The 144179-nt window shown below is 42.0% G+C and overlaps 4 protein-coding genes across 4 annotated transcripts; 2 read left to right on the top strand and 2 right to left on the bottom strand.

The window, feature by feature from the left end:
* Window positions 1-4570: 4570 nt before the first annotated feature.
* Window positions 4571-9426, bottom strand: LOC125010738 (alpha-amylase). Its single transcript, XM_047589523.1, has 9 exons — window positions 9216-9426; window positions 8759-8905; window positions 8249-8446; window positions 7893-8123; window positions 6723-6856; window positions 6384-6606; window positions 6173-6294; window positions 5937-6062; window positions 4571-4806 (listed from the first exon to the last, which is right to left on the bottom strand). The coding sequence occupies exons 1-9, from the start codon at window positions 9381-9383 to the stop codon at window positions 4617-4619; spliced, it is 1539 nt and encodes a 512-aa protein (XP_047445479.1). The 5' UTR covers window positions 9384-9426; the 3' UTR covers window positions 4571-4616.
* A 2587-nt stretch (window positions 9427-12013) lies between these two features.
* Window positions 12014-17086, bottom strand: LOC125010739 (alpha-amylase-like). The gene is made up of 9 exons (XM_047589524.1): window positions 16851-17086; window positions 16113-16259; window positions 15588-15785; window positions 15267-15497; window positions 14114-14247; window positions 13609-13831; window positions 13389-13510; window positions 13160-13285; window positions 12014-12285 (listed from the first exon to the last, which is right to left on the bottom strand). The coding sequence occupies exons 1-9, from the start codon at window positions 17016-17018 to the stop codon at window positions 12096-12098; spliced, it is 1539 nt and encodes a 512-aa protein (XP_047445480.1). The 5' UTR covers window positions 17019-17086; the 3' UTR covers window positions 12014-12095.
* Window positions 17087-43896: 26810 nt separating this feature from the next.
* On the top strand, window positions 43897-120752 carry LOC125010505 (collagen alpha-1(XI) chain-like). The gene is made up of 67 exons (XM_047589177.1): window positions 43897-44302; window positions 50203-50367; window positions 52747-52960; window positions 54252-54414; window positions 63021-63149; window positions 65970-66059; window positions 66239-66337; window positions 68264-68554; window positions 69685-69750; window positions 70510-70551; window positions 70952-71014; window positions 73282-73356; window positions 73859-73942; window positions 75083-75139; window positions 75463-75516; window positions 75662-75715; window positions 76045-76098; window positions 76191-76244; window positions 76953-77006; window positions 77103-77147; window positions 77806-77859; window positions 77950-77994; window positions 78884-78937; window positions 80274-80318; window positions 80488-80541; window positions 80646-80690; window positions 81342-81395; window positions 81497-81541; window positions 82446-82499; window positions 82617-82724; window positions 83724-83777; window positions 86209-86262; window positions 87399-87443; window positions 87638-87691; window positions 87931-87975; window positions 88298-88351; window positions 88493-88546; window positions 89904-89957; window positions 90371-90478; window positions 91350-91439; window positions 94578-94631; window positions 97130-97237; window positions 97324-97431; window positions 98724-98777; window positions 99737-99790; window positions 103606-103713; window positions 107158-107211; window positions 107748-107801; window positions 107895-107948; window positions 108173-108226; window positions 109373-109480; window positions 109659-109712; window positions 109905-109958; window positions 110194-110247; window positions 113305-113358; window positions 114855-114962; window positions 115111-115164; window positions 115482-115535; window positions 116139-116246; window positions 116362-116415; window positions 116496-116531; window positions 116619-116672; window positions 116860-117121; window positions 117243-117355; window positions 117498-117566; window positions 117885-118118; window positions 119032-120752. The coding sequence occupies exons 1-67, from the start codon at window positions 44188-44190 to the stop codon at window positions 119176-119178; spliced, it is 5457 nt and encodes a 1818-aa protein (XP_047445133.1). The 5' UTR covers window positions 43897-44187; the 3' UTR covers window positions 119179-120752.
* A 7354-nt stretch (window positions 120753-128106) lies between these two features.
* Window positions 128107-139151, top strand: LOC125011469 (noelin-3-like). Its single transcript, XM_047590704.1, has 6 exons — window positions 128107-128623; window positions 131417-131560; window positions 132750-132905; window positions 134522-134741; window positions 135659-135765; window positions 137402-139151. Exons 1-6 carry the CDS (start codon window positions 128555-128557, stop codon window positions 138077-138079), a joined length of 1374 nt encoding a protein of 457 aa, XP_047446660.1. The 5' UTR covers window positions 128107-128554; the 3' UTR covers window positions 138080-139151.
* Window positions 139152-144179: the final 5028 nt, after the last annotated feature.

Here is a 144179-nt window from a genome sequence, read left to right as displayed (position 1 = left end):
ACCGCCCTCACTGTTTTTTGGTGTCAGCCGCATCACCACGAGCAATACAAACAACCCCGGCCGGGGCGCCACCTGCGCGACCTGGAATCCGCCGGAACGGGGAGAAAATTTAAGGGGAGCAAACACAAACGGCGAGGGGCTTCCACAGCAATAACAGGAATCAATATGGGTCATTGTAAGATCGCCACAGGATCCCAAAGCCAACACATGAAATATATATTGTTCTGAAATTGGCCGGATTGCAGTTTACAGCAAATTGACAAATATTATATGTCTATTGGGTTTCGATTTTTTCTTTCTTTCTTCCTTTTTTTGGTTATTGTTAAAGCTTGAATATGAATCTCTTCTTTTGGAAGCAGCAGCACTCAAGAAGCTGTTGACCCTTTGCTCGGTTTGTTTTGGAGGTTATTGAGATCTGGCAATGGTCTAATTGAAAGCCTTACTTTGCACTTCTCGGAGTGTGTTTGTAAAGTAAATCCATGCTCCGAAGAAACGTAATATCCACAGTGACTATCTGGCGGTGGTGGGGGAGCTGTGTAATCTGATGGAGGCATCTTATCAGTATGCAAATTGAACAGCTCACTTCGCTCATTATATTAAATGAGCCGCGACTGAATGAGTTTGTCTCAATTATTTCAAAGTTGTGCCGGGCGCCTGTTTCACACAGTGGTATTTGAGCTTCATATTAGTGTCTCGGTTTTAAGATTCGGGGGCTAAGGAGGCCCTGTCACTCTGTGCGTTCAGGACGCCCGGGGTACTGACCGCACAGACGAGCGCGCGTGAACACACCGCACAGGCCGAACACTGGCCTGTCTACCCTGTGGGGTGTCAGCTATGAAAGATGACTAAGCCTGGCAATGATATCATTAAAGACTAAAGCGGAGAAATACACGAGGACACAAAAGGCCAACCTTCACGTGGCTCTGTGTGCTGCTGTATAAGATGTCGGTGGGGGGGGAGCGAATAAACTCACTGCAAGGACAGCAAAGGTGTCGGAAAAGGGTAACTGTGACACACATCCATGTACTAATGGATATTTCTGTATTCATAACACAAGCTGGTTTTCTTATGAGGAAAGGTTTTGTTTTTTTTAATCAGTCTGATTCTTTTGATTGGGTTGATTAAGTTTAACACAAACATATTGCTCTATTTTTGGAAAGGCTCTCGTGCATATACATATAGAAGTGGAATGTGAGAAAACGTGAGACGTTCTAATCGCGGCGCGTAAATGTGCTTACTTCAGCACCACGTCAAAACCAGCATGACATGCAACCAGATGGTAGTCATTATTTTATCATGTCACATCAAACTCAAGTCCTATTGAGACTTTTTGTACTCAAAAGCTCTGCACTGGACTTCATAAATAGACAGATTTAAAAAAAAAAATAAAATGAATTAATTAAAAAAAGAAGCACACAGGTGTGAGATTCCAAAATGATTAAAAATTAGAAAAGAATTATATTTCATTCAGTTTTAATATAATATAGTTTATCATCTATCCTGACTATTAATATTCAAACCAATACAAAACACGATCTACTTCAAATACTCAAATGAATATTAATATTAATCAGTTTGGCATATGAGGAAGCACAAAAAGCAAACAAAAAGTAAATTAAACTGGGCCCTAAAGCTGTTTCTTGCTTTTCATTTAGAAGAAACGTGAAATTTCTTATTCAGCCTTTCTAAATTGCCTCTATAGATACTCAAAAACGGCCTATTCGTGGATGTACAAGTCACCATAGTATGTTGCCATGGTGAAGGCGCCACTACACAGAGAGAGAGGTGTGTATGGAGTGACAGCTATAGGTTGATAGAGCTGGAAGAGGTTGTCAGGTTCCGCCTGTGACCAGAAAATGGATGAAGATTCTGTCAGGCCTGCGCGATCGATACCTCTCCGCTGTGACGTGAGTCCCAATCATTAAAATGATTTGCTGAAAATACGGATGTTAATATCACACCCATGCAAACAATAGAGCGCTCAGCTTATCCTAAGAGACGGGCCAACGCAAACACTGACAGAGCCGGCATCATGCAGTGTTGCATGGATTAAGTTTGTATGCCATCATGTATCACTCACCTCCTTTTCTCGGTCATTGACAATATATATAATTCATGCTCAATTCTCCGAATTATCAATCATGAATACTTTCTTCATCTTGAATAATTCTGCACTGAATTTCAAGCAGAACAATGCACGGAGAATAAAATATCTCAGGGACCTTTTCAAACCTTGTTTTGGAAAAGTTTGTGTTGCATAGTTTTTGCTTCAACACTGCCCCCAAGTGATAGGAGGTGGGATATTAACAGGTACCAGAGGACCTCAATATATTCTGTTCATGGCCATATTTATCAACACAAAATTATAAATTGAGCACCGGGCATGTGGATAATAAATTCCCACTGTAAACCAGCATGTGTCTATGCTTAAACCTCCAAAAAGGGAAACATTTAATAGTGAAAAACTGTCATGTATTGTTTTAATCTCAGTCCCTATTTATTGTACAGCGCCAGAATAGGGGATGATGAGACCTGTGTCTTTTCTGACTATCTTAGAGCGATGTGAGAAAGAGCTGAACGCTGCGGATCCAAAAAGTCTTTGGCTTTAAGCTGATGACTGTCTTTCTCCTTGGGTGAAGTGACAGGCAGGTCTGGTGCACCATATGAAATATGAAACAGGATGGGGACACCGTTGACAGCCATGTCACAAAGCATCAGTGAGGGTGACAAGACCAAAGACCCCGGTCTGCTACGCTGACATCCCTGCAGCTAATCGGAAGGTACAGGTCCTCACGGCTGCCGGACCAAAAGATGGAGAGTGAGTCAATAATTCAGCAGTTGCAATATGTTGAGGCTAGTCCAAAGTTAAGGTCTCCTTCCGTCCTTCTCCTGGACTCATTGTCTCTGTCTGACTTTCACTCTGGCACATTTTGTGAACAAAGAAGCCTCACCCGCCACGTGCGGGGCTTTAAATCAAACAGCGCTTCATGACTTCGGAGGTTTGAAAAGCTTAAGATGGTCTCAGATGAGAGGAGAACCCAGCTACACATTAAAACCTTCATATTTTCATTGACTTCTCGAATGATATGCAAGACTGGAAAACCAATTCGACTATAAAAAAAATAAAATTGCCTGTATATCCTCACACGTGGCAAACCACAGGACATCCTCACTGAGTAAGCGAGACCCTCTTATTTCATTCATCTCCTCTCTTCTTTTCTTTCTACGAGACCTTCAAGAAATCTCGATTTCTCTTCTCGTGTGCATTGTTGCCATGACAACCGGGATGAGCTGAATGTTCTGGCAGGTATCACCTTTGCTGTCTCACCTCCGGTGGCTGGCACTCCGGCGTCTCCGGTCCAAATATGCCTAGGAGTGCCTGGTAGGTGAGGTGGGAAGATGGGAGACAGGGAGATAGCGAGGGTGAGCGGACAAGAAGGCGACAGGAAGGCACAGACGAAGAGGGAGAAGGAGGAGGAGGAGGAGGAGGAGGAGGAGGAGGAGGTAAGGAAGGAGAGTCGGCATATTGGACCTCTGGGCCCCAGAGCTGCCCTAATGAGGGATGCCAACACTGCACTCAGGTGAAACTGAAGTGGCTGCAGTGTGATGGCGAGGAGTCGTCCCGGTGGAGGAGAATACACAATCCGGTGAGGACATTTGCAGGCGTCGCAGGTCTCGTACAGGACACTCACTGACCTTGTAGCTAAAGAAAAACAGCCTTTAAAATTTGTAAAAAAAAAATTTAAAAATCATCTGAATACTCCAACTGAGATCGCACCTATGGAGGCTGGATATGATAGACTGTTTTTATTTATTTTTTACTGTTTGCAACCACATTAGTTACGAAAAAAAATCGTGGTGTTTTGAATCTGTCATCATCACGACGTACAGAGTGGAAGCTTGACATGCGAAGGAAGAGCAGCCCAGCGTCTGAACTTTAGCTTCGGTCTATTTATTATGCCACACATGTCGCCATTAAAAATATACTTTAAACCCCCATATGGGATTCGTGCTTTAATATAAATGAGCTGGTAGCATTAAAAAATAAATAAATAAATAAATAAAGCTGAATATGTGCTTTCAACCCTCCATTTACAGTTACTGTTGGTATTACCTTGTGTTAGTTAGTTATGTCTGGTATGATCTTGATATCACCTTGAGTCTACATACAGTCTACATCAGTATTGGCATCAAATATACACAGATCAGCCGTAACATTGAAACCATCGACTTCTGATGGGAAACTTTTGGACCTGGCATTCGTGTGACTGTTACTTAGACATGTACCAAGCACTTAGACCAGACCAGGCACCCCCACCCCCACAGCAATGACACTCCTTGTGTCATGCTGTTTTGTACGCGCAGGGGGCACCTACGCAATATTGGTAAGGTGGTCATAATGTTATGCCTGATTGCCGTGTATTATATGTTGTCTATACGTTTGACCTTTTCAAAAGTGCTACACCGGGCAGTTTTGTACATGTTCGCCATGTATCACAGAAGAAAAGTTGTAAAAAGTATGTTCTTAAATTGAGTCAGTAAAATATACAGTAAAATATACAGGCCACGATTCAGATCATGCAGTTCAGATTTATTTATACTCATGCAGGAGCAGTTTACAGCTTAGAACTAGCATGGATAGCAACGAACGGGTCTTCGTCGGCGTTGCTGATCCAGAAGTGGGCACGGCCATCGCTACCGACAGTAATCTGCTTCCCAGTGCACCTGCTCCCTTCTTTCTGGCCAGAAATGACATCACAGTAGGTTCCGCCGGGCAGTCCGGTGTTCAGGGTCACATCCAGGGCCCTGAAAGTGAAGATAACGTCTTAGCTTTCAAATCACAAAGGATGTCACAATGCATTAATGGCAAATGCAGTAACTGTATTTTGACTGGACTTCTGCAAAAGTGTACACCTACAGGGCCAGTATTAGACAAAGAGAACCCAAGTATTCACAAAATGCATTTTTTAAATGATAACTTGCTGGTGTATTTTCGAGTATTTTCCAGCTTCCAGTGAAGGAACTTTGACCTACTCATCTTTGCAGAATTGTTGTAATACAGCCACATTGGAGGGTTTTACAGCATGAACCACCTTTTTAAGGTCATGCCACAGCATCTCAATAGGATTCAGGTCAGGACTTTGACTAGGCCACTCCAAAGTCTTCATTTAGTTTTTCCTCTTCAGCTTGAGGTCACAAACAGATAGCCAGACATTCTTCTTCAGCATTTTTTGATAGACAGCAGAATTCATGGTTCCATTTATCACAGCAAGTCTTCCAGGTCCTGAAGCAGCAAAACATCCCCAGACCATCACACTACCACCACCACATTTTACTGTTGGTACGATGTTCTTTTTCTGAAATGCTGTGTTAGTTTTATACCAGATGTAATGGGACACACACCTTCCAAAAAGTTCAACTTTTGTCTCGTCCAGTCCACAGAGTATATTCCCAAAAGTTTTGGAATTCTGCCGTGTAGGCCATTTTTGCCAAATCCCTTTCTTATGGTGGAGTCATGAACACTGACCTTAACTGAGGCAAGTGAGGCCTGGAGGTTTTTGGATGTTGTTGTGGATGTTTACCCTCCCTCATTATTTTTGGACTTTGTCTTCTTTTGGAAGTAAATACTTTCTATTTCTAGTTCTGAATTGTGCATTTGAGCTCCCATCTAACCAGTTCCATGCAGTATGTATAGTATATAGTTTATATAATGCACACTTACTAGTGCATGTTTATAATGCAAGTTGTTTGCAGGGTTCAGGAAGTCAAATATTTAGCACTTACCACTGTAGATGCCATTAATGGCTGATCATGAGTTATATTGTATATATACAGCATATTATTATAGTGTATGTCTGATGCTGGTATGCAGTACATGCACATCTGCATCCTGTCCTATGCGTTAGTTTAACCTAGTGGCACGTTAAAGTTCTTACCAGTCATCGTTGTTGAAGACGATAAAACCTCGATTTCCACGTCCAAAGGCAACCTGGTTGCTGCCGTTGTCCCACCAGTTGGCGTGAGGCTGTCCATTGACCACGTTACGGAAGATTACCATGTTCCTAAAGGGGAGATATGTCAGAATAGAATCAGCTGTGACGTCCACAGTTTATGCATCCATATGTCTCATCAGAAGTGAATTGTATTGTGTGTCCAAGGTCTGAGAACCCACTTGATCTGACGCCATCTGTGCTCACACACCCAGCCATCTCCGCAAGTCTGGTCAGCGTAGACGGGAACAGGCTTGGTGGATCCATCACTGTAGCTGGGAGGGCCAATCCAGTCATTCTGATCCTACAGTGATCAAAAAATGTGTTTAATGTAACCTTTCCAATCTACTTGATTGTGTGTTCTCATTTACTCCCACTAAATCGAGGACATACTTTTCCATTCACGAAGTTGCGCTCCCAGCGGAAGCTAGACATGACCCTGGCGACTCCGTAAGGGTGGGCCAGCATGTAGGCGGAAGCCATCTTGTAGAGTCTAGCATCCCAGAAGGTAACAATGGATGCACCACCAGCACCATGGCCTCTCTGGTTGTCGTGGTTGTCAACAAAGACCACGGCGTTGCCGTTGGGCATGAAGCCCCATCCCTCTCCCCAGTTCCTAGAAACAGGACATAAACAAGTATTGTATTAAGAAGCTGTATGTTATATCAAATAATAAATTGTCATCAGTTGAATCATGTTATTTTCAGTGCGATATACGATTTTCCCACATACTTGGTGTAATAGAGCTTTTCACCGTTCCATTTCCTGATAACATTTCCAAGTTTGGCGCCGTATTTGAACTCGGTCACTCTTCCGAGATAGAAGTAGTCCTTTGCAGCAATGGCTTCACCTCCCAGATCAATAACCTTGACAGAAAAACCAAAGTATTTGCAACACCAGTACATTGTAAACTAGGAATATTTCAGATTAATGGTAACATACGATCAACACAAAAAAAAAAATCCTTGTAGAAACAAGAATAATGCCTTTTAAAGCATCTTGTCTTTAAGTATTCTGCTCTTTGGGTCACATCTGTTTCTGCGGCTTAACACCATTGATTTTTTCAATGAAGAACCTCAAACTTCAACATTTTGTTTCGGAACATGTGCCACTCCAGCACATGTCAACAAATTATAGCAGCATTTATAGCAACATCTGTTCCCAGAGTGTTTGTGCTTGTCATCTTGATGTCTCTGCTTCTTTTCCCACGGCCCTGCTGACTGCTGCTTCGAGTTATCAGTCATAAACATTGGACATGTGGGTGGTTAGCACTTCAGTCACATGCTTGCATGTAGATCACAGCCGCGCCTTAACCAATCCCTCTCTTGAACGCTAGTATGTTTTTCGGCTCACTGGCTGCGTATCTCCCTGCTAATCAAGTTCAAATACGTTCATCCAGTCTGCATCCTGACAAACCACATAGCTTTCAAATAGAGGTCTTAGCTGAAGTCGACAAGGCTATACGGAACAATGTATTTTAAAGGCCTCAACATCTAACTGATAAGGTCTCTAGTGCAGATTGTGATTTTTGAGAGTTTTGGAGATATTGACCATAGAGACTTCTTCCTTTTCTCTAATATAATGGAACTCAGCAGAGTTTTTTTTTTTTTTCTGGAAAGATCTGTTCTATACAATGTCACGTAGGAATCATTGTACATCTGCCAACTGCATCATCGTGCAGAAGGATGTGTGCATCCACCCAATGGGCAATATATGCTATTATGAATATATAGAGGAAGTTGGTGGTTGTGTGTATTGGTATTTTTTTCCTAAGATATTAGACATAGGTCTTCAACAGGGGGTCCGCGATATGGAACACATATAGGGGGTCCCTACTCTCCAATCTCTCCCTCAGTTTTGGGGGGGGGGGTCTCACAAAAGAAAACCTCGTAAAAAAAGTACCTCCTGGTAGATGAAGGGTCTGGACCCTGCCGAAAACCACTTGGTGTTGAGGTTGTTCAGACGGCCGTAGATAGATTGCAGGTCGCCGGGCCACATGTGCTTGCAGGCGTCCACTCTGAATCCAGCCACGCCCATGTCAATCAGCGTGTTCATGAATGCGGCCACCTTGCCTCTAACGTATTCTTTCTCCAGGGCGAGGTCCAAAAGACCAACCAGACGGCAGTCGCGCACCTGGAGCAGTACATTAACATCTCATGACACTGATAGGATCGACCAAACTTAACTGAATAGGAACTTTCCTTTCACAAAATCAAATCAACATTTTCACTCCCCTGAAGTGTTTCTTAGTTCATTACCTGATAGATGTCACCATAGTTCTCAATTTCACCACTGCCAGTCTTGCATTTGCCATCATTGAAGTCCCAGCTGGTATAAGGGACACTGGGGAAGTCCTTCTTGCTGGCACTGAACCAGTTGCCACATGAGGAGTGAGTTCCCTCTCCACCACCAGCTCCACACATGTGGTTGATGACAGCATCCACATAGATGTTGACCTGTTAAGAATATACAGTACAGTGTTCAAGGTGCAAAACACCAAATCCATAATCCCATTCTATCCAACATTCCCTTTCACCAATTTTCGTGGCAAGTTTATTTTCAGAAAATTGTCTTATTGTCATATTTTGTCTAATATGCCAGGTGTCTGTGGTTATAAACACTTGGCACTGATCTAAAAAGCTACAGAAAATGGATCTGGTAAGAATTTGTTTCTTTGAACAAGGCCATAGATTTACACAGGGCTGTCAAATACTGAAGAACAATGTCCCTGATGCTTTCCATTAAACCATTGTAATAATGTGGTTTACCCCAACGTTGTTGCATCTGGTGATCATGTCTCTCAACTCGGCCTCACTGCCAGATCTGGAGCACAGTTTGTAGCTGGTCGGCTGGTACCTCTGCCACCAGGGCCTCCAGGGACTGTTCAACACGATGTGCTCATTTGGAGGAGAGATCTGCGACACAGAGAGGGAAACAGTTATCACTTTTACAAATGGAAATATCAGAGGCGGAAGTTATATTAAGTGAACTATTAATAAATGATTATTGGAGGCACTCCAGCGGTTTTGCACAAGAAGTTCAGTTTAATCTTCATGGGAAGTACAGTTCACCTGGATAAACTGAACCTTTAAAAATAGACCTGATGGAACCTTTTAAAGGCATATTTTCTGTGTAAATGGGTGTGTGTTTGCACATATATTACTTAATTGTTAGTACACTTTTTCTGCTAAAACACATTACACACCTGTGTCGAGTGATTCCTACCTGAACTCCTGCATAGCCGTTGGGAGCCAAGAAGCGTTCACACTCTGCAGCGATGTCGGCCCAGCGCCACTCAAACAGGTGGACGATGGCCGTCCGTCCGTTCCTGGTATGGGGGTCGTGCTGGGCAAAGCCGAGCCCAAAGAGAGCGACCAAAAGAAGCACCTTCATGCTTTCCTTGGATGAGAGGAAAAAACCACACTGGACTTTTGCTAGACCGTCAGTATTTATACTCCCTCTTCCCTCTGCCGGTCCAATGAGAGCTTGGCAGATATCAGCATGACGATTAAACAGGTGCATTTTTATCACTGTTTCCTGTTTTCCAATAGGGCAAGCCCATATCTGAGCAAGTCTGAAATACAGCAATGAAAGCTTAACCAAAGCACAGAAAATGTAAGGTTAAAAGAGACTGAAAGCTAAAGCACAGCTCAAAAGAATCATATTTTTCATGACACACTTCAGTCACAGTCAGCAGCAGTCATTTTAGATATAAAGAAGTATTTCAAAGCTTTTACCACCTGCAATAGGACAGTTTCGGTTGAACCTCTTTTAATATTTGCTCTCTGAGTTCAATAGCCTGATGATGTTGCAACAGGCAGCTTAAATGTACACAAGACATTGATTTGGGGGTAACACCAAATATACATTGATCTTTAGAAATATGAAATATCCAAAAACGGGGTAGTACAACTAATAGCACAACTAATACTGAAGTACGAGCAGTCAACAAGAATAAATAATTGACCTCGAGTGCAAAACAAAACTATCGAGGAAAAAAAAAAAAAAAAAAAGATAGCATACTGACACTCCCACTGCTAAAAAAAACATTTGGCTGTGAATAACACTGACGTAAGCTGATAGCAGCGGAGGGGTGAACATGCACCTGTCATTTTGTGTTAAAATCATTTTATCTTTGAATAAATTAATGTTCCACTAACAGCTGAAAAAGCGTGAATACAAATTTCGCACAGGTCCCATTGTTACACTCCTTTAAGCAAGTCAGTAATAACAGACATTGTGCTTAGCTATACTGATAATTAATCAAAAAAAGTATGAACAGAACCTCACCTGTATGTCAATTAAAAATGTAAAATCCTTAAACTTAATTCCAGTACAGATCACCATGCCCATTCACATGAAGATAATAACATAACAGATCAGTCTCTAATCCTTAAAATTTCTTAAACATATTGACCGGGGAAATAAATAACATTGACCATATTGTGACAATTCAATGTTCTACTGGGAAACTTTGGAACTGGCATTTGTCTGGATGTTATTTAGACATGTACCACCCACCTGGACCAGACCAGACACCCCCGACCCCATAATAATGACACTCCTTGATGGCAGCAGACATTCCCAGCAGGACGCAGTCGGACACAGACACACACAAAATAATTCAGGAACAACTACAAAAAAAAAAAAAACAGCACAAGGTGTTGACCTGGCCTCCTAATTCACTAGAACCCAAATTGATCAAGTATCTGTGGGATGATCCACGGAGGAGCCTTCCCTCATCCCACAGAACCCAAAGACCCCCCACTAACAACATCATAGGGGAAGATTAATACAGTATAAATTATAATTATTATCATTCTGTTACCAAACACCACAGGACACCCTCAGAAGGCCCATGTCCATTTTCTGCTGAGTCACAACTGTTTTGATGTTGGTGTATGCAAAGACGTGTGGGAAGGACAACATTCTGCACCATTTACTTTTCCACATGTGTTCAATTTTATAACTTATCTGATGTGTGGGCGTGACTGACTGTCCTTGACAATCTGACAATTGCACTGGTGATTGATACACTCGTCTTGCAAAGATCTTAACCCTTTAAAGCCTGAATGTATCACTCAGTGCGTTTACAAACACAGATTAATCGAGCTATGCTGACCTTAAGACTGCAGTCCTCGTCCCAGTTTCCATGCAGCGGAGATAACTCAATCACTGAGGGGAACATGTCCTGCTCCTCCACACTAGGTGGCGATATGTGTCTTTTCAGAAGGTTAATACCATGTTAATATTGCCCCCTTTCTGGTTGACCTAATATGTCATTTAATAAACAAGAGTCGTTTATGCAGCAGACCAGAATTTCAAACAACAACCAGAAGGATAATAGTACTTTTTTTAATCTCATACATAATGTGCGAGCTACTTCTGTTCCAGATAAGAAGCGCGTTATTCCTCAGGTGGTTCTTCTACCGGCACTGTTTACCTTCATAACACATATGCATGAAGAACTATATGAGGATAGGGGTTGACTATCAACGTTTCAAAAGGCACCATGTCTCAGATATAGTAAACTCACGGTCAACTCATGCTGGTATCAGACGTACAGTTGGCTTACAAATGAGTTATTCCAGAATATATATTCAGATACCTGCCAATAAATATTACATAAACAAAGGTAAAATAAGGTAACATGGCAACAAAATGTATTTATAATAAAGTAGAAAGGACTATGTAAAATGTGTCTTCCACTTCCAGCTCTTCTTTAACATGTGCACGCATTTGAGCATATTTGTGGAAGGTGTGATTACTGTGCTGCTATTTTACCTGGCAACCAGAAATACTACTTCCTGATTGACTGATACGTCGCCAGTTCAAGCAGAGCGGTCTGCCTTCGCCTCATCCATTCACAGATTACTAATGTCTTTTATATACAGTCAATGTTTCTAATATGTGAAGAGTTTTATTATTTCTCAGTGTGAGAATTGTCATACGTGGCGTGTGAACTTGTTGAAATGCGTGTGTCTCGACTTGAGAGCCTTAAATGACACAAACATGTAAAAATGTGTCTTTAATATTTTTTATTGCTCCAAAATAATATAAGTCAGTAAACATCTAGTTTATGATTTAAGTCGTTATGAACAGTCTTCACAATTTGGAATCCGCGTGAATAGCAACGAAGGGGTCTTCATCTCTGTTGCTGATCCTGAAGTGGGCGCGGCCGTCGCCACCAACACCGATCTGCTTCCCAGTGCACCTGTTTCCTTCTTTCTGGCCAGAAATGATGTCACAGTAGGTTCCCCCAGGCATGCCGGTGTTCAGGGTCACATCCAGGTCCCTGAAGGTGGAGACAAGCCCATTTTATTTAGAGTCATGCATTGCTTCATGTTGAAAAACCTACAAGAGTAACACCATACTTCTAGAATCTAAGATATAAGCTATCTTTTATAGAAGTTACGTTTGAAATAGCGGAATCTGTTCTACATTCAATGTTCAGAGTCACATGTTCACAACATGATTTATTCTTTATTAATGCAGCGTTGATTTAGTCTGAATGAAAGGGTTTCCAACTCTCGCAGACTCAGTCATGCCTAAAAGCATGAACATAGGAACTTAAAAGTCAACGGTGTATTACAATAAGTAGAGTAACAATGCATAACAGTCTGTTAATGCGTTTTTTACAGTAATATGGGATATTGACACCATAACCTATGCACATAGCCAAGGCCTGTGTGAGGCATTTATACTGGGGCGCCCTCTGCTGGAGGGGCGGTGCCAGTCACTCTTGGTCTCGAGAAAAAAAAATTGCAATGCTGATTGTTGCCCTCCGTACGTGTTCTCTTTTCAAAATAATGAGGGAATAAGCACAGCATGCACTATGCACAATTCTTTATTCAAAACAATCAAATTTGAAAATTGCAGAGATAGAGAAGTGGCTGGAAATACTAACGCGGAAACATGCTAGTAGCTAGCAGACCAATCCCAACTCTTGTGGTCTGCATCTATGTGCCGCATAGTTCCATTTCTGATGAGGTGCACGTCAGTTACTGCACTAGCTTTGTCAAGATAGCCTCTGCGTCAACTTAACACAGAGGTATAAACCCCCTATTGGATGCTGGTAGACAGTTTGCAAATTTTGTTTAACCATAGCTATTGCTTAATGACGTGGATGATTGACTATTTTAGTAATAATTTGACAACAAAAACCTTACCAGTCATCGTTATTAAACACGATGAAACCACGATTTCCACGTCCAAAGGCAACCTGGTTGCTGCCGTTGTCCCACCAGTTGGCGTGAGGCTGTCCATTGACCACGTTACGGAAGATTGCCATGTTCCTAAAGGGGAGATATGTCAAAATAAAATCAGCGGTAACGTCCACAGTTTACGCGTCTATATGTCCGAACAGAAGTGAATTGTATTGTGTGTCTGAGAACTCACTTGATCTGACGCCATCTGTGCTCACACACCCAGCCATCTCCGCAAGTCTGGTCAGGGTTGACGGGAACAGGCTTGGTGGATCCGTCACCGTGGCTGGGAGGGCCCATCCAGTCATTCTGATCCTACAGTGATCAATAAATGTGTTTAAGGCAAGCTCTGCCAAATATACACCGTGCAGGATTTTATGTTCTCATTTATTCCCACTAAATGGAGGACATACTTTTCCGTTCACGATGTGGCGGTTCCAGCGGAAGCTAGACATGACCCTGGCGACTCCGTAAGGGTGGGCCAGCATGTAGGCGACAGCCATCTTGTGGAGCCTAGAGTCCCAGAAGGAAACAATGGATGCACCACCGGCACCATGGCCTCTCTGGTTGTCGTGGTTGTCAACAAAGACGAGGGCGTTGCCGTTGGGCATGAAGCCCCATCCCTCTCCCCAGTTCCTAGAAACACGTGAATACAATTTTAATAATAAGGAATACTAAAATACAAAATACCTAAGAGTGGACCTAATATTACTTGGATTATTTAAGTTCTACTGACAGACGATTCAAGAATACATTTGCCAAACTTCTTGTCAATACAATAATAATCAGTAAGTGAGAATGAATTTGTTCTATACAGTTTTTACATTGATGCATTTCATAGTTGTTACTATATTTACAATTGTTTAAATAACAACTTCTGTTGTCATGTTATGTGCACAACAGTAGAAACGCACATACTTGGTGTAAGACAGCTTTTCACCGTTCCATTTTCTGAAGATAGTTCCCAGTTTGGCACCATATTTGAACTCGGTCACTCTTCCCAGATGGAAGTACTCCCTAGACGTGATGGGTTCACCTCCCAGATCAATAACCTAGAGCAAACGAAAAGATAATTTCAGCCGCCGTGTTTAAATGAAGGAATGGATTATGTGATCTGTGAAGTGACAAAAACTGATGGATACCTGTACCTGTAACATCATACCAGGTTAATTTCATTACTGAAGACACTGCATTCATTATTTTGGAGATCACGGGCTGTTTTGGATTTTTTATCAATTTTGAAATGAGCACTTTGAGTTTCACTTTTAGTGCAGATATGTGTCTTGCAAGATTTCTTAGATGATGACTGGTGATGAACTTCAATAACAGAACTTTGCAAACATGTGTAGGAATATTGCCTAGATTAGATTAGGTGCAAGTAATTCACAGCGTACAGACCAGACCAGGTATTAAGTTGTCACATCAACCAATTCTTTGGATTTCCAAAGTAGTTTTGGATGTTAATCCTATTGTGCTTATGTTCTTGTATTTGTCAGAAATGTACAAAATAATTATTTTTACTGGTATTTATGTAAGTTTGATGCATATATATATATATATTTACACATGTACACATTTACTGCTGGAAAATGAACACATGCTCACACTCTAAAATCCAGTATGACGAAGGCGTTTGTCTCCTTTCTAATAATGTAACAACTGAGCTCCGCACGGCCAAGTTTAGCTTCAGGCAGTGCAGGTGGTGAGTGACTGACATGTTTTTCACTCTAGGCTCACTCTAGTCAGCACTCACAGCTGGAACTGGTCACTATTACAAACCTGTGTGCTCTATACTGAAGCCTGTCCAGCTGAGAAAACCAAACGGACCACTTTGCAGCTTCAGGGCATGCCTGGGTTGTTCAGTCAGATAGTGGACTAGCTTATGGATACTTTTTCTGAGTTTCGTTAATAATTAGACAACATCTAGAGTGTTGTGGGGTAGCTGTGGCTCAGTAGGTTGAATGTGTTTTCCATGAACTTTTCTGGTTGATTCTTCTTTATTCTTGGCATGTTCTACCAGTTCACTAAGAGAATGAAGCCCGTTTAAAGTACAACGTTAAGTACAACCTACCTCCTGGAAGATGAAGGGTCTGGAGCCTCCTGAAAACCACCTGGTGTTGAGGTTGTGCAGACGGCCGTAGACCGCTTGCAGGTCACCGGGCCACATGTGCTTGCAGGCGTCCACTCTGAATCCAGCCACGCCCATGTCAATCAGCTTGTTCATGAATGCGGCCACCTTGCTTCTAACGTAGTCATTCTCCAGGGCGAGGTCCAAAAGACCAACGAGACGACAGTCGCGCACCTAGAGCAGTACATTAACATCTCATTGCTTTAATTGTGATTTACAACAATAGATGCCATTGTTTTTTTCTTCCCCAGTGACATCCAGTACCTGATTAGCATCACCGTAGTTTTCAATATTGCCACTGCCAGTCCTGCATTTGTGGTCGTTGAAGTCACGATAGGAGAAGGGGACACTAGGGAAGTCCTTTCTGCCGGCGCTGAACCAGCTGCCACATGAGGAGTGGGTTCCCTCTCCACCCCCAGCTCCACACATGTGGTTGACGACCGCATCCACATAGATGTTGACCTGTGCCACATTTCAGCGCTTTTATTCCTCATGAAGTTGATTGTCACGTCATCCAGACATGCACTGCTCAGTACTGCGTTGGTATAATATCAGTGGTCCAGTATCATTTTACAACTCAGCAACTAAAGGCCTCGAACATCTGATTAGTTGTTCTCAGTTAATTTTTTCCTAAGTTGCCAGGCGTCTGTGCCAGTTGCAATAAAAAAGAGAAAATGGATCTGGTAATAATTTGTTCCTTTGTACGAGGCTGTAGATTTATGAGGTTCTGTGAAATACTGAAGAACAAATGCTTCTAAAGCTGTAAATCACTGTTACAATGTAGTTTACCCCAACGTTGTTGCATCTGGTGATCATGTCTCTCAGCTCATTCTCGTTGCCAGATCTGGAGCACAGGTTGTAGCCGATCGGCTGGTACCTCTGCCACCAGGGCCTCCAGGGACTGTTCAACACGATGTGCTCATTTGGCGGAGAGATCTGTGCCACGTGGAGAAAAAATACTTATGAGTTTTAGAAGAGCAACTGTCAGAAGATGGTTGCTACATAGGTTATATTCGTATTATTGCGTTAATTAGCAGAGCACTCCGGCAGTTTTACAAGAGAAGCCTGTGGAAATGTGCAACTGTGGAAGAAAGTTTGAACATCACTAATCCAGGCTTTGACTCAACATAAACTAAATCCTATAAATACTGATGATTGGAAAGACTTTCTACTTTTACTATGTTGAATCTGGCATTTAAGATTGATGGTATGAACTAGATGTGGGTTACAGAAAGCAGGATTTTCTTGGAACTAAGAGTTACAATATATCTCTCTTTAAAGTTAAATAGTGTTGAATTATTCTGAATATATGGCAAATTCTGGGTTCCATCCAAATTCATTGCTTTGGATGGGAATGGAACATTTTTTCACACATGCAGAGAACACATGAAAACGTGGAATTCAATGACTTGTGCATGAAAACCTGGCTTTCAAAGAATAACAGTTGTATTATTAAGTGAAAATCATGGGAAATTCCTTCCTTCCCCAGAACTGGTCTCCTAACCATCTGCGCTCAGCCATACATACCTGAACTCCTGCATAGCCGTTCGGAGCCAAGAAGCGTTCGCACTCAGCAGCGATGTCGGCCCAGCGCCACTCAAACAGGTGGACGATGGCTGTCCTTCCGTGCTTGGTGTGGGGGTCGTGCTGGGCAAAGCCGAGCCCAAAGAGGGCGACCAGAATGAGCAACTTCATGCTTAAGCTGGGAGCGAGAGAAAACTTGACTGACCCCCTGGTGCTCTGTGAAGCCTATATCTATGCAGAGAGCTACGTATATATATACATACATGAAGGCTCTCTTATGGACCAATGAGAGGCTTGGAGTTGGCAACATTGAGGTTAAACAGGTGGCTTTTTCTCACATACTTGAAAACATAAAAACATCAAAGTTAAACAATGCTATCTGTGCCCAAGTGTGCTGTATACGCTTTACATATACCGGGGGCGTCAGTTTAGCTCGGGGGCCACATACTTTGGAAACAGTGAGTTTATCCCTGTCCAGGAGGGAGATGGTTGACCTTACTTTACATAACAATCCTAAATATTCAAACATTGTACAGAAAGGTTTATTTTTAAAATGGGACAGTTCGTATTAAATACGAGAGATTTTAGCCACACGGCTAATTTCCATCTCGAGTCTAATTGGCAAGACAAGAACAAAAAAACACCACCACACATGATGACACTACACATCACCCACATGCACACTGCACATATCCCCACACATATCCCTGTCATCATTACAGACATGTACACTATAAATGTCGCTAAACACTATTGCACATATCCCTAGGTTGAAGAATGTGCTGGATTCCACTGAACATATGGAAAAGGTATTGTAAGTAAAGTAAAGCAAAAAAACTAAACAAAGTAATGACATATTAAATAAACTCTAATGATGATTTATTACTTTTTAAAATGATTAACAGTTTAAAATGATCAATTAATGCGTACACTGAGAAGAGGAGGTGCAGCAGTTACAAAACATCTTGTCTGACTCCACTGTGTGATTGTGGATTTTAAACAAGGTAAAAATCAATACTGATAAGGTACGCCGGCGTAAGTCCGCTTGAGGTCAAGTATGTTATGTAAAACGAGTTAACTAATCGAGCACTGGCAAAACAGAAGCATTTTCCCACGGGTTGGCCTCCGTCTTACATCAGTTATGAGGGCAAAGGGCCGTGCATCTAACGCACACAGCCTGCAGGTCAAGTTGAAGGGGCGCCCACACTGCTGCATCGGGTTAAACTCTAATGGTTTATTAGGTTAGCCTTATATTTCCATTTACTTCGCACTTTTCTTACTTTACTTGAGTGACTGAAAGTTTTAGAGGGAAATACTGGAATATTTCACCACTTCTATTAAACCAATGTAGTAATTTTTCATATCAAGGTTATGTATGTGTAACATCAACGTATCTTCATAGGCTGAACTACACAACAATATGTAAAACTGTTAAAATGAGTCCAGACTTTACTGGTGTTGCATTAATGTGCATTAATTAGCAATTCTGTGTACAGGGCCTGCACATGTATAATTATAGTTTACAATAATTAAAGTTCTGTTTCGGGCCCAGGAAGCCTAAGAATTTATAACGGCTTAAAAAAAAAAAACATTTCTGAACATCACTTATTCAGACACTATTGATTTTACAAGCCAGCACCTCTTCCTCTAAAAATGTCTGTTGGGATTTCTGATATTTCTGATTTTATATGAGTTCATTCATATGCGGCCTAATAGGGAGTTTGAAGTCTCTTGGCAATGAGATACGAAATTAATATGGAAGACAAGCTAGTGCACATTTCTTTAACTATAAGCTACATGTTTGTAGATTCTGTAACAGGACAAAAGTCAAAGGAAGAACTATAAGTTAAAGTATAAATTGGCATATGTTAATCAAATTTACATTATTTTTTTCTTAATAAGTAGAATGTAACTAAGTTAGATTTAACCTTGCTCTTTATTTGAGGTAACTGTGAACCGTTAATTAATAAGTATTGATTGTACCGATGTATTATTGCTGAATTATACACTGGGAGTCAGCTATAGTACCTGTGAATGTGTGTAGCTTTTTCAGGCATTATTGATTTTACAAGGCAATATCTCTTCCCAAATACTGACTAAGTCTGGATTTCTCTTATAGGAATATTTCATTTTATTTAAGCTAATTCATATGTGGTCTTGAAAGGGTGTTCGACCTCAGGTCTGACGTCAAATATTAAACTTAAGCTTGTGTATATTCCATTGACCATAAATGACCATTGCTAAATAAACATGATACAGTATCTATGGTCAAGGATATCCCATACATGAGATAACACATTTCCAAGTTCAACTGATAACAAGGGGAAGTGTTACTACTTCAAGATTTTTTATACATATTTGGCTTTAATAAGAGTCATATGAAAAGACAAACATATTTAAATGAATGCTAATATTTTTTATTAGATTCAATGCTGCCCAAACGAATACATAATGATATTAACTGCCCTGCACAGGTTACATTGCCTCTCAGCACCTGCTGTTGTAATGTCAGCAGCAGCCCTGTGCAACACAGTATAGTCAATGTGCTTTCATATAACAACAGCTCCTCCAATGGTTCTTTATAGAAACTGCTTCTCTTAAAAAAAAACAAAAAAAAAAAAAACATATGGAACATACATGTATCGTTTGGTTTTTAAATTAAAAAAATGTGACACATACGCAGACATTTCTCTTCTGTTGATCATTTGACATTGTCAGTATCATCATAAACCACAGTACAAATCTGTATCCTATATACGCCGATCAGCCACAACATTAAAACCACTAACAGGAGAAGTAAATAAACCTTGCGACAATTCAATGTTCTGCTGCGAAACCTTTGGACCTGGCATGTGTGTGGGTGTTACTCAGACATGCACTACCCACGTAGACCAGACCGGGCACCCCCACCCTATAGCCCCTTGATGATACCTTGATGGCAGCAGCACACACAAAAATGGTTTAGGAACAACTAAAAAAAAAACACATATACCTCAAATTCCTTAGATCCTAAACTGATCCTAAACTTCATCTGTAGGATGAACCACAGAGGCCCCTCCCCTTGACCCACAAGAATCAAAGGCCCCCCCACTAACAACATCCTGTTTCCAGACACCACTGGACACCCTCAGAAGTCCAATGTTCATTCTCTTGGGTCGTAACTGTTTTTGGAGGTAAAAGGGAGACCTATGCAATATTAGGAAGGTGGTCATAATGTTGTGGCGGAGAGAGTTTCAGCTGCAGATAAGAGATATTTCAGAGGTTCAGCAAACGCAGCTAACAAAATAAGAAGTATGTGCTTGTAAAACTGCAGGTGCTTTGCATAAAACAGGCCAGTAGATGCCACACTGACTGTGTTTTTTGTGCGCTGAAGCTTCTCTAAATAAGGCTGGCTTCATCACGCCTCGTCCCACCTGCTCGCTGTCTGACCCAGCCACCGCGCCTCCCCCCGCCTCCCGCAGAGACCGTGTCAAGCAGACATCTGACCTGCCTTACCACGTTTCGTTCCGGGTCACTCCTCCCGGTGAGTCTGTGTGTCACAGGCGTGGAAAAAAAAATAAAAAATTGAAAGGGCCTTGGACACGTTTGCACTGGAAACACACACACTAATAACTCATCTCGGCGCGGACTGTGAGTGTTGACACATAAGGACTAAAGGGATAAAGATCTAATTTTACAGAGCAGATTTTGTTGTTAGGTTGTGATGCCCTGTTCACAGCAGCCAGCGCTGTTCCCAGGTGTTATTTGACACTTCAGTCACAGTCCATACAAACACACATGTTTTATGTTGTGAATCTTTGAGTTAATAAACTATAACGTTTCCTGAGGCGTTTGTGCTTGTGGTGAGGCAAAGACGTTGATTATGATGAATGATTGCTCTTTCAAATTAAAGTAAAGTTTTTTGGGTCTCCGGTGTTTTAAACCTGCCAAAAATTCTTTTTTTTAGCCACCTGGGGGCAGCAGAAACAAGATGTGAATCCAACATTGGCATTGTCACCTTTCAGCAAACTTGCTGGCAACCACTTGTTTATTTATAAATCCTGGAATTACGGAACATTATCATTCATCTGTTTTGGGCCTTGACCAACTCTTGGGGGAAATGTGTTACTCCTTAGCTGTTAATTGCTTCACTATGTTCACAGGCTAGCTGGATGCTAACTGAGCTCGTTGTTCTGCTTGATGCAGGTAGTGTTTCACACTGCTAGTTGGCATGTTGTCGGTACAAAAATATTATCATCGCTTTTGTGGCTTCTTTTGCGTGAGATTCTCACTTTCATGCTAAGTGGGAGGAAATATCAGAGGGAGCGTTAAGGCCCGAGCTGACTCACATTTTCCCCTGGGCCCACGAATTTCCAGTCACACCAAAGTCCTTTCCTGTACGGGACAACACAAGACATACCTCCAGAGGCGATGAAGGGTTTGGGGGACAAAGCCTTCTTTCACAGCTCGAGCTCAGAGACCAGGTGAAGGGAGAGAAGTTGGTCATTTGATTCCCCCGCAACTTGGTTCTGTCATGGGAAAGTGGAGGAGGCACGGGACAGGCTGAAGTGGAGGGTTACCGAGAATGGGAGAGAGATAATGGGAAAAGGGGGGAGGTAGGGAGTCAGCAGGTTAAGGGGGAGAAAAAGGCAGAGGAGGCAGAGAAAAAAATGAGGGACGACTGCGACTGGTCTTGAGTTTGAGGATAAATCAGAAGAGCTGGGGGTGGGAGATGGGAAAGGGGTTGCTGCTCTAGTTAAGGGCAAATGAGGAAAAGAACAGAGGGGGGGTGAGTGGAAAAATAGAAGGGGAGTAGAAACCGTAAGAGGAAAATAAAGAGGGGATAGGAAGCCGTATGTACCTCGTCTTCTTACACCTCAGACCGCTCTTTCAGCCAGACAGCTCAAGTTTAAGAGCTGTGGGTGAGCAGACGGCATGTGACATTGCCGGATAAAGGAGTGCACATGGAACAAAACTCAGCGGGCAAAGATGCAAAGAGACGTCAAATGAAAACTCTCACCGCATTTACGGTGCAGCAATAATCGGATTTGAAGCGTTTGTCGCCTTACTGGCTACTGCCACAATTTACTGCCCCTAACTCTGCATGGCTTTAATGATCCCAGTAATACCATAATATGTACTAACAAGTGTTTCTTGCTCTGACAAGGAGCGTGTCACCACATTTTTCCCTTCAACATTTTCAGCAAATTATTTGCTTTTTGGGAACTTTTCAGGCTTCCCCCGGCTAAAACGAAGCATACCAAAGAGGAAAACGTCCTATAAAATAAAATCCACAGGCTCTTCCAATGGAAAGTTTCAGCCCAATACCCCATCCCCCCGCCACCCCCCACACCCCTTCTTCCTTTTTCTTTTCTTTTTTTTTTTGCCTTGATGATATGTTGTGCAGATGTTGAGAAAAGCTTTCCATCTCACTGCAAAGAATAACAGCAGCAGCGGAAGTCCCCCAGGAGAGGTTCACGCTCCCAAACTCCGCTAAAACACGCACGAGTGGGAGCGTGCACACGAACACGCAGCTGCCAACACAGACTCCCAACACTTCTGCACTCTTAGACAACTCATCAAATCAGACCCTCTCCCTGTTCCTCTCAGACACACCAACTCTCCATGCAGTCAGTCTGAGAAGACGTTTCTCTTTTTTTTTTTTCTTCTTTCAGGTTCTTGTACAAACACATGCTTCTCTCATTCGGACTTTAAAGAAACATGTGTAGACTGTAATCCTGTCCATAAACATAACAGCAGTTCCCAAATTATTTATGTCAGTGCTCCTTACCTCTTTAAGTGTGGGAACAGTAGAGAATGCAACTGGTGGAACTAATTACTATAATTAACCTATTAATCTTCGTATATCCAGCATTTAGCTTCATTTAGCCTCTGTGATGTTAGAGAACAACATAAGAAGAAGAAGAAGGCTGTGTTTGGGCCAATCGCTTAAAGGATATGAGAGGATGGAGAGGATGTCAGCCGCTGAGACTAAAATATACTGAACTATAAAAGGGTAGTTAAAGGTGATGGTGTCACAGAAATACCAAGAACATGCTAACTCCACACAAAAAGGCCCCAGCTGGATTCAAACCCAGAGGTTTGCTGCCTCGCGTCAATGCCAACCACCACACATTGTGCCGCCCCCAGAAATACCTACGGAAGTCACTATGCTAACGAATTAGGTCACTTTCACACCTTAATGCAATTTCTGAGCCGCATCAAACTTTCTGAGCCACGTCACATGGTTGAAAGGGGTTCGTTGACAGTGTAGGAGGGGAAATCCCTCCCTCCTTCCCAACAGGGAATAACAAACGGTCGGTCGAAGGAAAGTTGACAGTTAGCGGCGCTGTACACAAGCAGCAAACATGGCACATGTAATTAGCTGTTTTGGGGATTGTGTTTCTTTTCTCGTGTCATCTTCTACTACCGCTTATCCTCACTAGGGTCGCGGAGGTTGCTGGAGCCCATCCCTGCGGTCATCGGGCGAGAGGCGGAGTACACCCTGGATGGGTCGCCAGCCTATCGCAGGGCTAACACATAAGCAAACAACCATTCGCACTCACACTGACAGCTAGAGTCAGTTTAGAAACACCAATTAACCTAACAAGCATGTGTCTGGAGGTGGGAGGAAACCGGAGTACCCGGAGAAAACACATGCGGACACAGGCAGAACATGCAAACTCCACCCAGAAAGGCCCGGAGCTGGACCCGAAATAACTGCACTTGGTCCTGTGTTTACTCCTGTGAGCATTCACACTGCCTACGAACCACAATAGAGTTCACTTGCAAGCGAACCGAGACCCATAATTCCAGGCGAACCATAGTTCACTCCTTTGGTCCACGCCAGAGTTCGGTTGAGCTTTCACACCTGCCCAAATGAAGCGCACTATCCGAAGAAACGAACTCTGGTTAGTTTAAGACCAAACACCTCTGGTGTGAAAGCGAGCTCAGCGTTGCATCCTTTCATACAGTCTATCAGGTGCTCAATAAATGAAAAATGAATGAAACAATAGCTGAAGTTATTGGTTGTGTTGGTTTAGCATGACCATAATCTCATCCCTCCCTTTGGGCATGCATAATTGTGTAGCTTAGAAATGGAAGATCAAAAATAACACTGTTTAGGTTCCAGAGGCCAATATATGTGCCACCACCATGCCACACTGCCAATTTTAAGTATTCTTGCCATGTCATTAGTTAGTCACTGTTAGCCTACAAACCCAATCAACTTCCCCACCCACTGATTTCTTTACGGCTGAAAGTAGGTCTGGAACAACTGCCGTGGGAAATGACAATGCTTCAGCAAATCTCTGGAGGGACAGTCACATGTTTAGGGTGGGCTTTACTTGGTGATGCACAGCTCTTTAGTCATCCGTGTCATTGGGTAGAATTTGTTTACAAGGACTGGTTCCAATTGGTTGTAGAACCATCCATTTGTGTGCAGGTCTATTTTTTCTTCTGTGCATTGGTTGAAACAACTCCTGCTCTGATGAGAATTGAGTCTGAATATTCCGGGCTACGTCACTATTAGATTTCATACAACCTTGTTCCTTAACTCTGCTTCTACACTGCAAAGTCAGCATTGAGTCAGTATTAAAAGCACATGGCAATCTTCCCATACCAATTTAGGGCAGGAGTTTTTAACGTTTTTCGGACCAAGGACCCCCAAACTGATGGAGAGGTTAAGTAGGGACTCCCTATCTTCCATATTAAACTCTGCCTAGTGCTATTTATAAATATGCATTATTATTATTATCATTTTGCATTCTATGTTAAGCTATTCAAATAATACACAGGTTCAAATAACATCTTCTGCCTCCATTTATCCCTTTGCCAAAACATGTTGCGTTCATGTTAATGTGTGTTTAAAGAAATTTAAATCTGTGGGGGGAAAAATTTAAGAAATAGATAAAAAACGAAATCAACCAAACTTTTTGTGACCCCCTTGCAGCATCTCCGCGGACCCTCTAGGGGTTGCAGAACCCCTTTTGAAGACCTATGATTTAGGGTATGGTTTGCATTGAAAGGTTGGCGCTAACCTGTGAAGGGGTTCCTTGGTGTCACCTCAACTCCATTAACGTTCCACCTCTTTGAGCATTTGAAGAAGTCGCTGGATTGTGAGACGGCAACAACCTAAACCACCACATTAAGCTTCAAAACCGCTCTTCAGTAAATGAAGGTGGCTTCAGAATCCCAAGTACATGTAACAGAAACAACAGTGGAACCAATCTGGAGACATGCACCTTTTATTTCCTCACAAAATATTTAATAAATGCTCCTCGAGGCTAAAGTGTGCAACAATAGCTGGAAAACACTTTCTCATTAATAAACCTGCAGCATCTTTCTTTTGGTGCTCTCTGCCAGGAGATTTGCCCATAAACATAACACCTCCTGTGTGTAAAACAGCCATTTCAGTTCAACTTTTGTAGTCTCCAAGCAAGAGTGATGACTACGATGACATGTTTAGGGTTACTTAGTCAGACCTTATAAATTTTCCTCCAGAGCCTCAGAGGATGTTGTACAACTGTTTTCACAAGCCAAATAGAGCCCCTCTTCACATGTGACACAATTACTAAACTTGACTGTCAGTTTAGAAACGCAGTTCAGCAGGAGGTCAAGACAAACATAAAAATGTAGATTCAGATAACATCAGATATCATGTCACTCCTCTTTACATTTGTCCAAAACGGCCAAAAGGGCTGATTTAAAACTCTTTAAAAGAGACAACTATTTGTGAAAAAGTACCGTCTCGCCCACCGACTTGCTACGTAATACGTGCCTTTATGCGAATTTGAATAGAACTTAATGCTGCCGAGCTGCTGGTGACTGGAAAGTTCACCATAAAATTACAGATGGAGTCAATTTTATGATCCTCTTTCACAGTAGTCAGCGGGAAATGAGAGCTTTGCTTTCATGGTCATAAGCTGAGCAACAGTTTTACTGTGAAGAAAAATTCCTGAGCACCTCTGCACTGAGTGCTCCTGAAATGTTTGTAGTTTCTCCTCCTTGGGTATTTGTTACCTTTTATAATAAAATAACAGGGAACTGGAGGGTGCGGACGTTCAGCTGCATGGAGAGTGTGATTTTTTTATTCATTTATTTTTTTCTCGACTACAGTGTTTCATGATATTTCAAAGAAATGCAATCGCCGAGCAAGACGGAGCTACTGATGAAACTACATTATTGATTTTTATGAAATATTTATCTAACATTTAAGAGGGAAGGGCACGGAATGAATTCCATATGAATGCGAGCTCGGTATAAATCAGCTTTGATAAAAAAGCTGTGAATTTTGAGGGAGCCGCAGTAATCCCCTTGTGTCTCTCCCACACTTGACTGTATGTGAGCCATTTCCATGATATCACTGCTGGCGGCCAACTATAGAGAGATTCCTTTGTTTTGCAGTGATCGGCTGCTCCAGGGGCGAGAGGGGAGGGAGAGGAGGTGAAGGCGCGCAACAGCCAGGTATCTTTCAAATGACACAATATCAGCTTTGTTTTCATCTGGAGGCCTGCCTCAACTGACCGTGGACATCTGCCCAAACATGTCCTCCAATATCGCTCTCACTTTTTTTTTTCTTCTTTTCTTTTCACACTCGAGACAAAGTCAGAATGAGGCACCGCCGCTACACCGTTATAATACGAAACATTTAGGTGAATGGAGATATAAGGGATTTAATTGCCAGCCAGGAAGCGCCTCAAAATGCCCACCAGATGATGAACACCCTTGCAAAACGGCAGCAATGTGCAGGACAGATGTCTGTCTGTGGGACAGGAGGTAGGATTACAGCGCTGAAATCATCTTTTAAAACACTCCTGGCCTCTCCCTCGAGAGAAAAATAGCCACAAGTCTTGAAAGACGCTGTAGGTCTCAAGCTTATACTTAGAAAAAAAAAAAAGAAAAGAAAAAAAGAAAAAAAAGGAGTAATCACAGGCTGTATAGTTGGCACGGAGAGGGAAGAGTCTGGCTGTAAACCTCGATCCGATCTTGCACTAATGAGCTTTTGTATAAACACGCCAAGGCCTGGTCATTTGTTCTGTGCAGACTTTATTTGTTTTTGGTCGTAAACTGTGCAGTCCCAGGTTTGTAAGATCTGTCCAAGTTCCTGTCTTCGGCTGGCTGCTTTTTGAACTCACTGCCACAACAGTAGCCAAGCAATGCCTCTGTGAACGGCACTGGCATTGATGGACTATCATATCCTGTGGAGTGGGAGAGTGTGGACAAATAAATTATTTTGATATTTGACAAAGCCGTCACTTGAAATCAGGCTGCCCGGACCCTTCGTGATAGAAAGCTGTTTCCTTATGTTGCCTCTTAGCATCCCCCTCAGCTATCTTAGCGGGGTATTCGGCTTCAAACGTGATAAATTTTACTTCACACCAACCACCACGAGACAATTTGTGTAAATACTTGTAACTCATAATTGAAGGCTTATGCGGAGGATATCTCGAGTTATCAATCTTCCCCTGCACTGCACCTCCCTTGGTCCTGTGAGCTCCAAACACATGGCGTGTTAATTAAGAAACAATGTCCTTCTTCTCAGGAACAGAGAGAGAAGGAGGAAGAGGAGGTGGAGGCAAAGAGGAAAAGGGGAAGATGAGGGGGTGGAGTAGTGAAATAAAGAAGCACATCTCTGCTCCATATTGTAATATACTTAACCCAGTTATCGCAGGGCAGTGAGGAAACATTGTTCACTGAGTGTACGGAACAAAAAAACTGTATCATAGATCCAAAGTAGAAAATACAACCATCGTTAAAACAGATGGTAACAGTTGATAAATTAAAGGTAATTTTAAGATGGAAAAAAAGTCCAGATGATTTCATACAGAGGACGGTGCAACTTAATGATTTGATGAATTGGACATCCAGTTGAATTTTGCATCAGACAGCGCACTCTTAAATAACGGAAAGCCTATTGGAAAACTTGTGTAAACTTTCAGAAATGTGCTGAATCTATAACACTACTGACAAAAAAGCAACAGGGCAGAAGGATTTTTCAATAAAAGCCATGACAGGCGTAACGCCTGACATTTGAGATGGATGTGACGCGCTACAAATCAAAGTTGAACTCGCCGTATGTGGTTGTTTCGGCAGCAACGCCAACGAGGGCTTGCGCAACGCTCCAACAATGACTCTCAAACCGCTTGGTTGTAGTGCGAACACAGCGTAACCAGAAACACATCTTTTTAAGTCTTTTGATTCAAGCAGGCCTTTCCTTTAATTTACTGCCTCACCGTATTTCAAAGTGCAATCTTTTGGCTATTTTCTCTTGGATGTTCTGGCCACCTTCTTAAAGCCAAAGAAGGTAATTATAAGGTGAGCGTTCCTTTGAAACTGTTTTAGGACGAGCCTTTAGTCAAAGGGTTAGCAGCAAAATGACACTGGTGAACGTTTCATCTTTTAAGTAAATCGAAGGATCAAAAGTTTCATCGCAGGCTGAGAAAATACTCCCATGACTTAGCCTTCATAAAGCATTTAAAACCCTGTTGGACTATCTGAAAAAAGCAATATGAAAAAGCTGAAAAAGATGATCTTTTTCTCAAACAAGTTCATGAAAAGTTGACAATATCACGAACAGAGACAGTGTGTTCCTGTTGAATAAGGTGTATTGGTTTAGTTTATTGGATTGTGAAACCTTAACAAAAAGAAATGCCTATTTGGCAGAGTTTAGGGAAAGTTCTATGAAATGAAGTACAATTTGTGTCCCTGAAATGGGTCTTCTGTATCTCTACGTTTTTTATTTTGTTTGTTTGTTTTTTTACTTTGTCCAACACTAGTGCCTTCATCCAATATTCTTCACATGTTATAATTGTACCAAACCAAAGCTCCACAATGTTTTTCTATGTTCTTTCACCTCCTCCGCCTTCATTCATAATACAGGCCTCCTCTGCCTTATTTTCCTGTTTCTTTTTGGATTATTATATTCCTATAATACCCTGACAAATACCTTTACACGCAGCACCACCATAAAGTTGGCCCATGTGCCATTTGGATGTAGACATAGAGGCCTTGTAGAATATCCAGGAAGTTAATTTTGGAGGACTTCCATGAGGCATTCTGGAAAGATCCACTTCCAGCCAAATCAAATTAGAACCTCAAGAACGGCAAGAGTTTGAAGCTGAATGAAATTTACCAACTTCAACTTGTCCCTGGGCATCTTTTTTCCCCCGTCTTTTTATCTGCTCATCACGGAGCAGGTCGCAGTCACAGCTGACCATCTCCTGGGCCTGTGAGTGCACTAGGAGGTCTCCAACACTAGAGGTCTCTCTAAGGATTTGCTGAATGAGGGCCAAATTGCTCAGCAAACAAACCGACAATTAGAAAAGCCCTTGGTTCCAAATTAAGCTCACCTCGTCAAGCACTGAGAGCGCCAGTACTTAATCTTGTGCCCATGACTCAATCATCGCAGCGTGGAAGTGGGAAGTGGGTCCTTAAACTGACCAAGCAGAGAGGTTTAGATTGAAATTCCTCCCGATCTCTCTTGCAATTTACATTCCAGTCTCAGTTGCACAAAATGAATGCTGAGTTTTATACTTTCCTTCTCTTCCCATGCACAGAGTTCTCCTCTGGAGAAGGAAGCAAGGCACAGGCACATTTCCTCAATTTATCCTAAATTGTGTTTTATTTTAGATTTCTGTTTCCCTACATTTCACGTATGTTGTTTCTTTTTATATTTGAAATTTAATTTACTCTTCGGCTTTACAAAAGAACGACCCAATTGCATGCACTTGAAGTTCAGTCACACAGTATTTTCTGTATATTTGTTTCCCTCAAAGCTGTTTTAAAGCCATCGCCTTAATTATAACAGCCATGCCAGCTGCTCTGTGAGGCTATACTTAAGCCACAGTGGTCCTCTGAGCTAACATTAGAATGCTAACGTGTTTGAGGAGACAATGCTGAGCTGCTGATTTAAGAAGCTATAATTTTCACCATTTCACCATTGTGTTAAGCCTCGCTTAGCATGCTAACATGTGCGTAATGCACAGTTAATAATGATAATGATGATTGGTTCTGCTTGGCATGGTGGGACGTAAGTGGATGAAATCATTAATCTTTATAATGAGATGCACATGAATATCTGGAGCAAGTTCCACAGCAGTCCATCCGGCACAAGACATTTCACTGAAAATGACCAAAGAGGAATCATAGACATTAGGACACATGCTGTGCTGTAACCGCAACTGCAAATGTTACAGTACTGCAAGCAGCTGTTTGCTCATAAGTGTATCAACAAATTACTAATGCTCCTGTCAATGTCCAAACACATTTGAATGCATTTTTAAATAGTTTTGTGTGCTAAAATCGATACAACTAACATCTAAATCCTTCCGCACCACACACCACAGTTCTCACCGTAAAAGATGCACAAAATAGACGAAGCTGGTGCTTTTACAAACTCGCCAACATTACAATGGGTCCAGCCAAATCAGTAAATATCTTTACAGACTCTTTTATGCGTCAGGTCAGTGCCCAGCATTCGCAGCCAAGCTTTCAAGAACCCGTTGTACGAAACGTCCCAATCAAAGATCTGATTACAACTTCCGTGTTTTCTGAAGTTCTGAATGGTGCAATAAAAGCGGTCTGCCTGTCAGTTGCATTTTGCCTCTTTATTGAGTGTGATTGCGATTTAGCCAAATGCCTGGAGCCAATCTTGAGCCCCTTATTAAATGTGTGTGCAAGCACATATCTGGAGCTTGTCTAACAAAACCGACCAGCGCTGGAAAATGTGGGTGATAAGAGTTTCTGACATCCAGCCGTCAGCGGCTATAAGGCGCTGATGCTACATCATGTCTTCAATTACCGAGATGATGGCGGGCTGACGGGGCCACTTGTCACATCTGTCAAAGGGCCGAGAACTTTCTATGAAACCCCTGTGTAACAGTTTCTTTAGGATGAATTGTGCAAAATATAAAGTAGAAGATGTCCAGTTAGAAGTTCATCTCTTCTAACTCTTTTGTGTGCAAAGGACCCTTTTCTCGATTTCTCTCGCTCTTTTAGAAAGCCCTCAATTCCATGTCTTATTTTAGATCTTTCTCCTCACTGAACTATCAGACCTTTTTTTGGAGACTGAGCAAAGTGCCCACATTTCTCACCCACTTACACCTAAACAGGAACTTTAAAAGTATAGCCTTTAACTTTGTGTGCATTTCAATGAGTGCTGGGCATGCGTCTCTCTTCATGAGTGTAGCTGTGCATGGGTGTGCGTTTGCTTCACAGTTTATGCGTATATGTGATTTTCTACGTTATATTTGCTACAAGGCATCAATTTGGTGAGCAGGGCTTGACTTGGTGGCCAGTAATAAACTTCTATTCCAGTGCCTGCCTGTGCAGTGGCCTTTGCCGCAGCCAACTATGTGGCTGTCCGCCCGTGCCACCACAAGGAGGGCCATACATTTGACTGGTATGAGTCATTGGAGGTTTATACAGCTCTCAGATGCAGGGCCACAAAGAAGGCCGTCAAGTTGTGAAGCTTCAAAGTAGATTTAAAAGAAATTTTGGAATTCATATTTTTAAAAAATAAACTTTTATAAGGTAATGTGGTGTTCCTGCAGAGACCACCATGTGGTCTACTGGGAATAAAACTTTAAAATGTTTTAAGTGCACAATACAGAGTGTAAAAGTTTTATGAGGAAGATCTGTTCCTTCATTTTCTGCTTTCTTTCCTCATCAGGGAATGAAGGCTATTCCTGCCAATCAATTTTCTACTTTTTTTTCTGCTTTCCCACGCTGTCAATACCACTTTATCATGATGTCCTATCATTAAATGATCTATCTGACCACCATCTCTGAGCCAATCAATCCCTTGCCCCTGTGATGTGTAAGTTCCTTGTAAATCTTCTTTGCAAATAACACTCAGCATGTTTACATGCACGTAAAAAACAAATTATTGCCTTAATCTGACTAATATTGGAGTTCTCCTTGTCCAACTAAGATAGACAATGCATTGATTTTCTCCAGCATGTATATGCCTTAGTTGGACTTTAACTAGACAACGCGTGTGCGCATGCTCCACAATCGCTGGGCTGGCGTATGACCCCGGAATAAAAACCTCCAAGAAAGTTGGTTGCAGAAGAAGAAGAAGGTAAACAGGGCCGGTGGAAGACCACTTGAGGGATAGCGCACATCTTACCTGTACCGTAAGTAGCGCGCACACTTCATACGAGATTAAAAAAGCTGCACTATTATCGGAATTGTTGTTGTCTAAAATGTCGGCCTTCTTGCATAAATGACTACAGTTGTTTATTATTTGATGTAATAGGTCAAACGGAAAAGGGGGCCATATTAACCCACTGAAATGACACATATCGCCACCTAGTGTGGGGGAGGCCATGTACTAGTCAGTTATTCGATTTCTTTCGTTGCTTGTAAACTGCGACAAGGACCGCATTCAGAAAGTTGAATTTCGAGCATAGTTCAATAAAGCTGTGCATGCATAATCAAGACCAATACATGAAAAGCCAAACTTTAAATAATCAGGGTCATACTTCCTCTGTTTTCCGTTTTCACTTTCACTTGACATGGCTACTAAAAATCGATCCATTTTGCACCTCGCACACACTGTAGGTAGCTAACCAGAGGGGCCAACCCAGGGGAGGTGACTTACACTTTGAAAACCACTGGTCTACACTGTAGAGACACTGAGCATCGAGATACAGGAACACTCAAAACTTGTCAACATTGTCAAAGATCATCTAATAACTCACAAAGGATGATTAATTACCGAGCTGTGGCTCAGGTTATGTTCATCATGCGCTTCACAGAAGGTGTTCATCAAATTTCTCTCAATCACAGCTGTTGCACTGCTCTCCCAAACTGGATCACTGAACAGATTTCTCACATCGCAGCAAATTGAACATCCTTGTGTATTGCAACCTGGAATTTTTTTAGAGATCTGTAGAGCTGACTGGAAAAAATGAAATATCTAGGAAAAAATGCTACCTGAATCACAGTGAAAGCAAAGCCATGTTTGGAAACAATGACACTCCTTTTGGGAGGAGTGATTCCACATGTGGAAATGTGCTCTCGCTCAGTTTAAATGATTCCAGACACGCTGCTCTCCCTATCAGCTTGACATGGGCACACAGGCAGCAAGCACGCACGAGTTCACACTGCAAATCACACACGTATACACAGTTTCACCCTCTCTACACATACTGTACATACACATAGTGATAACATAATTCTAGCATTTTAGCAGGTCTGACCTACTGACCCGCAGAGGTTTTTGCTGCAGCATCACTTGTCAGTGACTTGTTATGATATAAGGCATCAAAGAGCAACACTGCAAAAGTAAACCCAGCTGTTCTGTCACCTCTGTGTTTGAGCCTTACTCCAAGCGCAAGTGCTTACACTGGAAAAAAGCAATGGATCAACGTCACACAAAAATGTCCATAATGGTTCTTTTATGTTATTGCAGGTCCACCCAGCAGCTTCCTTTGCTTGAAGCCAGGATTTGGCATTCTTTGACAGCCAGATGTTGGACCTAGAAAAAAGGCTTGGGTGGTGCCAACCTCTGCTATTAAGGAGAGCAGAACATATAGGGTTGAAATAAAAACTGTATTTAAAGTGGATTAAGGCCAATCTGTATTTTTATGTTATAGGGCATGTAAAAAAGGGGTCGCTGGTAATAACAAATCCTTTAAGAATTAGGTGGCATACACACAGGAAGGGGCTAGCTGTGATGTGGCAACAATATAAGTAATGAAATTCAGTCAGCTGTAGCGGAGAAAGGTAAAAGAAAAAAAAAAGAAAAATCTTTTGGCATCTAAGCTGGACTAATGTCGAATTTGAGGTGATGTGACTGAGGCAGTGACTCCTCAAAGTTTTCCACAAATTTTGTTCCTACCATCAAATTTGCCTTGCTGATAGAGCTCAAGTGATCCCAGACGGAGCACTAGAACTATGGGATGAATCGTCACTGTTCACAATGTTTGTATTGTTCTTTAATGCTGAAATGTTGAGGGATGAGAAGTATACAAGAAGGTTACCAAGGCAACCTGCCAAGTCTACAATTCCTCATAGCCCTACAAAGTCTCTTAGCAGCTTTACGCACATTATTTTGGTTCATTGTCAACAGCTTTAAAATAATAACAAATAAAATAAAATAATAATAATAATAAAAAAATGTATATATAAAAAAATCGAAACAGCTGCAAACAGACAAGGCTGGCAACTATATGGGTGACTAAACTGAAACCTCCCAAAGCCGAGGCACGAAGAAGAGACACGCCTATCTACGTAAGGTAAAAAGGACAGGTGAATGGCGGCGTCGCCAAAACAACCGGAAGTCAGGTAACTGACCTGTCCGTGGAAACCAGTAGACTTGGAGCAGGAGGGACAATTTAAGGGCAAGTGAACGTCTTATCTCAACACACATGCGCATTGCATGCATTTTCTTAGGTTCAGATTTACTTACACTTTCCTCGCAAAGTGTGCTTTCCTCCGTTTAATTTCCTCTGTTAATTCGTTTGTTTTAATATCAAAGTGAAACTTTACTTCTACTAGTGCACTGCAAAGGGTGCCAGCTCATAGCTAAATTTGGAATCTTTTTAATTTTGCTTGTTTGTCAAGACACGGGGAAATAAAGGCTTAAACAACGGGGCTCTATTTTTAGCATACAGCTAACGATCGTCACAAATACTTCCTGTTTATAGGTCATGGGGTTCTATTAGTTATGGGAAATGTAGTTTCAAATATTTGATTCTGACTGCTCCCCAAAACGAAGGAAAACGCAATATCACTGTCATTAAATACTGAAAGAGGTAAGAGGAAAAGTAGTATTATTCTTTAAAATGTGTCTGATAATATGACAATATGTCTGCTTCTCTTATACTTTCCTTTTCTTCTCAGACATTGAGTTCTCCTTTGGGGAGGGAAGCAAGGCACAGGCACATTTCCTCAAGTTGTTTTATTTTTGATATCATGTATGTAGATTTTGTCACTGCTCTTAACAGACAACTTTTTGTACTGCGTGTTTAGTCGAGATATTTTATTCATAATGTTGTAGATACGTTGCATACATATGTTCAAAGACAAACTTTGATTATACTGATGAGAAACTCGGATGTTTTATCTCCTTGCCAGTCTTCCACCGCAGTCCTGTCTTTAAGAATAAAGTCTTTTGATTGGCTTGTTGCAGAAGCTTGTGGAGGGACGCACAGGCACCAGATTACAGGCAATGTGGAAACAACGCTCCATCCAGCTGGTGGTTACTGTAACCCAAAACCACCATGTTGGAAATCACCCAATCCATACACTGTGGGAGGTGAACATGGAAAGTAGTGAGCTACTGCTGCTACTGCTTTACCTTTTCCACAATAACTGTCTGTTTTAATACTCTTAACAATCAGGATGGAGAGAATACATAAAACTCTGGCTGCAGAGATGAATCAGAGTGATGCGGGCTATTTTCCAAAATTACTCATCGACCGTATTTTATGGTACTTTACTCAAGCAGTACATTGTTACGGTGCCATCAGTGGAAGATATTGTCGGGGCCTCATTGCAAGTGGAACAAAATGGCCCATTCACATTCTCAGAGTTGTGTGTGATATGAGTCCAGTACTATATAATCTGCTTCATCTGTTTTTCCGTATCTCCAGCCACAGTTGTCTCTTTGGTCCACCATGGAAGCACACACTGGCGTAATCAAGGATTCAAACCAGTGTGGTTTGCATTTTAGCCACTTTATGCTTTGAGGTATTGTGACATTGTTTGTGGCTGCAATTTTATTTCAGAGCAATAAATCAGAGCTGCAGCACAGCATTTTATGATTTTACTTATACATCTGATTAGTCTTTTATCTGCTATCTCCAAGCATGACGCACTGCTCTCATTAAGTACTATATAAAAAGAAAATTGACACCACTCAACCAAGTGCAACATGAGTAGGAGTAGTGGAACATTTATGAGCCAAGATTGTAAAAAGGGCAAGTTTTATTTCAGTAATTTGAGCCTTGATTTGCAGCAACTCGGTTACAGCCCTTCAAGATGTGAGTAAGCAGAAAAACACGTGATCCAGGGTGTGTAATTTTGAAGTTAAGTCACGATCTGAATTCTTGAAGGACTTATTTCGAGGCCAGGTCCAAGTCTTGGCTTCTCCTGTGACCCACATTTTTTTCTACTCTATTTCCTTGTTATTCAGTATCTTTTCAGCATGCAGTTACAGTGGGGTGAATCAAAAGCATGCTGCCTAAGATATCAGCATCCCTGACGAACATTTGAACAGGACAACATGATAAATGATAAAATAAACGAGTACTACACAGAGCTCCTTGTTAATAATTTCTCAATTTACAAGTTCTCGTTTTGTATTAAATAAACCAAGCAATTTGAAAATGTTTTTTTTTGTTATATCCTCTAGTTGCTCATTAGAGAGTCTGCGCTGTGAGACAGTTTAACTTGTGACTCAGACGTTAATTTATTAGACTAAGATTTGCACTTTCATTCATCTACATCATATTTTCCTCCTAGTTATCCACAAAATAAAAGTCACGGCTAACCTTTTACGAGAAAAAAGAAACAGGCCAAGGCAGGTTTTCAGCTTGATTTGAGAAGACACCTGGAGCTGAACTTGTTACTGGTTCCATTCCATGTATGAATCCAGTAATGTGAGAGTCCTCCTTAGGAGCTCCTAAGGGGTATGTGTCCAAACAGCTATGACTGGTGAAACAAGCTAAAAATAGACAAAGCCAGTGATTCGACTCTGCACACAGCTGGCTTCAGTAAATAATGCCTATATGGATTTGTGTGAGACTGTTATCTTAAGAAGGTGATGGCTGGTTGGAAAGGAAGTCTCCCCTGCGACTGCTTTTATGAGTGGAAACCCTGCAAACATACTCACTCATTAAGATGTCAGAAGGAATATACCTGCTGCAATAAAAAGTTGCCCAGCAGTCGTTTGCTTGGTCACTCAACTAGCAGTGACGACCTCAAACTACAGCGTAAACTCTCAATCCCGCCGGAGAATCTGAAGTGTGGACTTTGCTGCCTGAATGCTGAAACGGTTCATGCTTGCTGTGAATGACCATCCAGGAAAGTTCAGTAAATTTTCTTCCTGTTTAATTTGTGAGCCATGTGGTTGGAATCCTGCTTCCTGTTTCACTGTATTTGAGAGATTTTGCAACTAGTGCATAGAACAATGTGCCAGGAACATAAGAAAAGAGAATACTGCTTGCTAGTAAATGTGGATTTACGTCTTGGGACTGTTTTCTCCTTGGACTGCTCAGACAGTTCAACAAAATAGAAGCTGAAGCACTGGCTTCAATTAATGTTTGTGTAGTGGGCGGACTATGAATGTAGTCTACCACTAAGAGAGCTATTCTAGGGCAACACAGAAAACAAAGATTCATTTTATTAATGTTGCAGCAGAAATCAAGAAGAAGTTGGCAGCTTACTCCACCGTTACAACCTTTACCTCCACCTTTTTATCTCTGGTTTGGTCTCCTCCAGTTGCAATAAATAACCATATCTGGCTCTTAAACTTTCTGAGCTAGTTTTTTTTTTTTTTTTTTTTATACATTTTGTAGGTGTTAGTTTCTGGTTGCTACTTAAATTTCAGTAGAAGAATATGTGTGTAAGCACTGGCCTACCCAACCATCAAGAATTATTTTTTCTTTTGGCTCTTACACTTATCTCCGCCACTTAACCCGAAGACTAAATATGACTGTCCAACTTTCTAGGTCTTTTATAGTTTATAGAATTTATAGATGCTTCTAGTGTGAGCTCTAGTTTCAGTATCAACTACTACATGAAATATTTCAAAAAAGCCAGCATGTTGAGATGAGTGAGACTAAACAGCTCAAGTGTGTAGTTAATGAGAACCCATGTCATATGACGCATGCATCTCTAAGGAATGTTGAATGAGCTGCATTCATATGCGATGATTTAACAGATTGTGTGATTTAGTGTTTACCTCCTCAGACTGTGCCTCATTCCCAGGCCCTGTTCTCCTTTAAAGATTGATCATCATCTGCTCAAGACTGTTTTGTGAGAGTATTCTCATTCCACACAACTGCCATTGTACGAATGTCAGAGTGAAATTGAATTCTCTAAATAAAAGTTTTTTACGCAGAGCATCAAAGATGACAGTGAGATTTATGTTTGACCACAGCAAACAAGAGTAATGAGGAACATCCATGGCGTATGAAAACAGCAACAGACACCAGCGTGTTCTAAATCCAATATGGTTCATGAGTTCAAGTGTCTTCAGTGCACAAGCCATGTGTCAACATCTGCCAAGTTCCCTGCTTTGCTTTGTTTTGGCTCTTCCTTTCTCTCTTGCTTTTTCTTCTTTTTTTTTATTCTCTTTTACTCTTCTCATCCGTTACAGTATCACTTAAGTGAGTTAGTTGTTGTTACAGTTATGAGCTTCAAAAAAACACAAAGGTCAGTAGTGTTTATGTAAACTGGCGCTCTCTGAGTATGATAACAAGACATGACTTTGGAGTAGGTTTTCCCTGACCCATTGCTGTTTGTCAGCCTCCACATCCAGTCAGCTAGTGCCTCTCCTCTATCAGTTTTTACTGCTGTCAGCCGGAGACAGGGCTCGGGGAGACTTTTGCTCATGAAATATGAGATGCTTGGGGCATGTTTAGATTATGACAGACCTCTCCACTTAACTCGCCATAACACTCTGTTCACTGAGGAGAAGAAAAGGCATTCATCACATGGGCTTGACAAGAAACATGAAAATAGGATGGTCTCTCTTCATCTGTCACTCCTGCTTGTAGGTTAGGTGCTGTGATATCTGATATCCAAGTAACTCTACAGACCTACTTCTGCACTGCTGTCCCCGATTCACACCGAGACTGTTGCCTTCTTGCTTGCTCTGGGGTTTTCAGGCTGGGTTTCAAAGCGTCTTGTGAAGGTTTGTACTTTTTTATTGATGCTTTATAAATAAAATTGATTTGAAATCACTGGGATGAATGTGTATGCAAAACACTGCCACTACCTGCCACTGCCGCCATTATTAATGTGGCAGTGTTTCCGTACACATTCATTAAGAATTTCACTGGATAAAAGAAAATTTTGACCTGATACTGGTGCCTTTAGAAGCAAAGTCAAGATCACATGAAAAGAAAAATTTCTCTATGACCTCTGTGAGGCTGGCATTTCTTGTTCTTATACCCATTTCAAATCAAAAATCCCGGGTTGATACGACATTTTCAGACCTGGGTCGACCCACCTTTGGTGTGCTTTTACATCGCCAGCAGTCCCTGGTCTGACCTCCTGCTGTGAGAGCTGTGTGCCTGTTTTTTCTTCCCTCATACGTCATCGTGTCGACAGCATCTTCATTACACATTTAAACGTGCTGAATCTCCTCTTTTCCACAGATGCACAACAGCCCGCGGATCTTGCAGTCTTGCCAGTGCGCTGCCATGATCGATAAAAAAGTGTGCCATATTGCTATTCAAGCTGTATATAAACACAACGCAGTTCACTTCAAGATTCCCCGGTGCCATTTCCTGAACATGACGTAGGGCCAATTCACGTATGCGCTTCCATTAACAATCCTGTAAAAACACATTTGATTTGTTTGATTGAAAATATGGACAAAAATCTCCGCCCTTCAGTAATCGGTCTCTAATGGGAGTAGACCAAAACTTTGCTCTGTTTTTGAGCTGCCTGTAGCCCTGGAGCTTCTATAGTGACAGTCTGATGGGCTGTCCAGTGACAAAAATCAGAATGTGACAGGCAGGTACATCAACGTCATCGTGTAAGTTAGCGGGTCGACGTGGCATTCCTGTTCACATCGAAGCCAAGCCGATAAAATTCTGGGTCGATTGACGGGTCACCGGCACAGGGTGTGAAAGGGACTTTAGAGAAATGTCTCAACAATAAATTACACGGTCATTCTTGAATTTGAATTCAATTCACGCATCAAAATTTACCATAAACTGAAGCGTCATTAAACTCGTAAATTGACATGTGAGATAGGGTTAAGGCTAAGAGCTTGGGTAGAGGATAGAGATACACTACTTTGACGTGGCACATAGGTTTCCGGAAGAGCAGTTACGAAGCTCAGCGTGGTGGCTCCAGTAGTTGCTATTTTGGATGTGCTGGACTATGCATAACTCCCGACTTATCCACAAAATGGGCTGAGGCATGCAGGTGACGCCAAGACAGACATCAAAGCACCCTATCCGTCACTCAGAGCAGCCACTAGCTAAGTTATGCATAACTTGAGTCTTGATGTAATTAAAGGATGTGCCCTCCCTCCTAGCTACTGAGACCATTTTGTACCAGGCTGAAACATGTTGGCTTCATCTTTCAGCCCTAGAGGTTGGGTAAGTACACCCTCAACACGCCAGCATGGAGTCACTTGCTTATACTTTATGTAGTGTAACTTACATTGTCTCTCTTTGCACTGGTGACTGATGAGTTTGCAATCCGGTGACCTTACAAAATTTTAAAGTGAAAGTACACCGTCCCACATCCTAACAACCTCCCACTAGGTGAAGCTGTCTGGGTACCACATGCACTTATAATAAACATGCCCAGACAAACATACATTCCACTCAGTGGTTATGCGGCCTGCAGTGTCTAGTACACATCCCCCTCCACCCCCATCCAGCCACACGGAGCTTTCTAGCCGGATAATTCATAGCAATGAGGCACTCTTGAGGTTTCATCTACTTATGATCTGAAAGAGGATCCTGGAGTTCAGAAGAGCTCGTTACAACGTTCTCACAGCTGGTTTTATGGGCATACTGATGAAGGGAATCATCATTCCTGTCGTAAAACCTGAGATCCAGAGTTCCTTGTCACCCTGGTGAACTAACTTTGAATACCCACTGAGCTTTCACATGCTCCAGGGTTGCTGGCTGCTGCTTGGCAGAAGCATGAGATTTTTTCCACAGTCATCAGGAGGTATCTTGCTGAGCATTATAAAAAAAAAATACGGCTGTACATCTCGTTCGAAGAAGTTTCCAGGACACCGCAGCTGTAGTGTTCAAAACTTTAAAATTCACTCTAGTAGCATCAGTGGCATCTGGGTTTCCAGCCTAGAAGCAATATTTGGTGGTGCTGCTTCTATTTTGTGATGCTATGTAAAAATAAAGTAATGTTAACTGTCCTACAACTACTACAGAAAAACTGAAAACTTGCCAATTTGTTAATCACGATAACTCGAACTACCGTTTTTAAAATGATGTTTGGAGTGTTTCTCAATTTATTCTGCAGCCAAACCACTGCACAATGTACATTTATTACAAATCACAATAAATTTATAGAAATATAAAGAAAAAAATGGGCGACTATGCACTTTGAGAGAGTTTCAAGTATGACTGTAAATCTGCATAGAGCTATGCCAGTCTGCTGTGTCTGGAAAGAAACAAGAACAGTCTGAAACTTAAAAGAAGTCAGATTAAAAGCTGCTTCCAATAGAAAAACAAAGCCGCTGGGCAACATTTTCAAGACATTTTTGTTTTTATAGCTGCTGGGCTGAACCGTGCTTAGAGTAGAGACTTATTATAGAATAATTATACAATGTCATCTTGGTACACATTGGCGGTAAATGCATCAGTTGTAATCACATGCTTCCAACTACAAAGAGAGCTACTCTAAAACCAAGCCCTCCTGGAAATTGTAGACCATACAAGAGTCTATAAGGAGCTGCTGGATGTCCATCACTACATCTTGTTGGCTGTCTGAGCCAGGCTGTTTGAAAAGCAAAACTGTGGAGTTCAGTTTCGGTTGTTCACGTTTCCTGTCTGCCAGTGCGAGGCTACTCAAACCCAACATTTAAGGGCTACAGTCCCGGGCAGCAACATGAACAAGAGGTTCTGACATTCTCTGCCAAACAACTTGAAACAAAATGTGGCATAAACCAATATGCATAACCAGACTGCTTTCAAGAAAATGTTTTACTGTTGAGTGAGCACTGGACTGGCAAATATTTTCATAGAAGAATATTGCAAACAATTCAGACAGTCTATTGTCACAGTTTTTATTGAAATGCCGACCTAGGTTCTAGAAAAATGAAATCGAAGCATTTGAATGAAACCCAATGACACTGTATGTTTGTACAACCGCATATTTTAGCCATTCTCAGTTACCCCTCGAGTTCAGTACAGAATGGAAAGATTTTGAATAGTCAGTAGAATTTAGCAGGCATTCATATTCCCCAGTGGAAACATTTGACTTTTAATACAGTACCACGTGACAGACAAACTTTTCAGCACTGATAATGGACGTAATTGGACGTAATTGCAGTAAAATCTGAGTTGACTTGTCTAGTTTAAAGACATTGTATCCTAAAAGAATTAAAAGAATAGTTGATCCTGACTTTTCCTGGGTTAGTGCCACCGTCGAATTGAAATTCCCCAAGTTAGTTCTGAGTGAGCTGCTTTGACTGCAACTGGAAACATTGCCATGAAATCTGGCACAGACATCCGTGCCCCCATTCAGTACTAATTGTGTTCTTGATCAAAGGCATTCACTGTTATTTATCCAAATCGCTGGTTTATTACCATGGACCGAATATAAAAATGGAAAGAAAAAAAAAACAACCTCTGTGTGCTTCCATCTTGATTGTGGCTGACTCCACCTAGCTAATCCAAAAGTGGCAATGGGAGTGTGAGCAGAGCTGAGGTGGATGGGTGACCCTAAGGCGCACCGCTACCAACCTCTCACTGAAACCCATCACGCCTTTAATTATGCATAATTTAAAAAAATAAATAAATAAATAATGTGTCACGTTAGCTATCGAGTCAACCCTCAACTGGCCACTCAAGGAGCTGCAGTTTTTGGCATTTAAAGGTTGGCTTTAGTTTTCAGTCTGGGGAATTTTGGCTTGTTTACCACCTAAAGCCTGTGAACGTATTGACATTCCCGTCCCAATTCTCGTCAACTATCACGCCAAGTTATTAACATTATAAACATTTTGGCGGCGACATATCAGTACTCGGGTTCACAGAGATCTGTTTGCCGTAACATTGAAACAATTATTGCCGGCTCCCATTTCCAATATGGAAGAAAAGTCAAAAGTAAATTTAAAAGAAAAACAGATTCCTATCATCTGAGGAACTACCAAAACTGGTTACACAAAGCTACAACTAGACGTGAATGAGTGTAAATATAAAAATACTCAGCAAATGTTCCTCCATAAATGATTTAAAAATGTGTGTGGCCCCAATAAATCAGATCACTAATCCTACACACTGTGGTGTCTAAAACAACTAATTGAAGACACACTTACATGTGGTTGCATACGCGGGTTCTGTTACACTAAGTTGAGGCATTTCTTCATTAATCTGCATTTTATTATTCATAATTTGTATCCTTAATCCGTCCGCGTGGGCCACACAGTTACTGTCCTCTCATTCCGTGCCTAAAACATTTTAATACCGACACATTTTCTGAGATGTGGTTTGACTCTGTGTAACAATGGCTGCCTTTACGCACACACTCCCACCTTTCATCATATCTCAGGGAGAACTCTCTCTGCGTCCCCTGTGCTTCCATTCTTTGTTCCATGACATCTTTTACCTTTAATTATTGTCAGGCCTCAGAAGCCCCGCTGTCCATAAAATAAATAAATAAATGAAAAAATCTAACAGCTCCTTGAGAAAGTCTGGAAAACATTTCATTTTGGCCACTGAGGCTTTCATATTATCCACTGGCCCATGCTGGTGCTATTGAGCCTCAGTCTTCACATTCTTTTGCTTTCAGGAAACGTCTAAAATAATAGCTCCACCCAGGCTTAATTTGTTTTAAGTATGTTGCGTTAACTTTAATTTAGTTCTTCTGTATCGCCCCTTTCCGTCTCTAACCTTTATTATTATCATTGTTGTCATTATTATTATTGTTATTATTATTAAAGTCGGAGAATAAGGAAACCCCCTTTACTTTATGTATCGTATATCTTTTACTTGATGTGGTTAACAGTGCTTCTAGGATAGTCTGGTAACCTGTATTCTGCACTATGTCCTGTAATTACTTTGCTCGGGGGTGTAGTGATGCTCGGCTTGATGCCGTTTAGTCCTCTTCCAAAGCAGAGGGGGCGGGTTCGCAGACAACTTTCCCGACTGGTGATTTGATGATCGGAGGATTTTCCAGTGTCAGTATCCTTCTGTCGGTTCAGGTTCAGTGTTGCGGCGTTTGTCCTGCCTCCTCGCGGTGCGCAGCTCTCAGGGAACGGAGCGGTTTGCACTTTTTTTCATGAAAGCCCTTTTACCATCAGTGAGCGCTGGGCTTGAGGGGGAGCAGGTCTGAAGGGCCCAGTCTGGCTGTGAAAGGCATCTTTATACCTCAACACATGGCGTTGTAGTATAAGCACATCTTCTGTGGATTTGTGGAAGGGACCGAATTTTAAAGAAAGTCGCCCGTTTCCTGTAGCCTACAGCTGCGGGCGCTCACCATGGAGATGCAAAGGTGGACCACCAGGTGGAAAACGAAAAGGTGGCTATGGGATTCAACGCCAACCGCTGTCGTCACGTTAATTGTAATCCTGCAGGTTGCCAGTGTCAGAGCAGGTAAGGGGCCGCACGTTGCTTCACACCTCAGGTACTGTGCCAGATCCACGGCATCCCGGACAGCTTGAGAGCGTCCTGGAGCCTGGCAGACAGCCCATATGTGGCAGTCGGTTAAGGCAGCAGTAGCCACCAACTGGCTCTCAGCTTTTATTGAAATTAACGCCAGGCGCCGTCAATTAAACTCACCTTAACTCAGTTTATACGGAATTTCAGTAGACGGTGTCCACATCACCCAAAAGATCTCTCATTTTGTGTAATATCAGAGGTAATTAAGAGAAAAGTTTTTGGTTGGGTTTGGTTGTGACCTCAATCACATCCAAAAACGTCATTTAAAATTAATTTAAGCTTTTTTTAAATGACTGCTGAAGACATTTCACTGAAAGTTGCCGAATGCTTTAACGTGATAATGAAAGGTGTAATATGTCCAAATTCATGCCGCACCGTCAAAGTGATCTTCTCACAGACAGATGGAGATACTGCTAATGTCTGCCTTCCAGGTGTGGCCGGCGAGGAAAGGTATTGATTTCATCTTGACGCAAATCCTCAGATGGTCCGCGCAAAAAGAAAAAGAAAAAAAAAGTATGTGTGAAGTATGATCGGTGAGCAATTATGATGTAGTAACGACAGTAGTGTAATTAAGACTCGAGTGCATAGTTTGGGATTTTATCAAAGTGCACTGCCCATATTTATGTTCCTTTTCATCACTTGGAAGCACCACTGGAAAGCTTTTACGCATAGCTTTTACGCACGACATTTGGTAATCTAACCAGCATTCCACCGTCAGTGCATTACGTTTTTACAAAATATCAGTGTAATAGGAGCCACATAGTTTAATCAAATTCACAAGCCTGGCTCGAAACTGTCTTATTTTGACTGATAAGCTGTGACTTTCCTTATTAATGACAGTCTGGCAGCTGTCAACATACTGTAGTTTACAGTAGCACAGCTTTAAATATATGGGTTTTGTGATGGACTCTTAAAGTTTATATAATAACTGGGCACAGGAGTAGTGAAATTCATCTTCTGGCCTGAAGGATCACCATTTTTCCACATTATCCGGGCTTCCACTTAGTCCAAGAAGGGGCGTTCATGGAAAAAAAGAAAGAAAAAAAAATCTGGAGTATTTTCTTTGCTTTAAAAACACATATGTGGGTCACATTAAATTCTTTCATATTTCCTTTGTGCAATCATAGAGAAATTTATGCTGTGATTTTTTTTCTTTGTGGAACCATGCTTCTTCTTAATATTTGTGGTTTCTGACATCTGTTATAGTGCAAACCTCCAGTACTCGCCTTATTGTGTCAGAACTTCAAAAGTGACAGAAATAAACCTTTTTTTTAAAAAAAAAAAAAAAAAAAGTTTAATATGAGGAAAATGTAGCTTGTCATGTGTTTCATGCAACACATTCTGACTGCATCATCAGGATCATCCACTGGTTTCAAGCGCGGTGCGTTTCCTGTGAGACGTACAGAAATCATTCAGGGGAGAACAAATTTCCAGACATGCGAAATGAAAAGATCATGAAAGCAAATACCACACTGGCAAAGTTTGCCCGTTGCCCATCTTTCTTCACTCTGACAGATATTTAAACCAACCATAATTGCATGATGTGCCAAAAACATTTGCAGGCTTTCCAGTGTAATTTAATTGCTGACTATGCTGCCAGCTCTCAGTAGATGGCAGTGACACGAAAAAGACCGACAAGACATCCCAAGATGCTTCAGCGAGACCGCAGAGCCGCAGGGACATGAAATCAGAATGTCACCGATTTGAAAGTTAATCATAATCTAAACTTAAACATCAAACTGTATAGCTGTGGTTATGAGTTATGAGATGAGACGAGATGGAGCATTTTTTCCTACACAACTCAAGATGGTATTTTAATTGTGTTAGGGTGCTCCTGGTGAAATTGCTTTAATGATTTTTAACAGTAGTCTCTCTCGTTGCTACACGTTTCACTGCCTAGGGGAAATCGCACTCCTTTGTCATGTCAGTAGCTTGTTAACATGGCAGATAGTATATCACACGTTCCCCGACAGCAGCCAGGAAGACGTGTCATTAAAAATCAGAGACTGACAAATTACCCCTCAGACAGGACTGCGGAGAGACTGCCTTGGTACCTTTAGCACGAGAGGACCGTCTTCTCTCTCATGTGGTTTTGCATCCTTCATATTAAAATTTGGTTTATTTCTTTTTAGGGTCGGAAAGATGGGAGTCATTTTTTTAAGGATGTGTATAGAGCACAGCGTATGTTGGCTCGGCCTCCGACGGGGCCGAAGACTTTTTAAAAATCTATTCCTACTCATTTGGGGTCTTAATGGTTTTGGGACATTGCCTGTTTTTCAGGGCTTCTGTGAAGCAATGGTTGTGGGAGGAGAGGGGCTGAAGAGATGGTGGTGTTCTGGTGGGTGGGTGGTTGTGGGGGAGGGAGGGAGGCAGGGAGGTTGGGATTGAGGGGGAGGGGGGTCCTGGCCAATTCAGCACATCTGGAATATATGAGGCCTTGAGGTATGCAGCAATGCAGAAAGGCATTCTGAAACTCACAAAGAGACCTTTAGTCCAAGCTTTCTTTTTTTTTTCAAGAATCAGTAGCTCTGTACTTGGGACAATATTCAGAAGAGCCGCAGACTGTTTTCATTTTTATGAGGCATTTTGTGTGAGATTTAAAACCTGGCATTTTGCACTTCACATTTGTATCTTATTCTGTCTGCGCTCGGATCACTCTGCCGGTCTGTTGAATTGCTCTTTTTGCAATGTCAGTCATGCAGCTTTTTTTTTTTTTTTCACTCCCTTTTCCCTCAGTTGATAAACATTTCTATGGCACTGAATTTTATACAAATGAAAAGAAAGGACTTTCTGCTCCACTAAATTCCCCTGTAGGCTAACGCACATTGCTTGATGATTACACTGTCAACATTTCAAGTCTATGAACTGTGGCGTGAGATTATCAATATCTTCATAAAATAACTCCAGCCCTTCGCTTTAACTTAAAAAAGACCATCTGGACAACTTCACAAGATCCGAAAACCTGAGAGCCGACCCCTTAGCATGTGCTCAAATCAAACGGGTTTGATTCACCTCTGGAGCTGTTATTTTTTCCTTGTCACAGGAGAAGTAGCTACGAGGATGGGGCCTTCTCACTTCAGTCTCGTGTATGTTTTAGTTAGGGGGGGTTGCCAGTGGCGTAATGGTTTCAACATGTGGACATATTAGCTCCACCCATCAGACCCCCTCCTGGTTACCGAAAGCTAAGACAGGAACTGCACAATCAGCACTTCCCGTCTTGCGGTGCCACGTGACTCAGGAAATGGAAAGTACATACTGCCGAGTTCTTTTCTGATAAAATTCCTTCAACATTTATTGCAGATTTTTGTGAAGCGGCAGAAAAAAAAGCATGGTGAAACTGCAGGCTAACACTATTTAGGCTAGATATTTTGTCTGGAAAGAAAGAACAGATGGTTGTTCCACTGATGGGGGAGTTGAGAGGTTGTGACACCCTATTCCTTTACATTAAATGTCTACAAATATAGCTGTCACCGCCAGTGACTATGTTATTTTTGTTATTAGGCGTCTAGACTCAACTTTCCTACCGGTTCATGGAGTTCAGTGAATCACTATAAGGCCGATGAGGAGATTTTCTGAAATGCAGAGTTGAAGAAAGTCATTTGTTTGATGTCTTGAAATAATTTTCACTAAAAGTCATTCTGCCCGTATCAAACACATGAATCTGGTAAAGGGGGGATTTCACATTAATTCCATTATCTCTCCCTGTGGGATTTGTTAGCTAACTGGTCAGACGTTGTTTATCATTCCCTGGACTTTGAAGAGGACACATCCTGCCTCTTGACTCACTGAAAAGGCTAATGTGATGTCTGGACGCAATTGTGCCGGTTGTTCTTGCTGCGGTTTTCTCTAACAGTTAGACAAGTGGCTCTTAATATCGCGGCTGCACTGAGTTTGGTTTGGGGCAGAGATTTGACTGGTATTTTCATTTTTTTTTCGTCATCTGAACTTTTGTTTAACCTTTAATTGTCCTTTCATACTGGGAGAAAACATGTTTCTGGTCAGTTTATCTGCCAGTCTAAGAGCGCAGTCTTTATACCTTTGTTTTGACTAAAGTATGCTTTCTCCTGAGGTATTATTACATGTGGTCTGTGCCATTAAAACAGGGTCAGACGATGTTTGATGTGTAGTTTTTTTGACAAACTTCCAACACATTATTAGCAATTACATTTATAGCTTTCCGACAATCAATCATCATTTTATTCAGTTCTTATTTTCGAGTTTAACTCTGTAACTTTTGAAAGACTCTTTGAAAAGTAGCAATGAAATGAGCCTGAAGGGGTTTGTTGTTGCGGCATTATTTGGTCTGGTGTGAGTAGTAGCTTATGGCAGCTATAGTTAGCCGATGTTAGCTTAGGACAGATTAGGCAAGAGCTGCATATTTTGGAGATATGGTTAAAAAGGGGGCCCATAAATACTAATGCTATTCCTGCCTGCACCCTTTGTGTCATCCCCTCTCATCACCCTCATCAAAAACAAAGCCATAAAAGGCAAAAAAAACAAAAAAAAAACATGTCCCAGATGCTACTGTGTCCATGGAATCTGATAGCAGTGTTGCAATATTGTGTGTCTCTGCGTATTACACAGTCAAACATGTTGAATTACTTAACCTGATAATGAGAGCCGCTCGGTCACAGTCACACACGATAAGCCAGTTCTTCAAATCTATCCTTTTTCTCATAAGCATAGCATTTGCTAATTGATTCCCAATAACACTTCTAATGAGCTTGAATTAATGACCTTTCCCCACCTTGTGTTTTTAAGTAGATAACAGCCTCGGGCCTGCATCCTTTAAATCACAGATGACGTTGCACCGTACGTCAACGCTCCTGTTACCCCTCCTCAATCCCCTAAAGAATGAAATGCATCAAAAGTTGGACAACTGCAGTAAAGAGGAGATCTGAGAAGGCGTGTTTATGTCTTAGCTGTATTGTAGCCTCCCCCCCCTCGAGCCCTAGGTCCATTGACAGAAAGGAGCTTAATAGTGTTAAGGAGCTTGTAAGTCTTACCCCCCTCTGCGTTCTCCTTATTCCAACGACCCGGGGATCAGCAGCAGTGAGTTTTTATCACCCCAAAGATGCTGTGGCCTTTTTGGCTTTGGGGGTAATAATAGCGGAGGTGAGGACGGAGGAGGGTAATTATGTCTGCTGAATGGTTCCTAACATTTATGTTGCCCCTCTGCCAAAGCAGCTCATAAACGAACAAATGGTAGAACTGACAGAATTGGCCAGTGGTCCCCGAACAGGCAACGGGTGTAATGGGTGTAAACGCCAGGTCTGATTAGGTTTTCTGTTAAACACTGATCACACGCGGCATACTGTATGCGCTAATAACGCAATCAGATATATAAACTCTTATTCCATAACGCCATCCATCACGTAACTCGTGCTTTGTGAGACATGTATTGACTGCTTTGTTTAGTTTAATACCTATTCCATTTAATTAGCTGCATTTATGTTTTAACAGAACATGTTTTTAGCGGGTAAAGGTCCGTTTGCTACATACATTAAACACCTTTTCCAGCAGACTGAACAGTTATTTAAGAGTTTTAAGTGTTTACTTTGAAACAATATGTCAGCTACAAGCGCATGTTTCTTTCAGTTTTTCAGACTACTGCACTGCATGTGTGCAGCATTAAATAAGAACCACTGAAGAAACAACATTTCTAAATGAAATCGACCATAAAAGGCAAATTTGTCACCATGGGAGAAAATGCTATTTGAGTTCAAGAAGCAAACAAATTCTCTGTGAGAAACACTGACCAAGCACTTAAATAATAAACACATTCTCCAAACAGCTCACTTGGAAAATTAACCATTTTTATTTTGCCTCCACAGCTGAACCCGTGGATGTACTCAAGGTGCTAGACTTCCAGAGCTCTCCTGAAGGAGTTCGGAAAACCCCAGGCTTCTGCACAGTCCGGAGGGGATCCAAACCCGACATCGCTTACCGAGTGGGAAAAAATGTTCAGATCAGCGCTCCAACCAAACAGCTCTTCCCAGGTAAAGTAATGTGACGCATCCTATCATGGAATAAAAGCATTTCTCACTCACGAAAATAAAAATAAAAAAATAATTTAGATGCGGCTGAAAATTTGCTTTATGTGATACCAAAAGATAGATACCAAAGAACGGCACATATATGAAAATAGAAGAATATAAACATTTATCTGGCATCTGGACTGAATCTAGTCAACTTTTGTGGATATATAGAAGAAGAAAGGATCTCTGAAGGAGATTGTTACCGTATTTGCATGCAAAACCATATAATAAAACAGCTTATATGTGCAAACCCTTAACATAATCTCATAGTGGAATAAGCTACCCTGAGTTTACAGCCATGCTAGCTGCTATGTGATGCACAGGTATAATGTTTACTCTACTGCCCAGTTTAATTTAGCCTTAACTAATGTTGTCATTTCCTGTTTTGAATAACATACAAACTGGAGTAGAATGTCGATAGTTTTGCAGGTTTTTGACATGAAGATAAATTGGAAAGAACTCATTCATTTACTCTGTGATGGTCCCCAAACATATAGTAATGACTTTAATGGTGTTTATGAATCTCTGTTCCAAATGTAAAAGGAATTCACCCAATATCAGGTAGATAAGTTTCAGTCTGGACCTAGAAGTGTCTAGGAGTGGTAGAGGGGCCAGCATCACTGAAGGCATGCGGCTTGCATGGCTACTCAACCAAATCCTTGTTTGGATAGAAGTATTGAGTCATACTGTCTTGAACCATTTAATGTCAAAATAAATACATCTTTAATCTAGTTCTCTTTAAAAAATAAACAATAGCACTAATAATTTTTAATGAAACCCATTACTTCTGGATGCAGAGCAAACTTTTCGCGGTTATATAAATTTCCGTGGACGCTCCAATAGCCCATAGGGGATGAGAGTCACTTAGCGCATGTCAGTCTGGTTTGTCCCAGATGACTCAAGCAAGAACAACACCAGACGTTTCTTATTTGATGTTTAGACAAATCAGTGAGACAAAAACGTCTGCGTTGTCTGACTGATTAGGTGTTGCCTGATGTGATTGCCTGGGTGACAGTGTAGAAACAACATATTTATTCATTATTTTTTAGGAATGCTCAGAGGTAGTCTGAGTCTATTCATTAATGAAGTGCAGATCAGAGGACCTGTGACCTATTAACCACTTACAGATGTGGAGTTGCCTTGTTAGTTTCCAGAGGTGCTGCTTGGAATATTGGAAATGATGTGTTGCTTTAAGCGTAAGTACAAAATAATATATAATCCCTGATGAGGCCTACTATTTCTTTAAATCTGGGTGTAGGAACAGTGACCATTTGTTTATGTAATCAACACCGCCTTGGCCACAGAGTTTAGAGAAATTTATTAGGGACTGAGTACTGTTAAATAAATTGTCCCAGTCTGCGCAGTGTGTTAGCATTTTCTTATTTATTTATTTTTTTTGGCTGGATTTCAAGGAATGAAAAGAAAAGCTCAGAAAGAATATAAGAAGGAGGGTCTCGCTCAGTGACGGAAATTTGAAGACTGCAGTTAAGCTGGTGAGGTGGGACGTTGAGGTGCCGCGAAGAAAACGCGTCAAAATTTCCTCCGTCAAAACAATCTGACTTTTATTTGATTGGGATTAGTTATTATTTCATTGAACCGAGCCGTGTAACGGCTTTAAAAATGTGACCTTTGTTTGAGCTGTTGTATTTACAGCCCTTGTAAAATTAATGTGGCTGCATCACTCCTATTGAGTCCTTTCAGAACATGCCAGGGACTTTTTTCAGCTTCCTTAATAAATGCTGCTCCAGGTCCAGTTGTCTAGACTTCAGTTTTAAAGTTAGGGAGCAAGAGAAAGTTAGAGAGCTAATAAACTTACCATTACCCTCTTTAGTCATTACAGTACAATTGCCCCTGCAATTACACAAGTAGAGGATAGAAGTAAATACAGGGTGCAAGGTAAAAAGCTTTGCAATGTAACACTTTTCACGCGGTATACATCACTGAAAGCCATGAAGAAGATTGATAACTCAGCCACTTATATAAACAGCTAGCCCAGATCTGTCCAGAGGTTAAAACAACCAAAGAGTCCCATAAGCACCTTTGACTGGCTATATCTCATTTGTTAAATCTGCACACTGTGTAAGCGATCTAACTTGCGGTTTCCACTAAATGTGAAACTATTCCTTAAGCTTAAAGACAGAAGGTAGATCAGGGATGGAGAAAAGGCTACTGACCTAACATCCCCCTCAAAAGTTGTATGTCATTAAATCTAATTAGAATACTGTGGTTATGCTGGGTAGTTCCCATGTGTATAATGAGATTAATTTGAAGCAGAGCAGTGCTGTAAAACCTTGTTTTTTCAACTAACAAATGCCAGTCTACTTCTTCTTCCACCTCCAGGGGGCATTTTCCCAGAAGATTTCTCTATCCTGTTTACCATCAAGCCTAAGGCTGGTCTCCAGTCCTTCCTGCTGTCCATATACAACCAGCAAGGTATCCAGCAGTTGGGTGTCGAGGTGGGCCGTGCCCCCGTCTTCCTGTACGAAGACCAGCATGGCAAGCCTGCCCCTGAGGAGTACCCTTTGTTTCGTTCCATCAACCTTGCTGATGGCAAGTAAGTGACTTGACTGCTCCTCAAGAAGGCTTTAACACACTGGAAGACGGTCGTGTTTGCTTTTCTGTGTCCAACTGTATAAGGAAATTAACTCCAGGATCTTGAGTGCTAAAGATTAAATGAATGAATGAATTTATGGTGAAGCTTTGCTCAGAAACAAAGCGGCACGTTCTGAGGCTCATCTTGACAATCACATCAAAGATTTATAGGTCATGTTTTACTCCAAACAAACCCAATCTGTTTAAAGTATTTTCTCATGCACTCAGAACACACTTTTTTACTCCTCCAGACTGAGAAAGCTGACTCAGAGCTCCACACATTTATTATCATCATATGTTTGTTCAGTTATTAATACCACATGGAACAAGTCAGACAGTGACGGCAAATAAATTGCTGGCAACGATTTAATGACAGCCTTTGCTTTTGCAGATAATTTACAGCAGCGGTATAGCGATGTGCAGTAATGCGCAGGGTCTCCATAATTTGCATAGCTGTCCAATGAAACTGATGCAAATCATTGTTAAAAGTTGTCATCAATCATTTACATAAACGCTTACAGAGATGCCTTGAACTGATTTGTCTGCAGTAAATTATATAAATAAAAATGTTAACATTGTAAATGCACAGTCAATGCTTTCAATTTCAATTTTGCAAAATGAGTCGCCGTTAGCGATCTACAGTTTATGTATTTTGAGCGCTCTGAGTCACGAAATGGAAGTACATTTCCCTGCATACTCGAGGTCTTTCGAGGTAGCTGACCAACATGTTGGTTAATACACTTCTGTATGAGTTATGGCATGTTGACATTGTTGCAGAAAAACACATCCAAACATTTATGCGCACAGCACGTCAGTGTTGACCAACTGAATTTGCTGAACTGTACAACAACAGCCTGGTATGTTATTGTCCCCAGAGTCTCCAAAACCTTGCTAGCATCATTAGCACTGTAGCTAAAGCAGCCCCAAGCAACGTGCGGCACTACATGAACTTTTAGCCTTCAAATGAGCTGTAGTGTATTCATTTTGCACTTTTCTGAATTGACTGCCATGCAACATTACATATTACAGCACTAGCATTAAACAAGCTAGCTCTTTTCTCTTGTTTTCGGTCAGTCTAGCTTTACGCTACGCTAAGTTGCAGCTTAAGTGGAAGAGTGGTATCAATTTTTCCCCTTCACTTACAGACAAGAAATTAATTAAGCATACTTCCAAAATGTAAAACTCATTCCTTTAACCTAGGAGGAATGGTCTTATATAGGAAATGGATTCTGACCTCCGTCTTTGCTGCACAGGTGGCATCGCGTTGCTATCAGCGTGGAGAAGAAAAGCGTCACCATCATCGTGGACTGTAAGAAGAAGCTGACCAGGCCGCTCGCCAGAAGCGACAGGGCCGTCATCAGCACAGAGGGCATTACTGTCTTTGGAACCCGAATTCTGGATGATGAGGTCTTTGAGGTAAGGCCGCCATTTTGAACTCCGTCTTGAGTAAATTAAGCGAGCTGTTTTGCGATAGTCACGGTGCAAATTGGGCTGGTTTGACATTTTGGTAAATGTGATCCATGTTTTTGCCAACAGGAAGATTAAAATGATCTGGTGTGTGAGAGGGCATTTAAGACAGAGCCAGATGCAGGAAGCTTTTAGCTGAGGTTAGCTGAACAGCTGGAGTCGTGGTGCCGCTGCCAAAAATGTACACAGCATGTAACTCCACATGAAACTGCCATCTCTTCAGTTCTTTCTGTTTGGATTAAACAAAGACGGCACAACATGTTAAATATGGAACTTTAGAGGCTTATGTTAAGGTAGCAGTTTCCTGCTGCTGGTGTTTATGCTAAGCTAGGCTAATCCAGCTATTGGCTAACGAACCAACATGAGAGTGGTGACCATCTGTTATGTTTTCAGGAAAGTTTTTATCCAGAATTTCAAACTCTGCATTAAGTTAACTCGCTTTAATGGGGAAAACTGAAGTACAGCTCATGAGTTATTGGCTGTCTTATCGTGATTACAACAGATTCAATGTAATTCGCCTCTGACACATTCACTTCTGAATTTTGAAACTTAAACATAATGTGCTGCCATCACTGTTACTGAAATTGCTGTAGCGAGCTTGCCTAGATGACAGCAATCTCTCCACTCTGGTAAATCCTGGATATAATCGAAACCACATTGCATATGCTACTCTAAATGAATCTCATTCACCATTGTGAGAAGGGATCATTTTAGTTCCTAATACTTTAAGTGCAAATTCCACCCATTTTATTTGTCTTTCATTAACTTGTGCCTATAGTAAAGGCTGAATTTTATTGGCCACAACAACAATATTGGCTTTGTGGGCTTGGCAAGAGCCATAGGTAATGTTTGTCTGAAAGGCTACGTGCACACCGTTTATTTCAAAATCATGCGATTCAATGCGAAAGTGTGTCCAAATGTTTGACTGGTAGTGTATAAGACATTATGTTATTTGTTATAAATGCATTTTGCCACGATGTGACCATGAGATGATTTAATAATGTTCTCTCTATAACCGTGACTATCAGACAGAGTCAGAATTCATAGGCTATTGATAAGGGTTGTTATTAGAGGAGAGGTCATGGCTGAGCTGGACCCGGTTGGCTCTGGTAGCTTCGTTCTCAGTGGAAACTCTGAGCTGAACGCTAGTATAGAAGACAATAGCGTCTCTTTGATGTCTGCATGTGGAATGCCTGCTAAGTAGAACAGTCTGCAAAATGTTTGCCTCCAGGTCAGGGATGAATTTCCACAGTGAAACCACTTGAAAACTGTATGCTCCTGTTCTTCAGTGTAAATTTCTGACAAGCAGATGCCATTCCTGGAGATTGCACACACAAACAATTAGAGGTCATGATCAAATGAGTCAGGATGATTTACAGCTTTATTTTTTTCTACTTATGACACTTAGTATAATAGTAGTTGCAAACTTTTTTTTTTTATAACAAGCATGCAAAAGTGAATGCCACGGTAATTAGAGTTAGAATTGTAATTAAGGTAATTAAGAGTGGGATGGATAAAAGCGCACAAAGTTGCATTTTAACCACACTTCTTGCTATTTTTAATTCTGATTTAAGAGCAGCCATTTGGCTTTTGTGAGCTCTCTTTGTTTGAGCATGCATTACACTAAATGGTGTTGAATTACGGCCTAATTTGTTCTCTCTTTTTAAAACATCGAGAAGAGAAAAAGATTCCTTTTGTTCCAAGACTTGTGGCATTTTCCACACTGCAAGGTGGTTTTAATCAGTGTATCGCACAATAGCAATGCTGTGGTGGCCCTTCTGGAACTGCAGCCATATCTTAAGATGTAATTATTTCCACTTCAAGTTAAATAACCTTAGATTTGTTGATTGCAAAATGGCTTCTTGTGGGCAAGCTGTACTTTTAATGGCAAATATACTTACTGGCCATGGGGGTGTTGGTTAATTACTGTATATTCCTCTAGACAAAAACAGGTTTGCTAAGTAGATGTAAGCCATGTGTTCGGTTTAGGAGTTTCTTATGGGATTGTACTTTGGCATCCATTCCAAATATACAGCTGTTAGAGGTATACAACAGTCAGTATACCTCAGAGGCTATGGAAACTTTCGGAACACGGCTGGCTGCATTATCTCAATAAATGCATTACGAAAGGTTAAGGAAATCTCTGCACCAAGGGCCTTATAGCTGTTCTTCCAGCCCTGTTTACATAAAGATGTACTCATCGATACATATTGTGGAGAAGCACCAGAATTTAGTTTGAAATCTAAAAAGTTGAAATCGATTTTGTTTCATAGGAATAATACCCGTCATCTTTGTGCAGCCGGTAGGAGCAGACATACCGACAGCTGCTTGCCACATTTAAAAAGTAGCTGGACATTTTTTTTTTTTATTTGAAATGTGCTTTCTCTCAGAGAACGTTCATGTCCACGCATTAAATACAAAGCTAGGGCGCTATCGGATTAGCTGTGAATGAAGGCTGGATGTCATGGGGAAACAGTTTGCCTTGCTCAACCTCTGTGTGGAAATGGATAACTAGGAAACAGTAACAGAATGTCATCCTAACCCAAAACTGTCCGTTACTGTTTGTTTCAAGTGTTGGTAAATGTGTTTGCTTGTAACTGAAGAAAGATTGGACCGATGTTCCCCTTACTTCTGTTATTTGAGATTTTTCTTGCTTAAACTCTCCACGAGTGAGGCTTTACCACTTTGTAATTGTGGTATAGATCCTAATAACCACCGTGTCCCAAGGTGATAAACATTCCTGACCTTTTGACTGCTATTACCGATCCCAGACATAACACGGCAGACATAATTGTTAGAGACTCTCAACACATAGAATTAGATTTTTTACCTTCCAGTGTGTTTGATTTAGCTGCCTTGTGCAAATTCTGTTTCAGATTGTTACCAGCTGAAACCCCCTAGCCCCACCCTTCCCAATCAAGTTCACTGAAGAACCTATGATGGCTGCTAGATACAGGAAAGGCTCCCTCTAGAATCTAGAGCCTCCTCATTTGTCTGCTCTGGGCTACTTGTAGGACTTTGTGGAAATTGACCCGCTGGCAGATTTAAATATAAATGGCACATTCTAATAGTCATCTTGATTGGAAACCAGTAATAGGAAGTGACAAATCAAAGATGGGCTAGCCTCAAAGGTGAATACATACATCTGGAGCTTCTTCTATAGCTTGTCCTCAAATCGATTTGGGGGTTGATTACACCCACAGTCTACAAGAAACAATCTCGGACTGTTCTCAGAAAGAAACAGTGGCTGTTTAGCACACCAAGTCAGAGCTCCAGTTTAATTACTGATGCTTGGAGCTGCGAGCACATGGTTACCTTACTGCAGTAGATTGCACAAGCAGGTGTCAAAGCTGGAAGCACAGAGTGACGGCTAGGGGAAAATATGACCAGTGTGTGCTTAGCCTTGGCTGGGATTGCACAGCTGTTTAAGAGATACGCTCACTGACCGGGTGCCTCTTTCTTCTTTCTTTTAAATAAAAGCCACAAAGTATTGGAAGAGAAATCATCTCATTTCCCCCCTTCTTGTCTTTTATGCAAATCCATTGTTTGGACTTTGAAGGATATGATGAAATTCTTTGCGCCAAATGTCAACCAGTTCGTTGTTGTGTACGTGCACGCCCTCATAAAACTTGTGTGTTTGTGTCTGTGAGGACGGGAACCGGAGACGGAGGTGAAGATGGTTTGTTTATTTGTCTGTCATTACCGCATAGTAGATCATTCCAAAGTGCTGTCCCTCAAGCAGGACAGTCTTTGGCAGTCTGACGGACTCGTTGTTTATGGTTGAGTTGGCAGGAAGAGAAGCACTACGACTGTTTCTCTCTGTATCTGCTTCAGTCACTTTTCACCCTCCAGTGCCCGTGACAAAACATTTTGGATGGGGCTGTGTAATAAGTTTATTCATATTTATCATTTATTTTTGCCACCACGCAGCCCTAGAATGAGCTTAACTTAATAGTTCAGTGCCAACTTCTGTCAAACTTTCATCAGGCCGTTTTGTCCCATGTACCTTGACTCTCACTTAATGGTCTCGGGACAGCCAAGAAGTAATGGATTCCAAGATTATTCTCAAAAAACTTGCTAACGGAAAAGAACAGCATGGGGAAAAATAGGGGGAAGTGAAGAAAGGGCGTCCAGACATGCAAGCAGATGGCTCGAGTCGTTCAACAGTTTTGTGAGCTACTGGCAGACGAAATGTTTTAATATTCGAAGGGTGCAAGACATTTGTATGCCCCCGGTGCTTGAAGAGAAACCGTACTCCTGCGCTGACCGCAACGGCTCCATTTGAACTGGCAGAAATCTGGACTGTGTTATACATTTCCCCCCCCCCCCCCCCCCCCCTCTACTTCTTGGTTAATTGTTGTCCTTGTACGGTTTTGAAATTCCATCTATTTGGTCTTTCAAGATGTGCTCCCATTCCAGAGTTTGAAGAAGCAGAGTTTTGAAATGACCTGGCGAGATAACTCAGAGGTGTGTGATGGAGGTAAATTGTGGCTACTTAAGATGATCTATTCTGCGCTGTAGAATCTGGAAGTGTAACGTCTACGAAACTGCGATTATCAGACTTCAGTGTCCCGCTCAAAAACGGTCCTAGGTGTTCACTGTGACACACAGGTCACAGTGAGTCGACCAGCTGAAGGTTTTACTTGAACCTACTTTATAGTTATTCAAATGAAAGGTTTTTACAATAAGGATTATCCCGAGTAAACCAAACACTGTCACGGGAAATGTAAGATGTCAGTAAACAGTGGACAAACAAATGATTTTTTCGACATTTTCAGCATGTCCTCATCTGTTTTACTGGGTCAAACTGCAGATGTTTTGAGCATGTTTATAAAAGTGTTTTCTGCGGCGCAGCGCCCTCCTACACCTGGCCACAGGCAGTAGCCTTCAACCTTGTAATTACCTACTTACATGCTACTTGCAAAGCGTTAGTGGAAGCTTTGTATCATTTGTGTTTCATCTCCTAGTGTTGATTGAGCCCAAGGTGTTGTCCGCTTCAGCTACAAGACACGGGGATTTGCAGTTTATTCAGAATGTAAAACTGCTGCTGCACATTGTAAGCCTCCCAAGCAGCGCTTCCCCCTACCCGTGCAACGTTTTTCAGTTAAAGAACCATGGACCACATTTGCATAATGCCCTGGCAGACAGTTTAGCACATGCTCGACGCGACTGTCCAAAACCAACAGTGGTCCGGGTGACCAATCAGATCACACTTACCCTTCTTAAAGAGATGGGAGTCAAAACGGAGCGTTTCGGGCGCGGTATGGAAAGAGAGGCAGCGACAATGTAAAATATGTGGCAAATATTCTGTTTTTTTTTTTGTTTTTTTAATCTTTCAACATTTAAACCTGTCCTAGTAGATGCCCCGAAAAAAAATTATGACCATGTAAATGAAAATAACATGGCCTCTTTAATTCTTGCCAGCTGGCCAAGGTGCAGTCTGAGAAGATTCATGACAAAGGAAAAAAAAGAAAAGCAACAATCAAAGTTATTCCCTCCAGAAATTGACACTCCTCTGTTGATAGAGTTTGTAAATCAAGTATGGTCCTAATTTTGTGGAATCAAAATCAAGCTAAAGCTTTGTTTATAGCTGTAAATTAGTTCAACAAAGGCAGGAGAGGAAACCCTATGCACCTCCTGTCATTTCTGATCATGAGCCAGCTGCAGCTATCTGCATTTAATCATCTCTTCAGTTTCTGGGGTCAGTCATGTGCTTGATGTTTGAGGATGAAGTAATGCGTGTGTGCATAATCAGATGTCAAGCACTTGTGTGATCCCTCTCTGAGTGGCAATCTTAAGTTCATATTTGAGTTTCTCCTTATTACAAATTCAACAGCAGTGGTAGACTTTCGACTTTCTTTCTGCACAGTATCACGCGTGTGTCCATCTGTCAGTTGTTTTCCTTAACTGATTTCTTCTCCTCGTGGGTTGGGGTTTTTTTTGTGCTGGGAGGGATGCTCCTCGCAGCAGATGTTACAGACACATGGCCCCAGATTCATCCGTCACTTGCTCTTTTAAGATATCTCATCTCGGAGTCGCGCCCGAGGATAAAACAGTGGTGTGTTTATTTTCTAAAAAACGAATTGTTCGCCGGCGGGTAAACGGACCCACTCTTCTCGTCTTTGATCGGACTCATCTGTTCATCTCTTAATCAGCTTCCCTCTGGCGTATGGTTATTGTTAGAGTGCGAGATTAGGGCTGACATGTGTCGAGGCGTGTTGTATTTACACACCCGTGCACACTGTACACAGACCCATTAATAGATTGATTGTAATGTGGCCAAAACGGATGATTTATCCCGTTACGCGCCTGCCAACTCAGAGCACATCCAGGGCATCACTAGATCATTTCTGGAATTCTGGGCAGGATTCTCAGCAGATGTCACAGCGATGTGTGGCGCTCCCCAGACGGTAACATCAACAAAACCGCAGAGTTGCAGACAAGGATGACACAGGAAAAAGTAGAGAAGGGAGTGGGCAGGGGACTGAGGAGCCAATCGGGGAGTGTGGGAGCGTTTGATTCCCTCGCTGGCTTTGTAAATGGACTAAGTGTGTGTGGTCTCATGACCGTGTTTTCTTGTTATAATGAATCCATTGTTTCTTTACACAGTACCCTTTATTTTTTCCTAGGGAATACACATACAAACTAAGCTAAACGGGAATGAATGAGAATGAAAAATGACTGTCCACGCACACAGGAAGGCTCAGAGAGGAGGAAGCAGACGGAGGTCTTGCCAAATGCCGTGTGTCTGTGTTTTTGACTGTCCTCACTGTTTCTGGGCAAGGCTGTGGATCCCTTTGTTTTAAAGAGAATCGATTTTTTCTTTGTCTTCTGTATTTTTTTTGCTGTTTGTAATAAGAGTCGGGGCTCGTTTGTAGTAGAGGAACCCCAACGCGGGATATGGTATGAAATATATGCATAGAAAATCCATGACCAAGGTCATTCTGTCAGTGAAGACAAGTAGACTTGCTAATGAGAGTAGGTGGATGGAATTTTACTCAACACCCGCCCATTAATCCGTACGTCAAACGTATTTACACTTTCTTCTTGTTGTTTGGGTTGTTCAATAGCCTGTTGAAAGTTGTTAGTCACGTATGATGGGAGCGCAGGGTGGTGAGTTTCTAATGCGTTCCAGAGATCTAAGCTTGTGCAGATGTTGCCTCCTGTAATTTAATGCAATCTGCATGTATGCGCTTCCTCTTAAGGGGCCACCATGATCGTGGCCTGTCTTCACCTTCCTCCAGCGCCCGGGCTATTTTACCCGGTTTAGCTTTTGGTCCTCTTTGTTCTGAGTCCAGGTGGATTCAGAGGAAGGGTCAGCCGAGGTGTCCCATATGGTTGATGGGTATAGATAACATTCCCCAGATCAGTGGCATAGCAGTTCCTGCTTTCGAAATTCCTTAGGAGACTATCATGGAAAAAGAGCCTTTGGCTGATGGAAGGGTTGGGAGTGGGGATCTAATTTCCTTTTCCAAAAGCTCATGAAAAACAGACGGCCTCAGATAAGTACAGACTTTGGTTATTTATCTGCTGTGTAAGGGGACTTGCCGTCCTTAATGGCTGAGTGAGGGGGACTGCACAAGAGCTCTTTTTAAAAGCTTACAGACTCCCCCGAAAGCCTTGGTTCATTCCATAAAGTTTCACGTAATTAATAGTCAAGAGACTACTGCCTCTGGTACTGTAAGCGTCCGCATTGTTGTTTTATTGTCACGTTTATTGCCGGTGCAAACGTGAGCCAGTATGGCAAGAAGGAATGGTAGCATACTTTGTGGACATTAACATTTGGTTTCTATTTGTAATCACGTAACAAAAAAAAAAAAAAAAAAAGGAAATGGACAATGTGAGTGATTCCTGGCGAAATACTCTCTGACTTTAAGACAGATGAAGTTATTTTGAAGTGAAGTCTTTTCCACCATGCTCAGTTTTAGTTGACTGACAGTCGAACTGTAAGAACCAAAAATGGCTGCCCTTGATTGAGTGGCCAAAGGTACACACCTGCTAAGAAAATGCGAGACTAAAGTTAACTACAGTCCCCGTGGAACATTTCCAATCATATCCGATATCGCTCAGTGTAAAACTCGGCCCTCTGCAGTACGTGTGCTGTACGCTGTAACAGTGGCTGGAAGCTGAAGCTCTGCCTGTGTAGTGGCCATTAAAAACTGTTAGTAACAGTCGGTTCGGGATTAATTCTGGGTGGATCTGCTGTTTTTGTTCCCAGCTGCAGTTGGGACGTGCTCTGTTCTGATCGGCACTTTCTCGTGCATCCTACTGGTTTCTCCTGAGCAGCAGCAGCAGCAGCAGCAGCAGTCGCTCAGGCTCCTGAGTATTGGAGGCGTTCTCAAAAAACCAAGCTGGAAAAATCTTATTTCTCAGATGCTAAGATGACATAAATAACTGGACTTATAGTATTGTAAATTATTGAACAGACGTTCTGTTTTACGTTGACAACCACCGGGGATAAAAGAAAACTCAGACATGGGAATCTGCAGCGAGGAAAAATACTTGGCAGTAATGTTTTTTGTTGACTTCTGCTGACACACTTCTTCTTCTTCTAGGGCGACATCCAGCAGCTGCTCGTAGTGGCAGACCCCAGGGCAGCCCTCGACTACTGTGAACACTACAGTCCCGACTGTGAAACCCCCAACCACCACGACACCCCCCAGGCTCAGGAACCTGAGGACCAGGTTAGTATTTGGAGGGGAAACAGCGAGTCTGGCTTAGGTGGATTTAGGAGCAGAAGTCAGGTGGGAGAAGGGGGTTGGGACGGAGGAGGGGGGAGTAAGGGACGTTTGTACAGATGGTAGGATTGGATAAAGTTGCAGGAAAAAAACAAAAAGCGCAACATATTTTCTGCAAATTGCTTAAACGGTTTCACCAACATTCCTCGAGGCTCTAATTACTCAGAAACAGACAAGCTTGTGTCAGTTTTGAAGTCAGTCTCTCTACTCTGCGTCTTACTCGTGGAAACATGCTGATGTATCAAAATACATGACTGAGTTGGAAATTTTTGTTTTATCGCCACTGGCCCCAAAACTTGTGGCGTCTTCAGCCAGATCTCTTAATTGAAATACAGTCCTTTTGTGTCAGGGTGGAATTTTTCCTTATTTCTTCTTCTTCTTCTTTTTTTTTTTTTGTTTTGTTATTTTGCTAGTTCAAGCTTTTCTGCCGACTGACATTTTCCTCCACTATTGCACTAAATAACTGATGAGCTCACACTGGAAACTTTTCTTTCTTCCCTGCCATGAAGTCTGAGCCCACTTTGGAGTGGCCCCGTGATTTATATCACTAACGAGTTCTGCAGGCTCTGCCCAGACTCCCAGGGAAATTTAAGCCTTTCCTTCCCCAGCTAGACTTCCAGTACCTGGAAAAGTGGACTTCTTTAGGATCCTGGTTGAAGAAATTTTTTTTTTTTTAAAAAAGATCAGGAGCTGGTTCTCTATTCAAAAATATTGGCCGCACTGCGGGTACCAGTGCTGGAAAATGTTGCTTCATCTTCAAGTTGCGTTTCCCGCGCCAAGACAAGGAGCTTGTCAGTTCTAAACAGACAGTGGGGAGCAGTTTGATTTCATGAACACTGTAAATCTGGTTTATTCATTGAAGGTTTCAGTTATAACAGGAATGTTCTCGCTGCATTCCAACTGTGTATTTTTAAAGTTTTTTTTTTACTCATGCGCAATGAAATAATACAGTATCTGAAGCATAAATCAATGCAGCAGAATGTTAAATTTCACAACATACAAGCTTAAGTGTATTTACACTGAACCTCATCAGCTCCACCAAAGCATGACTTAACCTCTGAAGATACTCCTTGACCTGACGCATGCCGCCCTTGCAGATGTCTGCAGCAGCTGGGTTAAAAGAGGACAAGGAGGTGACTGCAAGAGGAAGAAGGGGTGGAAGGGGTGGGGGCTTCTTCTTCTTTTTTTTTTTTTATGTGCACACTTCAGTATTTACGTCTTTCATCCAAGCCAGCGGTGAAGGCCTTCAGCTCAGCCAAGCACTTCAACACTATAAATCTTTCCATTCTCTATCTGTCTCTCTAACCTTCCCCTTCTCTCCATTTCCCTCTCTGTCAGTCTGGTCGATCTGGCCACAGCTTCTCTCTTGTGTGACCTCTCTCGTCCCTCTCCGGGGCGTTGAGCGGAGGCCAGGCCAGTATTGCAGCACGCCAGCATTGCAGCAGGCCATAGATCTTGATTTATTTTTATGAGCTTAGCAGTTGTCCAGGGTATTGTATTTTTTCCTGCGCTGATAGAGCACTGCATATAGCTAGCTGGTCTGGTAACTTAATCTACGTACCTTGCCTCCGTTTTGACTCTGTTAGGAAAACTAAATGTTTTTTGAGAAAGGATTAAAGTGTGTCATTTACAAGTGAATGTCCCCCGACAATGGGGGTAGTTTAGCACATAAAATGCACATTTGCTTTCCCTCTATTGGGATTTAGATGAGATGATTGACAGAACTTTTTTTTATTTATTTATTTATTTATTTTTTACAGTAAATATGAAGCCAGAACATGGTTAGCTTATCTTAGCATTAAAACCAGAAACAGCTAATCTGAGATACTTCTGCACTTGAAGCAATAAACATGTAACAGGTGAATATTGGAGACGCTTGGCGATAGCCTTGCTAGCTGTTCCAGTCTTTATGCTAAGCTAAGCTAATAGTTTCCTGGCACCAGTAATAATAATAATTATTATCAATAAAGATTTTTATTTTAGTTGTGGGCACCTTTCAGAGCACCTTACAAAATCATAAAATATAAGAATAAAACAAACAGAATAATTGCAAAAAAAAATTCTAATATACTAAGAACTGAAGGTGATTATCCATCCTATCATCTAACTTGTGTGAAACAGATAAAAAGATTGAGAGAAGATTTCTCATCTCTGTACAGTAAATATGAAGCTGGTCGTTGGTTAGTTTAGCTTAGCATGTAATCTGATAGCAGCTAGTCTGCTGTAGTCATGCTAAATGCTTCAGTCTTTATGCTAAACTAGCTGTTGTCAAGATGTTCAATGTAAAAGATGTGCCTGTAAAAAAAAAAAAAAAAAAAAAAAAGGTGGGGCATTAAAATAGTATTTTCACCCCCTGCTCCTGAATCCTGTATTAACTCACCAACATGCAGTGAGTCAGTGAGTCTGTTTTAAAGAGGCCTTAATGAAAACCGCGGACGGTTGTCATCACACAAATTAAGCAGCAGAGACAGATAAGTTTTCGCTGGCATTGGAGTAACCATCTGACATCCCGTTGGAAGCGAACGAGAGTCTTAATTGTTTGGTTGCATTCGTCCTTATGCAAAACTGTTTATTGATATGGATGTGAATTTTCCCCCTACATCATTTGACCATGTTATTTTTGAGATGGCATCACGACATAACATTTTCTACTGATTTATACGTGCCATGTAAATATTGTGCTACACTAACTGATTAGCTGATAACTGATCTGTACTGAACTGAACTGAACTTCTCCTCATTGCTTCTTTTTTTTTGTTGTTACAGTACTCTAACTATGACTATTCAGAGATGTACGACTACGGTGAACCCACTGTAGTCCCCGACGCTCCCCCAACTGAAAACACCAAGACCGAGGTAACGCTTACACGCTAATACAGCTGTCATGACGCTATCATCTGCTGCCATGATTGTCAGATATGTTGTAAATGCATGCTCACATTCATAGCAATAGGTTTCCACGGACATTAGCTTCTCTGTCTCTTCATTAGTCTTTGCCAAGGTTTTCTTTAATATCGTTCCTGCTCTGATTTCAGACAAATGTGGGTAGGGACTACTACTTCGGTGCGTATGACTACGGCACAGATGACGGATATCAGCCTGAAACTCCCACAGAGGGTACAGAACAAGGCCAGGTAACACTTTTTTTTAAAAAAAAAAAAGCCTCAGGGCTGCAGTTTTAATTCGTGTCTGCAGGGTGAACCGTGTTCGTAATTTACACGTTCAATAAGTAAGCTGCAGGAAAATTTCCTTTAAGCTATATTATGTATAATTATATAATACAACTGTACTTCAACAGAAGTCAGCAGATGCACACAGATTAAAAAACGGTGCCCATACACCACCTGTGGAATATATTATAAAGGTGTAACATTAGGTCATATATATATTATCAACTGTGCTCTTTTATTGCTTACATACAAAAATTAGTGTTTTTTTTTTTTTTAAAGGAATTTTTGAAATGGTTGCTGAAAAAGGGAATGAAAAAATCTCAATGCTGTAAAACGTCATAAGAAAGCCTAGCAGCTGATCTCGATTAATTGTGAATCTCAAAAGTTATTTTCTGCATTCTTTTTATTATTTGTGGAACATTGTCTGTGCTTCGTTTGCTCGAAACTTAACATCCAGATTATTGTTTTCTTAAGTGACTGGTTTAACGGTTTACAGTTTGATTTCAATAAAACCGCTGGGCATCGCCAGCAACCGCTAACTCCACACTCCAATCTCCATGAGAACCCGGCTCCATCGAGCACAATTGGGATAAAGACCGAAGTGGGACAATGTTTTTCGTTTAATGAACCGTGACCGATGGAAAAAACCTTTCGACAGACACGTCCCCTGTGTTTCTTCCTAATCCCGGGTTTGGCGTATCCCATCTTGATTTGTGCTAAAGCGTCACACAAAACACAAGATAATGAGGAACATTTGGAGGTCCAACAAAAACAATGTGACCCTATGCTCTGCCAGCCAGAAGACTGTGGATGTACCTTGAAGTGCATAATTCAACTTGACTTAGCTTGAGACAATACGTTAATGTAAAATGACATGACAGGAGCCTAACAAAGAAAACTGAACATGTGCTGTCCCGTGTTGGCTGATCGCTTTTACGACTGTGATGCGCTGCACGGCATTTTAGACAATGAGGCATAGACAAAGAACGAAAAACTGTTGGTGAGCAGTTCTTTCTAAAGATTTGTTGTCCTTTAGTGTTGTCAGCGGATGCCTGAAACTTGGCAACGTTACTACAGTGTCATCTAGATTTAGCCAGTTTATGGAATTAATACTTTAGGTGCCATGTTGATTTTCGTATTTGGACATGGAAGCATTCTGGCATCATGTTTAACCTCTAACAAGTCTTCCTGGTGCCTTCTGATGCCTTGCGCTACGATTAGTTCCCATGGAGTGAGGTTTATGAACCTGCACGCAACAGCTTCAGCACATTACACAAGACTGGCAGAAACGAGCATGAGGCGCCGGGGTACTGTCCTCTCAAGTCGCCGATGTGTAATGGTGCATTAGACTGTAACACTGATTGACATCCTTCGCCGAGATGATTTACTGAGAAATGCTCGCACGTGGGCTCACTTGTTCCCGTGCCACAGATTTTGTGCCAATACATCTCGTATTGTCGTTTTAAACGGTACTGATTTTCTACATGATGAACATTAACACTTGACTTGAGTTAATATTTTACGGTTATGCACTCAACATGAATGTGTCAGTTGTCTGAGACAGCTCACATTTGTTGCAGGGAATTGATTATTAATGTAAAATGTGATTATAGATAGAATTATAGAGACTTTCTCATGTGAAGGCAAATGAGATGCATGGATGTGTGCACAACTAAGTAGAAACTTATGGAAGTTTTCTTAGTTGGTGTCTGGTAATTTTGCATAAAAACAAAAAAAACTAATGCTTTGACTGTGAATCATGAATGAAAAATACATGTGAATCATTCAAGCTGTTCACATGGTTGAAATGGACTAACCAAACCTCCCTGTTCCCTCCCATCTCACCAAACCCCTGCCCTGTTTCCTGGTTGATGCGTCGATCGATCCCAGAATTACGATGAGGAAACAGTGGAAGATTACGTCACCGGTGCGGAAGAGGTTGGGGCGGACCCCACCGTTGCCGTGGAAACCGCGGTGGACCCACAGGTGAAGGCGGATCCCGGCGCAGACGAGTTTAAGGAATACGACCTGAAGAACTATGACAACAAAGAGCTTGTAGAGAAGCCGTACGACTACGGTGATTACGGTGATTACGGCACCACTGACGCCAAGCCCACGCCCGAAACGTATGAGGAAGAGTTCGGTCCCGGCGTTCCAGCGGAGACGGACATCAGGGAGAGCGTAAGTGGTTAGGAGTGGTGGTTGTTGGGGAGAGGGGGGGTGGCGGAGGTTGTGTTCAGGAATGTGGAAAGATGGAGAAGATGCTGGTGGCATTTGTTTCAGGGGGTTATTTCAAGTTGCCCTTTTTGTTTGTTGTTTCTAAAGCTTTAGGCTTTTGCACAAGCAAAAAAAAAAAAAAAAAAACACACAAATGCACAGGCGAGCACAAGCGCACACCTCGTCCTCCACAGATGAACAGATGTCGGCCCAGCTGTCAAGCGCAGGCACTCCCTCTGTAACCTCTGAACCCTGGTGACCTCTGCTGTTTATGAAAGACATGCTTCTCCCTTGTTATCCCACCAGTAATCTCCCGGGATTACCTGATGGCAAAGTCTTTGAAAACGTTTTTCCCTTCAAAACCGTCCAGATAAAAGTCTAAAAACCAGACGAAAAGTGCTGAGGCAGTGTATATCATGGCTCATTTGTAGCCCGCTTCTTTAATTCAGAATCCAGACTCGCGGATGCAAGACGAGACGCAGTCTGTCTGGAGGTTGACTGGAGATCTGTCAGTTTTTGGTTAATCTGAACCGCTCCATTGGTGCCCTTCACTCTACAATCTGAGCCCTTCTCTTAGGCTTACTCATTCAAGTACTGGTTTCCTCTTAAGTCTAAACTGCAATCTAGTGGGTTTTGGATACAAAAAAATTCACAAACCACTACTTGTAGTTGGTTTGTGAATTCTTCTCATGTGAAGTCATTGTATGGACAGTGTCAGGTGACACACTCTACATTTGTGCACAGTTGGGGTCTTTTTTTTTCTTTTTTTTTTTGCTGGCTTTAAGCACATTTAAACAGAGTTTAGGCCAAATTCTAAATTATGGCTTCTTACAGAATGATTCTCAAGGTTAATTTCTTTTTCCTCCCACAAACAGATGAAAAACCTATTTTACCTTACGTACTATCTAAATCTTTTCAAGGTTTACACCAGTCAGCAGCTGAGCTTTTCTTTTTTTTTCTTTTAGTTTCATGTAACATCTATAAAAGAGATGACACCTGGGTTTAGGTTTTACCTTCAAACTACTGGCCTTACACTTAAAAACGTGGCTCATTATGCTGTGAAGGGCCTCACGTGATCTGTCTTATGTCTGCAGATGGGTGGACGTCAGAGTTACTTGGGAGAAAAAGGAGAGAAGGGCGAACCCGCTGTCATTGAACCAGTAAGTAAAGAATCACACAATCACTTCTCATAATGAGCCTTTCTGGGAAACTTTTCCCAGTAGTAGTAGTGAAGTAAACAATAACGATAAATACGTTAGTTAGCTGCCAAATAACTAGCAATGTAGTGTATTTTTATATCTCCACACTGGTGTATCTGTTTATCTGGCTATGAAGCTAAAGTTACTGGTATCTTTGCAGTGATTTATAAGTCTATAAAAGTCCTGAATCAGATGCTCTGCATATTTTCTTAGAAATGGCATTTCTTTCATCCAGGAAACGTGTCTTTCAACTTTGATTTACATCCATATGTTTCTAAAGATATTTCATTTTCAACCAAACCTTAGGTTATTGTGTTACTCGAAGCAGACGAGCGTCTCTTCCCTCCTTTCATCTATCGGCGAAGGGCAGCTATGTGTGCAAACAGAAGCTCTATAGAAAGCTGCTCTATACAATGTATCACTACAGGCCAAACACTGACTGAAATAGCAGCTGCTGTTAACATCTCTCCTGCCGCTCTGCCTGTGCCGCCGCAGGCTGCCATCCAAACGTCTGACCACACACATATTATAGAACATGAGATAGCCGCGGCGTTGTTGACGTCCCGAGCATTTAGCTATAAGTAAACTCCTCAACCTCAAACCTCAAAGCGCCCGCTGTCTCTTTCTCTTTTTTTTTTTTTCTCCCCCCCAGTCCTCCATTGCTTGTGGATTTACTGGCTGCCCTATAATGCTACTGTATCCGCTTTTTTCCTTTTGCAGGGGATGCTTATAGAAGGACCCCAAGGAGCCCCTGGCCAAGCAGTGAGTATCACATTCTCCCACACTCCTGTCTGCCTTCCACAGATGGAGAACAGCTAAAGAGGGGAAAAAATGTCTTTATGGAAAGAGCGTCGGCCCTGATCGCCAGTGAAGCTTGAGCTGCGAGAGAATGTCAAAATGTGTATTTGTGCGTGGATGTCTGTGTCTCTGTGTCTGTGAGAGAAAAAGAAGTGTGTGTGTCTGTGTGTGCGTGTTTGGTGGTGGTGGTGGTGGTGGGGAGGGGGGGTTGCTTTCATTTTGAGGCTTATTACATTCAAACCCATGTCTTTGCCTCTGTCTGTGCTGGCCTGTGCATATGAAGGGTTGACTGGACTGTGGTGGGAATGCTGGTTAGCAGTAGGTTGGGGGATAATATGCTAAGCGTGCATGTGTCTGGTTTCAGGGTATTCCTGGTACCCCAGGTCTGCAAGGTCCCCCAGGAACCCCAGGAGATCCCGGTGAGAGGGTGAGTGAAGACCGCCGTGTGTGATACGGAAGAGCCTGTCGCAGGTTTTCCACTCCTCATGAATGTTGCATGTTGCTAAAAAGAATAAAACATGTTCAAATTCGTACTTTTTTAGCCTGCAAAATATACCTCAGCCTTAGCTGTTATTCTTGAGGGGTCATCAGGGGCGTCATATGTATAAATATAACCATGCAGCACCGGGAGGCTGTGAAGTATAGCATCAATTCCATGGAATGGATAACACAACTGGACGCAGCTCGCTACTACAGCAGTAGGAGGGATTAGCAAGGAGTGGTGGAAAGAAATTAGATGCCCATAAACTGTCAAAATAGCGACAAAAAAAAAAAAAATCATTCTGAGACACAGCTGTGTGTGTGTATGCTACAGGACCGGAGGGAAAGTTCAAGGAGTTTGCCGTTAAATATGTAGAATGCTCTCAAACCTTCGTTTCCTGCAGCCCCGTGAGATTCACTTATTTATTCCACTGATGGGATGAGACAGAAATCTGGAGGGGGACACACAAATGTGGCGATTTCCCTGCACCCCTCTTTCATCACTTTTTGCAACACGTCTGTTCCGTCTCTGGAGGTCAGAGGTTTAATTGCCAACAGGAAAAAAAAAAAAAAACACCCAAACACTATCCTCACTAGCACAAAAGGCCCATTGTTCCGCTGAGTCAAAGTGATCGCAAAATATTTCGTTTGTCAAAAAAAAAAAAAAAAAATAAGTCTCTCCCCCACCCTTCATTTCCTCCCATGAGAAGTGGTCCTGCTGGGACTGACAGGGGGGGATTAAAAGTGACTCGCTCGCTGTAGCCCCGTGGCTTTCCGCTGCAGCAGACTGTCCTGCGCCCTGCGTCTGATCGTCTGTCACGATAGGCCGTCTCCCCTCTTTTGTACTCGGACGCGGGGTGCAGGGCGTTCATTAACACTAGATGCCGCTGTGTCGGCAGAGGGATTGGAAAATTTTCAACTGCCACCGGGTAACAAAAAAAAAAATAAAAAGGCAGATGGGAACACATGGCATCAATTTGAGATTGCGGCACTTGACATGACTGCTAAGTAGATCCCGGTTTCCCTGCGAGCCACGGGCTTTGCTTCGGCTTTGTCTGATTTATGATTCCATTTTTGTCATTATTAAGCGAAAAACCTCGCCATGCACTAACTTAACTGTCTACTTATCCTGTCATTATGTAGAGCGGTGCCTCTTCATACAGTCATTTTATAGATTGCCATTAAGTTTGGTCTCCTTATGATGGATCCTTACGACTTCGAGCCTAACAAGCTTTTCCATCAACTTCATCCGAACTGTAATGATAATAATAATAACTACAATTCCTTCCAGCTTCATCTATGTTGTGAGCTGAATGCTAAACTTCCCATGCTTAAACCTGTTAACATGTTACGACGCGAAGCTAGGTGGAAAAAAATGCTAATGTTCAGCTGACAGAGTAGTGTAGTAGCGGATCAGATGGGGCCAAATCACAGCTTTAACCGCGATACACCTCGGGCAGATGAGAGCTGCCAATGCGCCACCATAAAAATAAATGCATCTTTATATATATTCATGCTATAACGTGATCTCTCCTCCGGCCGCACAGTTACTGCCCCCTTCTTGCGGTAAGCATTTAAGGACAGAAAAAACGCCCTCTCTGTTGATTGTTCCCTGAGCATTTCTTTTTATTTCTGGAACTTAACTAGCATCATAGCCTCTCAAGGCCGTGGGCTTTAGTCGGTGCTCTCCTGTAGGTGGTATCCTTAATGAAAATACAAGCCTGCGATTGAATCCCCTGTCTTAGTCTTCTTACTGGGATTAGTGAGTTGTTTTTAATAAACAGCCCCCGAGACTGTAGCAAAAGTACCTTCCTTTTGCTGTGAGTAGATTAGCGTTACTGTTGATTATTCGTACTGTTATCTGTTTTTTTTTCTTTCTTTTCTTTTTTTTTAATTGGCACAGCCCCTCCGGGGAGAAATACATGGCTTGCTTATTAGCCACATCTAATTAATTTTTCCTTAGCGACACACTGATACACAATTTAAGAAAACAACGGCAGCTCTTTCTAATTAAATCATTTGAGGATATACTTCCTAACAATAACACTGAATAAATCCTCTTCAGCGGGATTGTTGTCGTTAATGGGGATTTTATTTCCTGTGGTTTAGATCTTGACCTCAGCGCTAGCTGGATTATGTGTTCGCAGCGTGATGTGATGTCTTTTTTTTTAAAAAAAAGGAAACAACTCTCTTAACCCTCCTATATTTCTGCAGGGTCCTCCGGGGCGTCCTGGCATTCCTGGTTCTGATGGAGTCCCTGGGCAACCAGGTACCATTCTGATGCTCCCAGTAAGTCCTACTTCTTTCCACATGCCTTTTTTTCCCCCATCAAATACTGTGCACCCTTCATCTCAAGCGCTAGCCCGTGAACTCATTTCATTTTGCACGTTTACCTCATTGCACCAGCGGTAGGCCAAAGGATCGCAACCCTATTTTCTTTGGGTTACAAATCACTTACCTTGTAAATGTCAGCCGGTGCAATAGAGTGGAACCAGTGACTGAGGTTTTGAAAAGACTCGGTGACACATATTTGTCTGTGTGTGTGTGTGTGTGTGTATGTGAGAGAGAGAGAGAGAGAGAGAGAGAGTGGCCTGTGATTTTGAGTGTGTGCATGTGTGGCATTGCAACACTTGTAGGGGTTTAGCAGGACACAGCGAGAGATTTAAACACACTCATCATGGGTCGGGTGGTTGGGGGGGCTAGGGGGGTGGAATCACATTATCACTCTGTTAAAGGCAAGACAAGATAATTGGTTTTTAATTGTGTTTCTTGTCCGTTTTGTGGCTCACAGTTCCGTGCAGGCGGCGAGTCACATAAGGGACCTGTAGTTTCAGCCCAGGAAGCTCAGGCTCAGGCCATCCTGTCTCAGGCCAGGGTAAGTATCGACCTCAGTGTCCCGTTCTCAGTTTTGGGAACGCTTTAATATGATTTCCTGTGGTGTATTCTCCGCTGTAGCTGCGGTTTATCTTCAAACGAATGAGCGTGACCTTCTGCTGCCAACATCTCAGTCAGTAATGAGAAAACAAAAACGGGCTTCACAAGTCCCACTCATCCTATAAATTGTCCAGATTCCAAAATACTGACCCCTTAGTTGTGTTTAGGCAGTATATAAAGCAACAACAGATGTTCACACCCACTCAGGAGTCCTGTCGAGCACGGCACGGGTTGAATTTTGTGGCTTTCAGCAAGGTGTGATTTATAGCGGAACACGTGGAGTTCGTTATGTGCCGCAACGCCGACCAGTCACACCATTCATAACACTCTGCGGAGCCGGGGGTCGGTCGAAGCTGGCGTTTAGTGTTGTCTAGAAAGCACTTGTCGCGTTATTTGTATTGGAGGGGGCGGGATTTCGCGCCAGAGATTTGTCTTGGAATGTGACGGCCGATTCTGATGCGAGCGATCGGAATTAGTTTTATCTCACATCTGCGAAAGTGTGATTCATTCTTTAGGGCATACGTTGCTTTCCTTTAAATTAGTAAATTTCTCGGTTCAGTGATCGTACTCAATAAATTCCAGGCAGGGTTTTTTTTTTTTTTTTTTTTTTTTTTTTTGGGCAGTGCAGCGCTGTGGTCAGCCATGAGTAGGAGAAATGACCAGAGTGGTAAACCGTCAACAAGAACAAAGTAAAGTTTGCACTCTCTATGCTTCCATGTCTTACGGAGACTTTCTTTTTTTTTTTTTAATCAGTTTTCAAATCCCTGTTTAGTTGAGTGTGGCATCGATTTCAACATCGCAAATTCCCACTTTATTGCAGGGTCTGCATGTAGCATTTTTAATATGCACACCACATTGTTTTCGAAACACTAATAAAGTCCAGTGTCGTCTTCATCTGTGGAAACAAGAATTGTCGTTACAAGAAACGCAAATATTAGAACATATCGCTGTGCCTCTAACGCGAAGCATGCATTGTTTCTATGCATACTACGCAGGAATAAGACACGCTTTTTGTAAAGTGTGTGAATGACGTGTGAGAGTGCGACCTGCGGTTTATTGGTTGTTTCTGTCTGACCCACAGCTCGCAATGAGAGGTCCTCCAGGGCCAGCGGGCATGGCAGGAAGATCTGGTCCTGTGGTGAGTATTTCTCGTCAACACCCATTCATCGATTTCAAAATTCATTAGGAACACATTCGAACAGAAAGCCGACACTGCGTTGGAGGCGAGTTTGAGAAACAGCACTAGCTTAAGCATTCTGTCCCGGGCGTGCTTGCAGTCCAGCAACTATTGGATGCAAGAGAGATTTTCCACACGTGCAAGTGTTTTTGTTGCACATGCACAAAATGGTACAATTTGAAATGGTACACCATGTATGTTTGGGTTTAGACTCGCCAGCATATTCGGCCTCATTCAAGACATATTTGATCAATCAATCGATGTGTGTACTATTTTTCCAATAGGGAGGCCCAGGTTCTCCTGGACTTAAAGGTGACAGTGGGGATCCAGGGCCACAGGTGAGAAGAGTATTTTTCTTGTTTTTTAACCCTCTATCTGCCCTCAGTTCGTAAAACAAGCCTTGTTTTTTTTTTTTTTTTTAACGCCGCTCGTCTCGTCGTGTTACGTTTGTTATATTGAAACTTGCATATGTCTTCTCCATAGGGGCCCAGAGGTCTTCAAGGTTCAACTGGTCCACCGGGGAAATCAGGAAAGAGGGTGAGTATAGTTTTCAACCGAGAGCTTTTTTATAGGATATAGGTTCTGGAAAATAAGTTCCTACCAGTTCAGGATATCAGGGGCACGCGGATCAACACCACAAACCAAAGAGTTGCAAGCATGGCTTTGTTCCAAATAACTCGTCTGCACACAATAACGCCGTGATGTGTGTGTGTTGTTTAAAGTCACACAGTTCTGTTTATTTAGGCATAAACAAGTTAGAATAATTATATCACCGCCGCCGCTCTATTTATCCTCCGCGGCCATCAAACACGGCTGAATGATGTGATTTCCATGCATCCTGATGAGATATTTGCTTGTCCCGCCAGGGTCGTAACGGAGCAGACGGTGCTCGAGGAATGCCCGGGGAGGCGGGGGGAAAGGTAAGCTCCATAAAGTGTCCCGTGCATGCCGCATTCGAAAAGGCTTTTTCGCATCTTCCCCACTGATCGACAAACCTTCCGTGCCTTTGCAGGGCGACCGAGGCTTCGACGGCCTCCCCGGTCTTCCTGGGGAGAAGGGACACAGAGTAAGTACGAAGGGAGGAAATTTGGGGTTTGTCGAGTGATAAAGGTCAAAGGGCGGGCGCTGGAAGGTCTTCTGTCGGCCTCCAAAAATAAGAGCTGTTATTTCCTGGACGCAAATACGCATCGATCCCAGCGATCGTTCCAGCGCACCCTGTCTTTACAGCTGCGTTAAGGCTGACTGATAGTTCAAACGCCACCTTCCATCCATCTCACGTCCACTGGCGTTGACAGATTCTGAACCCGAGGGAGCTCGTGTTGGGCGTTTGACCCAGTTATGAGAGGTGGGGCCGACTCCAGAACCACTTGGGCTGCCTAGTTTATCATTTGAGGGCCCAGTAGGAGAGGACAGAGATCACAGAAGGGGTATTTCTGGACAGGCTTTTATCCTATACTGGGTAATTACAGAGCCACCTTATAGATCTCTACAAATAGTAGAAACCATATAGGTCTATGCCAGTTGTGGTGGCCGAGCCTACTGTAGATTAAAGGCAGCTTTGTTGCCCATTTTCCTTGCTTTCCTCACAACCCCTTTCTTGTGTGTGTGTGTGTGTGTTTTCTTAAATGGTCGAACCCATATCATGCTTTTTCTAAATTGAAAATTAGAATAATTTTTTTTTCTCTTAGCTGCAGTAGCCAAGTTTGTGGACGCCCCCGTTGGCACCCCAGCCTTTATATTCTTCTTCTTCTGTGATTTTTTTTCCCCCTCGCAGGGTGAACAAGGCTCTACAGGTCCCCCAGGACCTCCAGGAGAGGATGGCCCACGTGTAAGTTAACACCTAACTCGCCATCTATCCTGCCCCATTCTCTTCTTATTACTCTGCATTCCTCAGTAAACCACTGTTTTCCCTTCTAACCAAAAGGGCGAGGATGGCCAGGTCGGACAGAGAGGGGTGGCTGGAGAGAGTGTAAGTACATTTATGGTGATTTTATAAAACACAGGGGCAAGGCTATTAAACTCATTCCTCCCTCAGCATTCATTCTGGCAAATATTTAAACAAGCCGCCTCGACAGCCTCGCTCCTCCGCAACAGCAGCGACATTCCTGTCTGCAAGGACCATTGGCTTTGTGATCTCGACCTCGCCAAGACGGAGCGGCTTTGCGTAACCGATCAGAAATTAGAACTGGGAAACCCATGAGAAGCTGCCCCGCTCTGCTTCGTGCCGTTCAAATGGGCCGTGGAGGTTGCGTGGGAAATAATTAGCTCCCTGTCATACTCGAAAACCGCACAGCGACCTTTTACAGGAACGGTTGCACAGCCTTTCATCACGCGCCGTCAACATAATCACATTGATTTCTGAGATGAGATACTAATTTCAGACACACCCTGTAGCTGCAGTTTCCGCGTATGACCACTTGATGTCAGTATTTTGCCTTTTTTTTCAGGTAAATCAGCGAATATTCGCTCATTCGCAGGATTTTCAGTACATTTGCAGCATATTACTTTTTTAAGTTTATTAATATTTCCTACTTGACATAAATCCAAATAACAGCTTCAGGCAAATTATCACATTTTAGGCATTATTTTATTCAATTCTGTTAACTTGGATTTGTCTTGATACGCAGGGCCCCAGAGGTTTGCTCGGCCCCAGAGGTTCTCCTGGTCCTGGCGGACAGCGAGTGAGTATCACTTTATCCTCACAACTGCTTGTAATGAGGGTCTTTTTTTGCTCAGCAGCAACTTTCATGGCCATTTTGCAATCTCTTTAGGGCCTCCCTGGACTCGATGGGCAAGCTGGTCCCAAAGGAAACATGGTGAGAAGCATTTCTGTTTAGTCTTTTCCCCTTTCCCTTTTAAAAGTAAAGTGGAAAATCAGATTGCCAGGACCACCTAAGGATCAGTTTGTTATTGGGCTTGCCTCATTGCAGGTCAGTGACCTTTAACCCCTGTGCAACATAAACAAAAGCGCTGGTCATTTGTCGATTGAATATCGCAGATGGTAGTAGGGAGAGTCTTATCGAGCGCCCTCAGATATTTTTCCCGTAGACTGCGACCTCAAGCTGACAGAGGCCTGACTCAATCCGGAGCTTTTGTAAGGCACGAAAACAGTAAAGCCTGTGTGTCACAGGTCTCATCATTCATTTATCTTCCCGGAGGGACTCAGCAGGATGTTTGAATGAGGTTAGCAGATCATCGGTCAAGACAGTCAGACGAGCCCACGTGTTGAGTCACTGTGTCGAAGAAAGAACCTGCTGTGGAGAGGGCGTTAGCGTAACAGAGACTTGATGTGTTTGTCATTCATTTCTTGAAAGCTCGTAATTGATGATTTGACGTCAAATTCAAAAATATTCTTTATACGCGCACAGAACGTTCCGACACACTTTTACTCGGTTCGGATTAACTGTCAGGGGACCTGGACTTCCCAGAATGCAACGTCTATTTAGTGTTTGTGGTAACAGCTGCAGCAGACTTCTCCTCCACAGTGGTCTTGTCTGTTTTCTGTTTATGTTTAGTTAGTGATACAATAAATCTCAGCTGGGTTGCCTTAAAACCGGTTGTTCTTGTGACATTGTTTGCTCTTCCTTGTACTTATTAAAGTGATTTGACTGTATTCCTCAGAATTCTCTGGCACTGTTGTTGTTACTCAACAGGAACCAAATATTAACTGAACCCTCTTCTTTTGTGTCCTTTTGTTATGCGCAGGGTCCGCAAGGAGAGCCAGGGCCTCCTGGGCAGCAGGGTATGCCTGGTCCACATGTAAGTTTTTCTCATCTTATCTGTCTCTTTTCCAGCTTGTTGTTACTCTTCCAGGTTTTAGTTCTCTCCCTGCCCGCCCTGTAATAGACTCCGTCTTCTTCTGCCATACCCACAGTGCAAAAGTTAGACCTACACCGATCAGCCACAACATTAAAACCACTGACAGAAGAAGTAAATGACACTGACAACCTTGTGACAATTCAATGTTCTGCTGGAAAACTTTTGGACCTGGCATTCACGTGGATGTTACTTAGACATGTACCAACAACCTAGACCAGACCAGACACCCCCACACCACGTAGCAATGACACTCCACAACAGCTAGGATGCAGCCTGACACAGACACACAAAAAAGGTTAAAGAACAACATGAAGGACGGTACAAGATGTTGATCTGGCCTCCAAATTCACTAGATCCCATCCCACTGATCAAGTATCTGTGGGATGATCCACAGAGAGAGAGGCCCCTCCCCTCAACCCATAGGACCCAAAGAACCCCCCCCCACTAACAACATCCTGTTACCTCAGAAGACCCATGTCTATTCTCTGATGAGTCACAACAGTTTTGGAGGCACAATATTTGGTCATAATGTTATGCCTGATCGGTGTACGATCTCAAAATCCCGAAGCCTCTAAACACATTCTCCTTGCGCTCCTTCTTCTCTCATCACTTCACCAATCTCGCCCAAAACTCTCCTCACGCTAGGCAAAGGGACACCCTTTCCATTCTGTTTAGATGCCACCTCTTGCATCAACGTAATAGCCCTATAATGCCGTTACATCAACCGATCGGTGGCACGGTGAGAAATATTCCACATTTGACTAAACGTCTAATGTGAAACAGCTCTCCCTGTGCTTTGGCCAGGTGCTAAAGTGACCCCGTGCCAGGTTAAGATTTTCAGCCACGCTGACGCTCGCAGCTTGAACAGGATGGCGTCATTCGCCCTGGAAAGTATTAGCAGGGAACCCGTCCCTCGTGGTGTACAGGTTGAATGAATAACGTGCTAATTTCGGTCACACCTGGCCAGATTCACCTGGGCGCCTTCCAGACGCGGAAACCTGCCCGCTCGAAGAAGTAGCGCGGCTCGCTCAATTTAACTGCGATTAACTTAAAAAAGGAGAAAATAATGAACCCTCTCTTGCGCTGCTGCGAGAGCGAAACTGAATTAGTAAATTGGTTGAAATAGCGGAGGCATTCCAAACAATGAAATTACAAATACACCACAAAGGAATACGGAGCTCTCCAAATTGCCGAAACTGCCGTGGCACTTCTTCCTGCTTAATCATGTGAGTTTACTTATTGCTCTCGTAACAGATGTGCTTCTCTTGTCTTTCAGGGTCTTATTGGTCCTCAAGGTCCAATTGGTCCCCCTGGTGAAAAAGTAAGTAAAGAGGGAAGGCTGTCAGCCCTTCATTATTCCCCCGATAAGTGAATGTTTCAGTCTTAAGTGATTCTGAATATTTGCTTTATACAGGCCATTACCATTCATCTCTGAATCTATATATCCGTACTTCCATACACCCATCTAATTTATTGCTCTCTCTGGGTAGGGACCTCAAGGGAAGCAGGGTCTGGCCGGCCTCGCTGGTGCTGACGGTCCTCCAGTGAGTAGCACATCTAATGTCTTTTTCATGTTTCTGTCATCCACAAAATAATCCCCACCCCCTTAAAAAAAAAAAAATCTGCTGATGAATCTCTGCTTTCCTAGGGTCACCCAGGCAAAGAGGGTCCTGCGGGCGAGAAGGGAGCAGCTGTAAGTGCGACGTCATCCCGCTCTTAAATTTTTTTTTTTTTTACGGCGAATAATTTGGGTTTTTTTCTCGAATGTTCATCGAAAAGTGTCAGAGCGCAGTGAGAACAGGGCGTTTTATCTGCTGATTAAATTTGTTTAGCCGTGCACAGTGTGCCAGAAGGGCGAGGTTTAAATAAGCGCACTATTTAGATGATATCAGGTCAGCGGACCCAGACACCGACCCGCACGCCTTGGCTAGTGGCACGTCTAGTCGAACTTTCCTCTGTGAGCTACGATGACCTGGAAACGAATTACCAGGGCTATTTATAGAGTTTTATTCAGAAGAGGGATTTAAAATAATCTCTCGTGTATTAAATTGTTCCCCGTCCTGTTAACAGTAATTACAGTGTGAGATACTGCAGGATCGCACACGGCCTCTGTACAGTTGCTGTTCAACATGGTAGAAAACTCCAGAGTCATCGTTCATTTTAATGTCACACTATTGGCAGTTTATTGTATTGTACTTGGACAGTATTTGAGCCCAACTGCTGAGCATCTGGAGCTGTTAACCATTTACATTTTTGTGTTATGATTTTTTTTTTTTTTTACTGTTTTAAATCAAATTTGTCAGGATCTCCACCCCAGCACGTTTTTTTTGTCCCCAACCTTTAGGGTCATCCTGGTCCTATGGGATCCATCGGCTACCCCGGGCCTCGTGGTGTGAAAGTAAGTACTATCTTAGTCATACGGTGCCACTCTGTCATAATAAATGTCCAGCTTTTCCTTGAATTAAATCGAATTGATTATATCCTCCTCTCTCTCTCCAGGGTGCTGAGGGAATCAGAGGCCTCAAAGGTGACAAAGGAGAAAAGGTAAACACATCTCTGGCCTCAACGTTTCCCTCAGTAGATCTGACAGATGTCAATCATCTTGAAATGGAGACATCGGTGTTGTAATTTCTTCTCAAATGAGGCTTCCTTTGAATCCAGCAAGCGGAAAAAAAACCCTTAAAGGCCCGTCATCGTGGCAGTTAAATCCTCATGCCACTGAGCCGTAATGGACTGTGGAACATTAAACTAGAATGAGGCTGTTTCGCAGAGCGCTTCAGCAAAGACTGATCTGTTGCCATTGTTTTCTTGGATTGCACTGGTTCGACATTTTTTCCACTGTATCGTTAGGAATGAGAATCTCTTTGAAAACGATAACCTTATTAACGCCGAGCACGTTTTTATATGCTCCTCTGCTTTGACACCTCTGTCTTGTAAACGTAAAACCCAGTGGGGCGAGACACATACACATTAGGTATAAGCTAGTAATATTTTATTGTGTTGTGTCCATGATTTTATATCAGGTTTTAGTCGTTTTGTATTAAAAATAAATAAATAAATAAATTAAGAAAAAAAAAAAAAAAAAAAAAAAAAAAAGTTGCATTCTCATTTTTAACCACCAGGTGTCAGCAGAATAACACAGAAGAGAAGCCAAGCTAGCGAGGCCTAATTTCAAAGCTGCTTATGTGATTGCTTGATTTAAACAGACACTAGATGTCAGTATGAATCTTCCTCAAAGAGCCCTAATGCTTTTAGATATGTACATTTCTTTCAGTAGCACATTATGACTGTTGTCACTTAAATAAGCCCTCTGTGTACCTCATAAAAACTGCATCTTTTGCAGATTGCTGCGCGCTGAAAGGTGTTGCGTTGAAAATAATTTAGATGTGAACTATTTTACTGGAACTTAAACTCTAAATAATAATACATTTACGTCTCTCATCTTCAGGGAGAAGATGGATTCCCTGGCTTTAAGGGTGACATGGGCCTCAAGGGTGACAAGGTAAGTAATCAACTCTAAAGAGATAAAAAATGTTGCAAAGAGTGATAGAGGTGATAAATAATAATAATAAAAAAAAAAACAATTAAAAAATGATACATTTGTTTGCTTTGCATTCAGGGAGAGGGTGGCGTGCTTGGACCCAGAGGTGAAGATGGTCCTGAGGGTCCTAAGGGCAAGTCAGGACCCAATGGTGAAGCTGGTCCCATGGGCTCAGCTGGAGAGAAGGTAAGATTTTGGATGCTGACGACGCACGTTGCTCAGCTGAAATTCAACTTAAAGTTTAATCACATGCAATTAAAGGTTAAAGCCTACAGTATGTATGTAAATACTGCGTATGCATAATACCTTAGCCTCGGTCTAATGCCGCTTTATTTTAAATGAACTGGAAAGGCAGCATTCTGCTTCTACCATAGCTGTCCTGAAGTTTAGATTTCCTCCACTTCCCTTGAGTAGTTCAAGTTTAATTGGCCTGTGTTGTGAAACGTCTCTCTGTGGAGCTTCCGTCTTGTCACAGGGTATCTTAGTGCTGCAGCATTTACACTCTCACAAGTCAGTGTGGAAGGTTTCAAAAGCATACCTGATGCCTTTCACGTGAAACGATGAGTTCCTTTATTGTGCACGACAGTTGTTTTTTTTGATGCATTGTTTTTTGACATTTAATAGATAGGAGTCAACCCATTTTGTAGTCAAATTATACCATCAAAAACCCAGTAATAAGCTTAGTAGTTGCAAGCTAGCTCAGTCGCTTTATGGAAACCATAATTTTAATTTGACACACAGATGAATCACCTGATGCGAAAGCAAATTAATTCCCCCTCTCAAAAACATGACACCGTAGTCAAAGTACAAATTACTTACTGGGATCAGCATGAAAATACATGACCTTAGTTCTAAAAGCACGGGGGACAGTTACATCAGATCCCGTGTAACTCTTAATGACCGTTCACCATGTGAAATGACCAGAATGGGCCAAAGTCAATTCCCATTTAGGTGAAAAGCAGAAAAAAAAAAAGCGCCTCTGCACGGGTGATGTCATGTTCATAAACATGGTATTAAAAATTTCCCCGCACCAGGAGTAAAACTTTACGGTTATGAGTTTATTGCTTTTCGCAATATGCTTCTGTGAACTTTACTGCAGCCTCCAGCTATGTCTCTGGTGGCACAATGATGAGAAGTCAACGTCTTTGTTTTGTTTTTCTTTGCTTTTTTGTTTTTTCTTCTTAGGGAAAACTCGGAGTCCCTGGATTGCCTGGGTACCCTGGAAGACAAGGCCCCAAGGTGCGTGATGGTAGTGAATAATGCACTCTGCAGATCGATGCCAAGATATTCTTAGTGTACAAACTCACCCACTTTGGGTGAAAAGGTGAAAGTTCAAGCAGTCGGGGTTAAGAGCCGTAGTCGAGGACGGTTTAAGCTCGGAGACAACGCAATAATGATTTTCAGTGTCAAACATTCACGTTTACACGTGTTCTCTCGTCTGCCTGCGCACGTAATCCACATGTGTATTGCATGTGTTTACATTTGTGAATGCACGTCCGTATCGATCCCCCCTGCGACTTTTTAACCTTTCATTCCGGTCCAGCGAATCGACGGCCGCCGAAACTTGCTCCCACGCGCTTTTCTGCAAACTGCTCAACTGCTGACTAACCCTTAAGCCCTACAAAACGCAAACCCGAGCAGACACCTACAGTCCACTCACCGCGGCTCTCGCCGGAAAACGACCGCTGGCACGGTCACCTGCCGCAGTCATCAGCTGTCCTCCCCTCTTATATCTCCGGGCGTTACCTAACAGCCTGGCATCCCTCGCGCTCGCGGCTCCTCCGTCGAGATGTGCTGCTGCAGCTGCTTCCCCCTCGGCTCCTGTCAGCACTGACACCTTGGCGCTGATATGATGGGTCAGATACACCTACACTCGCAACATCCAGATAGGCAAGTGCCCCCCGCTGCTGTCCGTTAATGTCAGCAGAATCGGAGCGGAGCGCGGCCAGCGAATCGTTAAGAGGCCGGCGCAAATTAGACCAAGTGGAGCAGATGTGAAAGGAAACAGGCCGAGCTGATCTGATGTATTAATTCCAGTAATTTGTCTTTTAAATGCACCTTTCTCCTCCCTTGTAGTAAAAGTGCAGTGCGCAGTGCTAAATATCGTATCACATAAAGCTGCTTTATTTGTGTCCATAAATACTTGGACACAAAAGCTGCCCTCAAAGATTTCCACTAGAGTTTAGCACCACCTTCGTTTTTTCTTTTTTTTTTTTTGAGACTTTACAAGCTTCAAAATACAGCCTTTTGGAGAGACACAAAAAGTCAGCCTGACTTTGAAATTGTATAAATAGTGCCACGGTTTTTTTTTTCTTTTCTATAGTGTGCACTTGAAAAGCTTTCTTCCAAAACAAGAAAGGGAGAGATACCCAGAATTTAAAAATGGGGACTCTAAGTTAAGACAAAGTGTGAAGCTCTTTGTGGGAACTTTGATGTTTTTTTTTATATATATATATATATATATATGATAGGAACTTTACACCCATTTTTTCCCCATGGCGTTACTACGTGAGATCGTAAACAATAAAGGTCACGCTTCAATTGCAACGTCTCATCAATGTTATAAAATGTTCTCGCGAGCGGGTCCAAGGTCAGGTTCTTGGCCCATTCGCAGCCTTTATCCCCCCTCCCTGCCCCCTTCAATCGGCCCGTGCATGAATCCCTCCGCTGGCTGTGGTTTTTGGCCGCTGCACCCCATCGCTCTCTGTTAACAGCTTTCCCACGCCGTTAATTCTGGATGCCATTTCCAACGGCTTCGGTGGACTGTCTTATCTCCGTGGCGCAAGTCGGGCTTGTCCTGTACCAGCCCTCCTCTCAGTTTACCATAACTGCACCTCTGTGAAAAACAAATTAAGCGGGGCGTAGATCTCCCCTTTCCCCCGCCGTCTCCACAGCGTTTGGGTTGTTTACCTCTTTAATTCTGCCCACGCCACCTTGTTGTTGTGCCCTTGCCTGTACTGCACGGTATTACGCCTCATATACATATGCATGTGAGCCGTAATGAGCACTATAGATGTGCATTGCATCAGAGAGTCTTTTAAACTAGACATGCACACGACCTTGTGTGTGCAGCTGGGATGAAGAAATATTCAACTTAAAGTGGTTGAATACACACGCCGTCTACCCAATTCTACATAAAGTGAGGCTGCATTGCTAGGCTGCTCGGTACTCCTGTTATTCACCCAACAGTGATTGCCCTCCCAGGATTTGTGTGACTGGCACCATCACCACTATCAGACAGCGCAGCCTGCAAAAGCCCAATAACTAAATTGCTGATGGGTATCAAAGGGGATCCGCCGTTTCCCCTTCCTTTGTCTTTATTTGCTCCCACTGCCTTTTTTATCTCCTCTATTTTATTTTTTTTTCCTCCTGCTAACAACCTAACAACACCTGTGTCCGTCTGTTTGTCAGAAAGTAACGAGGAGACTTTCCCTCTGGGCTCCTTTGAAACTTTAAAAGAAGATCTTCATTCATCTGTTATATAATTATCCACTGCAGCACTGAGGCCAGTCTGTTGGCCAGCCTTTTCTGTGGGTTTCCTGTTAATTAGCCTCGGTCCGTGAAGTGACAGCAACAGGGACTGTGGTCGCCACTTCTAATTTTAAACCCTTCACCCCTCTAATGTACGTTTTTTTTGTTTGTTTGTTTGTTTTTTTTACTTGCCTTGCAGGGCTCCAATGGCTTCAATGGATTCCCCGGGGCAAATGGCGAAAAGGGAGCAAGGGTGAGCAGAAATTCATTATTTCCTGTTCTGTTAAAGACATGTGTTCTACTTCAGTTCATTGACCATCTCATGACAATTCATTGTTCCTTCTGGGAAACTGTTGGACCTGGCATCCATTCATGTGGATGTTACTTAGACGTGTACAACCCACCTAGACCACACCAGACACCTCCACCCCGTACAATGACACTCCTTGATGGAAGCAGCCGTCCCAGCAGGATGCAGCCTGACATAGACACACACACACAAAAAAAAAAACCCAAAGGCCCCCACTAATAATGTCCGGTTGTCAGAAACCACCATGTCCATTCTCTGATGACTCACCACTGTTTTGGAGGCACAAGGGAGACCTACACAATATGAGAATAATGTTCATAATGTTATGCCTGCTGGGTGTACCTGCATAAGTACCAAAATACTTGAAAATAAGCAATGGACATGTGCTTTATTCCACATTACTGAATTCCATTAGATCTGAAAAACACCCAAACTGTGAAATCATTGTCATCGATTTGCAGCTTCACCCTTTTACAAGATTTGCATTGGGTTTTGCTTCTTTTAGCAAGAGGATGTCATTTTTATCCCAAACGGTTTGGAAACGGTCTGAGGTCAGTCCTCCTCCAGTCAAAATGCTCCACACCAAACTCAGGGAGCCATCTCTTCATGGTCTTTGCTTTATCATGTCAAACACGGCCTTCGCCGAGAGCGTTAAAGCATAAAGACTCAGCTCTTGCGGGAGGAATGCATTCAGGTGTAGAGTGGACTTGTTGAAAAGGGTTACAGGTGAAGGGACGGGAGCGAGGGTAGTAGAATGGCGGGGGTTATTATCGACCAGACGTCTGGCCCCAGCACGCTACAACTGACAGGTAGTTCAAGCTGGCAAACGCCTGCGGGCAGCCACTTACCACGGCAATTTGATTATTTATTTTTGTCTGCAGATGCGTACACGGATTCTCTTTCATCTCCCCCAGCTCAAACACCCCGAGCAGTTGCTTCTGGCATTTTTTTAATTTTTTTTTTTTTGAAACATTAGAAAATTTGCTCAGATTAAACGAGAGAAAAAGAAAAACTGCTGTTAATGGCTAATGGTGTGAGGTATTCTGTCCTAAATCAAAGCTTGTCTTTTCATTTTTCAGGGAATCGCTGGCAAAGCTGGCCCTAGAGGACAACGTGGCCCAACGGTAGGCAATTCATCCGTCTGCCAACTCAGCACATAAATGATTCTTTATGTTTAAATGGAAAATCTCATCCTGGTGTGTGGCTGGGTTTTATTTATCTTTGTCTCTTGATGGACGTGTGAGGAATATTTCTAACTTTCTGTCTTTTGGTTTTAACTGATGTTACGAATTGTTTCATATGCGAATAACGAATACAGGGTCCACGTGGGGGGCGTGGTGCCAGAGGACCAACGGGAAAGCCAGGTGCAAAGGTGAGGTTTGAATATTAACGAAGGGGTCGTTGATAATTAATGTGTCTATTTACAGAAATCTCATTAAAATGAACGGAACGTGAGCAGAATATCTGCCTCTGTGGGGTGTAAAATGTAGAAATATCATCTCATTTAGCGTCTTTCTTGAGTGCTGGGTCACGTAGAAGTCTATTCACATTTCACGCTGACACTTTTTGACACAGTTCCCAACGTTTCTCTCTTTTTTTCACTCTTCTCAGGGCACCTCAGGCAACGATGGACCTCCCGGCCCGCCAGGAGAGCGAGTTAGTATTGGATTTAACTTTTTTTGCACAGAGCTAGTGACAGTGAAATGCACATCAGCTGCTATGTGCTTGAAACTAAAAGTAAAATACAGCCTTATCCTGCATTGGAATCAGAAGTTATTATGTTGTCTAATTAATAGTGAAATAACTATGACTTCACCTTATTTGTGCTACAGAAGTTTTACACATTTATTAAATTGAAACGCAAATGACTTATTTATGAATATCAAGAGTGATAAAGTTGGGTTTACCAAACAAAATTCGAGGTACATTTCCCATCTTGTTCTTTCCGCTCACTTCGTTTTCTTTCTTCTAATTTAAGGGACCTCAAGGACCGCAGGGACCTGTCGGTTTTCCCGGACCCAAAGGACCTAATGTAAGCAGCTCCTGTCAAACTGTCTGCAAGCTGGCACTGTCCACCACCGTGTTGACGCTTCTCACATAAGCTTTTAAATTATTAACATACGCACCTGATGTCTTAATTTTTTTATGCCCTATCCCCCCTCTGCCTTCCCAGGGACCAGCAGGAAAAGACGGCCTGCCCGGTCATCCTGGACAGAGAGGAGAGACGGTGAGTTGGGTAGTTTTTGTGCATGGGTGCACTGTGCCGTGCCATTTTGACCGCGGACATCATCTAAAAGTAAAATGTGAGGTGTCCATTACATGTTTTGTGCGGTTTTACAAGTGCATAACATGAACTAAAGTCTCTGTTAGTTAGTCCCAAAATACAGCATAGAAGATACCAATACTTTTGTTCTTGGAGAAAAATTTTACATAAAACAAACCCCCTGAGACCCCTCATGCTCATATAAGTTTTAGGTTTTATCATAGCTTATTCTAAGGGACGATACACTAGTCGGCGTAAAAACATGATAGCGGATTCATTCTATTATTCTATTATTTACGTTTCTAGTTTGATGTGACGCGCAAATTTAACAAATTTTATCAATAGCGATGAGCTACAATGTCGCTAACTAACAAGTACTCGTTTGAGGACGTTGGGACTTCATTATTCTGTCTTTGCACAGCAAAGTACAGCTATTAAAATAAACAGTTTTATATTTTCCTACACACCGGGTGACTTTATTATAATATAAATAATGAAATAATCCCAGTGTCCACATATGAGAACACCATTTTGTTTTCCGAAGACTACTACTTCCAGTTCAAAGATGGTGCTTAGCTTTTAAACATCTTAGGTCCTACTAATGCCAAATACTGTGGAGAATTTAAAAACGCAGACCAAATAAAAACTCAGGTCTCAGGAGGTTAAAAAATATGATTATGTCAGATATGGTTCAACCTCTCAAAACTTTATGGCCTCTAATGTCTTCTAAGTTCATTCACTGTTTCAGTTCCTTTAGCGGCATCAGCAGCGTTACTGTATTATCTGTCTAGTTTTGTCTTTATTTTGCAACTTATATTGAGCCAAACTCATTTTCTGTGCACTTTAGTGTTTTGATCGTTATTTAGCCTTTAAACCAGTGGTAGAGTAAATATTGAGAACCTTTACGTCAGTGAAAAGCACCAGTAAAAGTTAGTGCAACATGTACATTTGTTTGCAGTACTCTATATTTGGTTTGAGTGTTTTAATGAATACCAGTTTACACACACACACACATATATATACTGTACATATATATGCCTTGTATGTAGAGTCTTAATTTGTTAAGCGTCCTGTAAATCATGCAATAGAAGGGTAGAAGTAGAATACTCAAGTGTATCAAATTTGTGCTTCAGCGCAGACTTTAATAGGTACACTTTTACAATCTACTACTTCCTGTTTATTGGATTTATAACTATGCACATCCCTTTATTGAGGGCCAGCAGAAGGTTTGAGGCAATTTAACACAGTTCACACAGATTTCTCCGTACAACATTCATAAGTCTGTGTTTAGAGTCAACAGTATGTCTGTTTTCCTCTACAGGGCTTCCAAGGGAAAACTGGGCCTCCAGGACCTGGAGGGGTGGTTGGACCGCAGGTACAGTAACACAAACTTCACTGGTTGCTTTGAATCCCGCTCTTCACTTGTGAGCAAATCCTGCCCGTTGTTGAGGGGCCATGAAATTTAACTGCGTACCTAAAACGAGCTGATCTTGCAAAGCAAGCGGACCAGCATGCACAGACTGTAATTAAGATGCATCAAATGGCTTTGAAAGGGAATTCTGGATGCCTTCTGTGACATCTGTTGTTTTCAGAGAGTAATGAAGCACAAGCTGGAAATAAATGATTCCTTCTCATTAAGTCATAACTGTGATTATTAAAAATTAAGATGAGTCAGACACGTGGAAGCGTATAAATACACTGTGTGCTGCGCGAAGACTCGGGTCAGGGAGGACATTAGGTTTTACCTGCATTTTAAAGGCCACTGACCTCTCCTGTTGTTCTCGTTAGGGACCAACCGGAGAGACGGGACCGAGTGGAGAGCGAGGACATCCAGGCTCCCCTGGTCCACCTGGTGAGCAAGGTCTACCTGGAGCTGCTGGAAAAGAGGGTGGAAAGGTGAGTGAGCATGCATTGTGGATGTTTGTTCATTAAAGTAGGCCAGTGATGAGTACTTACATTATTCCAAGTGGTTTCTCATTCATCTTCTGAGAGGACCACAGTGGAGATTAGTGTCTGGCTTCCTTATACGTTTTTTTTTCCTGCAATTGAATTAGCAGATTTGTTTTCTGTAGTCTTGACGAATATAAATAAAATCTCCCTTTGACTCGTGGCCAGCAGCTAATATACGCACTGTATGGGATATTGGAAAACTAAACAGTGATTCAATTAGAGGGACACGCCTATTTATTAAAATGTAATCTTTGTCATTACTCCAAAGATCCAATCATCGGAATACAAACTTGTTTTTTGTTTTTTGTAAATACTTTTCTGAGCTGTTAAAGACTTTACTTCTCCATTTCTGTTGCAACACAATGGCTCGTATATATGAACGCTCTGAAAAGATTACATGTTTGCAGCAGTGAACAATGTGGTCAAGCTGTAGCAGTTTTGTAAATGGTTATATTGGTAACATAGCGTTTAAGAAAACTGAAAATCCAATGTAACAACAGTTAAACACCACATGTGCTGCGTTTGTTCGATATCTGATGTATTGCAGTCTTTGTTATTCCTTTAATAGTTGTTAGTTAAAAGTTATCAAATCTTTTTTCTCTTTTTTTTGTCATTACGTCTTAATCACTTGCTATTGGTTCCAGGTAATGAGGTATAATTTTAGCTGTTATCACACAGATCAATCACTTTAATTGTTTTTCCTCTGCCATGCTCACAGACTGAGCTCTCCTCCTTTGTTTTCACCTGAAGCAATTCTCCATTTAATAGTTTACCTGACGCCCCTTAAAGAAGATTATTCTTTTTCCCTGCTCTGTAGGGTGATCCAGGTCCTCAGGGTCCCAGTGGCAAGTCGGGACCTGCCGGTCTGAGGGGCTTCCAAGGGGCAAGAGGTCTTCCAGGGGCCATGGTAAGACACTGTCCACACACATATTAGCACACGCTTGTGTAAACATACTCGTGTGGAAGTGCACACACGAGGAAGTGTGTCATACCACATCCCGAGCGTGCACACTTTAGCTCCACACCCCAATTACCAGGCTAACAACCTGCTGTTAAACCAAATGTCAGACTTGGCAGTGGACAGGGCTTAAAGAGTGCAGAAATGGCTTATGTGCAGACACAATATCAGCGGTTCAACCACAAACACATTTTAACCAGTGGAGTATCAGCTATAGTCAGCATTTTACAGCTGCCTGTGTCTTTAATTTAGTAGAAGACCCTTTCCTTTGTAGAATTTGTGTTTGTTCTCAATCAAAGGATGAGTCAGAGCTCCTTGATTCCCATTCAAACCCACAGCTAAGTGACCACGTTGTCTGTACCCGTAGCCTGCCGAGCTATTAGTCAAAACGAGTGGGTGTGAGGGACAAAAAAAAAAAAAAAAAAGTTCAAGGTGAGAGTAAAACGGCCGTTAGATGTCTGACTGAGAATCAGCTTGGGGAACGGCGGCTGGAGCTACCCCGACTTAGCTCGACCGCTACATTTGTCCCATGTGTGCAGAGGGATGGCTTTCCTTTTACATCCTTTTGTAAACATGCAGACACGTTCATGAACACGTACACCTGTCGTACGAGTCAGAATAAAAAAGGTTAATCTTTGCTGAAAGAGTGCAGGTGCTCACACACTTGTTGTTTTATTCCAGGAAGCACACACACAAGTTTATTTTTGTCTTTTGCGAGGCAGAAATATATGCACACACACACATTCTTCATCCCATCTCTCACTCTGGAGGAAAGGCTCAGTGGCGATATATGAGCCAATAAATAACTTTTTGTGTGTCCAGCAAAGAGAGATCCTTCCAGTCTTCTAATGCACTGTAGTAAAATGTGGAAGCCAGGGAGGTGGAGAGCCCGCTTGGCAGCCTCTGCAACCCTCTGGCTTGGCTGTAGCCTGTAAATTAGTTATTAAAATGAAAGTCTTTACTGCCTCCGGTGAACTGTGTTTTCCATATGTAGCCCCAGCCTCCCGGTGCTATGATTCAGCACAGGCATTCAAGGATCGGGGGAGGACAAGGGGCCGGAGATAGATGGACTATACATGAACTTGTGGTCCACCGTGGGTTTCAGAGCCTTGCCATCTCCTCTTTTTAATTTCCTTTAAAGCCCATTTAATGACTCGTGTTGCATTAATAATATAAACACTCATAAGGATTAGGGCTATATCATTATTTATTAAGACCATTTTTGTCCAGCGGAGATGTGAACCACAGCCTAAGCAAATGTTTTGGAAACTTGCTACTTCATTAATGGGTATTTCTGTGCCGTGTCAACACATTGTCATTTATTCTCTAAGCGACCTGTCATTAAACTCCCGCCACCCGAGATCATTAACAGAAAGTAACTGTGGTTCCCTGATTGCTTAAGGAGTCAGTCAACATGAGGCTGAACCTTTATTGCCCCCTCTGGATGAAGGTTTCATGCATAATTTCACCTTCGGAGATACAGGTTATAGTTGGATTTATGTGTATGTAGAAGCTGTTGCTCTTTATCCTCTCAAATAAATAAATGGAAATTATTTTATTTTTGTCCTTTATAATTTATTAAAAGACAATAACTGGTACTTGGGCATCCACTTGTTGCTTCTCTGCTTTTCTTTGCCCACGTTTTAGAGGAACAGTGTTTAAGATTCCAGGCACAAAAAAATAAATGTATCTCATTCCGGTGGGTTTTTAGTCTGGACAACAGGGACTAATTAGATAGAAATTAGATTGTAAATGTATTATTTTGTTTTTTTGTCAAATTCCATTCATTCCCATTATTTTGAGGTAGCAGAAATCCCACCCACAGATATCTTAAAACTAGTCTCTTAATAAGCAGCCACAGCTTTGGAAATACGTTGGGGGAAAAAAATGGTCATGGCCTCAAACACTGTGACGTCACGATGTTAACTGGAGGCAAAACAGAGGGAAGCTTGAGGCAAACACTTTCAAACATGAAAATGTCATCTTGCTGTATTTTTTGGTGCCAAAACCGAAAAAATCAAAAACACTAACTTGAAGATTTATCACATACCAGCCACTGCCAGTTGTAGACAACTTTGGTTTGACTTTGTCGATGAAAAGAAAGGATTGAAGTGAGACAATGTGCACACTACATATCAGATCAAATTAACATTTAATGCATCATAAGTTTCAGCCCGGATAAGATAATGGATTAGAATAAATCGTGACTGAAATCACATTAAGTTAATCATTATTTAGGGGATTATTCTACACTATAGTGTTAATGCTAACCGCAAACTAATGCTAACGTTACTTTAACGTGTTTTTGGGGGGGTCTAAGAAGAAGTTGCATTTACGTAACGTTACTCTCTACAGTGGTTCCACTTACTTCTTTGTTGTAGAGGCTTCACTTGACCACAGACCACACTTCGCCTTCTCTGTGTCCTCCTTTTGAAATCGTCCATCAATTGAGCGCGAGTGTAGGGGTCGGTGAATGTAATCCCATCAGTCAGAGTCAATTTTTTTAAAATAACAATCGCAGGGAGTGAGTGTATTAGTATATTCTCTAAAATGTGCGTTTCCCTCATCCATTCTTGTCAAAACAGTCCATTGAAATATGCTAAACGGCGTTTACAGGCTACAGTGTTTGAGATGCATCCAGTTAAGCCCCGCCCCTCAAAAGACGTCGCATTGTTTACAAACCTTGAAGGGGTCTATATAAATCTATATAAATTCGAGTCAATAAAAACACTACAGCTGAGACAGGTATATAGTGAGTAGGTTTCAGGAAATGTATTTCAAAACAAAAACCTCAATCAACTGCTAATATCATGACTAATACATACAATACATACAGAGATACTGTTTCCTTATGTAGATTTTCTCACACTGCCAGTGGTCTACCTTTACATATCTAAACATACACACGAATACACATCTGTCTACTGGCACACAGACACGCACATGTGATCGCGCACGAGCGCAATACACACACACACTGTAACATTTAAAGGCCCATTTGACAGCTGTGATTACCGCTCTTTGAATGCCATTGAGTGGCAGCCCACAGTGAACGAGATCTAACCCTCCGCTGTCCTCTGCTTTCAGGGTCCAGCTGGCTTGAAGGGAGGAGAAGGGCCTCAGGGTCCCCCTGGCCCCATCGTAAGTAGCCTGTTACTATGGCAACCTCATCTCTTTCGCCACTGAGATTGCAGAGAAAAGTGACTTGTGCTTTTGGAGAATGGGAGCCACACGCGCCGCGCATAGCTCCGTTCTCGGGGCCATTCAGCGGCACGTGCGTTGTAAGCTGGAGCGTAGCGGGTGGCGAGGCTGAGAGGGTTGTGTGATGGAAATCGGTTGCACCGCAGTGTAAGGATGGCATTTAGAATGAGTATACATATTGTGTGACGAATGGTTTATTTTTCTAATTTGTTTTATTTTTATTTATTTTTTTATTATTTTGATAAAAGTTCCCAACATTCTTTGCCATAGAAGGAATTATGTTGGACCTTATTTCATTAGATGTCAACTATTATAAGAAACACAACTTAATCATCTATGGTCACACAAGTAAATTTAGTTCTTCATGCGTGCAAACCACCTTCCTAAATCACATTGTTTTATTTAAGTGTTAGCAGAAGGTGAACATTACAGTTTTATAAAGATTAATCTTCAGCATCTACTGGGGTTTTATTAACAGCAATATGCTGCTTGACTTATTGTGTTTTCGCCCATAGCTTTGAAGCATGGCCTAATCACTGTTTAATTGCCTAATTGAACCACCAGTATCTTCATCCCTGCAACCTGATTGAATGAGAGATGGTTTCCCTCTCACATTCAGTAGTTGCTATAGCAACTGCTTTGGCACAGATGGAAGAAGTTTGCATGACATTTTTGCCCTTTATTTATTTTTTTATTTATTATTTATTTATATGACCACTACTTTTAGCGAAACTTTCCACTCGAACGATAATCACACGTTTCTCTCTGTGATTAAGTCGCATCCACTCCTGCATCATAAATCCCAGTGACGGGTATCTTCCTCTATAGGTGCAGCCACATACTATATTGTGACATATTAGGTGATGATCAGAGTTTGCGACCCTGATAAGGAGCGGCAGTGTCAGGGTAAAGCCTAAATAAAGGGTGGCTTTTTTTCCTGCCTTTGTCTCCGAGCCCCACGGTTAGCGATCTGTGCAGTGACAAACCTCAGGAGCTCCGGTTGTGGTTCTGTACAGAGAGCTGAGTGACAGGCAGCTTTGAACTGTCTGACATTTCGTTCAAGCGTTAAACGCAGGCTGCCGATAATTGCCCCTGCTCACCAGCGACAGCGCAGCACCAGATTAGATGACAGCGGATATGCAGAGCACGGATGAAAAGATGATGAAAGTGAGAAGAGGGGCGTTCTCTGAATGAGTGAAGCCATTTCCACTGCGAAATGAGATGGTTTTCTTAAATTGGCTTGAAAGCGCACGATGGGCTTGGAACATGCGATAGACTGTTTTGGTAGTGTTTGTTTGAAAAAACTCCTTTAAAAAAAAGAAAAAAGAAATGCTGGTGTACCATGCCCATGCACGCGAGAGATCTGATATTTTCCTCCATCGATTTCCTGCCAGAGATCGAGCTGCTTTTGGGCTGTGGGAAAGCTGCGAGTCCTGTGTGTGTTGCTTTTTTAATTTTTTTTTTGTTGAAAATTGTGTGTGTTTGAAAGAGACAGAACAGGGAGGAATTGCACCAAAAAGAAAAAAAAACAAAAAAACAGAAAGGATAAATGTTCAAGCCAAGAAATCACATGTGTGTTAGAATATCATGGGCAAAGAAACAAACGTGCGTGTGCTGGTGGGGAGTTTGGCAGCTACATGGATGACAGTTTGGAGCTGTGTGTGTGTGTGTGTCACCAGCGATGTCTGTCATGGAATGGGCCAGGCATATGAGTGCCAGGTGGCAGCTCACATCAACAGCTGAATCAGTGTGTTGTGTGTACTTCTCTGTGTGTAAATCAGTGTGCAGGCGCATTTCACTTTATTTGGAAGTCCATCCCCGGGTAGGAGGATGCCATAATGACCTGCTGGTCAAACACGCAGCCACAGTTTATGTGATCTGGGCCACCTACACAGTGATGAACTTGTCACCTGGGGATCGTGAGTAGCAGGGTGAAGAAGAAAGAGTGGCGAGGCCTTCTGTACCTTGGACTTGGCATGAGAAAGCAGTTTTGCCTTATTGTTTGGATAAAAATTTATTCATCAGAAGAGCTCTCATCCCGACTGACTGTTTCAAATGTTGCTCCTCACAGCAATAAAACAAAATGGTCATATTCTAATGTATATGTCATGCAAATGTATTCACCTCAAACTTAAGTAAATGGCGACATTTTGTAGAGAGAGTCGTTTGTGGTAGTGTGGGCACACAGTCTTTTTATCTTTTATATGTATGCAAATGGAGATTTTTCATTCGCACTTCACTTTATTGTGGCATTTGTTTAAAACATCCTTAATTAAATCAGCCTTTCTAATGAAACCAGACTAGTCATGCTTCAAATTATACAAAGCGCTGTTTCTCTGGCTTTCTGATTTCTTTTTTTTTTTTTTTTTTTTTGGCTTTTGTGGCTTGAAATTTACCTCCTCACAATGCAGCAGTGACTGATGAGTCTTTGCTGACAGGGTTCTCCTGGAGAGCGAGGTGCTGCAGGCCCCGGAGGTCCCATTGGCCTAACGGGACGCAACGGCCCACAGGGACCGCCTGGCCCCGCTGGAGAAAAGGGTGGTCCTGTGAGTGTTTTTTTAAATTTTTCACTCAGTGAAAGTTTAGGTCATTGCAGTGCATTCTAATGCATGTTGTTGAATGTTATTCAAAGGGAGAAAAAGGTCCCATGGGTCCCGCTGGACGTGATGGCATTCAAGGTCCAGTGGGTCTTCCTGGTCCAGCTGGTCCACAGGGTCCCCCTGGAGAGGACGGTGACAAGGTACAGTAAAGTGTTTGATTCTCAGTCATCCAGGTCGTGGTGTTTTCAAGCAAAGCAAAAATAAAGACTATTGGATGCGCTTGAGGTGTCTTGGAGACATTTGTCTGTCTAGTCCGAAGTGGTAAAACGTCTTCAAGAACTGTGGACCAACATACACACCTGCAGCCAATCCAGCCTAGGGAGAAAACCCAAACAGGGTTCCGTGTAGAAAGTTCAAATGTGTTAGGTGACTGTGTTAGCCACTGCATCATTGTGCCACCCTAAGAATGTTCAGAAAAAAAAGAAAGAAATAATACATGAAATTAAAGGAAGATAATCACTTGCCAATCCACAAACACTGACATTGACTTCAAGACTTCTACATTTGCTAGAATCCTCCTGTTCCTGTTTATTGTTTTGGCTTCTGGGAAGAACACTGATTGGGAAATCAGGTTTTGAAAGTTTAGTTTCACTGCTCATCATAGTGGCTTCTTCAGCTATGAATTGGACACGCAAATGTTTTTAATAGTGAGATTTAAAAATCCACCTCAGACATCTAGATGTAGTTCCAAATAAAGAGACAACAGATAGAGAAATGACCAGATTTCTGCTTCGGCATTTGTAACCATCAGTTCATTTTCTAAGGAGAACCCGACCTCTGTTCTTAGAAATGCCAGGGATATGAAATGTACTCCTTACCTCAACACTGATTCTTTGGTATCTTTATACTGCTGTCATACTTCAAAGACCCCATGCAAACACACAACAATATATTGAAGGTAAATCAAAATCACTATAAATAAATACATTATTCTGTTATCCTCTTTGCCTCAAGCTTGCTGTTGCAGAACATTACATTCATTAAACAAAATAAGAATTCCCCTGGAAGGACTCAAAAGTTTCTTAATGCAGATGGAACAACAGTGAAATAGCCAATTGTTTGCTGTTTACCCTCAGGCCAGCAATTCCTACATCCACAGTCGAGTCCGCAAATCTGCATTTTCACATCTGTAACCATCACACATCTCCGATCCCGGTCACGTCTCCTATTGCCCCATTTTGTCAATCATGGTGTCAATGGGGTTAGACAGGGTGCCAATCAATTAATTGCAAACACTCACCCTCACTCTTCGCGGGCCAATCACATTAGAATCCCTGGAGGAATATTTACTGCCCAGCCGTGGTAAAAAAAAAATAAAAAAAAAAGGTGACACTTTAAGATATTGGACTTTGGCTAAACGTGAGCGATAAGAGCGTTTTAAGATGGAAAGATGTGAGATCTGATGTCTGTGTCTGTGTGTGTCTCACCGCAGGGAGAAGTTGGCGGACCTGGACAGAAGGGAAGCAAAGGAGACAAGGGTGAACTCGTGAGTCCTTTATTTATTTATTTTTTACTCTTTCTGTTACAGTTCATGCAACAGTTTCATGTATAGCAATTAGATTTAAGTTATGATCCATGCTAATTTAACGAAGAAGAGTGACCCTAGCTTCATATCTCCCAAAAGAACTGAATAAGTGGAGGTTGCTTTGCAATGACTCATCCACTTCTATCTTCCCCATGCAGCATAGTGTACCAGTGGCTGATATGTTTTGCATATAAAATGTTAACTGCAGTGTTGGTGTCTTCATTAAATTATTATTGAGTTTCCAATAAAAATATGTTCTGTCCTTGTCTTAACCCCCTGAGACCCGAGCTTTTATTTGAAATGCATTTTAATTCCTCCAAGGTATTTGAGATCAGTAGGACCTAAGACGTATGAAAACTAAGCATCATCTTTGAACAGGAAGTAGTAGTTTTTGAAGAAGAAAAAAAAAAACAGTGTCCTCATATGTGGACACTGGGATTCATTCATTATTTATATTATAAAGAAGTATTTAAAACTGTATATTTTAATACCTGAAAATGGTTGAGCAAAGAAAGAATTACCAACAATGAAGTCCCATCGTCTTCAAACGAGTACTGGCTAATGAGCAAAAATTGCTAATTTGTTACATTTGCACATTATATCAAACTAGAAACGTCAATAAGTATAAATTGTTAAGTTTTAACCTTTACTACCACTAAATGGCAGAGTAAAGCGTCCACTAATGAGGATAATGGGTTTAAATGAAGCAGACTAAGCTGCAATAAAACCTAAAAGTTAATGTCCCATATGAGGACGCAGGGTCTCGGGAGGATAACCTGTTTTTAAATTTTGTTTTAGTCATTGCAGGCAGGTACTTCATGAAAATGAAAAATTGTGATTGACAATAACTTGTATTTAATTGCTTAACTCCGGTAGCAGATTGTATCAATAGTGCACAACATTTTTCCTTCTCTTTTTAGGGTCCACCAGGCCCAAGTGGTCTGCAGGGTGTGGTTGGAGCTCCTGGTCCAGCTGTGAGTATTACTTTCTCTGGCCATCTAAGCCATACCCAACATGTTCTTACTTTTAATCAATTTATCCATTGCCTATATATAACCGCTTATCCTGTAGAGGGTTGCAGAGGGTTGGAGCCTTTCATAATTGGCACTGGGCAGGAGATGGACTGGCACATCTGGACTCAGGTCACCAGGGCAGAATAAAATCCATTCACGGAAACATTCACACCTACGGCCAATTTAGAGTCACCTGCTAACCTAACCAATGTGGTTTATGGACTGTGGGAGGAAGCGAGAACCTAGAACCTGCTTGCTGTGAGGCAATAGTGTTAACCATCGCACCATTTGCTGTCATAAGGATGCTATATTTTAGTTTTAAACTTTTCTGAGTGTTTAAAAATGTTTATCCCAGTGGCTTCTGGGTAAGATCAGTGAAATGGGAGTTGAGGTTTGGAACGTGCACTCCAATTCAAGGCCGATTGAAGACAGTGAATGAATGGAGGCGATCATTGAAATCAGCAATTGAAATTAGACCAAAAGGCTGTAGGCAGAGATTTTTAGCTTGTTTTCTCCAGACCTGGAGTCCTATAATGAAGTGATAACAGAATCTTGTCTGGTTCTGCAACTTATTTCTGCCCGTAAAGGCAACGTGTACACAATGCAGGCTTTTTCTCGACTTGCGTTCGGTGTGATCAACAGTAAAATTAGCTATTAGAGGCTTGGATAACTTGAGACAGCTGGCCCAGTTGGACATCACTATTAAGACGAGGTAGCCTGATTTAAATTAGCTTTTGTTTAATTCCCCAGATGGACAGAAATGAAGTGCTGTTCAAGCCGGGTCGGGGACGCATTATGCAGGCAGCTCTGCAGGCCAAAAACTATTGGCTGCGGCCCCTGCTCATTTTAAAATCAACAACTTTCTAATGTTATACAGATTTCCTTTTAATCACAACTTTAATTTACCGGAGGCATCATATTAATATCAAGGTACCCCATTATCATCAGTTGTTAACAATATGTCTTCTGGTGGACAATTTTAGCACGCGGGCATCGTCACCCGTTGGAGTCTGTTTTGCTTTGGAGTCCATACGCAGGATTAAACTTGTGACCTTCCATTTACAAAACGGTCTCGCAGCCCACAGTGTTGCGCCAGACAGCGCCGCCAGTCATTTCTATGTATTACCTCATATGTTAGCAGGATTTGCTGGAATTGCTGCCTTGTATGCCGCAGTACATCCTCTTCTCATTCATTTCATTAACACAACGGGGAAAGTCCTATTTCTACAATAGCTGGCGGCCCGGGGGCATCTAACAGCTCATTGCTGTAAATTATCAGGCCCTAACAACCATTCTAGCAAAAATTCAGCATCTGCAGGGCTCTGTGGGGGCTAGAATAGACCTCGTGAGACGGATTGCCGTGAGCAGGTACTGCACTGAAGCTGAATAACAAATGATTTAACAGTTGTTTGTCCTGGTGAGTCAGTCTGCTCATGTGTATTCATATCTTCATGACGGAGCCCCGACTCGTGCCGTGTAGTTTCAACATCATCTGTTCCTGTGTTTACTGTAGCAAGTCCTAATGCTGCTATCGCTTTTCACTGTACAGTCTGACCAACACAACATGTTGGTGTTTGTAGAGAAAACGACTACCCCATTCAGTCGAGGCTTAACAAGATAGAAAACAGCTCCATCACCAGTGTTGCTGTCTTCAAGATGCCCCTGAGATCGAGCATTTGTAACAGAGCGGTCTACGGTGGGGCGGCTTTGATCTTCATCAGGATGCCGTGTGTTGCAGTCCTTTTCTGCACATCAAACGTGTTTTTGTTTAGCAGTATCTAATATAAAGACACTCATGAATTATACTTTTTAATTTTACTCAATGGTACAATATAAGGCAGAATAATATCTCATTTAATTACAGCCAGAAGCTAAACTTCTATTTTTAAATAAGTCGATATGAAATTTGCTGTCTTGAAACGATTTCCAAAATAAAATATAGACTTATGTAAGTGCAAGTCTTATTGTGAGTTACATTGCATGGACAATTTCACATGTATTTATTGACATTTATTTACTTCCTGGCCCCCATCTGGTGGCTAGATCTGTTTCCCATTGAATCAAAAAGACATATGTTTTTAAGACTCTGTGTTGAAACCCCATCTTCTCCGCAACCGCATCTAGGAAGTGGGCAATCATGGAGTAATTTAGACAACAAAAACTAAAATATTCACGATTGTGAATAATCTAGTTTATAATAAACACTTTGATGCTATGAACCACAGGTCTTCAACAGGGGGTACGCGACCCCTAAGGGGTCCGCGGAGGTACTGCAGAGGGGTCGCAAAATCTTTGGTTGATTAGACATTTTTATATATATATATATATATAATTTTTTTAAATTTCCCCCACAAATTTAAATTTCTTTAAATGCACATTAACATGAATCCAACATATTTTAGTAAAGGGATAAGGGATAGCTTAATACTCAATGCAAATGATAATAATAATGTATATTTATAAATAGAACTAGGCTGAGTTTAATATAGAACACATGTAGTAGGTAGGGGGGTCTCTACTTAATCTCTCCATCAGTCTGGGGGACCTTGACCTGAAAAACATTGAAGACCCCTACTATAAACGCATCAATGTTGGACCAGATGCAACGCTTCCGAATCTCTTCCATATGCAGTATTGTTATATACGCAAGAAGCAAGCTGCACAATTAGCACGTCCTATTTGGTGACGATAACTCAGGTGCCTCAGGTTTTCCTCCCTGTTGTGACAGTTCGCTACATTTTCTTTGGGGGGCTGGGATTGCATCAACAAAAAACACAGATGTGAGCTGTGCATGTGGGGATACAGTGAATAACAAATTATGCAGCAGTTTATGCCACTACACCCAGACGCAGCTCTGTTTCTGGCGTCCCGGAGCAGCTGCTGGGTCAGTCAGATCTGTGACTTTTCCAGACTTTTCTTAACTTGCAGTCCACTTTGTCTGTGACTCGTTGTCTCAGAGCCGATACCTGTAATCACCTAACATTTCCCTCTAAACTGTTCTGCATTCAGTAGCGACGCCCCAGGCTGCCTGCTTGTCCCAGGGCTCCATGAGAGCTCCTTAAAGCACTTTCAAGTGCTGACATGCGTTTGAACTAAAAACTCCCAGTCTGTCAGCACTTCACTCTTCCCTGTAGTCTCCCCTTTTTTTATCCTCTGCAGCCCCGTGCACCTCTGACTTCACAGATGAAGTCAGCATCTTTCCCCATACGCTGTTTACCATAACCCTGTGGCTATACTGCACTGCATCCTGCCTTGCCTGGTGAGAAGTCTCAGTAGGATTTCTGCTGTTTTCCCCAGGTTGCCCTGCAGCACAGTTTACCAGTAGCTAGAACTGTTGCCTCAACCTTGTCCAGTTTTCTACAAGTTAAAATAGTGCATTTACCTCCGAATGATCAAACAGGCTTCCCCCTGCAGGTCGACTCTGTACTCTGAATTGGCCTGTGAGGGCAAATGTCTGTTTAGAATTTACCCTTGATATAGACTGTTGACCTATGCAGCATGTGTGCTTGGAAACGCTCCAGCTCTCACAAGAAGATGCAAGAATATATGGGTGTAGAGCATTAAAGTAGGCTCGATCTTGCCACGCAGTGACTTTCAAGAACTTTAACTGTCCATCCTAATCTGTCTTTGTGCATTGGCCCACCCTCTGCCTCGTGAGTTTGGGTACACTCCACAACCTTGAAAAAGTATATAGTATATATAAAGGAATTATGTTTGTGAAGCTCCGGCTAACGGGAATCAGAATAAATGTGTTTGTGACCTCTGACCCCCCACAGGGCAGCGATGGCGAGGCCGGGCCAAGAGGACAGCAGGGTATGTTTGGCCAGAAAGGTGACGAAGGACCCAGAGGGTTCCCGGGTCTGCCAGGACCCGTTGGACTGCAGGTAAGTCTCCCGCACATTCCGATTCGCCGCCTCCTTAATTCTCTGAACACACGACAGCCGGGTCACGTTGAGCATCGGCTCGTAGGCGCACACATTACTTTCCCTCTGTCAAAGCCATCCAGAGCGAAACGACTTCCTCCACGCCTCTTAAACCGACAACACTTCATCTCTCCCTGCATCATTTACATTACATCAAAACAAAGCATAATTTATTAATGCAGTCTCGACTTCTAATAGCGCATTGTATTGCTCCTGGGCAAATAATGCTTTTCCCCCCCTCAAGGACTTTCCTTAGCATAGACCGTGCTAAAAATCCATCACCATTGCAAACATTTTGCATTTGGCTTTTTGCCGTGGCGTTAATGGTGGAGGGGTGGGGGCACTGTTGTTGGTTTTTTCCACCCAGGCTATATCTTTATTTATGCAGTAAACCATTCCTCTGCAGGTCCAAATAAGAGACCAGCTGTTGTGCTAGCCTGTGTTCAATAAGGTCTTTTTATGAGTGTATAGTATAAATGTGTTTATCTTTTCTAATCATACGTCTCATAATGGACATATTATGATAGGCACACGGCATTCTATTCCCAAACCGTTTAGAGAAAACAAGGGCAGCAACTTTGAAGCAACGGAAAGTCAGACCTCTGTGGCTGTCAACAATTTGCTGTCAACAAACCACGCAGGACTCCCTGTAAACAGAAACACAGGCTTTACATGTGAGAGCTTGCAGAGGCGAGTGATGTTTGAGAGGTTTTATCAATAACTGACCCGCACTTCTGCTTTCCGCCTCAACGCGCATTGACCGATGTGTATTTATCTTATTTTTAATGGCAACAGTTCATCGATTTTTCCTGGAATTTTACGCAGCCCAGATTATAGCTCCAAATTGCGGTGTTACAAAAGGCTACGTGTGTTTCCAGAGTAGCAATAACACATTCTTTGAATTGCAAATTCAGAAATAAAAAGCTGCAACAGCGGTACGCAGCCCTCCTTTGAGTTAGATCAAAGCGAGGGTTTCATGTTTTCACTCCATGTGGTGGCCAGAGTTAACCAAGGTTACCAATATCTTTATGAATATTACCTATACCAGACATTATGGCATCAGATCATTGGAGATTGCCCTGCTTCTTCTGCGCTACATCATATTTTTTATCATATTCTGCAGATCGTTGGCGTCCAGCAAAAAATACACAGTGACTTTATGCCGATCATCCACAACATTAAAACCACAGACAGGAGAAGTTAAGAACATTGAACATCTTGTGACAACACAATGTTTCGCTGGGAAACCTAGATGAAAAACAGCACATGGTCTAGCTTTCAAATTCATTAGATCTCAAACTGATCTGCGGGGTGATCCACAGAGGCCCCGCCCCTCAACCCATGGGACCCAAAGGCCCCCACTAAGAATATTCTGATGCCAGACACCACAGGACACTCTCATATGACCCTCATAATACCCATGTCCACTCTCTGATGACTCACAACTCTTTTGGAGTCAGGGAGACCTACACAAGATTAGGAAGGTGGTCATAATGTTATGCCTGACAGGTACAATATACTGAATGTGCACATTATCAGTGGGTTCCCTGAGCGCGCCAGGGGCAACGCAGACACCGAAGTACTCTAACAAGCACCTGCCAGCTCACATAAATGACTCCATTCCACATCTAAAAGAGTAGGTTGAGAGAGACCCTGAACAACAAACACACACAACAACAAACACTGCAACACTGCAATGCGTAGCCTCAACTCTCATCCAACCACAAGGCAGCCGTAAGAAGAAAACCTCAAAATCACAACGAACACAACATCATGAACATTCTCTGTTAAGAAAAAGGTTGCAGGAATAACTGTGTATGAGGAAACCTGCAGACTGTTACTGCTGCCCAGCGCCACTTTCCTCTATTCGCCACTCCTTTCCTCTAAAACTGCAGCCGAGTGAAGAGCAGCCAAAGGGCAGTCATTTAATTATCAGCCGAACTTGGGGAATCTTGCTTTGGTGGCATTGTATAAGGAAACGGCACACTTCAAAATATCTCAGTCAATTATCCAAAGACACACTAAGGATGAAATTAGAACGAAGCCCTGCTGGTCAATAGGGCCAGATAACGTTGTTATTAAGTGCAATTGCCTTTTAATTGGGCATAATGCACTCCATCTCCACTCTTTTAATTATGTTTGGCTAAGCTGCCCTTCAATAGATGGCAGCAGCCGCTGCGAGCTCAGCTCTTCAATGCAATTATCTGTAGCATTAATGATTTTTGACTATGGGGAATGAATGGCTTCAGTCTGAAAGCCTCCCGTCATTTGAGGCTGTGTTTGCTGTGGAATATTGGAGTCCCCGCTGAGCGGGTGAGTTCTCCAGATAAAGAGGTTAAGACGGGGCACGCAGAGGAGAGTAAATATCAGATTTGATGACGCCAGAGTGTGCTCGTAGTTCAAAGCTAGTGTGGAAAATAGAGGGAAATGCCAAGTCACAAGCAAACATTTATTGATTTTCTTTTTCCCTCTGATGTGTGTTGAAGAGAAGCTGTGTGTGTGTGTATTTTAATTAAACTTATAATGCACCTCCTTTTTTAATCCATTAGTACCTGCATTTTACAAACAAGCTACAAGTCCAGTATTGATCAAAACTCTGTCACTTCCAGAGATTATACAAGAAATGAGTTGATGCTTAATTTATTTCCCCATTATAACAACGCTCATGCTTTATTACTGTGACTAAAGTCCCCAGTGCCAATCTATTATGAATTAGCCTTCTCTGTCAAATTCCAAAGGTACAGTAAATCAACAAAATGGGCCGAAACTACACACATGTTGCTGCGATGATCGATTCCCACGTCACTTTGTTTTTACAGTAACTTATCATTACCGACGCTTTCCACCCACCTATTGATTATGCACGCTCCATCACTGGAGTTAAACTAACGCAACGCACAATAACTGCAATTATGCATATGGACAATAAGCTACAACAGAAAGTGAGCGCTTCTTCATTTTTGTTGCGGATGCACCTTCCCAAGGTGCATTCAAACTGTTTTAGTCAAGCATGATTGAATCCCAAAGCTGGATAATGCACACCGCCTGCTCCGTCCCTTTTGTTTCCACTTTCCCGCGGACGTAGATGGATGGAGTTTCCACCCTGCAATTTACACAGGCTGATTATACCCAAGCCTCCCATACCCTTTAATTACAATAGGTGTCCTTTTTGACTAATTGTGTGTTTACAAACTCAGGGGTTCTGCCTGTATTAATGCATTCTCCATCACATTGCATCCTAAAGCCCCACCATTCAATACACATCATCTGAAAGGACCTGTTAATGAGCAGCAAAAATATATTTATGCTCCCGTCAGTGGATTTTCTAATTGTCTCAAGCACTGCCTCACATGACCTTTATTCTTTTTTTTTCTATTTTGTGAAGAATATCTGTGTTCCTTGCAGGGTTTGCCCGGCCCTCCTGGCGAGAAGGGAGAGAACGGAGACGTCGGGGCGATGGTGAGTGCAGCTTTTACTTTCGGCTGTGACAACGATTCACATTGTTTTCACGTACGGCCCAGTGAAATGGGCTGATTGTTGTGGAGTATTGGCTAGAGTACTAGAGTTTGGCAGCTCCAGCCGGCTACATGGCAGATGTTCCTGCCTGTTGATGATGCGGTGATTGACGCAAACAATCTGATCCTTTTAAAACTTTGCATGCTCTGCTTCTGTGGTGCGTGTTTTTCTAAACTCACATACGATTTTCCCAGTCTTGGTAAAGACGAGCAGAGTGAGTTCAGTAGTCAAAACAAAAATGTAATGCATGTGTCTTTGCAGTTAACTCAGCAATATCCGAATCTTACATCTTAGTAAAGTCAGTACCAAGAAGCAGTGAGTAGTCAGTTAATCAGGCGTCATGAGACAAATGATCATAGCTACAATTGACATTATTTCCCAAGTTGTTATTTTGCATTTGTTTCTGACAGTGTAGGCCAGAGCACAAATCTGATAAGAACTCATGTGACACCACAGTAAATGTCCTCTCTTTCCGACAGGGTCCACCTGGTCCTCCTGGCCCCAGAGGTCCACAGGGTCCCAGCGGAGCCAATGTAAGTTTTGTGGCCTGCATCTTAAAACATTTGTCAAAAATGCACTTTTTCATATGATTCTCTCACTGTAACTTGTGTGTGATTTACCTGCAGGGTGCACAAGGTCCTCCTGGAGGTATAGGTGCAATGGGAGGCGTTGGCGAGAAGGTAAGGGCCAAATATTTTGTGTGTTTTTTGACTGACTTTTGTAGCCCTGTCCAACTTTACCTCAAAATAAGTTAATTGTTTGGCTTATTTCCACTCTTACGGGTGCTACCACGCAGTATGTAACACCAAAAAGCACTGAGTTGGCAGCTGAAACACTAATGAGTCAGCACATAACGCTGCTTCGTGTCAGTGTCACACATTAATACACATTTTCACTCGTCCAGGGAGAAAACGGCGAAGCTGGCAACCCGGGACCCCCTGGAGAGCCTGGTATCGGAGTGAGTAAATAATCTTCATGAAATCTCATTATGTAAATGCCCTGCACAAAGCATGCACAAAGGAACGGACCACATACATGTGCATGAACACTGCTTAAAATCAGTGAAAAGCAAACTGACAATCCAGCAGTGTGTCTTCCTCCAAATATCTGACCGATTTACCTATAACTGTTCCTGTGCGCAGCTAATTCCAGTGTGTTTATTATTATTTGACAGTGCAGCTGTGGTTGCTGTTCTGTTTCTGAGTATTTTACCTCAGATTACTGTAGGTGTAAGCACAGAAATTCAAGCAGCCGGTGGGCTTTTCAGCAGATAATTAGCTCAGCCATATTTGCACTCCTCCGCTGTTGTTGGTGTCATGAATCTAACCTCCTATACCACGCTGTTATTAGAGCATCGTTGGGTAATTAATTTATATTTGCATCACTCCCATCAATCCACATAATATCCACAAAATCTCTTCTTAATATGAATGTGTTTGCCTGCTAGAGGGTCTGTAGCTTTTACTTTCCTAGATTATAAATGAGGATAAGGCATTCACAGTAGGCATTCTGATCTTAAATATCATCAATCCATTGCTTGTGTAAGAAAAGCACCTTAGTTCTAGGCGCGAGCCGCTTACCCTCCTTGAGTCTGACTCCATCAGGTTGTATTGACGTACCCATCTGCTGTCTTGTATCTGTTTAGAGCGACAGATAGACCCGGTGTTGCACGTCACATTGAGGTCAATTTTAAAGGTGCCGGGCTGGCATTGACTAGGGAAGCGCTCAGCTCTAATGGGCCAGCTAATGATTCTGGGCTTGTAATTATGCTTCGGCTGCTGCTCTCAGTCACAGCCAAGGCTTTAAGACACTGTTTCTGCTCTCACTAGAGCAGAAAATGGTACTGGACTATTTAGTATTAGAATTTAGAGGGTAGAAATCTGAATTTAATTTTAAACTCTGCAGCGGATTGTCTGAGACATAGACTTAAAAGCTCAGTTTTTCTTCTTTTCAGGTTGCTGATGCCAGCTGGGGTGACAGATTTGATAAAACATTTGCCTTATTTAGCGTCCTACTGTCAAAGTGGTGTGGATGACCCAATGCGGTCTTCATGGTGACAGGACTGTGATGCGTTTTTTTTTTTTCTTTTTTCTTTTTTCCTCAGGGTTCTAGAGGAGAGACCGGTGAGAAGGGAGAAACCGGCCCTCCAGGAGCTGCCGGTCCCCCCGGTGGCCGTGGACCCCCTGGCGATGATGGTCCCAAGGGTAACCCTGTATGTCACCCACACTGAAACACTCCCTGCAAACGACCGATGCATTATTAGCGCTGTCAGTGACAGCACCATCGTGTCATATTTCTCAGTCGGGCTGTCGACTGCCAGGGCTGTTGTTGACACCATGTCAAATATGCGAACCAAGCTCAGTCTTCTCAATGTCTCTGTTTGTCTGCAGGGTCCTGTCGGCTTCCCAGGAGACCCTGGTCCCCCTGGTGAGCCCGGTGCTGGTGTAAGTGCTGCATTTATCCCTAAATAAAAGGCTTCACGGTTAGCTTATTATGCAGTTCAATGAATATGCACGTTACTAATTATGTTTGTGAGTGCATATTTTTTATGTAAGACAAATCATTTTCATGAACCACAATTATTCCCAATAAGGGTTTAATTATGATATGCACGTCTTTTTTGTGTCATTTTAAAGGGTCTTGATGGTTTACCTGGAGACAAAGGAGATGATGGAGAGGCTGGACAACCTGTAAGTCTAACATGATCTGAAAAACAGCTTGCAGTCTACTGTACAATTTAAAAAATGTGTAAGGCTTATTCCAACGATGTAGTAAAGGTAGTCTGAAAGAGACCAAAAAGCTTGTTGTTTCATATCCATCCGGTGAAAATGGGTATCAATTTCAACAAATTCAGAGACACCTCATTATGTAACAGCTCTCCATTTTCACTAAGGGGTGATAAGTGTTCTATCCACTCTACTTTAGGGCCCTCCAGGTCCATCTGGTGAAGCTGGAGTCCCAGGACCTCCGGGCAAAAGGGTGAGTACATTTCCAAAATGATGCATGAGATGATACTCCTGTTCAGGTCTCGAGGCATTGTCTATTTTTAGACTCGCCGCGCTCTTACCGTGCCCCCACTGCTTTATTACCCACTGTAGCCTGATACATATTTATGATCATAGACTCAGATTTGGATTCGTCTCTGCGTGTTTGACATGAAAATTCGTTGTGTTAGTGAAGCCGAGTGTCTAGATTAGCATGTAATTGCAGATATCATCCTGTAAGACAATACCGACATGTACGTTTTACTGGTAGTAATGTCAAAGCAGTGGGGCTACTGATGCCACTGCTGCTACTGATTGCTCGTCACCGTAATTCCTGGCACTCGGTGCCCTCCCTGTCACATCGTACTTGAACAGAGATCATTTCATTTCACTACCGTGTGGATTTTATGATGCCTTCCAACTACAGTAATAATGTTTTACGGTTAACAATAAAGCTCGCCATTAATGTTTTGTATGAAAGGCGACGCAGCGTTGAGAGAAAGCTGTATAAAGTCAATACGCTCCTTTTTGTTTATTTTAGCATAAGCAAGCATTTTAAAAGATGCTGCTCAGCATCAGACGTCTCTCTCGTAGTACATATACAATTCTCATTATTTTGGGTGATAAACTGTGAGTTAGTGCTTGGTATCATGAATAAAGTCTTGAGGAAAGTATCTTATCTTGCAGTTTTCAGTAGTAGTGCGAGTAGTGTACTTCAGAACATATTCTCTTCAATTTTTACTGACTGCATAAATACGGACAGTGGGACAGCTCCTCAAAAGTAAAGCCCAAACTAATAGAGCTCCTCCTGGTGTCTGGCTGCAGTATAGGTCATAAGCTCCACCCCCTCCATGTTAGCAGATGGGACTTGAGCCAAACCAAAACATTTAAATGTCATTTTTTTTGGATGGTTTCTGTCATTTTAAGAAAGATAGAAACAGTATGTGACTTAATGGTTGCTATGGTTGTAAAAAAGATAATAATTAAGTGCAGTCTATCCTCCAACATTTCGTTGTAACTGGTGGAGGTAGATTAGAGTGTAGCATTAAATAAATGAAAACACGAGTGAGTCTGAAGGAAGTGTGGTCGGGCCATCGATATCTCTTCTCTTGGACCGCACTGCGCAGACTCTGGCTCCAAGCCAAACCATCAGTATTACTAATTGTAAAAGATTAAACCAGTGTTTGTGTCTGGTTGCAGTCGTGTATCACATATCTGATATGTGTGACTGAGCTGTTAAAGCCTCAACAAGTTTATGTGTTTTCTGTAAAAGAACATCAAAGCATGGGTAGGGCGCACCTTCCCAAAAACCCCAGTCTGCTCCGATTAGTTAGCTGGCTTGAGCAGCATTGACTGCGCACGCTGAAATGAAAGCCAAAGCTGGCCGGCGCTGCTCGTAATGGAGAAGACACGCAGAAGGGAGGGAGGGACATAATAATTTGACAATGTGTTTCATTGGACACAAATTCAGTGCACTCCTCTGGGTGGAGGATGACTCATCAGCATTTTTAAATGATTTCCAGGAACTAAAGGCATCTAAACACTAATACACCATTAGGTATACGTGCAAAATTGGCTTATGCAGCTGGTGACACATTGTGTAAGACGACACTTAGGACAGATTTTCCTCTAAACTGTCAGAAAGCTTAAAAGCAAATTCAGAAAGGCAGAAATCCACTGTTAAAGTGGACAGTTTCTCTTTCCTTCCCACCAGTAACTGACTCATGATCAACCAAATGTCATGTTGTGACCCTATAGAGTGCACTGCCCCCTAGGTTGGGAACCACTGATTTCCATTACAACTGTTTCCTTTTACTCTGTAGTGTCAGAAAAGCACTTGGGAATAAAAGATGCAAATTAACATGATACTGTAATGGAGAGCTGCTCTTAATTCATCTGTTCTTAACAAATACATTATTAATTAAGAAATGAATAACCATAGTAAGTGTATATGGCAGATCATTTTTCTGTACCTTCTCATAAGTATCTTATAAGCAGTATTTTGGCTACTTAAAAAAAGGTCTGATGTGTCTGAAATACGTTAAATCCTCTAGCTTATCATTTTCACCACACTGCCTGTGTGAAGATACCATACCGTCCTGCAGGTTGTTGTTGAGGAGAAAATGATCACCATGTAGATACTGTAGCTTTTTCTGAGATAATAATATATCTACCTGTGGTGGTGGTGCTTCACTCCCGGAAATGTTGTTTGTTAAGCATCATGGACACATTCATTTCCATATTTGCAATGCAGTTCTGTGGCTCGAGTCGAAATGTGGGGACTCGGATGGTTGATCGTACGTTTTTTTTTTTTTTTTTTTTTAAAAACGCTGATACAGTAAGAACTTTTTATCGTTTTTTATAGTTTGTATTCCAATGGGCGATGTGCAGGTGACAGAGGCTAGAGAACAAATTAGACCCCAGTTCCATGTCCACATTAATGGACTCTGCGATACGATTTTTCATCTTTCACCGAGGTAATTCTGGGGTAGTCTCTTTCCCAATATCTCCTCGAAAATTGACTCAGGTTCGGTGCTCATTGATGCATGTGGCCGGCTTGACTACATTAGCGCACATGCACGCACGAGTGCACACACACATGCTTGCATACACACGTTCAAAACTAATGCACGTACACAGTTGCCAGGGCTCATAACCTACATTGGAGACCAGTGGCTTTTGTTTGGTCTATTTGATTATGGTTTCTAATGGCAAATGTCAGCCCACTCACGAGGTTTTGACCAGAGGCTGTTTGGTGAAAATACTGATGCGTTTTCATCTCAGTATGTTTGGAATGTAGGACAATTTGCTTGCATTGATGTTTCCTGGCCCTGCATAACCGTCTCCTTTTCAAGGTCAGAGCGTGCATCTGCTGAATAATTACATGAACCTGGCAAATGTCGGATAATACGGCTTTAGAGAAGTGTGATCCTTTTCTGAATTTATTTGAAAAAGGTTTCTGTAAGTTTATGACACATGAGTCAGTTGGAAAATTTAACATCAGGTACAGGCATTAGAAACCCTAACAGTGTTTAATTGTTGTATTTCTTAGGGACCTGTTGGACGAGCAGGTCAGGAGGGAAGACAAGGAGAAAAGGGATCCAAGGTGAGTTCAAATAACTTTTGATTTTTTTTTTTTTTAAAGTCATCTTGTTTCTTATTTGAATAATCTCACTAATAGGGAGTTTTAGCAAATATTTTAGCCTATGATTTTACTGCATCAGTTTGATATTCAACCACATGAATCATCTAATTTCTCTAACTCTAAAAGTTCATATCCACCTTTTAGCACCAACTGGCAGATAAAGTCAGAAATGAGCAAGTGAACGTTTCGAAATCTAAAACATACACAGAAGTCGGTAGAGACCAAAAACCGAGCTAAAAGAGTAGTTGTGTCCCCTCTAACAGAACGCTGTTGTTTGCTCTACAGCTACGGTTTGTCATACTGTTATGCTATTGTTACGCTTACAACTTGTTTTTGCCGCCCCCTAGTGACAAAAGAAAACATGTCATCGTCGGATGTTTAAATGAAATGTGAACCAGTGAAGCAGCTAAAATGGGCGAAATGTCTGGAAAGGAGATGAAACAGATAAAGAACGTGGAGATAGAAGCATTGAGGATTCTTGAGGCTCTCAACAGATATTATTTCTTTGTTAAAATCCATATACCTTTTGAGTGTTTTTTTTTTCACAAAGAACATCAAAGCAGACTACTCTTTGTAAACATTAAAGAACTAGTTTGTCTAAAAATCAGGTGGTTAAAAGAAATGCCTAGACGAAAACCCCGACAGACGCAGACATAGCCTTGCTCTCTCTTTTGTTCTTTGTCCTTGTTCATCTTTCATTCCTCTTCAGTGCAGACACACACACACATACACACACACACACACACACACACACACACACATATATATATACAAATAAATATACACATATATATGAGTGCACATTCTATCACATCGAGGTAAAAGATTAGAGTTGATTTGATGGAGACAAGACAAAGCCCGCGCCGTGATCCTGAAGTGTCAAATCTAGGCCTAATTGGTTGTCAGAACCATTTAATCCCCCTCCCCCTGTCATCCTAGAAAATTTGACATCTCTGGAACTTCAGTACGTGAAAAGTTGCCGTTCCTGCTCAGAGACGATAGGCGAGATGTGGGAACATTTGATCAAACATTTCATCTGTCTGGATGTTGCAAATCATCAAATCCTTTTCCACTCTGAGCTTTTGTAGAACACAAAACATTACACGGTGTCCAGCGGTGCGACTTTCAGATGCGGGATTACTTTAATGATTAAATTGGATAAGGGTGGCTTCCACTGCTGCAGAGGTACAATTAACTTGAATCATAAGGACCAGGGATTTTATCTGTATTGCAAACTAATGTGCGCTGTTGGGTTTCGACCATTAAACCAAAGAGTGGTTTGTCATTTTCTTTGCGTTTGCTGCACATACAATTCTGTAGATGTTCACATGTGTCCATAATATACAGTTGTGACTGTATAATGTGACACATATCTAACTTTTAATTTCATAAAAGGACAAGATTTTTTTGTATTAGTTTTGTTTTGTTTTTTTTTCTAACGTCCTTTTGTTTTACAGGGAGAAGCTGGAGCAGAGGGACCCGTTGGGAAAACGGGACCTGTTGGACCTCAGGGACCTGCTGGAAAATCCGGTGCCGAAGGTCTGCGTGGAATCCCCGGCGCCGTCGTGAGTAGATTAAACGTTTTTTGACACTTTATAACCACGTTCAAGTGGCACATCGTTGAAATGTATATGCTGAATGTTTTTGTTTATTTGCTCATGGATTAATTAGTGCACACAAATGCATCATACTTATTATTTTATTTTCTTTCAGGGTGAGCAAGGACTCCCTGGTGCCTCCGGTCAAGATGGCCCACCCGGCCCTATTGTAAGGCATTTCACTCCTAGTTAAAATGCTGTCAAATGTGCTGCATGACTTCTGATTGTATAGATCCAAAAATCTGCCGCGCTGAATCATACTGCAGATCCAAACCCCTCCGGTCCTCCGGCCTCAATGTGTGCGCTTCTTATTTATTGGATGATTTTCTGAATTGGCCAGTTGAGAGACACGTGTTTTTGTGTGGTGTCTTTAATAGAATTACACGGGATAGTCGCGGTAATGCCGAGTACTGTGGTGTCACGGTAAAATGAAATGCATTCATTTCCCTGTCAGTATTCTTGACAAATCTGATTTTCCCTCCGCAGGGACCCCCCGGACTTCCTGGAATGAAAGGTGACTCTGGATACAAGGGAGAGAAGGCAAGATATTATTACGATGCTAATCTGAAATTGCTTTATTGTGTATTTCTCATATCTGGCTATGCGCCTTATCGGAAGCCTCCAAAGTAAGCAAACATCTCGGGCCTATTCCTTCTATCTCTTTGTTTTGTTCCCTTCCTCCCAGTCCCATGAAGAGCGCTCTGCGGCGGGGAGTTTTTTCACACGGCGGTTTAATGCGGCGAATGAATTTGTATAAGTCCCAAATATCGTCTTTGTAACGGCCATTGGTTTTATGCCAGTGTGCTGCAGTCAGAGGCAGATGGTCATAACTCTGCCCAGCAGCAGGAGCCGAGACAGACCGCCATTGTTAAATATGTTGACCACAATAAATACAGTAATTATTTATAGGCAGAAATAAGAAGGCACCGTAGCCGTCTGGCCAGGCACCGTACATTAACTTGCAGCTAAATTTGCATATTTGTTTCACTTTTAAAAATGGCCTCAATTTTCTGCAAGTGATTAATGAAAATTAAACTTTATTTAATACCAAAATTACCTTTTTGTCAAAAACGTAATGAGTACAAATGTTGTTTTCCTGAAACTTTGTTTCGTTTTCCTCACTTTTTCGTTGTTTGTGTGCAGGGTCATCCAGGCCTCATCGGTCTGATCGGACCTCCTGGTGAACCTGGAGAGAAGGGAGACAGAGGTCTGCCCGGACCTCAGGGTCTTTCGGGTGGCAAAGGTGATTCTGTAAGTATTCTGTGTGTGGTCATGTTAACTAGTTTGTTTGTGTGGAGCTCAGGTTAATAACGAACAACCGTCAGTTGGTTTAAAGCACAGTGATCAATCTGTGGTGTGTTTTTAGGGTGCCGGAGGTCCTCCAGGTCCCCTCGGCCCTCCTGGTCCTCCTGGAATACCTGTAAGTTGCACTTCTTGTCGACTTCTTTCATGACGCAGCTGGTTGTCTCTGTGTCTTAACACTATCTCCTTTATGATCAGGGGTCTCAAGGACAAAAGGGATCGAAGGGCTCAACTGTAAGTTATTTTCCTTCCTTTGCATTCATTCACTAACTGTCATACTTTTGGTAAATGTGGAGTTCATTCTGAAATACTTTGTTTTAGGGTTCAGCTGGTCAGAAGGGAGACACTGGACTGATTGGACCCCCTGGACCACCTGTAAGTTACCTGTTTATATAAAGCAGTAGATCTTCAAGATTTAATTGCAACTGTGTGGATAATCTTTGTAGTAGACAAAGTAATTACAATGTAATATTCTGTCCCAGGGTAGAATAGCCCATTTTCTTAAAGAAGAAGAAGAAGCACAGACATTCCTGACCTTTAACTGCTCTCCTCTGTGCTGCAGGGCCCACCTGGTGACATCATCCAGCCACTGCCCATGCAGCAGTCCGGCGGAAAGACCAGGCGTCATGCTGAGATGCAAGGAGATGAGGCGCTGGCCGACTACGGCGTAGACGGCGTGGGCATGGAGGGCATGGAGGACGTCTTCGGCTCTCTCAACAACCTCAAACAGGACATCGAGCGCATGAAGTTCCCCATGGGCACGCAGGACAACCCTGCCAGGACCTGCAACGACCTGCGCCTCAGCCAGCCTGACTTCCCCGACGGTATGATGGAGACGGCGTTTGCCGCAGAGCCAGGAGTGTCGGAGATCATCTTGTTCAGATGCTGTTCAGAAGCTGTTCTTCACAGCTGTGGCTGTCTCTCACGGCTCTGTTTCTGTCTCAGGTGAATACTGGATTGATCCAAACCAGGGCTGCATTGGAGATGCCATCAAAGTGTACTGCAACTTCACGGCAGGTGGAGAAACATGCATCCACCCGGATAAGAAATCCACAGGAGTGAGTATTCTGCAGTGTTAACACCTGGTGATGCACACACTCAGACCATTATGGCAATTTACAGCCACCGTATTGCACCAAATTACAAATGATGTTCTGTCAGTGGGTTATTCACTAATTGAATGTTTTTTTTTTCTTGTAGGCTAGAATATCCAATTGGCCCAAAGAGGCTCCAGGTTCCTGGTTCAGTGAATTTAAACGTGGCAAAATTGTGAGTCAATCCACGCAGCTTCTCATTTTCTTTTCCATTACCTCCCAGTAAGCATTCCCTTCCTTTCTATTTTTTTTTAACTTTGCTCCTTCATCATTTAGTTTCATTTACAGTGAGTCTTTCCCTCCTCCTGTCCCTCCTGTGGGCTTAACATGCTTCCTTTTCCTTTTCTCGGTCTATGCTCTCCAGTTTTGGTCTCCTCCCTTGTTTCCTTTTTAAATTATTATTTATCTCAGTTTTCCCCCCACTTTTCTCCTTTTCCTCCCTCCTTCTTCGCCTCCTCCCTCCATTTACGGTTTCTCTCTGCCCGTCCCCCAGTTGAACTACGTTGATGTGGCAGAAAACACCATCAACGCGGTGCAGATGACCTTCCTGAAGCTGCTGAGCTCCTCGGCACGTCAGAACTTCACCTACATTTGCCATCAGTCCGTGGCCTGGTACGACGCCAAGGCTGACAACTACGACAAGGCGCTGCGCTTCCTGGGCTCCAACGATGAGGAAATGTCTTACGACAATAATCCCTTCATCAAGCCGCTGAGTGACGGCTGTTCGGTAAACACTCATTTTCTAACGTTCGGTTTGCAATTAAACACGTTTAAAATCCCCTGAGACCCCATTAATCCCCACAAATATGTACGCCGTTGTGGCTAAATGCCTGTTGATGCTATTTAAAATACAATTTAGAGTGGGTGGTCAGTAGTTCTATAAGAACTCTATATAGCTCCACAGATGGAACTAAAATCCTAATTTCATGTGACTTTCCATATTTAGTTTTTTTTTTTCATTGTTTTTCTGTTTAATTGTACACGAATCAGGCATAACATTATGATCACTGACAGGAGAAGTAAGTAACGTTGACCATCTTTGTGACAGTTCAACGTTCTGCTGAGAAACGTTTGGTCCTGGCCTTCATTTATGTTGATGTTACTTAGACATGTAGCACCCACCTAGACCAGACCTGGCACCCCCCACCCCATAGCAATGACACAAAACACAAAAAAAGAAAAAAACGGTTTAGGAACAATTATTCAGGACACCCTCAGAAGGTCCGTGTCCATTCCCTGAATCTGAGTCTGTTTTGGAGGCACAAGGGAGACCTACACACTATCAGGGAGGTGGTCATAATGTTATGCCTGAATGGCAGGGGAGGTTATTTTTTGGTTGATAAATAATTTTGAATGATATCCAATCATAATGTTTTATTTGTCAGCCAATCAGCTAATTGGTCCAGCACCAGTGTTTGCCAGCATTACAGTTTAGATATTTGCTCCTTGGTGACAGGCCAAATATCGAATATTACTGTAAATGCACAGGTAGACGTCCGTCCAGCTGTTTCTTCTGACCATCTGCTTTTCCGAGCCATGAAGAGTGCTGAGCTTATTCTTTCCTTTTTAATATGAAAAATGGTTTTAAGTAGGGGTTATTTAATATTTAATAAGAACTTCACTTACCTCTGTGTTTGCAGCTCAAGCAGGGCTATTCCAAGACGGTGATGGAGATCAACACTCCCCGCATCGACCAGTTGCCCATCATTGACGTCATGCTGAATGACTTTGGGGAATCCAACCAGAGGTTTGGCTTCGAGGTTGGCTCCGTCTGTTTCCTCGGCTAGACACGCCCCCACTCCCCGCTGAAGGACAGGGTCAGAGGGTATATATTAACACCCCACCCACATGCTGAGATCTGACAACCTTTACCTTCTCCCCGCGCAAAGCACAAACCTGTGTTTTCTTTTGTTGCCAAGAAGATCCACACAAGGAGAAGAAGCGCCCCACCCCCCCAACCCGACCCCACCCCAGCCCACCCCCAGGCCCTGTCATAAAAGCGCTGACCAGGGGGAAACTACTCCTCGCCCTTGTAGGGCCAGAATCACATGACTTTAAGTTAGTAATGGGAGTGACATCAGGAAAAGGACATTTGATGCCGTGGCGGACAGTAGCGCACTTTCAGCAGCAGAGAGAGGACCCACTCACCCCAAGCCCCATCCTCCCTCGTCCTCCACCTCCCACCGCGCCTCCCTCTCTGGATGCTCCAGGTGCTGCTCTGAATAGAAACCACAGAAGTGCTTTTGTGCAGAATCACAAAACACTCAAGGTGCTACAAAAAGTGCTTTTTGATAAAACTGTAATTATTATTATTTTGTACAATATTGTTCCTTTCCGAATCCACTCTAAAAAAAAACATACAAAAAAGTCTTGCATGTGCCCCCCCGAACTCTTGAAGTTTGAATAAATATTCGGTAGGCTATATAAGGACAAATCAAATAAATATATTTAATGTCTGTTAAAAGAAAGTGAAAGCAAAATGACATAAAATCGACAAATTTGTAAGTGTGAAATAATCTTTTTTGTAAATAATACACCTTTCACTATTTGACTTTTATGAGATAAAAACAATGGAAAGCGACACTTAAAGCATTTTGTATTTTTTATTTTTTTTTCCTGACAAACCAGTCGGTGTAACCATTTGGAAGTCAAGCCATGATTCAATGAGATACTAATATAAATCTTCTAACTAATAAAGGGCTTTTTCCTCCAGAAAGAAAGATGTTATACCTCAGTTGTTTTTTTTTTTAATTATTATTATTTTTATTATTATTTTGGCTAAACCAGTTTTATCATTATTTGTTCTAACTTACAAAGGGAAATGATTTTGTGTGATTCAATTTGCCCATTTGTTCTTCATAGATTTAAGAAAACAAAAAAAAGCCCTGTTGAAATTTTCCTTGTAACAGTGAACGGAAATGTTTGTGCCTTGAATTGTTCATTCAAAAATATTAAAACTGGATTCTGAAAAATGTCGGGTTGAATGTCTGTATTGTCGTGAAGGAGTAGTGCTCTTATTGTGATTCTGCGCTGCCTGATACATATTACCTTCCTTCACTATGATAATTTAAGATTAGGAGGATTAGTGGCTCCGAGTGATGGATTGTGTCGTGCCTGGGCGCCGTGATCTCTCCCAGCTTGTTTCTTTTATTTTTTTTGTTTGTTTTTTCCATTACCCCTCCCCCTCCACACACACACTCTCTGATAAAAATCTGTCTGCACCTCCACGTCCCTCTGCTTAAAGCTATGATAGCAACGACTTCAGAGCCGCTTCTCCAACCTGTGTAATTACAGCATGTTGACAACCTATGTACAACTGAAATAAATGTTTGGTGCTTTGCCAAATGCACGTTTGCATTCACTTGCAGATTGAACTGTATTTGTAGCGAATTGAGTCCATAGAACCAGTGTGTAGCGCATGTAGATATTACCAACACTGAAGTTGTTTAGGCTTTCTGAGTGCACCACTAGATGCTACAAAAAAAAAATGTTAAAAAAGTATTCAATTAAAATTATATATACACTCGCCGGCCACTTTATTAGGTACACCTTGCTAGTAGAAGGTTGGACCCCCTTTTGTCTTCGGAACTGCCTTAATTCTTGGTGTCACACTTTCAACATGGTGTGGCTCTATTGGATTGAGATCTGGTGACTGTGGAGGCCATTGGAGAACAGTGAACCCATTGTCATGTTCAAGAAACCGGTTTGAGATGATATGAGCTTTGTGACATGGTGCATTATCCTGCTGGAAGTAGCCGTCAGAAGATGTTACACTGTGGTCATAAAGGGACGGACATGGTCAGCAACAATACTCAGGTAGGCTGTGGCATTTAAACCATGCTCAGTTTGTACTAAGGGGCCTAAAGTGTGTCAAGAAAATATCCCCCACATCATTACACCACCACCACCACCAGCCTGAATCGTTGATACAAGGCAGGATGGATCCATGCTTTCATGTTGTTTACAACAGATTCTGACCCTGACATCTGAATGTCGTAACTCGAGACTCGTCACACCAGGCAACGTTTTTCCAATCTTCTATTGTCCAGTGTTGATGAGCCAGTTGGTGAGTCAGTTTCCTGTTCTTAGCTGACAGGAGTGTTACCCGGTGTGGTCTTCTGCTGCTGTAGCCCATCTTCTTCAAGGTTGGACGTGTTGTGCGTTCAGAGATGGTATTCTACATTCCTTGCTTGTAACTAGTGGTTATTTGAGTTGCTGTTGCCTTTCTATCATCTCCAACCAGTCTGCCCATTCTCCTCTGACCTCTCACATCAACAAGACATTTTCACTAGATATTTTCTCTTTTTCAGACCATTCTAGAGATGGTTGTGCATGAAAATCCCAGTAGATCAGCAGTTTCTGAAATTCTCAGACCAGCCTGTCTGGCACCAACAACCATATCACGTTCAAAGTCACTTAAATCCCCTTTCTTCCTCATTCTGATGCTCGGTTTGAACTTCAGCAAGTTGTCTTGATCACGTCTACATGACTAATTGCATTGAATTGCAGCCATGTGATTGGCTGATTAGCATGTATACGATTATGCAACTAGAGCTTAAATACTTCTTTAGCTCCTTGTGAGTATGACTGGAAAACAATCAATCCAATTCACATCCACATTTACTACCAGAACATTCATTCAGCTTCTGTACAGGCAGCGGAAACTGTTTGCGCTTCTCGATTCCCCGTTCTTCCCTGTGAAATTCCCACGGAGATGCCGTGAAGATTAGTTTACAGCACGGTGTTGGCACAATAACAGCTCAGAGCTTTTGTCTGCGTGCGCCGCTCAAGTGACAACGGCACATGCAGATTGACGGTAATTACGTTCTCCTCCCGGGGAAGTATGAAAGGACAGATTATGTTCGCGATAATGAGGCGCGTAAAATCCGTCGCATGCGTTTTGCAAAAAATGGATGAGACAGAAGAGCAAAATATCACTTCTCTCCTCGGAACAACCAAAAAATAAATAAATAAATAAAAAAATCTGATGTTGTTTGTTGTGCAAGTAGGTAGGAGTGAAAGGGTTCAGATTTAAAAGCAATGCAGGTCTGAACAGCATCGGGGTTGGGATGTTACATTAGCAAACAGCCTCAGGAAGTGATGGTATTTATATGGAAAATGACTCATCTTTTTTTTTCATCCTTACTAGATAAAAACTAAATTTAAAAAAATAAATAAATAAAGTGGGGGGAACTGGACGTGTAGAGAGTTTGTTCTTGTGTACCATTCAGTGAGGGGAGGAAACCCCACCAGGTATAACAGGACCTGGGAAGCTTCGCAGAAACAGACTTGTTCTGCTTTTGACACATTTGCAGCAGCATTGACTGAACCGTTGTATTGATGCTCTTTGTCTTTACCCATCTCTGACATGACTAACTGCATAAACGCGTCATGGCTTTGTTTGCTTTTAATGAAGGTCTCAGCCTGCTAATGTCAAGTAGTGGAGATTCTGTGCACCCTTTTGTCGTAAAACCGCGTGTTTATTACTTCTTCTACCAGACTACCGTCGCAAGCGTCTTCTTCTGCTCTGTGGTGTAATGGGGAGGCAGCATTAAGAAGAAGGACACCTCATAACACCCTCTACACGACAACATCTATCTATCTATCTATCTATCTATCTATCTATCTATCTATCTATCTATCTATCTATCTATCTATCTATCTATCTATCTATCTATCTATCTATCTATCTATCTATCTATCTATCTATCTATCTATCTATCTATCTATCTATCTATCCAAAGTGATTAGATACAATAAAAGCCGTTAGTTTCTAGTGAGGTCTGCTAAGTTTCGGTCGCCTCCTCCAGAACAGTTGTCATTCTGAGTCATTACGTCTGTTAGCAGAGCTCTCTGTGTACTTCTCAAACCTGAATGCCGTCACCGTGTTTTTGGTCGGTGGAAGCTCATATGGCGATGAGTAATCACTGCATTTGTGTGCCTGAGAAGTCTGCTTGGCCTAATGGCTGTGTCATTGTTTATGTCCAGCTTGTTGAGAAGCAAAACACCAGTTTTTCATCTACGAATGCAGAGCAATTTTTTTTTTTTTTAAATCAAAGAAAAGGAGAATAAAGCTAAAGTTAAAGCAAGAGTGCTTTACTTCCCGTAAACGTAACCTCTGCCTATATCCAGTTTCTCACAGGCAGTCTATCGGGATGCCCATTTTGGTCACTATGCCAAAAGACGTCCTGTCAAAGCTGTGGGGGCTGCCATGGGCAACGGTCACATCTGATGAGGGGCTTTTTCCCAGAGAGAAGAGGAGAAGGGATTTATTATTTTTTTTTTATGTGTGTCTATACTAAGGAAGTGTTAAATTCTCCATCCACTGCTCTTACACATTCCCTACCCATTTAATCCTCTCCGGGGTCACGAACAGCTGGACCCTATCGCAGCACGAATTAAGCCAGAGGACGAGAAAGTTTCCACTCTGTCTGAGGACTAACGGGGTGAGACACACAATCACGTTTGAGGCAATTGACTATTCAGAATCTCTCATTCCTTCTTGCTCGGGTGATTTCAAAGGAGAGGAGACACAGACACTAACAGAAACAAAGACAATCTCAGCCTAAACTGATGCTTCAGGTTGTTTCTTAAAATGCTGAATTCTGAATATCTACTCAATATCAACCGAACCTAATTAACTAGCTAAAGTTGGATAGTGTGCCTGGAACCTCTCATTTACAAATACACTCTACACAATCTGCTGATTATCATAATTTTGCATATTTGCTGGTAGGTTTAGCGCAGTTCTAAAAGTATTAATGTGAATACATAGGAAACGCCCGGCATATCACAATATCACCGAATCAGTGGGAGCCCTAGGCTTGATTTCCTGCAACAAAAGGGTCCAATCGTGGGGAGATAGCAATACCCAAAGCGCGTGTGTGAGGTTTTTTTTTTTCTATTTCCAGTTCATACGGTGTAGCTGTTGTATTCACTGCCGAAAACTTCGATATGATGTTGGAAATTGAACACATTTTCTCAATATCTCAGGATATTGCCTGAGGGGTTGATCTCCCTGGATCGGTTCCTTTACATTCCTTGAGTTATCTACTGTCACCTACTATCCGCTGTCACAGCAGCACTTTACGAGTACAAAAAAAAGTTCCAGGCCGAGAATACTTTATTTGCCCCAAATCTGAACTCTCAAAGGGCTTCACAGTTTTGCCCAACATAAAATCTGTCTCGCACACAGTAAGATCTGTTAACATGACACTGCGAAGGCCGACTCTGCAGATCCTGCTGTGTGCAGCGCAGGCTTAAACCCCTGGACAGATGAGGCCAAAAAATTTGGACAGCTAACAGATATCAAGCTGCGGCTGCTTTAGACCAAAGTCTTTACACTCCAACTGCTTCGGCAGAACTCCTTGGTGACCGAGAGTGGAAAACGTCTGCTGTGCTGGAAAGATACCGAGTGTAAAAGTTTCTAACAGCCGAGGCAAAAACAGCAAAAAAAAAAAAAACTCTGTACGCACTGTCCTAAATAAAGAAAGATAAAGAGAATTTGTTTAAAATAGCCAGCGCTGTGTAATTTTCTGCTATTTGGAGAGGAACACTGGAAACAGCCTGTATCGACTGGTGTCTCTTTTGTAGCAAGATAATTGCTTCTTCTCTCTTGTTGATATTTTCTTGAAAGACAGAATTCCTGCAGACAATAAATCTGCTGTGTTTACATCATTAGCATTTTTCAGTAGCCTATTGATCTTTTTTTTACCCTCCCACTTCTGCTGTAAATACATTGTGTGTGGCAATTCTGAAAGTATATTTGAGCAGCAAAAGATACCCCGGGCTCATCATATGTCGTAACCAATTTGGGCGGGATTGAGCCACAAAGCAAGCAGCATCAGCAGCAGCAGCGGCAGCAGCAGCAGCCGGCGCCTTCGATGCTGGAGAGGAGCCTCATCAGGAATGCAGGTCATGGCTTACAAAACCCCTTTGTTCGAGTGTGCCAAGAAACTTCTGTCTCCTCCTGTCAAAGACACTTGAGCATTCCCTGTTCAAACAGTTTCACTGGGAAACACTCCAGCGGTACTCTGCGTTGATGCCCAACACATCAGCTCGTCCCAACCTGCTGTTGACTGGTGATCTGGAGAAGGCCTGTAGAGATCCCTGCTCCGCAAATCTGCACAAGTCATTCTTTCATCAGCATTGCCCGGAGTGCACGGGGGAAAAAGGATAAATCCCGCAGTCCTGTTCATTTCTGAAACCGAATACGGGTCCCGGCGCACCTAATCTAACAGAATTTTACATCATCTTGTCTTTTTTTTTTTTTTTAAAAGAAGGATATTTCCATATTACATAGAAAAGAGGGAAACACTGATTGGCATGCCAAACTGAAAGGCTTCCCGCAAGGTTTGTAGGTGACTCCCGCTGTCAAGGACATGCTCTTGTTGCCTGTTAAAAGCCTCGAGGGGAAAAAGTCTGAATGGCAATCCAAGTACAGAAGTCGTGACTCGAGACTTCCACAAGAGCTCTTTAGGTAAAAATGTTGCGGATGCTTATTAGACGCATTATAAATCAAACCATCTTTGCAAACTATGAGGCCCGTCTTCGCGTGTGAAGGGGAAAAAATATACCGGCGACAAAATGAGACGCCCTTGGTTCTGCCGTCACTTAATTCTGCCGCCGTATTTTATGGGCTCTTAGGACAGCATTATGGTGAATTACAGTGTTTGATACGATCACAACGTGGCATAATATTCCTGTTTTACCACACTGCTTTTATACACCGTTCAGGCATAACATTATGACCAACTTCCTGATATTGTGTAGGTCTCCCTTGTGCCCCCAAGGAGGGAGGCCTTTGGGTCCTATGGATTTTTTAAGGGAGGCAGCTCTGTGGATCAGACTTGTTCCAACATTATTTACTGCCCCAGTCGATGGTTTTAATGTTGTGGCTGATCGGTCTACATCTCCGGTGTATGACATACCTGTGCATACGAAGTTCCTCTCTTCTCTTCTCTTCTCTTCTCTTCTCTTCTCTTCTCTTCTCTTCTCTTCTCTTCTCTTCTCTTCTCTTCTCTTCTCTTCTCTTCTCTTCTCGAGATGACTTAAAGGAACTGTCTCGTCCTTCGAGGTGCCGTTCTTATCAACTTCCAGATCACACAAAGGTGGAAAAAAAAACAGACTTGGTGGCAGAACAATGACAAATGTCAAGATCCCATATCATGAGGAGGAAAGTATGGATGCATGCAGATGACACATTTTTCTATTTTGCTAACTGGCCCATCCCACTTACCATCTCGGCCATTAGCTGGACCTGCAGCACAGTATGTGACACTCACCTTATGGAGGCAGTTAAACTTCTTTCATGTCTGCAATTTATATATCAGTTCATACGTCTCAGAGTACGACCTGAGTTCATATGCAACCATAAAGTACTGTGTGTGTGACTTATGTCACTAGAGTGTCATTATAGTCAATACAGATAATTTAAGGGTCTTTAATAAAATAAACTTACTGTGGATTCACCATGTTCTTTAATATCAGTTGCCTGTGTGTCGGGCACATTGAGAACAGGAAGGGGCGACATACAGTTAGTGCCATTTACAATAATGCAAAGCTAAACTCGTAGCTCACTGTTAAACGACAAAGTTATACTTCCTGTTTACATCTGACAAGCTGTAGTTGCAAACAGGAGGATGTATATATGGAGCAGTTGTTATGTTTAGGTCCATGTTAAAGGAGAATTATTGAACATTTTCCAGCAACAATTGTGTTCCTTGCAGGCCGGGTCATCTCATTGCCATGAACTGTCACATAGGACATTGATGTTTTACTGCTACAAGTTTTTGCCAAAATACACTCAGTGGAGAGCAGTGGAAAAACTGGTGGGGAAAAAAAAACAATGACATAAATGACAAATGAAAGTAGCCCAAAGTCTTTTTTCCTGCTCCATAAAACAGAAAATGTCTTAAAATGTGGATAAGGATCTCTTGTAAATCTCAAGTAAAACAGCTTGGGAACACAGAAGCTGAAGTAGATGCTCTTGAAAACAATGTGACTAATGAATTAATGACTATGGCCAGAAAGAAACAATAACAGTGTTGGATCAGAAACAGCTTTGTGGAAAATTGTCACATTACAGTATATTTTACAGTGTTTAGTTATATACACTGAACAAATATCCAAAATGGCTGTAACTCAACTTGACTAAGATGGAGTTGCAGAATTAATTCTTATTTTTTTCTCAAATGTTATTTTATTTACTTAATGTTAACTGTTCATTCCCACATAACTATAACTATATTTTAAGTTACTCAGTTACTATCTACTTAAACTAAAAGATAGCATGTCGTCTTAAAGTTTCATTAGCTTTATTATAAATTTTAGTAGTCTTGTGGTCTGCACTTAAAAAAATCTCCAATGTTTCTATTCATTGCTTTAATTTTTAATTCTGTTTGTTTCGTTTTTTTTTAATTTTTATTTTTATTTCACACTTTTTTTGGCGCTAATGGTCCTCCATACATGCTCCAAAAACATACGTTTTCAAAGCTATTTACAAACTCGGCGTCAAAATCATTAAAATGAATCCTATTTATTTATCAAAATGTTTCTTTAAAAAGCAAATACATGAATTTGTGAAGAACACACACACACACACACACACACACACACACACACGCACACGCACACACCCTCCGTCTCTCTCTCTCTCTCTCTCTCTCTCTCACTCTCTGTCTTAGCTCTCTCGCACCACTCTACCTTCTTATTTTCTCTTCAATACTGCCAGCTGCAACTTTTGTCAGCGCACAGCTGCCATTCTTTCTCTCTCTCACACACGCGCACACACAGACACACAATCTCGATTCATTAAAAGTCAAGAGAGGCGGCTGGATGATGTCATATCCGTGAAGAAGGGTCTCTGAGCGCTGCTCGGATTTTCGCTGCATGCCCAGAAACTTTTTTCCCTCCCTCCTTGCAGCGAGGAGCTGTCTCCCCGCTGCCCATATGGCATGCGTAACGGGGACGAGTGGATGGATGTGCCCCCTTCTTCCTTTGCGGGAAGCCGCGGTGTGCACCAGCGCGTAGTGGACGTGTTGGCGGCGGCGGAGGCGGCGACTGCCCACGGACAAAAACTTGCGTGAACATTTTTTTTGTTGTTGTTGTTGTTGTTGCAGTCGCGGAGGAGGTGGAGGAGGGAAACCAGCGTCAGCAGCCAGAATGTGGTCGCTGTCCGCGGTCCTGAACCCGCTGCTGTTTCTCCTGTTGTTCGGATACTGCCCTTCAGTGGTGAGTGTCCAGCAAAACCGCCTCATATTCTTTATAAGAAACCTCACAATAAACTTGACTACGAGCTTTGGCCGCCGTGCCACGTCGGGGTTTTTAAGTTTAGACGATGTCTTTTAGTTTGGGTGGATCGTCTCACAATGCTTCGTTGATGCACCGTAAGCCAGAAATGAGTCATTTCAGTTTCCTGTTTTTATTTCACGCTTGTCTGATTCTATGCTTTTGCTGCCATAGCTCCTAAACGTTTACATATGCTTGCACTTATGCTAAGAATTTTTTTTGTTATATATTTGAGATAAAAAAAAATAAAATAAAAAAAATAAAGATGAAGAATTTAAGTAGGTTGAGAAGGAACCCTCGCAGCACTTTATCACTTACATCAACCATATAGCGCTGATATTGATCCTGGAGCATTGCCAGGCTCATCACTCACTTTTAAAGGCGACTTCTGTCTTTGTAAACGATAATATTTAAAATAATAATTGGAGTTAAAAATAATTACCTCCAGACAAAAGCTAAGATTGATAAAAAAGACTTTAACTAGATGTAGTCATGACTCTCTCTCTCTCTCTTTCTTTATATATAAATGTAACGATTCACAGGATATTTTTAAGATTCTGAAATGTATTTGAGGGCATGATGACAAATGTGCAACTCGCAGATCATTTAAACAAGAACAATAGTCGGTTAGCTTCATCCCACCCATGCAGAGTATGGTGTCCCCCCCCCCACCCCCCACCCTCCCAGTGCCAGCGTCTTGATTGCAAAGCAGTGTCCTCACAAGGTATCACCTTGCCTTGGCTGGAAGTGGAGTGCCGAAATCGTTCAGAAATCAGGAAATGTTTACCGGCTGCTGAACGTACAACTGCTTTCAGATAAGTAAAAAAACAAAAAAGTCTGAATGAAATAAAAAAGGAAGAAGCAGATGTCTGATTTTTTTAATGAGAGAAAAAAAACTATTTGAGCTATTTGAGCAGAGTTCCTCCAACACACACACACACACACACACACACACACACACAAACCCAATTGGTGAGTGCATGCATCTGGCTTGGCTGACTGACAGAATCGTTTTAATATGAGGAAATGTGTGAGTGAGAAGAGAGGAAAGGATGTGCGTCACTCAAAAGACGGGAGAAAGACCATTTTAACAGATTAGTGAGACTGGCTTCTTTTCAGGAGCCTTCAAAGCAAAATAAGACGTCTTTTTTTCTTCTGTCTTTTATCCCATTCAGCTATGACGCCACGAGAGAGAGGCATATTCCAGCTACAGCCAGGCTGCATTCAGCATCTCCAATCGTTTCTCACACTACGGCCATAGTGTGCCGCACATGACCTCTAGATATTTCAATGTGATATCACCTTTTCTTCTGCTGCTTTTCATGGCCTTTTCGTGGTTTCATTTTTCAAGACGTACACACACCGAGCCGAGGAGCTCAAAGGTGGCACATCTTGTAGAATATTTTCTGCTCTTTGTGGTTTTTATTGGATAGTTATGTCAGGGCCATCATGGCATCGGCAGATTGAGATTTAATTCCCAGATGACGGACCGCGAGCTTGGAAGACAAAGATCAGTGCTGCAGTGCATCAGAAACTATTTTCTTCCAATATGTGGCCATAAATGAGGGGAAAAATAGGTAAAACCCGGGAAAGTGAAAGCAAAATATCAAAGGCGGAACTGATTGACGAGGCAGGATGGAAACTGAAATGGAGATAAGATAACATAAACTGCTCGAATGGCTTGTTCTCGAAACTTTTTCATGTTACAGTATAAACTGCCGGAAAGGAGTCTCTCTGCGGGTGAAAATGATGAGTCAAAGCCTGAGTTTTCTCCTTGGCGTGATGTTTTTCGCCTGCTCAGAGGGGACGTGATCTTTCATGGTTGATTCCAAACGCTCTTTAAGCTGCTCTGGCTGACAGGCGAAGGTGAATGAAGGAAAGAAAGGATGCCAGCAGTATGAACACGTGGCACTTTAGCTTAAAGATTTATATATACATATATATATATAAGCTTTAAAAGGCTGGTAGATGCCAAAGTTCACATGCTTTACATGCTATTCTCCCTCCAGCTGTAGTTTTCAAATGTATAACAAAATCCAAATAATGACTGGTAGTCTGCGAAAGTGGCTCTCCGTGCAGACGAATGTGCCATCCTCAGTCAAAGGTTGCCAGCGCTCGGCTGCAGGCCTGTGTTAATTCCCCATGCTGACGATAATCAGCAGCATTGTACAAATAGTGTTGCTGCTGCTAGGCGTGATAGCGATCAACTTTTCCAGCACTTCACAACACTTTGATCAATGCTGCCAGTTTTTTACCCTGACGTGAGCTGATGGGTGTTGCATTCAAATATGCGGCAGTGGCTTATGATGCATAACTTCATATTCCTTAAGGCTTATATGCGAGCCCTGTGTAGCATATTGAACGTAATGGAGAAAAGGAAAAAGCTCCCACAAATCAGGTTTATCTGTGTCTCCCAGCAGGACGTTCGGTTAAGGCAGTGGAAAGCCTAGCGAGGAGAAACAGAGGAATTTCAGCTCTCTGGTTATTCATCAAGGCCCGGGAAACACTATTTATTGTTGAAGAGGAAATTCACTGGAGACCATATGTTGTGAACAGAGGAATATCTTACAGCAAAAGCACTTTGTTCTTCTCAAAGAAGAGACTTTTTTAGAAGTCAGTGGAACTGGATGACCAAATGCGCCCAAACAACAGGCTGCGGTTTCATGATAGTGTTACAATCTGTGCTGAATTTGTCGTGTGTTTGTGTGTGTGCGCTCCTTGTGCCTCCGCATGCAGACCATCAGGCCAAAGGAGGGGTGGCAGGTGTACAGCTCCGCTCAGGATGCAGATGGGCGTTGTATCTGCACAGTGGTGGCACCTGAACAGAATCTGTGCTCCAGAGATGCCAAAGGCAGACAGCTTCGCCAGCTCCTGGAGAAGGTACGCAGCCACACGCATTTCTATTCACGACACAACACTCGACACAACACAAACCGCTGTGAGCAAGCAGCGCACCTGAATTCATATATATATCACGATGATTCCTATCACCGTTGATGGCTCTTTGTTGCCCTAATCCTCGGAGAGATTGCACCAGCCGGGTCCATAACCCTATTTTCCACTTCTGCATATTTTTCACGGATGACATCAGCTGAATGGCTGCTTGTGAAGATGAGAACGCTCTTCATCTCACCTTATCGGAACTGGAGTTCCACTTTCTATTTTGCAACAAAGCATCCGAGGTCATTGTTAAGGGTTAATGCATCTGATTGGGGATGTGGGAAAGGAGAAAAATCATCAGAAATCATCAGTTTTTCGAGAGCTATTGAGAGCTATTTCTTTACAGCAATCACAGTGGATCGTATTTTATTTTTTTTAAAAAAAGAAAGAAAAAGTATGCATTTTGTATTTTAATTGTCAAATGTAGACACTGGTGATTTAAAGTATCGTCTACAAACCAATAATAGCAAACGAACAGCACAGCACCAGTCGCTTTCTTCAATGGGTGTGCCATATAATGAAACACTGCTGTAGCCTACATTTTAATGTTCTGTGCCAAAGGGTGTTCTCTGTCATTCACGGGGGCCTTTGACACTAATGTACTAAGCTGCCTCAGGGCACCAGTGAGGCCATTTCAGGATCCCTCTGCCACAGCCAGAAAAGTATGCAGAACACAATGTGTGAGTGTTGTGCCACTTTGCTAGTGATGTGCTCCAGTAATGTTGGTTTGTTATAATTAGAGCCACAGAGAGAGGAGGGGAAGGGAGAAAAGGGAGGCGTATTTTGTATTGTTTACATGTCCCATAAACCTAGTGAGCTTTTGTTAAACCAGAGAAGAAACACAGAGTCTGAATTATGAAAAGCTGCAGATTCACTGGTTCGACTGCCAATTTAGCGCGAGTATAGGTCAGGAAAACAGATCGAGAAAACTGCCACGTAACATCCATGTCAGATTCAGCCGAATCTCTGAAATTGTTAAAAGACGATCACCTTGGAGGTCAAAATGTTGATTTGTTCCTCGGGAAGTCAGAGCGTGGCAGGCGACCGAACGGCTCGAACACGGAGGACATTTTAATCTTGTGTCCGACGGGAAAATCAATGCGGCGCGCTGTTTCATTCTTTTCAAAAGGTGCAGAACATGTCGCAGTCAATCGAGGTGCTGAACCTGCGGACGCAGAGGGACTTTCAGTACATCATGAGGATGGAGAGCCAGATCAAAGGCCTGCGGTCAAAGTTCCGCCAGATCGAATCGGACAGGAAGACGCTCGTCAACAAAAACTTTCAGGTATTGTTCTGTTTGAAGTTTAACTTTGTGAGGAACATCACAGGGGTGCTGGGGAGATGAGACCTTCTAGAGATACCTGAGAAGCATTTTAATTTGATAAACTATCATTCCTGATAAGATCAATACAGGCCTTGTGCTGCCAAGCCAAGGACAAGGTTATCTTTAAAACTGATGCCTTTATGATGAATATATGTTTTCTTATTGTTTTACCCATAAAGAAGTATGTGTCCAGGAAGAATAATTTCATTTAATTGAAACTTATCTTATTCAGAGTTACATACTGTTATGGCTGAGGCCTACCACTATTGTTTTACCATTTGGAGTTGAGATATTCACTCTACTTCAAAACTGAGCAATGACAAACCAAATTTATTGTTGGTACATTGTAAGTTGGTACATTTCAAAGACTTTATATTTGCTTCTGATTAATTACAAAAGCTTTCATCGGGAACGAGAACAAATGTTTTTCAGAGGAGTGAGGAATTACAATCTGACCATCTGACCAACATAAATGAAGTTAAGTTTGGGAACTAGACCATGCCCCATATCATTCTATTTTCCTTGCATATACTGGTGAGTCCTAACCCTCTGTCTCTGTTCGTCTCAGTTTTCAACCCTCACACTCCCCATCCCTCTCTTTCCTTTTCGTCCTCTTCCACCTTCCATTACAGGAACCAGGGGACAAGGATCCAAAGCTGAGATGTGACCTCACCCTGAGTCTCAATCCCTGGGTTCCTCCATCATCATCTTTCTAGATATTCCATCCTTCTTGTCTTCCCATCGACCCTTTTCACCCCATCCCTTCAACCATTTTCATCCCATGTCCTCTGCAATTTTTACCCCTTTTCATTCCATAATTTTCCACCCTCTCAACTCCTTTTTGTCCCATGTCCTCTTCCCTTTTTACTTCTTTTCATCCCATACCCTCAACCCTTTCATCCCATCCTCTCAACTAATTTTTGTCCCACGTCTTCTTCCCTATTTATCACTTTCCATCCCATACCCTCAGCCCTTTTCATCCCATCCTCTCAACTCCTTTTTGTCCCATGTCCTCTTCCCTTTTTACCATTTTTCATCCCATACCCTCAACCCTTTTCATCCCATCCTCTCAACTCCTTTTTGTCCCATGTCCTCTTTCCTTTTTACCTCCTTCATCCCATATCCTCAACTGTTTTCATCCCATCCTCTCAACTCCTATTTGTCCCACATCCTCTTCATTTTTCATCCCATGCTCTGAACCTCAACCAGTCTTCCAATAAACTCATTTGTATCAATTAAGCTGTGGTCTTTCTTAGTGAATATTATATCTAATAAGAGTTACAATCTTCCACAAGTGAAATTAGTTTGGTTCTTACTCTAGCTTGTCCTTCTTCCAGCTTTCCTGTGCACAGTATGTTGTATATTTCTTTTCTGTTTCTGCTTTTTCCTTAGGCATGAACAAATTGTTTTGTTTTCCCTCAGCAAATGATGCTTTTTGTTATAGTCTGTAAGAAGTGAAAACAAAGGAAGGAGACAACCGTTCATCATCAGCACACGCCTTTAAGAAGATGTATTTTTTGCAGTGTTCTGCCAAACTGGGAGGCTTTTACATCGTGTCACCTCTGTGTCCGTTCCAGGAGCTGAAGGGAAAGATGGAGTCCTTGCAGCCGCTGATCCCCGTCCTGGAGCAGTACAAGACAGACGCCAAGCTCATCTCCCAGTTCAAAGAGGAGATCAGAAACCTGTCTGGGGTGTTGATGGGCATCCAGGAGGAGATGGGAGCTTACGACTATGAGGAGCTGCAACAGAAGGTCCTAAACTTGGAAAACAGGCTCCGGAATTGTATGAGCAAACTCAGTAAGTCTGCTGGAAAAATGAAAAAGAAAAGAAAAAAAGAAAAATGCTGGTGTGGTAACCTCAGATTATCCAGTGGCCAGGGATCAGAGGTGCATTTCTTGCAGCTTCTAGCAGATTGGCATTTTAGATACAGCAGAACTCCCACCAGTGGCTGATATAATGTTAGCGCCTTGAAAAAAAGCACCAAGCATTTTTGCAAGGTAAAGAAAAAATGTCATAGAGCATCACAAAACCTTGCACTCAACTGCAACCCATGCTTACAGAAAGTAATAAATGATACAGTTATGCTGTAAGTTTATATTTTGAGATTGATTTCTTCCTTTTCTGTGGCTACATTACCCCACCCGCCGAGGTTTGACTGCGCTAATAAGATCAGTTCTGCCTCTGGAGCAGCTTTGATAAAGGTTTGCATAACTAAAGCTCCAATTTGCCAGCCGCCAGGTTATCAACAGCGATGTTGCCTGTCAAAGTGTCAACACAAATAGCTAACGTGCGAAAGCTAATAGGACGTGGCTGGAAATCTGTCAGCGCTCGAGACGATCGCTTAAGCATTCATTGTGCGCAAGCTTTGATTGATTGGGTAAAATTGCACTTCAACGCTCAACTTCCAAGCTTGTGTGCAAGTGATAGCCTACTGTCATTTGGCCCAATTAAAGTGTCTGGTTAGATGAATTAAGTGCAACTCAAGTACTTCAAATATTAAACCATGTGGGATGAATGTTCCCAGAGCTCTGACACATGAGAGAGGGTTTTACAAGTTGCTGTGTTGTGACTTCTCTGTAATAGCAGCAATGTCGGCAATTCTGCGCACCAACCGAACCCCCTCAATTCCAGATTAATGTAGTTCATTCCTTTCAAATGTATCCCAGTTATAACATCCTAACAAATGTGACTCGAGCTGTGTGATGTGTTCCCAGCGTGCGGAAAGCTGATGAAGATCACTGGTCCGCTGACAGTGAAAACGTCAGGGACCAGATTCGGAGCCTGGATGACTGACCCACTGGCTTCTCCCAAAAACAACAGGGTGAGTTAATGCGCTCCTCTTTAAAAAGTTGCAAGTCTTTGAAGCAACACTGAGTAGATTAATAATTTACATACAACCGCTTCCCTCCTGTTGTTCGGAGGGGAAAGATGTTGTTGATCGTGCTTACTAAAGCCCCTTTCCAAACTGAGTTCAAACATAGAACTTGGTGCCACCTGCTGCGGGTGTTGATATACATGAAGCAGTTGGGATCCCGTTAACTGAAAGTGAATAAACTTGAAGAGTCTGCACTTTGTTTATTTCTTGACAAAGATCAGATCGTTGATGTTTTATAGAAGTCAAAACACAATATAGAAGCATGCTCTAGGCATGATAATGACGGGTCTTCAGTGCGGACATTTCAAAATAAAAGTTCATAAACGATATAAGTAAAACCTACCACAAACTCAGAATACAGAAGAGTCACTGAAATGAGGAGAGGATTAGAAGTTTTTGATTAAATGTTCACATTCACACACAGTGAACACAGAAGAATACTGAAGTTGCTCTTGAAAAAAACAACAACAACAACAAAAAAAATTTTATATGCACTTACTTGCCCTTGTAAGTCCATTAGGTATATCAGTGACACCGGATGCATTTTAATATAACAGTCCTGCACTAAAGCTTAGCTTCATGAAGGTTACGGTATTCAACATTAGTTGAAAAGATTGACTCAGAGGGCTGATCATTCAACTGTGTTTTCATTTTGTCTGTGATTTGTGGCACCATTGAATTGTCCTGTACCGAGGGATCTTTCTATTATTTTGACGGCCCCATTTTAGACAGTGAGCGAGGCTAAATAACAGCACTACAAAGTTTAACAGCGCTACAAAGTGCTTCCTCGTGAACTGGCAGGTACAGTGACCTGGCCTACTACTTCTAAAGAATGGCTCAGTAGCACCGGTCAAAAACTTGATCATGAAGACTTTTATTTGAAAAGAAACATCTATTTCCCGCTGTGGGCAGAGTCACGCAGTGTGCAGCATAAACCCCAATCATAGCTGCTGACAGAATCATGGAAAATAGCAGTTATTGTCTGATTTTTTTGTGTTTTGTTGCCTCCAAAATTGCATCTGTCATCTCCCGGTGTCACTAAACCAACCTGGACTGAAATGTTTAAGATTTCCACTTTACACGTAAATAGAGAATAACAATTTAAAAATAAAAGTGCAGGAAAACATTCACTCATCTCGCTTAAATCCAAAAATGTTTTACGTGGTTACAGTCGGCTCAGTTTGGCCTCATCAGCACCCATAAAAGAAAAGTGCATATTTGGTGCATATTTTCCTCCAAGAAACGTTTGGCCACTGACTGCTTCATGACCTCCTTGTGTTCCTTCCTTGATTTTTATAAGAACTCTATTTTCTTTACTTTTTATGGACATGTGTGTCACATTTTAACTAGTTCTACAGGCTAAGACTGGGTGGTATGACCATATTTTTTTTTTCATGCATGATCACATATCCACAACATTTTCTACTGGTTGAGAGATGAATTAGTGCAGTAGATTGACTAAGGATGGATTATGTTTCTGTGATGATGAGTAAATATTGTAGAATAATCCCACACTAGTAGTAAAACCGGTTTTTACTTCCTGTTAATTTTTCTTTTTGTATCTGTATTTATTTGTCCCTAGGTCTGGTACATGGACAGCTACACCAACAACAAGATAGTAAAAGAGTTTAAATCCATTACGGATTTTGTGGCAGGAGTCGAATCCAGAACCTACAACCTCCCTTTCAAATGGGCCGGAACCAACCACGTGGTGTACAACGACTCTCTGTACTACAACAAGATGCAGAGCAACATCATCGTGAGGTACAGCTTCGAGACGGGCCGCGTGGTCACACAGAGGGCCCTGGAGTCTGCCGGCTTCCACAACGTGTACCCGTACACCTGGGGGGGCTTCTCAGACATCGACCTGATGGCGGACGAGCTGGGCCTGTGGGCCGTGTACGCGACCAACCAGAACGCCGGGAACATCGTCATCAGCCAGCTGAACCCAGACACGCTGCAGATCCTCAACACGTGGAACACTGAATACTCAAAGAGGAACGCCGGCGAGTCTTTCATGATCTGCGGGACTCTCTACATCACCAACTCCCACCTGACTGGTGCCAAGGTATACTACGCCTATTCCACCAAAACCTCCACGTACGAGTACACAGACATTCCCTTCCATAACCAGTACTTTCACATGTCCATGCTGGACTACAACGCAAGGGACCGCGCACTGTACGGCTGGAACAACGGCCACCAGGTCCTGTTTAATGTCACACTTTTCCACATCATTAAAACTGAGGATGACTCTTAAAGAAAGAAAAAAAAAAACTTTACACATGAAAAACACTGTACGACATTAAAAAAGAAAAAGGAAAGTTGTGCCTGAATGTTAATTTATCTCTCTTTTCCTGATTAGTTTTATGCATTTTATTTATATATTGAGCTGTTAACCTGTTTTCATATGATGAGTTTGGTGATTCAAGTGGAAACGTGACATTTGGTTAACAAAATAAATGACAGCTGAAAAACTGAAGAATAATTGATGAAGCGCACTTCGACCACGTTATACACTAAATAATGGTACTTTTACTCTTACCAATGACCTTCGAGTCATTTACGAACGTCCATTATTTTCATTTTCAAATGAAAGCTTTTGGAGAATAAAGCCGTCGTGTTTATAATGGTTTTCTCGTTCAGTGCTGCATTTATACAGTCCTCCTAATTCGTTCATATTTTGACTCATTAATTGTTCGTCTTGTTTCCATTCTTCCCTCGCCGTTCATTCATTATGATTTATTCCTGCCTTTCACGGCCTCCACTTAGAGTTCAATTTGTCATTGTGCTTTTTCTCTCCAAAAGTTTTTGCACTTGACCTTGTACGAGACGACGAGGAAGGTGGTGAACCATAATGCACCTGTGTAATTAATGTGTTTGGCTTTACTGTGTCTATGAAGATTCTCAGTCATCCAAGTCACAGGGCGACTTCAAGTACTTAGTCCAAGTACTTAGCGAGCCCCCACCCTCAAAACAAAAAAAATAAAACAAAAAAAATAAAACAAAAAAATATCTGGTTGCTTTTAACTTGGTACACTGAGATATTAGCTTTTATTTTGTAACTTCAGCGGTGGTTCGTATGCCTTATTAGGTGCAGTATCTTCTGTAAGCCCAAGGATAAGAGCTCTCGTGCATGAATGTTGGCTATCCTAAATAGCATTTCTACTGTGACTGTACATCTGTGTATTTTGTATCTGCACAACATCCCATTCTCCTCCTCTCTCGCTATAGTAAAAGGTCCATTTATACAGACGGTGTGATTTAATAAACATCCATTTGTGTAAATAAGAAGTTATACATGACCAGAATAAAAGTATTGTTTTCATTAAGAGTGTGTCCTGTGTGTAATTTGAACTTATTTTAACAAACCACAGACAGGAGTGCAACGAAGGCCTTGATTAACTGATTAATCTGTCTGCTTTCCCGTCATGTCCTGCTCTACTCTACCGGCTTTTACATCCCTGCGGTTATTTTCAGAGCTGTTATCACACTGTGAGCTATTAACCAATTTCCTGATAAGAAACAGGGCGACATCCTCGAGCTGGGGATCTCACTTTCTGCTTGGTGTTTGTAAAGCCATGTGTGCTGCATTTATTTGGCCTGTGTCATAATTCACATAGTCTGTATGTTATGGTAATGATGACATTTGGGTTTGTTGGCAGTTAGTAAGCAACAGATAAATAATACTAAATGCAGTAGCTATTTTAAATTCAAAACATGTTGAGGGCATCATAGCCAGTGGATATTTTCACTGTGCAAAATCATGCAAGAAAAATACTGACATCAGAATAACAGACTGCATTTAGGGTGCTAATTGTAATGGGACCAAATGCACCGATCAGCATCCACATACGGGGACATAAGGTTTTAGGTTTGTCGCAACTTATTCTACATCATCTACATGTTTGAGGACGTTGGGATTTCATCGTTTTCAATTTTACTTTTGCTTTAAAATAAAGAGTTTTATATTTTGGTACACATTGGTGACTTAAATTGTTATATACAGTGAAATAATCTCTGTGTCCACATACTTTTTTTTTTTTTTTCAAAAACTACTTCCAGTTCAAAAATCTTGCTTATTTTTAATACTCCTACTAATCGCAAATATTTAAAGATCTTAATCTTATCTTACATAAATTCCAAACTAACGTTTGGGTCTCAGGAGGTTATATGTGACTATAAAAAAAGCAGCACAGTAAGTAACATGTAGAAATCTATTATATAAACTGTGGTGCTAAATAATAACATTTACATACACTTAACATGTACTTTTTGACACTGTGTTAGCTTACATTTGTTTCATGATAGTTACTCCAATACAATTTTTATACAGATTTAGGCCTATATATATTGCACAAATCTGAATACCATTAAATGTCAATATGATAACATTAAGACCTTCGATAGTTTGGATACAAAATGTGATCGCTTTATAGTTTAATCTCCCTAGACATCAGCTTGACAGGGTGGAATCATGTCATAATCAATAATTTAATTCTATGTTTGGAGATCTGTGTGGAACGAGAACAGACTGTTCAAATCATGAAAATGTGAGAAATAACCAGACTACACGGGGCCTGTCAGCAGCACAAAGGAATAATAAGGACATACAGCTGAAACCTCTTTTATTCTTATTTCCACTAATTGAACTGAGGTGTAAAAGGAAGTGTCATGGCAGCCCGTGTACTGAAACATGAAAAACCGTCTTACCTGCTCACAAACTCATTAATCGTAGACACTCAAGCCCAGAAATAACCAAAGTTGCACCTTTAATTAGCAGCCAAAGGAGCAACCTTTTAACTCGGTCGATGTATGAAATATGAAAAATGTATGGATCTGACACAACAAGGAGACAAGTAATAAAAAAATAATAAGCTGATGCACTGTTGCGACAAGTGAAACTTATCTAACGGCCAATCAGAACCTACTTGTCCTAAAATAAACACAATAATTAACGTGAGCTGACAAGATTAACAAGACAGGGATCAGATGAGAATTCACTGCTAAATAATTATAATCCCAAATAGCATTGTCAAATCCAAGAATGCAAGTTAATTATGAAGCAAACCAAGTTCTCTACAGATATTGCGAGGTCAATGAAGGATGCAGGTCTTTTTACTAAAAATTTAATATACTGTAGTCTGGAAGTCTGAAATCTTTGTTTTACAGGGTTTTGCTGCTGGAAAATATGCCGATTAATGTTAACAACTGAGATGATATTTAAAACAGCTGAACTCTTGAGAATTGATCAAACTGTGTTACAGGTCTATATGGAAAATTCCTTCTTAAGAGTCACACTTTTTGCAGCTCTGATCTGTTCGCTTTACTCATTAGAGAACCTTTCTGCACTGAAAAGGTGTGACTGCATGAGGTCTGTGTGTGGGTCTAATGACCCCGAGGACTATTTTATGCCATAACGTGCTCCAAAAGGTATTGCGCTCACACTCGACTGGTCACAATTACGGGACACACAGTAATAGCCAGTGTGAGACGACCGGCCGACTGACCGCCCACGGCTTTATCTCATCGGAGCTGAATCTCTCCTCCAGGTCAGATCAATGGAGGTTGGCTCGGGCGGCACGCACCTCAAAGGTCAGAGAAGCAGTCGCACACACACACACACACACACACACAAGAACATGCCTTAGGAGACGCAGACTGGATCTCTTGAGATATTGATCCCTGGAGTGCAGCAATGTCAAGCAACTCAACGGGTTTCGGCTCGCGTTCTTCTTTCACCACTGAATTCATTATGACTTGAGGTGCTGTGCATGTTCTCAGTAAATGAGAACTAATTCAAAGTTCAGTTCGCACAGATTAAAGTGAACCAGTTCACGTCCATAGTTCACATTTTGTAACTTTGAATGACGTTCACAGACTCTTTTCATATAACTCCTTCAAAGTTTTGTGTGAAATAAGCCCCTTTTCGCGCAGGATTAATTTTAATCTAACGTGTTTTATAACAAGCAACACCAAGGAAGTATTAAATAAACCAAAAACCAGGAAACTCATCAACTCCCTTGTTCTTCTCCTTCTCATGAAGTTATATAACTTAGGTTCAGGAACAGGTCCAGCTTCAAACATCCAATTACTCACACCTGCCCAGTGGTGCCTTATGGGGGGGGGGGGGGGGGGGGGGGGGGGTAGGCGAAAGAGAAAACTATGAAACCATCATCATAAAAACTATCATTTTTCATACAAATATCAATATAAATAAAACACAATAGTAAAATTAGAGATTTCTTTGTTTTCACTTGATTTTGGCAATAAACGTTCCGCTAATCAAAAGGTAAATAATATTGACCAGCCACCCCCGTGACTCTGCATGAAATGGTTTGGTCCTACTTTAGCGCGTGGCGCAAGCAGCAGGCCTAGTAGCTAGATCAGTTACAATCAATGCTGTCCAGTAGCAAAGGAAACTCGTTTTTAAGAAAGGAAGGAAAGCGAGAGAGGAGAGACAACCTGTCCTCCTTACGTGTTCCCTCTTGGTGTACTGGATGCCACAAACAAGACGCTGCTGCAAAGTCTGTATCGCTTTACCCATACTTTGTCCCAGGACGGGCTTTAAAGCATTGTCATGTTGTCCATTAAAAGTTAGTTGGATAGAAAGCTGGACTTTAAAATGCCTTTGTACCCAGCAGGCTCCACGCTGGGCTCTTGGGGACTGTTAATTTGGTCGCTGGTTCTATTTACTTTGTTATGGCCATATTTCAAACCTCAAAACATATTAATTTATTCCCTTTATTTCCTCCTTTCGGTATGTGGAGTTTTTTTTTTTTTAAAAAAATCTACTGTTTTCATTATTTTTTAGAGGATTATCTTAATTTATTTTGAGTTTATTTAACTTTTTTTTTTTTTTTTTAATGGGGCCCAAAATTCCTTGTGGTGCACCTGTACCTGCCCATATAACATCTAACCTATTTGACATAATGAGGTGAGCTGGGCTTTCATTCAAATACTAGATTCAGTTTAGATTCACACTCAGATTTGACTTCTTCTTTTCTTTTCTTTTTTTTTGGGTGCATGCTTTAATTAAAACATACCCTTGTTCAGTTACATTTCTCAGGAGCTCACACTCTCACTGATAAAGCCAACTTAATATTAACGTTGCCTGGAGTGAACAGAAGCAAGCTCAGAACTACGTGACGGCCCCGGCAGAAAAGAAATGTGTCGGTGCGGAAAGCGGTTGCTCGCCGTTGTATGCGGCTCCCTTCATCTTGTTTATGTGCCCCGGCCAAAACGTTGAACCTGAACACACCACAAAGGCTGCAGTTAGCATCTGCTCGGTGCCAGCAGGCAGCAGGAATTAGTATTCATCATTAGTATTCATCATGTGAATGCATTCAACAGAGAAAAGTAGAAAAACTAAAAAAACAAACTGTTACTGTGTTTACATTTAATGTCATTTTACAAAATATTTTATGAAGAACCTGAAATTTCTTAAGAAAAATAGGTGCAATTTATGTGTTATGTCCGTAACTCTTAAAGAAACAGTGTGAACCATTACAATTTAGGCCTACAATATAATTTTCGGCACTTTGAAAATTCATCTCCCAGGCCAGATTTTGACCCACGGGCCGTATGTTTGACACTTGTGGTCCACAGTGTATTAATTCTACCTGATCAATACGATACTTAATACTAGCTGTAGTTTTTACCTTATGATTTACCAAATAAACTAGGAGAGCTGGTCTAAAAAAAAAAAAAAAACTCAAATTTTTTCAAGCACCATATAGACTAATTCTTATTTTTCTGTAGTGATCTTAGTAGGATTACCTTTATTACATTTTCAGCAGGGGTCTGAGGTAGAGGCAGAGGGATTTAGAATAAATGAAAAAGAACATAGGGAAAGCTGGTAGGTGGATTTTGTCACCTTCAAACATAAACAGACACCTGGTTCTGTCTGATTCCAGTCTTTGTTCCAAGCTAAGCTGCACCTTCATATTTGTCAGTCACTGTCATGCTGTGTTATTTTTCCCCTTTGTTTCAACTTGCAAATGAAATTAATTGAACACCTAAAACTGAATGTTATAGCGGCAGAATGTGCCAAGTTCAAAGCGGACAAAAACGGCAAATGACTGTATGAACAGTGTGCTGTGGCAGAGCTCTAACGCTGAGGATTATCCTCTCTAAGTTCATTGTAGATGCGTTGCTAGGTAACAGCTTGGTTTCAAATTGATTTCCTGCCAGTTGTTGATATTAACAAACACCATTTAGTGGTAATAAGAATACAGGTCGTCTGCAGGAATTGAACGGCATTGTGCAACTTTTTGTTTTTGTGTGGAGTCATTTCCCGTCACCCAGATGAGAAATCTGATTGTCTCGGTTCATTTGTGGCCTTTTTATGAGCATCCAGC

The sequence above is a fragment of the Mugil cephalus genome, chromosome 7 (assembly GCF_022458985.1).
Source record: "Mugil cephalus isolate CIBA_MC_2020 chromosome 7, CIBA_Mcephalus_1.1, whole genome shotgun sequence".
NCBI lineage: Eukaryota > Metazoa > Chordata > Actinopteri > Mugiliformes > Mugilidae > Mugil > Mugil cephalus.
The sequence above is the reverse complement of the archived record's forward strand: the minus strand, read 5'-3'. Positions and strand labels throughout refer to the sequence as shown.

What these genes read in the sequence shown, in the direction of transcription:
- LOC125010739 (XM_047589524.1), bottom strand. Translation starts at nt 17,018, where the DNA reads ATGAAGTTGCTCATTCTGGTCGCCCTCTTTGGGCTCGGCTTTGCCCAG. An exon ending in ACGGCTATGCAGGAGTTCAG is followed by an intron (nt 16,260 to 16,850) that starts GTATGTATGGCT and finishes CACGTGGCACAG; the next exon opens with ATCTCTCCGCCAAATGAGCA. An exon ending in ACTACGGTGATGCTAATCAG is followed by an intron (nt 15,498 to 15,587) that starts GTACTGGATGTC and finishes GTACTGCTCTAG; the next exon opens with GTGCGCGACTGTCGTCTCGT.
- LOC125011469 (XM_047590704.1), top strand. Translation starts at nt 128,555, where the DNA reads ATGTGGTCGCTGTCCGCGGTCCTGAACCCGCTGCTGTTTCTCCTGTTG. An exon ending in TTCGCCAGCTCCTGGAGAAG is followed by an intron (nt 131,561 to 132,749) that starts GTACGCAGCCAC and finishes TCTTTTCAAAAG; the next exon opens with GTGCAGAACATGTCGCAGTC. An exon ending in CTTCTCCCAAAAACAACAGG is followed by an intron (nt 135,766 to 137,401) that starts GTGAGTTAATGC and finishes ATTTGTCCCTAG; the next exon opens with GTCTGGTACATGGACAGCTA.
- LOC125010738 (XM_047589523.1), bottom strand. Translation starts at nt 9,383, where the DNA reads ATGAAGGTGCTTCTTTTGGTCGCTCTCTTTGGGCTCGGCTTTGCCCAG. An exon ending in ACTATGGTGACATCTATCAG is followed by an intron (nt 8,124 to 8,248) that starts GTAATGAACTAA and finishes GTACTGCTCCAG; the next exon opens with GTGCGCGACTGCCGTCTGGT. An exon ending in GACCCTTCATCTACCAGGAG is followed by an intron (nt 6,857 to 7,892) that starts GTACTTTTTTTA and finishes TTTTCTGTCAAG; the next exon opens with GTTATTGATCTGGGAGGTGA.
- LOC125010505 (XM_047589177.1), top strand. Translation starts at nt 44,188, where the DNA reads ATGGAGATGCAAAGGTGGACCACCAGGTGGAAAACGAAAAGGTGGCTA. An exon ending in AACCCGCTGTCATTGAACCA is followed by an intron (nt 69,751 to 70,509) that starts GTAAGTAAAGAA and finishes TTCCTTTTGCAG; the next exon opens with GGGATGCTTATAGAAGGACC. An exon ending in AGGGTCCCAGCGGAGCCAAT is followed by an intron (nt 107,802 to 107,894) that starts GTAAGTTTTGTG and finishes ATTTACCTGCAG; the next exon opens with GGTGCACAAGGTCCTCCTGG.